At 50.9% G+C, this 140,096-nt stretch overlaps 4 protein-coding genes and 1 pseudogene across 6 annotated transcripts; 4 read left to right on the top strand and 1 right to left on the bottom strand.

Moving 5' to 3' along the window:
• The first annotated feature begins 11,307 nt into the window (after nt 1-11,307).
• Nucleotides 11,308-12,066, top strand: LOC118532476 (arginine-hydroxylase NDUFAF5, mitochondrial pseudogene; annotated as a pseudogene).
• Nucleotides 12,067-39,785: 27,719 nt separating this feature from the next.
• On the bottom strand, nt 39,786-43,641 carry KRT18 (keratin 18). Its single transcript, XM_036090126.2, has 7 exons — nt 43,144-43,641; nt 42,304-42,386; nt 41,821-41,977; nt 41,111-41,275; nt 40,879-41,004; nt 40,337-40,560; nt 39,786-39,965 (listed from the first exon to the last, which is right to left on the bottom strand). The coding sequence occupies exons 1-7, from the start codon at nt 43,558-43,560 to the stop codon at nt 39,845-39,847; spliced, it is 1,293 nt and encodes a 430-aa protein (XP_035946019.1). The 5' UTR covers nt 43,561-43,641; the 3' UTR covers nt 39,786-39,844.
• Nucleotides 43,642-74,406: 30,765 nt separating this feature from the next.
• On the top strand, nt 74,407-82,232 carry KRT8 (keratin 8). Its single transcript, XM_036090906.2, has 9 exons — nt 74,407-74,814; nt 77,679-77,887; nt 78,694-78,754; nt 79,218-79,313; nt 79,904-80,068; nt 80,401-80,526; nt 81,087-81,307; nt 81,446-81,504; nt 81,806-82,232. Exons 1-9 carry the CDS (start codon nt 74,473-74,475, stop codon nt 81,994-81,996), a joined length of 1,470 nt encoding a protein of 489 aa, XP_035946799.1. The 5' UTR covers nt 74,407-74,472; the 3' UTR covers nt 81,997-82,232.
• A 28,006-nt stretch (nt 82,233-110,238) lies between these two features.
• Nucleotides 110,239-119,907, top strand: KRT78 (keratin 78). 3 transcript variants are annotated; one of them, XM_036090809.2, is made up of 9 exons: nt 110,239-112,671; nt 113,088-113,302; nt 114,288-114,348; nt 114,820-114,915; nt 115,789-115,953; nt 116,308-116,433; nt 118,881-119,101; nt 119,339-119,373; nt 119,455-119,907. In XM_036090809.2, exons 1-9 carry the CDS (start codon nt 112,297-112,299, stop codon nt 119,706-119,708), a joined length of 1,548 nt encoding a protein of 515 aa, XP_035946702.1. In that variant the 5' UTR covers nt 110,239-112,296; the 3' UTR covers nt 119,709-119,907. The 3 variants fall into 3 exon arrangements, with proteins under 3 accessions (XP_035946702.1, XP_077932126.1, XP_077932125.1); XM_078076000.1 differs by having other exon boundaries at nt 116,314-116,433; nt 119,339-119,907; XM_078075999.1 differs by having other exon boundaries at nt 119,339-119,907.
• Nucleotides 119,908-125,188: 5,281 nt separating this feature from the next.
• Nucleotides 125,189-138,089, top strand: KRT79 (keratin 79). The gene is made up of 9 exons (XM_036090530.2): nt 125,189-125,769; nt 128,244-128,464; nt 129,725-129,785; nt 129,909-130,004; nt 135,041-135,205; nt 135,413-135,538; nt 136,198-136,418; nt 137,086-137,120; nt 137,397-138,089. Exons 1-9 carry the CDS (start codon nt 125,287-125,289, stop codon nt 137,600-137,602), a joined length of 1,614 nt encoding a protein of 537 aa, XP_035946423.2. The 5' UTR covers nt 125,189-125,286; the 3' UTR covers nt 137,603-138,089.
• The last annotated feature ends 2,007 nt before the right edge of the window (nt 138,090-140,096 follow it).

The following is a 140,096-nucleotide window of genomic DNA, read 5'->3' as shown; positions in this document are numbered from 1 at the left end:
TTTTTATTGTAGGTCTGTGGATAAATGAGAAAGGAATCGTGAAGTACTCTCTAATAGACAAATCAAAGGTAATGGTAAGGGGCAACTGGGTGCTCAGTCGGTTAAGCATCTGACTCTTGATTTCTACTCAGGTCATGATGTCAGGCTGGTGAGATTGAGCCCCACATCAGGGGCTTTGCTCTGGGTGTGGAGCCTCCTTAAGATTCTCTCTCTCCCTCTCCCTCTCCCTCTGCCCCTCCTCCCCTCTTAAAAAAAAAAAAAAAGGTAAAGATAAATGCAATAGGGGAAGGACCTGGGGATGAACTCATCAAGAGCCTGGTCAAGTTATACTCTTCCCACCTTGACCTTGCCTTGCCTGGTTTGGTCTCCTCCCCCTTCTCTTTCCTTCTGCAAATCCTGCCCATCCTTCGAGGACCAGCTAAGAAACCACTCCTCCTCTGGGAAGCCTTTCTGGATTACTCCAGACTCCAATAACCTGTTTTAAATACCAGAATTAATAACCTGTAATGTACAGTGTAGAGCTTAATGATGTATTGGAACTCTTTGCTTCTGTGTTGTGTGATTTCCCAACTAAAGTCTAAGTCTTGTAGGGGTGCCTGGGTGGCTCAGTTGGTTAAACGTCTGCCTTTGGCTCAGGTCATGATCCCAGGGTCCTGGGATCGAGCCCTGCATTGAGCCCCATCGGGTTCCCTGCTCAGAGGGGAGTCTGCTTCTCCCTCTCCCTCTGCCTCTTCCCGTACCCCCCTTGCTCGTGTTCTCGCTCTCAAATAAATAAATTAAAAAAAATCTTTAAACTCTAAGTCCTTTGAATAATAAAAAAAATAACAACAATAAAGCAGCTGATATTTATTAAGCATTTATTATGAGGTTTGTACTGTGATAATAATACATCTATATATTTTCATCTAATTTCATGCCCTCAACAATCTAATTTCATGCCCTCAACAATCCTATGGGGAGGTATGGTTATTATTGCCATTTTATAGATGAGGAAATTGTTGTAGGATAATTTTCTTTTTCTTTTTCTTTTTTTTAAAGACTTTATTTATTTGACAGAGAGACACAGAGAGAGAGAGGGAACATAAGCCGGGGGAGTGGGAGAGGGAGAAGCAGGCTTCCCGCTGAGCAGGGAGCCCAATGTGGGTCTTGATCCCAGGACTCTCGATCATGACCCGAGCCAAAGGCAGACGCTTAACGACTGAGCCACCCAGGCGCCCCGTGGGATAATTTTCAAAAAGGTAAAACAATGATTTTCACACGAACATAAAGTGAGCACCCATTGAAGATTTTATTTAACTCATGAATTAAAGGGGAAACGTGCAATTTGTTAAAACCGATTGCAAGGAGGATCTAAAGAGCAAACATTTATAGACAGTCAGGAATGCCAAAATAATTTTGCTAATAGGTACAAAACTGGTTAATATCCTATAGGTATTAAAATGTCATATTTGGAATCATCTTCTCTACTGGACAGAATCCATTTTTATCTCATTAGACAAAGTTAATTTGCATTTCTATGGACAAAAATAATTTGCATTACTATCGGTTTTTCCAGTTTGCAGAGCTATAAATTAGTCTAGTCAGAAATGATCAAAGGTTATACTGAACACACAGTTTATCTTCTTGGTATATCTGAAAATAAGATGTTGAAGGTCTATGAAAAATCTTGAAAATAAACTATTTCTTAAAAAAATTTAAAATATTTTGATTTATTTATTTGAGAGAGAGAGAGAGTGAGCAGGGTGGGGGTAGGAGCAGAAAGAGAGGGACAAGCAGACTGTACGCTGAGCATGGAGATTGACAGGGGGCTTGATCCCACAACCCTGAGATCATGACCTGAGCCGAAATCAAGAGTCCCACACTTAACCAACTGAGCCACCCAGGTGCCTCTAAAATAAACTATTTTTATAAACTTAAAATTAAAGGCCCAGAATCAAACAACGCTGAAGGGTTTCTCGACAAAGCCCAACATTCCACTGAAAGGTACTCTGTAAACTTTTGCTCATTTCAAAGTCTTTCAGGGCTTTTCCTGCATAGCCTAGGTCTGAGAGTTCTTTTATACTTCAGCATCTAGTGCATATCAGGTGTTCAGTAAGTGCAGACTGGTAACTGATGAGGATTATTGAATGATGGAGTATAAAGCTTGTGATTGGAAAGCATGACCAAAACATTAGCTCCTTTATCAAGAGGTAGAGTCTAGGGGCACCTGGGTGGCTCAGTAGGTTGAGCATCTGCCTTTGGCTCATGTCATGATCCCACGGTCCTGGGATTGAGTCCCGAGTCAAGCTCCCTGCTCAGCGGGGAGTCTGCTTCTCCCTCTCCCTCTGTTCCCCCCAACTCATGCTCTTTCTCACTCTCAAATAAATAAATAAAATCTTAAAAAAAAAAAGAGGTAGAGTCTACTTTCCTACTCCTTGAATCTGGAATTGCCTTGTGACTTGCTTTGGCCAACAAGTATGTCAGAAATGACAGTGTATGCGGGCACTTGGCTGGTGCAGTCGGTTAAGCATCAAGCTCTTGGTTTTGGCTCAGTCATGACCTCAGGGTCATGAGGTTGAGCCCTGTATCTGGCTCCATGCTCAGCAGGGAGTTTGCTTGAGACTCTCTCTCTCTCTCCCTCTTCCTCTGCCCCTCCCCCCTGCTTGTTCTTTTTATTTTTATCTCTCTCTCTCCCTCAAATAAAATCTTTTTTTTTTTTTTTTAAAGATTTTATTTATTTATTTGAGAGAGAGAATGAGAGATAGCACGAGAGGGAAGAGGGTCAGAGGGAAGAGGGTCAGAGGGAGAAGCAGACCCCCCGCTGAGCAGGGAGCCCGATGCGGGACTCGATCCCGGGACTCCAGGATCATGACCTGAGCCGAAGGCAGTTGCTTAACCAACTGAGCCACCCAGGCGCCCTCCCTCAAATAAAATCTTAAAAAAAAAAAAAGAAAAAGAAATGACAATGTATGACTTCTGGAGTCCAGACTTCCAGAGACCTCACAGCTGCCACTTTCACTCTCTTGGGACTTGCTGTTATTATGTAAGGAACCCAGGGTATTCCAGCTGGAGAGCCGTATGGAGAACCAAGGCACCTGGCTGACAGCCCCAGCTAACCACCTCTGATGTGCGTGAGGCCATCTTGGACCATCCTAGCCCAGATGACTGCAGACACAATGAGCATCTCCAGGTGAGACCAGCAGAACTGTGCAGCTGAGCCCAGTTAAATGGCAAAGTTGTGAGCTAATAAATGGGTATGGTTTCAAGCCTCATAAGTCTTGGGGTGTTTTGTTATGCAGCAACGGCTAAACTGGCGCAGGGCTGTCTGTGTAGTCATAGAATGTCAGCCAGGGGCAGGGGACAAAGGTTTCTTCTTTGGGGATATGGGTTGCTCACCATGGTTGAATTTCATGGCTCAGCTGTCCAGTCCCCCAGCTGGTTGGGACCCTGGTGCTGCTCCCGGAAGGAAGTGTCACTATCTGGGTATATGGTTTGGCTCCAAACCTTCTAGGTGCCCATGCAGCCCCTTTGACAGGCTCATTCTCTGCACTGGGCTCAGGCTCGAAGAGTCAACCCTCTGCAAAATAAGAGAGGCAGCAAACAAGCAGCCCTCTTCTAGGAACTTAACATCTGAACAAGGACAGGTATGTCCAAATTAAAGTACGAAGTTACCCCATCATCAACATCCGCCCCTCCTTTCCTTGAATCTGTATGCCATTTTAACTTCCCAAACCTCTTTCTACTTAGCTTGTTTCAGTCCCAACATAGCCCAGTGAATAAGAGGGACAGGTGAGGAAATCAAGAGACTTGCCCAGCACTACGAAGCAGCTTAATTGTGGGATGAATCCAGGCCTCCTGCTGGAGTGCCCAGTGGCCCAGTGCTGGGGACTTCCCTGAGCGGCTTCCATGGGCAGCCCTCTCTCTTTGGGGGTCTTCAATCCAGGATGCACCCTCAGGACATAGAGAAGAACACAGGATGATACCCGGGTAGCAGTGTGGTGTCAGGGAAAAGCTCTAGCAATCAGTTCTCTTAGCTCCGTCAGCTGTGGGATCTCAGGCAGTCACACAACCTCTCTGAGTCTCAGTTTCCTGATTTGTAACATGGGGTTAAAATTATATCTACTATACATAAAAAACTATAAGTCACCTTTGCATCTGGGGTGAGGTATGGGGTAGGGCATCTGAGATAGGAGGAAGACTTAATTTTTCATTGCCTATCTTTTGTACTCTTCAACCTTGTAATTGTGATGATTAATTTTAGGTGAACTTGACTGGGCTAAGAGATGCCCAGATCCATGGTGAAACATTATTTCTGGGTGTGTTGGCGAGGGTGTTTTTGGAAGAGATTAGCATTTGATTCAGTGTACGGAATAAAGAAGATCCCCCTCACCGGGACAGGTGGGTTTCATCCAATCTCTTGAGGGCCTGAGTGGAACAAAAAGGTGGAGGAAGGGTAAATTTGCTCTGTTTGAACTGAGGCATCCATCTTATCCTGCCCTTGGACACTGGGGCACCTGATTCTTGGGATTTCAGTTTCGGACGAGGACTTCCACAGCTGGGCACCATTTCCCAGTTTTTTGGACTTGGACTGAATCATACCTCCGGCTTTCCTGCTTCTCCAGCTTGCAGACAGCAGACTGTGGGACTTCTTGTCCTCTACAACTGTGGGAGCCAATTCCTATTATAAATCTCCTCTTTTTTTTTTTTTTTTAAGATTTTATATATTTATTTGACACAGAGAGGGACAGCGAGAGCAGGAACACAAGCAGGGGGAGTGGGAGAGGGAGAAGCAGGCTCCCCGCCAAGCAGGGAGCCCAATGCTGGGCTTGATCCCAGGACTCTGGGATCATGACCTGAGCCGAAGGCAGACGCTGAAAGACTGAGCCACCCAGGCGCCCCTATAAATCTCTTATGTATATCTCTATATATCCTATTGAATCTGTTTCTCTGGAGAACTCTGACTGATAAGGTAATTGTAGAACAAATATTATCAATTCAATAACAATATGAATTAACCAGGGAATAAATCATTAGTTCATAATAATTCTAATTAACCAATGAATAAATATCATATCTAAAAAAATTCGGTCTCTTCCGTGGCATACCTAGAGTATTTGACAGTCTAAAGGACAAAATTACAAAGAATCATTATTTTCTTGATTCACTTTTCAGTTTTAGAACAATTAACAATTTAAACATATTATTAAAAAATTCTCAACTGTTACAAACTTCTCTCAGAATGCACGGGTATAGTGGAAAATGCTGGCTGTTCACCTAATTAACTTCCATATAGAATACTGTTTGCTAAAAAACAATGGAAGTGTGTTAATTTGAAGCTTACACATTTATTATCAAAACTCAACAGTAATCGTAACAATTTGTTTAGAACCTTTAGAACTTAGACCAACAAAAGATTTTCCCACGAGTATTTTGTCATGGACCTTGTTTAGAATTACCCACATATGAAGATAATAAAAAGTTAGATTTTCAGCCCGTTATACTGTTGTTTTTAAATTCCCTACAGACAATGTACCCCCTTGTTGCCTAACTCAGGGTGGACGGGTCCCATAGCTCTGCCTCCTTACATGGTCCTTGTTAGGGCACCTGGGTGGCTCAGTCGGTTAAATGTCTGCCTTCGGTTCAGGTCATGATCCCAGGTCCTGGGATCGAGTCCCAGGTCAAGCTCCCTGCTCAGCGGGGAGCCTGCTTCTCCCTCTGCCTGCCATTCCCCCTGCTTGTGCTCATGCTCTCTCTCTCTCTGACAAATAAATAAATAAAATCTTTAAAAAAAAAAGTCGTTGTTAGAGATCACATGGGATGGTATTTTCCGGGGTCTCAAGTTCAAAAGCCGTCAGGGTTCAGAGAGGAGCTATGTGAAGCGATGTAAGTCACGGAGCACATGTCCTGCCCGGAGGCGTTCACAGGCAATTTTCCTGACAGCCTGTGACACCCACAACTAATAAACAATCCAAACTTAGGTCAGGGCTGACTTCAAAGCTCTTTCCACTATGCCATTTGGCCTCGCCCTAAGCCCCTAAGCCCATTTCCTCTCCTGCAACAAAGGGCCACTATTACTCACCTATCTTGGGAAGCCTGGGGAAAATTTATTTCAAATTCGAAGCCTAGGACCTGGCATACAGTGAGCACTCAGAGTGGTAGCTCTGTATAAAATAGCTGATAAGCTGCAAAGCATTACACAAATAGTAGGTATTATTCTGAGGGACATAAACAGCAGGGTGAAAACAGCCAGCCAAGATCAAGTTTACCGATCAATGAGAACGGCAGAACTCCAGCATTAGGGGAATACAGCACATAGAATTCATGGCTTTTTCCCCCATGATTCTTTAGTCTTTCGAAGTTAATTTTTTAAATTTTCTTTTTTTTAAATTTTATTTTGTTGTGTTATGTTAATCACCACACATTGCATCATTGGTTTTTGATGTGGTGTTCCGTGAGTCACTGTTTGTGTGTGGCACTCAGTGCTCCATTTGGTACGTGCCCTCTTTAATACCCATCACCAGGCTAACCCAGCCCCCATTTTTCTTCTTCCCTTTTTCACCAACATCTTATCAATCCCTTTTTTAAAAATCTTTTTTATTTTTCATTTTTAGAGTCATATTCTATCCCTTGTAGTTAACCTTATTTTTGGTATATATATAAGTTGTTCTCTCTTTAAAATTTTGTGATACAGTTTCTTCTAACAGTCCAAAATATACCCTAAAGCTCTAGTATATGGCTTTGTTCTAGTCTCCTGCCTGATCACATTCTCTCTCTCTCTCTCTCTTTTTTTAACTTCTCTTCTTTCTTTTTCAACCAACTTCTTATCTTATCAATTCCTTTTGTAAAATCTTTTATAATTTTCATTTTCACAGTCATATTCCATCCCTTCATTGTACTTACCCTTATTTTTGTACATATGTAAGTTTTTCTTTCTTTAAAATTTTGGGAGGCAGTTTCTTCTAACAGGCCAAAATATGCCCAAAATCTAGTGTGTGGCACTGATCTATTCACCAGTCTGATCATATTTGATCATATTCTTTTTTTTTTCTTTTTCTTTTTTCTTTGTTTCCCTTTCTTTTCCCCCGGTTTCAGATCTCTTCTGATTTGTTTAGTGTATATTTTTCTGGGGCTGTTGTTACCCTGTTAGCATTTTGTTCTCTCATTCATCTGTTCTCCTCTGGACAAAATGACAAGATGGAAAAACTCACCTCAAAAAAAAAGAACAAGAGGCAGTACCAACTGCCAGGGACCAATCAATATGGACATTAGTAAGATGTCAGAACTAAAGTTCAAAATGATGATTATAAAGATACTAGCTGGGCTTGAAAAAAGCATGGAAGATATTAGAGAAACCTTTTCTGGAGAAATAAAAGAACTAAAATCTAACCAAGTCGAGATCAAAAAGGCTATTAATGAGGTGCAATAAAAAATGGAGGCTCTAACTGCTAACATAAATGAGGCAGAAGAGACAATCAGTGATACAGAAGACCAAATGATGGAGAATTAAGAAGCTGAGAAAAAGAGAGATAAACAACTACTGGATCACGAGGGCAGAATTCGAGAGCTAAGTGATACCATAAGATGAAACAATATTAGAATAATTGGGATCCCAGAAGAAGAAGAAAGAGAGAGAGGGGCAGAAGGTATATTGGAGCAAATTATAGCAGAGAACTTCCCTAATTTGGGGAAGGAAACAGGCATCAAAATCCAGGAGGCACAGAGAACCCCCCTCAAAATCAATAAAAATAGGTCAACACCCCGACATCTAATAGTAAAACTTACAAGTCTCAGAGACAAAGAGAAAATCCTGAAAGCAGCTCGGGACAAGGGGTCTGTAACCTACAATGGTAGAAACATTAGATTGGCAACAGACCTATCCACAGAGACCTGGAAGGCCAGAAAGGACTGGCATGATATATTCAGATATAATTCTCATTTAGTATGAGAAAAATATGCAGCCAAGAATACTATATCCAGCTAGGCTGTCATTGAAAATAGAAGGAAAGATCAAAAGCTTCCAGGACAAACAAAAACTAAAAGAATTTGCAAACACAAAACCAGCCCTACAAGACATATTGAAAATGGTCCTCTAAGCAAAGAAAGAGCCTAAAAGTAACAGAGACCAGAAAGGAACAGAGACAATATACAGTAACAGTCACCTTATAGGCAATACAATGGCACTAAATTCATATCTTTCAATAGTTACCCTGAATGTAAATGGGCTAAATGCCCCAATCAAAAGACACAGGCTATCAGATTGGATAAAAAAACAAGACCCATCAATATGCTGTCTGCAAGAGACTCATTTTAGACGCAAAGACACCCCCAGATTGAAAGTGAGGGGGTGGAAAACCATTTACCATGCTAATGGACATCAAAAGAAAGCTGGGGTGGCAAACCTTATATCAGACAAATCAGATTTTAAACCAAAGACTACAATAAGAGATAAGGAAGGACACTATATCATACTTAAAGGGTCTACCCAACAAGAAGATCAAACAATTGTAAATATCTTTGCCCCTAACATGGGAGCAGCCAATTATATAAGGCATTTAATAACAAAATCAAAGAAACACATCGACAACAATACAATAATAGTAGGGGACTTTAACACCCCCCTCACTGAAATGGACAGATCATCTAAGCGAAAGATCAACAAAGAAATAAAGACTTTAAATGACACACTGGACCAAATGGGGACTTCACAGATATATTCAGAACATTCCATCCCAAAGCAACAGAATACACATTCTTCTCTAGTGCCCATGGAACATTCTCCAGAATAGATCACATCCTAGGTCACAAATCAGGTCTCAACTGGTACCAAAAGATTGGGATCATTCCCTGCATATTTTCAGACCACAATGCTTTGAAACTAGAACTCAATCACAAGAGGAAAGTCGAAAAGAACTCAAATACAGGGAGGTTAAAGAGCATCCTACTAAAGAATGAATGGGTCAACCAGGAAATTAAAGAAGAATTTAAAAAATCCATGGAGGGGCGCCTGGGTGGCTCAGTCGTTAGGCGTCTGCCTTCGGCTCAGGTCATGATCCCAGGGTCCTGGGATTGAGCCCCACATCGGGCTCCCTGCTCAGTGGGAAGCCTGCTTCTACCTCTCCCACTCCCCCTGCTTGTGTTCCCTCTCTCGCTTTGTCTCTCTCTGTCAAATAAATAAATAAAAATCTTTAAAAAAATTCATGGAGACAAATGAAAATGAAAACACAACTGATCAAAATCTTTGGGATGCAGCAAAGGCAGTTCTAAGAGGAAAGTATATAGCAATATAAGCCTTTCTCAAGAAACAAGAAAGGTCTCAAGTACACAACCTAACCCTACACCTAAAGGAGCTGGAGAAAGAACAGCAAATAAAGCCTAAACCCAGCAGAAGAAGAGAAATAATAAAGATCAGAGCAGAAATCAATGAAATAGAAACCAAAAGAACAGTAGAACAGATCAACAAAACTAGGAGCTGGTTCTTTGAAAGAATTAATAAGATTGATAAACCCCTGGCCAGACTTATCAAAAAGAAAGGAGAGGGCGCCTGGGTGGCTCAGTTGGTTAAGCGACTGCCTTCGGCTCAGGTCATGATCCTGGAGTCCTGGGATCGAGTCCCGCATCGGGCTCCCTGCTCAGCAGGGAGTCTGCTTCTCCCTCTGACCCTCCCCCCCTCATGTGCTCTCTCTCTCTCTTTCAAATAAATAAATAAAATCTTTAAAAAAAAAAAAAAAAAGAAAGGAGAAATGACCCAAATAAATAAAATCATGAATGAAGGAGGAGAGATCACAGCCAACCCTAAAGAAATACAAACAATTATAAGAACATATTATGAGCAAATATAAGCCAGCAAATTAGATAATCTGGAAGAAATGGATGCATTCCTAGAGATGTGTAAACTACCAAAACGGAACCAGGAAGAAATAGAAAACCTGAACAGATCCATAACCACTAAGGAAATTGAAGCAGTTATCAAAAATCTCCCAACAAACAAGAGCCCAGGGCCAGATGGCTTCCCAGGGGAATTCTACCAAACATTTAAGGAAGAATTAATACCTATTCTTCTGAAACTGTTCCAAAAGATAGAAATGGAAGGAAAACTTCCAAACTCATTTTATGAGGCCACCATTACCTTGACCCCAAAATCAGACAAAGACCCCATCAAAAAGGAGAATTACAGGGGCACTTGGGTGGCTCAGATGGTTAAGCGTCTGCCTTTGGCTCAGGGCATGATCCCAGGGTCCTGGGATTGAGCCTTGCATCGGGCTCCCTGCTTGGTGGGGAGTCTGCTTCTCCCTCTCCCTCTCCTGTTCCCCCTGCTTGTGCTCTCTTGCTCTCTCTGTCAAATAAATAAATAAATAAAATCTTAAAAAAAAAAAAGGAGAATTACAGACCAATATCCCTGATGAACATGGATGCAAAAATTCTCACCAAAATACTAGCCAATAGGATCCAACAGTACATTAAAAGGATTATTCACCACGACCAAGTGGGATTTATCCCTGGGCTGCAAGGTTGGTTTAACATCCGCAAATCAATCAGTGTGATACGATACATTAATAGAAGAAAGAACAAGAACCATATGATCCTCTCAATAGATGCAGAAAAAGCATTTGACAAAGTACAGCATCCTTTCTTGATTAAAACTCTTCAGAGTGTAGGGATAGAGGGTACATACCTCAATATCATAAAAGCCATCTATGAAAAACCCACAGCGAATGTCATTCTCAATGGGGAAAAACTGAGAGCTTTCCCCCTAAGGTCAGGAACACGGCAGGGATGTCCACTATCACCACTGCTATTCAACATAGTATTAGAAGTCCTAGCCACAGCAATCAGACAACAAAAAGAAATAAAAGGCATCCGAATCGGCAAAGAAGAAGTCAAACTCTCACTCTTTGCAGATGGTATGATACTTTATGTGGAAAACCCAAAAGACTCCACCCCAAAACTGCTAGAACTTATACAGGAATTCAGTAAAGTGGCAGGATATAAAATCAATGCACAGAAGTCAGTGGCATTCCTATACACCAACAACAAGACAGAAGAAAAAGAAATTAAGGAGTCAATCCCATTTACAACTGCACCCAAAACCATAAGATACCTAGGAATAAATCTAACCAAAGAGGCAAAGAATCTGTACTCAGAAAACTATAAAATACTCATGAAAGAAATTGAGGAAGACACAAAGAAATGGAAAAACGTTCCATGCTCATGGATTGGAAGAACAGATATTGTGAAGATATCAATGCTACCTAGAGCAATCTACACATTTAATGCAATTCCTATCAAAATACCATCCACTTGCACCTGCAAGTGGCATCACTGCTGGACATGCTGCTGTTGGGCGGTCTCTGGCTCTTGTGGCGATGGCCTCCTGCGGCGGGGGTCCCAGGAAAGAATCTCCACTTCAGGAAGGTCGCCTCTGGCGTCTCTCCCCTGGGCAGCACCTCGCCCAGAGCCCTAAATATCTTCCACCAGGATTTGAAGAGGAAACAGAAAAACTGCGTGGCCCGGCAGCCTGAGCCGATGAAGTTTGACTACCTGAAGGAGGAGGTTGAAAGTCGGATTGCAGACCGTGTGTATGACATAGCCAGAAATTTTTCCCTTGCTTTGGATATTGGTTGTGGAAGAGGTAACATAGCACAACATTTGAATAAGGAAACTGTTGGAAAGTTTTTCCAAGTAGACATTGCAGAAAATGCTTTGAAAAATATCTTAGAAATGGAAATTCCTACTGTCAGTGTTTTAGCTGATGAAGAGTTCCTTCCCTTCAGAGAAAATACATTTGACCTGGTGGTTAGCAGTTTAAGTTTACACTGGGTGAATGACCTTTCCAGAGTGCTTGAACAGATTCATTACATTTTAAAACCAGTTGGAGTAATTATCAGCGCAATGTTTGGAGGTGACACACTCTGTGAACTTCGGTGTTCGTTACAGTTAGCAGAAACAAAAAGGGAAGGGGGATTTTCTCCACACATTTCTCCTTTCACTGCTGTCAATGACTTAGGACATCTGCTTGGGAGAGCTGGCTTTAATACACTGACTGGGGTAACTATCAAGAGAGTTGATTAATTCTCATTAACCCATTGATCACACAGTTCAGAAACAACTTCTCATTAAAATAGAGATCTGTAGGTATCAATGGTATTATGAAAAAAAAAATACCACCCACTTTTTTCAAAGAAATGGAACAAATAATCCTAAAATTTGTATGGAACCAGAAAAGACCCCAAATAGCCAGAGGAATGTTGAAAAAGAAAAGCAAAGCTGGTGGCATCACAATTCCAGACTTCAAGCTCTATTACAAAGCTGTAATCATCAAGACAGTATGGTACTGGCACAAAAACAGACACGTAGATCAATGGAACAGAATAGAGAGCCCAGAAATGGACCCTCAACTCTATGGTCAACTAATCTTCCACAAAAGCAGGAAAGAATGTCTAATGGAAAAAAGACAGTCTTTTCAACAAATGGTGTTGGGAAAATTGGACAGCCACATGCAGAAGAACGAAACTGGACCATTTCTTTACACCACACAAAAATAGACTCAAAATGGATGAAAGACCTAAATGTGAGACAGAAGTCCATCAAAATCCTAGAGGAGAACACAGGCAGCAACCTCTTTGACCTCAGCCTCAGCAACTTCTTCCTAGAAACATCGCCAAAGGCAAGGGAAGCAAGGGCAAAAATGAACTACTGGGACTTCATCAAGAGAAAAAAGCTTTTTTTTTTTTTTTTTTTTTAAAGATTTTATTTATTTGAGAGAGAGAGAGAGAGTGAGAGAGAGCATGAGAACAGGGTGAGGGGCAGAGGGAGAAGCAGACTCCCTGCTGAGCAGGGACCCCGATGTGGGACTCGATTCCAGGGCCCTGGGATCATGACCTGAGCCGAAGGCAGTTGCTTAACCGACTGAGCCCACAGGCGCCCAAGATAAAAAGCTTTTGCACAACAAAGGAAACAGTCAACAAAACCAAAAGACAACGGACAGAATGGGAGAAGATATTTGCAAATGACATATCAGATAAAGGGCTAGTCTCCAAAATCTATAAAGAACTTACCAAACTCAACACCCAAAGAACAAATAATCCAATCAAGAAATGGGCAGAAGACATGAACAGACATTTTTCCAAAGAAGACATCCAAATGGCCAACAGACACATGAAAAAGTGCCCAACATCGCTCGGCATCAATGAGATACCACCTCACACCAGTCAGAATGGCTAAAATTAACAAGTCAGGAAACGACATATGTTGGCGGGGATGCGGAGAAAGGGGAACCCTCCTACACTGTTGGTGGGAATGCAAGCTGGTGCAGCCACTCTGGAAAACAGTATGGAGGTTCCTTAAAAAGTTAAAAAATAGAGCTACCGTACAACCCAGCAATTGCTCTACTGGGTATTTACCCCAAAGATACAAATGTAGTGATCTGAAGGGGTACATGCACCCCGATGTTTATAGCAGCAATGTCCACAATAGCCAAACTGTGGAAAGAGCCAAGATGTCCATCGACAGATGAATGGATAAAGAAGATGTGGTATATATATACAATGGAATATTATGCAGCCATCAAAAGGAATGAGATCTTGCCATTTGCAATGACGTGGATGGAACTAGTGGGTATTATGCTAAGCGAAATAAGTCAATCAGAGAAAGACATGTATCATATGACCTCACTGATATGAGGAATTCTTAATCTCAGGAAACAAACTGAGGGTTGCTAGAGTGGTGGGGGGTGGGAGGGATGGGACGGCTGGGTGATAGACATTGGGGAGGGTATGTGCTATGGTGAGTGCTGTGAATTGTGTAAGACTGTTGAATCACAGACCTGTACCTCTGAAACAAATAATACGTTATATGTTAAAAAAAAAAAAAGATAGTAGGAAGGGAAAAATGAAGGGGGGGAAATCGGAGGGGGACGAACCATGAGAGACTATGGACTCTGAGAAACAAACTGAGGGTTCTAGAGGGGAGGGGGTTGGGAGGATGGGTTAGCCTGGGGATGGGTATTGGGGGGGATGCGTATTGAATGGAGCACTGGGTGTTGCGCTTGGGCAATGAATCATGGAACACTGTATCAGGGACTGATGATGTGATGTATGGTGATTGACATAACATAGTAAAGTAAAATTAAAAAACAAACAAACAACCCCCCCCCCAAAAAAACCAGCAGGGTGAAAATACCACCTTACTTCTAGGTGAAGTCATACATGGATACTGATTTTTGTCCTAGGTGAGAAGAGAATAAGGAACATGGGAGCCCTGGAGGAGGTGAGAGCTCAGGTGGCTGGGTTCAGATGAGAAATGAGTCTGGTGGCCCCTGGGCTTGCGGGAGGAGAGAAGGGGACAGACTGTAGTGACAGCAATGTGGCTCTGCTTGAGGGAAAGAGGTGTGGTCCAGCTCCATCTCTGGGGTCCTCATGGTTTAACAGGGTAAGTATGCCACCGAGGAAACACTTACAATGAATTATTACCTTTAAAATAGCCAGAGGGGAGGGCGGCCTGGGTGGCTCAGTCAGTTAAGCCTCTGACTTCGGCTCAGGTCATAATCTCAGGGTCCTGGGATCGAGTCCCGCATATGGTTCCTGCTCAGCGGGGAGTCTGCTTCTCCCTCTCCCTTTGCCCCTCCCCCCGCTCTTCCTCTCTCTCTCTCTCTCAAATAAATAAATAAAATCTTAAAAAAAAATAGCCAGAGAGATGTTTGCTGCAGTTCAGTTTATGGTAGCAGACAACTAAAAGCAATGTAAATATCTAAAGCTAGAGGGGGCTTGGTTAAATAAATCATCCTATATCGATCCCCTGAGAGAATACTATTCAATCCTCAAAACTAATATTGTTAGAATCTATGTAGATGAGTATTAATTGATAAGGACAGAAATGCCCTTTATATATGTTGTGTGTAAAGAGGAAATAAAACAGCAGGTACAATGCAATCTCACTTTTGTGAAATGAAAGCAAGTGCCTGTTAAAAGATCCTGAAGGATGCACATCAAGGTATTAACAGTGGTTATCTCTAGGTGGTATTTGGGGGGTTTTAAAGTTTTCTTATTTCTGCTCATCTGTGTTTTCTGATTTTCCACAGTGAATATGTTCTGCTTTTGTAATGAGGAAAAACGACATTTATTTTTAAAGTGTGGTGACAGTTAGATGGACAGAGATCAAAGACTGTGTTAATAGGGAGGAAAAAAAGACTGTGTTAATAGGACTCAGCTAATCTGGAAAAGCATCCGTTGGGAGGCCCCAGACTCTCCATGCCAGGAAAAGGAGGGTGAGAGGGGTTTTGGGGGAAGGGCAGGTGGGGGCAGGGCAGGAAACCGGGGATGGCTCAGGCACAGGGAGATGGCAGAGGTGGGGGCCTCATGCCTGATATTCATCTTGTTGGCTCCTTGACTGATGGACCATGGTCATTTGCCACTCTACCCACACGTCCAGATGGCCCTCCAGAATAAACCGCAAGCACGGATGAAGCTCTGGATGGGACTTTGTCCTTTGATGTTGCTTGCGGGCACTCCAAAAGGCCATGCTATGAAATTGGTGAATGCAGGTGGAGAAGCCGATTATTAGCAGTTTTGGCCAAATGGTGGTGCTACAAGACAGAAGATCAGAGCACAGCCTAGCAGTCCCGGGTTAGGCTAGAATAGTCAGCTGCGACTGGAAGGCCACCAGGGGGCAGAGGAAGGTTAAGAGGCAGCTTCCGCAGGGTCATCTTAAGTCACCTAGTCACCGGTCTACAATGCCCTCCGCTGCCATTCAATAAAATGGATCATTATGATAATGAAGTGCCAGGAACGAAACAGAATAACTCAAACAGGTGTGGATCTTGGAACTAAACGCTCCAAGGGACAGCTCAAGGCACCTCTCCAAGCTCCTCTGTCAGCCCTCCCCTGCTCCCACAGGACACCCCCTTGCTCTGAGCCTCACCTACCCACCATGCTTTTTCCTTCCCTCCCTGTGTCATCCCTTCCTTCCCCATATGCACTGAGCACTTTCTGGATACCAGAGCATTGAGCCAGATCTTGGGCAGGTAAGGGAAAGATTCCTGAGGATTAGGTGGGAAGGAGCTAGATGAGGGGCAATGTATGTGCATGGAGTGGATATGTCAAGTGTGATTGGCAGAGAGGACCACGCTCCCAGGTCCTTGGGCTGGAGAAATGGGGCTGGTTGGAAGAACCAAGTAAAGCCCTAGTGTGGCTGAAGGCTGGTCAACAAGGGGGAGACTGGCAAAGATGCGACTGGAGAGAGGCGGGGGACTGACTGTGTAGTTTGGACATTGCGAGACCACTGGAGGATTCTAAGCAGGCGAGGGACATGATGAGATTGATTTTCTTTTTTTTAAAGATTTTATTTATTTATTTGACAGAGAGAGAGATAGCGAGAGCAGGAACACAAGCAGGGGGAGAGGGAGAGGGAGAAGCAGGCTTCCTGCTGAGCAGGGAGCCCAGTGTGGGACTCGATCCCAGGACCCTGGGATCATGACCTGAGCCGAAGGCAGACGCTTAATGACTGAGCCACCCAGGAACCTGATGAGATTGATTTTTAAAGAAGACCTCACAGGATGGTGTGGGAGAAAGTCTCATGTGGCCAAGAGAAGACCTTCTAACAGGGAGGTGCTAACAGGACAGAGGAATGATGACTGCAGCCTGTGCATGGTGTGTAGATGGGGAGAAGGGGAGAAGTTCTATATTTTGGGAGTAGACTTAATAATTTATTAGATGCAGGAGGGGTGGGGTAAGAGAGAACAAGTGGTCAAATATGATTCCCTGGTTTCTGGCATGAACAAGCAGATGGATGGTGTGTCATTTACTAAGATGAGCAGTAATTAAGGAGTTGGTGGGGGGCTAAGAGCACTCATTTCAGTTTTCCGTTTTGAATGGGTTAAATCTGAGATGCCGAAGAGACATCCAAAACAAGCATTAGGTAGAAAGTTCCACAGACTGTTTAGGCCCTCAGAAGAAAGATCGGGACTGGACATCTAAAATTTGGAAGCCTTTGCTATTTAGAAGGTGCTATGGAAGCCATGGCAGTGGATGAGATTACTCAAGGGAATAGTACATAGCAGCAGGAGGAGAGGGTCTGGGACCTGGCCCTGAGGAACGCCCTGGCCCAGGGAGCCCGCAGCGGGACTTGATCCCAGGACCCTGGGATTATAACCTGAGCCGAAGACAGATGCTTCACTGACTGAGCCACCCAGGCGCCTCAGGGGGTCTGTTTGAAGGTGGGCAACACTAGAACATGTTGGAATGCTAATGGGAAGGATCTAGCAGAGTGAGAGAGAAAGCTGATGCAGCAGAGAAAAGTCAGTTGAGGTGTGCGGGAGGGGATGGGGTCCAGACTTCTGCTCCTGCTTTTCCCTCTGCCTACAATTGGTACCTGCCCTGGCTTATCACAAGCTCACCTCGTATAATCCTCCAGAACCAGCTTGGATGTCACTGCTTCTGGGATCTTTCTCTAGTCCTACCAGACAACTTTGTCTCCCTGCCAGGCACGGCATGTTTTATGGCTGGGTGATAGCTTCTATCATCTATTATTGAGGACACGGATTCCCACAGAAGTGTCTGTCGGCCAGCACTGTGTCTGGCACGTAGATAGCAGGTCCTCAGACGTGATTCTGAACGGACAGTTGAATGGATGAATGCGTGCAGTGTCAGCACCCCGGACATCCTGGTGGCGAGGGCGCTGGGGGTGATGGCAGGACAACTGAGAGAACTGGCTATTTCAGCCGCTAGTTCTGATTTTTTTTCCCTTGCAGGACTGGAGTCCTGACAGTTCCCAGACTCTCTGCATTATCACCCAAGGAATCCAGCTTCTAGGATCAGCCCAGTGTAGAAGAAGAAACAAATGGAGACAGAGTCCTGCTCCCATCAGTCCATCCACACAGCAAGCCGGGAGGTCAGAGGTGAGGGGAGCGGTGGGATGGGGGTGGGGGGCAGGGGAGGCACCTGAATTCCTCTCTCCCAGTACACAGGGATCCTCAGGTATTTTTTAATTAAGCTGAGGAGAAGCAACAGGGACCCTCTGGAATGTAAACACGAGATAAGACCAGGCTCCTCTCCTCTCCAGGAAGCTTCCATTTTCTTTCTTCTAGGATGAATACCACATTCTTTCCCAGGAGCTAGTTTTGCTCCCCCACCCCCCTAGTTACTGCAGGTCATCCTCTGCGGGGTGGGGGGAAGGAGTCTGCCTCCCAAGTTCTTTCCACACCCCCTACCCCAGCCTTTGTCTCCCTATTTGGGTCTTTTTGTATCCCTGGTGGCTGCGTAGTCTCAGGCAGGGCCTGTGCTTCTGGACCTGGAGGGGGACCTCCGATTTTAATCAATATATGTATCTCTCTCGGGTTTGTGCTGTGGCTTCTTGACCCCTGCTATGGGCCTCTCTTCCCTGTCTCTTCCGGGACGGTAGAACCGGCGCCATCACTGGGCCAATCCGACATCCATTCGATAATTAATTAATACCAGCCAGCACATGGCACTGGGCAGCCAAAGTACTGGAAGAACAGCCTGGGCGGGCGGTGCTAATAAGAGGTGCCCAGAGGAGGAGAGAGAGTGCCCACAGCCACAGTTCCAAGGAAGGCTTCAGGGAGGAGGTGTGGTTGGCCTGGTTGAGGGAAGCGTGGCGTGCAGGAGAGAGAGGCCGGCGCAGGAGGCAGCATCGGAAGCATGGCTTCGGATCAGCTCAGCTGGAGCAGAGGGTTTAGAGAAGGGGGAGACTGGAGAGTTAAAGATCGGGACAACTATGGGGGTGGTGGGAGAGATGGAATGCAGGGATAAGGAGGCTGGGTTTTATACTGGAAACAATGGGAAGCCATTAAAGGTGTTTACCATTGGGGGAGGGATTGGTGATGAGGGGGCAGACATAGATTTAAAGATAATTCTGGAAGCAACGTGGGGACTGTTGTTCAGGGCAGAGAGGCAAGGGTCCCATTCTCTCTTATCTCCCCCAGAGATCCCCCCTCAGCTGGTGCTGTTGGCTCGGCCATCCCAGGAGTCCCTGGAGCGAAGATCTGGAATCTGTGGGACTGAGGGAACCTCAGTGTGGGGACTCGCAGACATTGGGTCCACACTTGGCCAGGGGTTCTGTCCACAATAAAGCTTGGACCTCAAAGCCTTTCCTGCCTTTCGGGTAGCACAGGACAGGATGAACTGTTCTGGGCCAGAGTGTCTGGCATCGCCCAGGGAAGGGTTCGGGTAACTGTATGCACCTGACTCTCACCTCAGCCTCAAGAGCAAAGGGGATGGTTTGGAACCAGCTCACTGGGTCCCTGGGGACACTGCAGAGGCTCAGTCCATCTACAGAGGTGCCCCAGAGTATCCCCTCCCTCTCCTTGTGATCCCCAAACCCAGGCTTCACTGATCCCCACTTTTCCTACCCTCTCCTCCTCCCTCAGGGGTCAGGTCTTGGGAAGAGTCCACTGGAATGCCGAGCCACACTGAGTCCTGGGGTCTCGGAGAATGTCTCAGAGACAGGGGGATGGAGGCAGTGACGTCTCCAGGATTTTTCCTGTAGGGGCATTGGCTGGACTCTTCGGCTTCTGTCTCTGGGAATCGGGGACTGTGCAATTTAGAGCTGCTCTCACAGGAAGGGATTCATCCTTCTCTTTGTCCCAAGGCAGGCCGCTTGCCTTTCTTCATCTCCTGGTTCCCCTCCCCCCACCCCTACCTATCCATTTCTCCTTCAGGACAGGGCTGGAAAGGTGGGGGATGCCAGACTCAGCTCTGTCCTTCGTGCAGGGGTGCTGTCCGCAGACACTTCTGTGACCCACAGACACCTCAGGGGTGCTGTCCCCTACACTTCGTGCAGGGGTGTAATTTGGCCCCTCTCTGGCTCTGGAACCAGAGATGCCTCCATATCTCTCTATCTGTCTATCTCTATCTCTATCCCTATAACTAGCATGCTTCCAAATGTCAAGGAACAGGAGGTATTTTCATATTATTAAATCGATGTCCCCACCTCCATGATCCCTAGGTCCTCTCCAAAAATGGCCCCTGCTTTACTTCTGGAAGGGGATTTCTCTGTGGATCCAGGCAAGTGACTCTCCAAGCCCTGACCTATGGTGCTCCCATCACCACTCCCTGCCCCCATCCTCTGACCACCTACATTCCACTCATCCTTAGCTATCAGCAAGATGCCCACCACCTCCAGGAAGCCCCCCACCCCTTCCCCTGCATGCCCTCCTTCTCTGTATTTCTTGGTGCAGCTCTCCTTTCTGGTGACAAAACAGGGCAGACTCTGCTGGACCTTGGTCCCCTGTGGCTTCCTGTGGATGGGTTAGTCCGGTTTGCCTGGGCACACTTTACACTCCTCAAGGGCAGCAGCTGCATCTCCTCCTGGGTGGGGTGGGGATGGTGGGGAGAGAGGCTGGTATGATGGGTCAGAGGGAGGAGAGAGGTATGTGTGTTGTGTGTGTGTGTGTGAGAAAGAGACAGAGACAGAGATACAGAGACAGAGAGAACAGGGGCAGAAATGCCCAACTGGAGAGGTGGTGAGGACACGGACTGTCCCCTAAACCCCTGCCAGCCCTTGTCACAACTAAGCCCCCACTGATTATATTCTGTTCTTTGGTGTATAATTTGCATTTTGTGTATTATGTGCATAGATGACTATAAGTTCCCTTCCCTTAATGGGCAATGTGCATCACATCCAGGTGCCCCAGAGGATGTTTCTTCTCTATATCCAGGGTCCGGGGTCCCCATGCCTCCTTGAGGACTGGGACTTGAGTTCCTGCCCCACTGTCTTCAGACCTGCCGCAAGCATGGAATTAGATGGCCCCATCTGGTAAGCTGGCAAGGGCTCTGCAAACACGGGGCCTCTCTTGAGGTTCAGTTTACAGAATCCCAGTAGCTGATACCCACCGAGTTCCTTCAGTGAGCTGCATGCCTTTCCTCCCCGCCCAGGGCTCTGAGGTGCGTTCATTTCAATGAAGACGAAACCCAGGTGACCTGTGTCTCAAGCTTTGGCTCCCAGGCCACAGGTATGCCTATGACCTGCTGTGTCCTTACAGCCTTGTGTCCTTACTGCACTGGTGTCCCTGTTGGTAAATTGTCACTGCCTGAGCTGTTGAAATCCCCCCCCCCCCACCTTGTCTTCCTAGGACTCCTCCCCGCCATCAGCCCTAAGGAGCAGGCATGCAGGCTCAAAATCGTTTCCCTACCAGCTCCAAAGCCTGGACTTCTGCTGCTCGTGCCCAATCCCTGAACCGAAAACCCTTGCGTCCAGATGACTCTCTTTTCCTTTTCTAGAAAAGAAATGTAGTGCAGGTAAAGTATAAGGAAAACCACAGTGGGGTATGAGGTGGCCCCTGGAATTATGGACTCAGACACATGAACATTTATTTCTACAGCAAAACTTAGGAATAGTCACACTGAATTGGAGATGTAAAAACTATAAATAGCCCATGTCATGTTTTGCATGCAAGTGAGTTACAAAGAACTTTTGGTCTCCAGAGCTTCTGGAATTTGCAATTGTTGGGGTAGGAGTTGAACAATAAGATACTGCCTTTGAAGGGTGATTGTGTGACTTGGTGGGAGTGTGAGTAAGTTGGAGGACTTGCTGAGAAGGGCTGGATGGGATGACAGAAGCCTGGAAGTGGGGGCACATGACAGAGCTCCAGGGGACCCCAGGAAGGCTTTGATTAGACCAGGGTTGTGACCATCCAGATACCCTTTGCCCTGCCAACAGAAGGATTTGATAGGTCTGAGGAGCAGAGTGTGGCTGGGCCCGGTGCCAGATAGGGCTCAAGGCAGCACCAAGGTGGGCAGCAGGCCTTTGAGACCTGGGCTGGGCAGAGCCATGTTCTGCAGGTAAGATGTGACTTCCTTATTTAGGCCTGGGGCCTTGGGCAGCCCTGGGAGTGTTGCAATCCTGGAGAGTAGCTGCAGGGACAAGACCCTTTTGTCCTGAACTTTTGGCTCAGCTCAGTTCCCTGTGTGCCTATGTTACTCCTGCCAGCTCAAGGTTATCTCCCTGGTGATGTACTGCGTGAGGCTTGGCATTCGCCCACACATGCTCACTCGCTACTGCTACAGCCAAGAGCAGACTCAGATTTTCTGGGACCCTAGGAACATGTGTTTATTGAGTGCCTTCTATGTGCTAGGCGAGCAGTTGAGCCTCCGGGGCTACATTCTCCTTATTCTCTCTCTCATCTGGAATGCACGCCTCTCCCACGGCACAAATCCTAGCATCCCTGAGTTCTACTTCTGCCATGAGTCATGATCACCATCCTTTCTTAGAATGCCTAGCATTTACTGCCCTGCCATTCCTTGGCTCTGAATTCACCTCCTGAGCTTTCTCGTATCCTTGTCTTCCGTTTTGTTACTTGAATTTTTATTTGAATGCTTGGTGTTCTGAATCATTTAGGGCTTAAGACCAAGGGTCTGCACCTAGGTCCAAGCTATCCCCAAAGTAGGCACCTGCCCCTCCTTCCCTGAACACGTGTGGAATGCAGGAGTGACCCCAGGGGAGGACTATAAAAGCCCTTCAAAGAAGAGGGGGAAAATGGTGCCATGGGCCCATAAACATTTGCACTAAGCATTCCTAAATGACAGCAAGATTTACAGTTTTAGCACTTTCCCATTACAGAGGCCATTTCAGTGACTGAAGGGGACTGTAATTTCTGTATCAGGGAGAACTGGAAGCAGCCACCTCGCAATAGCCATTGCACTGGGTTCATTCCACGTGCTTGTATATTCATTCAATAGCTTTTGTAGCCGATAAGATTTTCCTCTGGCTAGAATGATTTAGGCCTGCTGGAAAGCCTTCCAGGCATCTCTGGTTCCAGAGCCATAGAGGGGCCAAATTACACCCCTGCCCAAGGACAGAAGGGTCTGCGGACAGCACCCCTGCACGAAGCTCAGAGCTGAGTCTGGCATCCCCCACCTTTCCAGCCCTGTCCTGAAGGAGAAATGGATAGGTAGGGGTGGGGGGTTTCTTAAAGTTGGGGTGGGTTGGTGGAGGGGGGCCACAGAAACGAGGAAGTTCAGCCATCCTCCCATTGTGTTCTGTTTCTTGGTACAAAGAAGAGCTACAGAGGGAGAAGGATGGCCGATGACAGCTTCAAATGTCCCTCGACTCACCTGTTTCCTCCTTCCCTTGGGTGTTCTGCCTGCGGAGTTCCATCCTGGTAGCTTATTTGTTCCTTTAGTTGTTCATTCAAAAGCTAATGAGAGGGGCGCTTGGGTGTCGGCTGCCTTCGCTCGGGTCGTGATCCCAGGGTCCTGGATTCGAGCCCCGCATCGGGCTCCCTGCTCAGCGGGGAGCCTGCTTCTCCCTCTCCCTCTGCCTGCCTCTCTGTGTACTTGTTCTCTCTCTCTATCTCTCTATCAAATAAATAAATAAAATCTTTAAAAAAAAAAGCTAATGAGAGCTGATCGCTAACTTCAGAAATTTTGCTTGCCAGAATTAAACCCCTAATAGCTTGAAATTGACCACCGTGGGAGTATTTACACTATGGGAATGGGAAAATGCTATAGGTTGGGGCTACTTTTTTTTTTTTTTTGCCTCCCCCTGTCACCCCCTCCCCCCCATTTATTGGTGACTTAACCTATGTTAGAGCTGTGCTAAGTCCCAGGAGTACAAAGGTGAACAAAGCAGCCTAGTCTTTGCCCACAGGGAGCTTACAGTCAGAATGGCACCGTGCAATATGGTAATCTGTAGCCCTTAGCCACTAGTCTCTACTGTGGCTATTTACATTAATTGAAATTAAATATAATAAAAAATAATTTCCTCAGTCACACTAACCATATTTCAAGTGCTCAATAGCCCCATGTAGTTAGTAGCTACCGTATTAGACAACACAGATATTTTCATTACTGCAGAAAGTTCCATCATTGGATGGTGCCTAGAGACAGGAGAAGGAGAAGAGGAATGGGTAGGGCTGATGGATCATATATACCCAGACCCAGACTGGACCTTCAAGATGATAGAACCAAGTGCTCTGGTGTGGGGGTGGGGCGTGTCCCACAAGTTTCAGGAAATAGTATAGCAGTATTCTCCCTTACCTTACCATGTGGTATGCATGTTGATCTAGTTTATTCTACCCTATCCTATTCATTTTATTACAAATATGCTGGTTAATCAACTCTCCGTGTTCATACCCTGCAATTTGAAAAACACTGCTTTGACGTCAGTGGGGGTGGGGCAGGGTGATGGGGGCAGAGCAGAATGATGCAGGTGGGGAGGGTGTCCTGGAAGAGACCGCGGGGGTGGTGGGGAGAAGAAGGAAAGGGAGAGTGTAAGTCTGGCAAAGGGAACTAACTTGGGGTGGGAGCCAGGGGCCACGAAGAGCTGGAATTCACTCCTCAAACATGGGTTACTTTAAAGCTTCTGCCCTCCTGCCCTCTTTTGGCCTCCGCTGCCAGCCTTTTCATCTGGCCTTGAGTGTAAATCATTAGCTCTAGCAGTGGACACAAAGCGGGACTCAAACACAGGCATGTGTGGGAAGGGCCTGGGGGCAGCTCCACGGTGTAAATGAATGGCTTCAGATCTCTCAAGGGGGTGAGTGATGGAGAAAGGTCAGCCAATTTGGCAGGTCAACCCTGCTGCCTGGGGTGGGAGGGGGTGGAGAACTCTGTGGGTTTTGAGCCCACGGCACTGCAATGCCTTCAAATCCCCAGTTTACTATAAATTACGCTGGCTGTAGCACGAGCCACTTCACCATGTTCTGATCAGGGCCTTCGGTAGAGACACCCTCCCAAGACCCGAGGATCACTGAAATTCTAAGTCCTTTAGATGTTCCTAACTAGAGGACTGCTTCCCCAGCTCATCCCTGGGCAGGTGGGGTCGAGGCCAGCAGTGGAGCTCATGCTTACACAGTGCTCGGGACTCCCTCTGCCCAGGTTAGGAGAAGAGTACTCACTCACACATGAAATCTTACGAAAGAGGGAGTTCTGTGTATCTCTAGTGGGCAGAGTTGGTCTAGAAGGTTAGGAGGCAGATTTCAGCCCAGTAGAAGGAGTGATAATGTTCTAATAATTAACATGCCCAAGGGGGCTGTTTTAAAATCTTCACACAGAAGAAGTTGGGAAGGCCAGAAAGAGGATTTCTACTTTGAGAGGCCAAATTTGAACCGTTTATTCATTCATTCAACACCTATTTATTGACCACCTATTATATGCACTGTGCTAGGTGCTGGGGTTACAACTGAAGATGAAGCAGACAGAAATCCATAACATCCTGGAGCTGACACGGGTGGGTAGGTGGGGGGAGTGGGAAGAAAAGCACAAGGTGATTTGGAAGGCCTCCTATAATGTGAAGATTGTAGAATGTATGGAACTGGATGGAATTCCATGACTCAGCTCCACCCGCATTATTCTGGGTGATCTTCACAACCACCCTTCAAACAGTCAGAGCAGGCCAGGCCAGTGTCTCTCATCTAGTAAATGTGGGCTCAAGAAAGGAATGTCTTGGGGCACCTGGCGGGCTCAGTTGGTAGAGCATACAACTCTGGATCTCGGGGTAGTGAGTTCAAGTCCCACATTGGGTGTAGAGCTCACATTAAAAAAGAAGAAGAAGAAGAAGAAGAAGAAGAAGAAAGAAAGGAATGTCTTTTTTTTTTTTTTAAGATTTTATTTATTTGGGGCGCCTGGGTGGCTCAGTCATTAAGCGTCTGCCTTCGGCTCAGGTCATGATCCCGGGTCCTGGGATCGAGCCCCGCATCGGGGTCCCTGCTCCGCGGGAAGCCTGCTTCTCCCTCTCCCACTCCCCCTGCTTGTGTTCCCTCGCTCGCTGTCTCTCTCTGTCAAATAAATAAATAAAATCTTTAAAAAAAAAAAAAGATTTTATTTATTTATTTGAGAGAGAGCACATGAGGGGGGAGGGTCAGAGGGAGAAGCAGACTCCCTGCTCAACAGGGAGCCCGATGTGGGACTTGATCCTGGAACTCCAGGATCATGACCTGAGCCAAAGGCAGTTGCTTAAGCAACTGAGCCACCCAGGTGCCCAAGATATGTCTTTATGTCACTGATGAAAAACTGAGGCCCAGAGAGTGGCTGACCTGAGGTCACAGAGGTAGTGACAGGGGACTGGATTCAGATTTTAGAACTTGCCAGCTTTTCCCACTCTGATGGGCCATCCAGACCAGTGGAGGCCAGAGCATCTCTCTCCTTAGCTCCCTTCATCAAGGAGAACTGAGGCTTTCCCCAGGGTTGGGAGAGGGAAAAGGCACCTGGGCCAGGATGAGGGTACTGGCTTGGGACGGGGGAGGGGGGGGGCCTGCAAAGCGCCCTTCTCATTCCTGGTGACCAATGGGCATCACCTTCCAGAGGTTATATGGCAGGCCTTCCTGAGAGGGAAGGGACAGGGGCAGTTACGCAACCTGGGAAGAGAACACCTGAATTCTGGTGGGTGCTCAACTACTTATGATAACATCAAGCCCCGCGAAGCACTTATTGTGGGCTAGACAGAACCCTAAAACTTTGCATATGTTAATTCATTTAATCCTCTCAACAACCCCAAGAAGCAGGCACTATTTTAGCCCTATTTTAGGACAAGGGAAACTAAGCCTGGACAGGTAATGAACCCGGCCACAGTCACCCAGCTAGTGAGTGGCTCACCAGGGATTTGAGCCCTGGTAGTCTAGCCCAACGTCTGTCTCTCAGGGGCTCTGGCCTCGGCCACTCCCAGGTCCGGAGCCCATCTTCCTCCCTATTCCCTCAGCGGGCTTCTGGCCATCCCGCTGCCCTAGGCACCTGCCTCGCCCTCGCCATTGAAACTGACCATATCCGTGGCCTCCTCCAAGGCCGCATTCCTCGGTGGGTGGGCGGGGGCCGAGGGGCGGAAAGGAACTGGAAGAACCTGAAAAAGCTTTGTGTTGGGGTAGGATTCCCCTTAAAGCCACAGCCAAGGTGGGAGCGGATAGGGTGTGGGGAGGAACCCAGGGAAGGCGCCAAGGCCCGGCGAGGCTGGCCCAGCTAGAGCCGGGTTGAGCGCGAAGCAGAACCCTAGATCTCAAAAATTCTCCTTTAGAACCGGCCGTGGAGCTGGGCCTGTCGTTCTGGCTCTGCGCTGCTCGCCGCCTTGGCTCATTTCCGAGCAAGCCGCGTGGGGAAGCCGCATTCCTGCCCGCGCCCTTTCTCTCGCGCTGCGTCCTCACACCTTTGGGAAGCAGCCCACGGTGGACCCAGGAGGGCGCGGCCGCCCCCTACCCGTCCCCCCACCTCCACGCGACCCCAGGGTGCTGGCGGGGGGCGCCTGGGTGTCCCCAGCCGCGAGGGTTCAGCGCCGGCCCCCCTTCGCGTGGCTGGGGTCTGGCCCCCAGGGCAGGGCTGCCAACCTCCCGCCGCCGCTTCCCCAGCACCCTGGCCTCTAGCTGAGGGGTCTCCTGGTTTCCAGTGTGTCCTGAGACTCCTGGGAAAACCCAGGGTAAATCCTGGGGCACCTGCAACCTCCCTCCAGTCTCTTAAGATAAGGGGGAGCTCTTCCCCCCCTTTTTAAAGATTTTTATTCATTTAAGAGAGAGCATGAACAGAGGGGAGAGGCAGGCAGAGGGAGAGGGAGAAGCGGACTCCCCACTGAGCAGGGGGCCCAATTCCAGGACCTGGAGATCATGACCTGAGCCGGAAGGCAGCCGCTTAACCATCTGAGCCACCCAGGCGCCCCAGGGGGGAGCTCTTTCCTATCATAACACTCAAGGGAAAAATCTTGGGTGTGGGTGTGTGTGCGCGTGTGCACATGTTTAGGGTAAGACTTGCGTATTAAAAATGTTTTGTTTTGTTTTTTTAGAAAATAAATGCAAAACATTTTATGTACCCATTTTTTTAAAATTAAGCTTTTTATTTTGAGATAATTGTAGACTCATGCTTACATGAGTCTACATGTACTATTTACAACTTAAGCAGTTGTAAGAAATAATAGAGAGATCCCACGTACATTTTACCCAGTTTTCCCCATTTGTAGCAACTTGCAAAACTATAGTATTATATGACAGACAAGATAAAGACATTGATAAGAGTAAAGATACAAAACATTTCCATCACCACAGGATCCCTGGTGTTGTCCTTGTATGGCCACACTCACTTCCCTATGGCCGCATCTCCTCCTTAACCCCCACCCCCCATCACTAAGTTCTCCATTTCTAGAATTTTGTCATTTCAAGAATGTTATGTAAATGGAATCACACAGTATGTAGTCTTTTGGGATTGGCTTTTCTCAGTTAGCCTAATTCCCCGGAGATTCATCTAGGCTGTTGCTTGTATCAATAGTTCATTACTTTTTATTGTTGGGTAGTATTCTATTACACTGATGTGTCCCAGTTGAAACATTCATTCTCTTGTTGAAGGACATCTGGATTGTTTCTAGTTTTTAGCTATTAAGAATAAAGTTGCAGGGCTCCTGGGTGGCCCAGTCGGTTCAGCGTGAGACTCTTGGTTTCGGCTCAGGTCATGATCTCAGTGTCCTGGGATGGAGCCAGGTGGGCTCTGTGCTCAGCGCAGAGTGTGCTTGAGACTTTCTCTTCCTCTACGCCACAGTTCTCTCTCTCCAAAATAAATTAAAAACAAAAAACAATAGAGTTGCTTTTCCTACACAGGTTGTGGTGTGAGCATAAGTTTTTATTTCCCTAGGATAAATGCCCAGGAGTGCAATTGCTGGGTTATATGTTTAGATTTTTAAGGAACAGCCAAACTGTTTTCAGAGTGGCTGTACCATTTTGCGTTCCCATCAGCAATGTAGGAGTGATCCGGTTTCTCCATATCCTCTCCAGCATTTGGTTTTGTCTATTGTTAGTTTTAGTCATTTTAATAGGTGTGTAGTGATATCTCACTGTGATTTTAATTTGCATTTCCCTCCGGCAGGTGATGTTGAACATCTTTGCAGGAGTTTATTTGCAGCTTGTGTACCTTCTTCGAGAAAATGTCTTTTCGTATCTTTTGCCCATTTTCTAACTGGCTTGTTTGTTTTTTGTCACTGAGTTTGAGAATTCTTTGTATATATTTGGGAGAAAGAGAGAGAGAAAGAGTGCGGGGGGGGGGGGGCGAGGGGCAGAGGGAGAGAGAATCCCAAGCGGACTCCGTGCTGAGTGTGGAGCTTGACTCAGGGCTGATCCCACGACCCAGAGATCATGACCCCAGCCAAAATCAAGAGTCAGAGGCTCAACCAACTGAGCCACCCAGGCACCCCTGAGAATTCTTTACATATTCTAGATACTAATTGTTGTAAGATGTGTGGTATTCAAATATTTCCTCCTAGTCTGTTGCTTGTCTTCATCCTCTGAACAGTTTCTTTCACAGAACAAACATTTTTAATCTTGAAGAATTCCAGCTTATCAGTTTTTATGGATCTGCTGTTGATGTCAAGTCTAAGAGATCTGCCTAGCTCTAGATCTCAGATTTCTCTGTTTTTTTAAAAAATGTTTTTTTCTTATAGTTTTTTAATTGTATGTTTTACACTTAAGTTTGTGATCAATATTGAGTTAATTTTTATGTAAGGTGTGAGACTTAGGTCAAGATTTTTTTTTTTTTTGGTCTATGGATGTCCAGTTGCTTTGATACCACTTGTTGAAAAGGCTCTTTTCTCCCTTGAATTGTTTTTATGCCTTTGTCAAAAATCAATTTGGCATATTTGTATGGATCTCTTTCTGGGTTCTCCATGGTGTTTCATTGATCTATGTGTCTATCCCTCTGTCAATACCATACAGTCTTGGTTGCTATAGGTGTATATTAAGTCTTCAAATCATGTAGACTGATTTTTCCAACTTTATCGTAATTGTTTTAGCTATTCTAGTTTTTTTGTCTTTCCATATAGATTTTAGGATAATTTTGTTTATATCTATAAAAAAATCCCGTTTCATTGCCGATTGGTAATTTTTGTCTTCTCTCTTTTTAAATTTGTCAGTTGTGCTAGAGTTTTGTCAATTTCATCTTTTCAAAGAAATAGTTCTTTGTTTCATTGATTTTTCTCTATTGTTTTTCTGTTTTCAATTTCATTGATTTCATTTTTATTATTTCTTCCTTCTGCTTGCTTAGGGCTTATTTTACTATTCTTTTCTAGGTTCTTGAGGTGGGAGCTGAGTTATTAATTTGTTGACTTTACTTCTTTTCTTTTTTAGATTTTATTTGTTTATTTGTTTTAGACAGAGAGGGGGCATGGGGGTAGGATGGGGAGGAGCAGAGGGAGAGGGAGAGAATCTCAAGTAGACTCTGTGCTGAGTGCAGACTCTGATGCAGGACTCAATCCCACAACCCAGAGATCATGACCTGAGCTGAAACCAGGAGTCCAATGCTCAACCAACTGAGCCACCCAGGCACCCCTACCTCTTTTCTAACATAAGCTTAGATTGCCCTCTCAACACTGCTTTACCTGTATCTCACAACTTTTGATATGTTGTATTCCAATTTTCATTCAGTTTAATATATTTTTAAATTTCCTTTGCAATTTCTTCTTTGATCCATGGATTAGTTAGAAGTGTACTGTTTAGTTTCCAAGTGTTTGGAGATTTTCCTGTTCTCTCTGTTGTTGATTTCTAGTTTGGGTCCATTGTGGTCAGAGAACACATTCTGTATGATTTAAATTCTTTTCAGTTTTTTGAGGTTTGTTTTATGGCTCAGGATATGGTCTGTCTTGGTGTAAGTTCAGTGGGCATTTGAAAAACATGTGTATTCTGCTGTTGGTGGTAGACTGTTTTATAAATGTCAATAGATCCTGTTGGTTAATGATGTTTTTGACTTCCTTTATATCTTTGCTGATTTTCTGTGTAGTTGTTTTATCAATTGTTAAGAGAGACATGTTGAAGTCTCCAACTATAACTGTGGGTGTGTCTATGTCTCCTTTCACTTCAGTTTTTTTTTTTTTTACTTTACGTATTTCACAGGCTCTGTTATTTGGTGCATACACATTAGGATTGCTATGTTTTCTTGGTGGATTAGCTTTTTATCATTATATAATGTCTCTTTCTACCTCTGGCAATTTTCTTTGCTCTGAAGTTATCTGATATTAATATGCCACTTCTGCTGTCTCTTGATTGATGTTTTCATATTATATGAAACTTTTTTAAACTAATATTTTATTTATTTATTTGACAGAGAGATAGAGAGAGAGAACAAGTAGGCAGAGAGGCAGGCAGAGGGAGAGGGAGAAGCAGGCTCCCTGCTGAGCAGGGAGCCCGATGCGGGGCTCGATCCCAGGACCCTGGGATCATGACCTGAGCTGAAGGCAGCCACTTAACCGACTTAGCCAGTCAGGTGCCCCTCATATTATATGAAACCTTCAACTTACTTATGTCATTGTATTTGAAATGAGTTCCTTATAGACAGCATATAGTTTTTTAATCCACTCTGCCAATATCTGTCTTTTAATTGGTATATTTATACCACTTAATGTGATTATTGATATATTAGGGCTGAAGTCTACCTTTTTATTTTATTTTTCTCTATTTGCTCTGTTTTTCATTTCTTTTTTCTGCCTTCTTTTGGATTGCTTAAACTTTTTTAGAACTACATTTTGATTAGTTGGTAGTGTTTTTTTTAATCTTTTTTTTAAAAGACTTTATTTATTTATCTGAGAGAGAGAGAGAGAGAGCGATTGATCACGAGTGGGGGAGAAGGGTAGAGGGAGAAATCATGAGCAGGGGAGAGGGGTAGAGGGAGAAACAGACTCCCTGATGAGTGGGGAGCCTGATGCGGGACTTGATCCCAGGACCCTGGGATCATGACCTGAGCCGAAGGCAGATGCTTAACTGACTGAACCACCCAGGCGCCCTGGTAGTGTTTTTTTTTTTTTTTTTTTTGCTTTAAGGTTTATTTATTTATTTGAGAGAGAGACATAGCATGAGCAGGGGGAGGGGCAGAGGGAGAAGGAGAAAGAATCTGAGGCAGACTCCGTGCTGAACATGGAGCCCAACGCAGGGCTCCATCTCATGACCTTGAGATCATGACCTGAGTCAAAATCAAGAGTCGGATGCTCAACTGATGGAGCCACCCAGGAGCCCCTAGTTGGTAGTGTTTTTGAGTGTAACTCTTTGTATAGATTTGTAAATGGTTAAAATGTTTTCTAGCAGTCACATTTATTTACTTAGTAAACTCTACTCCCAATGTGGGTCTTGAACTCATGACCCCAATATCAAGAGTTGCATGCTCTACCAACTAAGCCAGCCAGGCACCTCACTAGTAGTCATATTTACAGTAAAGCAATAAGAGCAGACTTTAATAGACTGCCCACTTAATTTAAAACTAGAACCCTATGATCAGGTAATTACTGCCAAAGATTCCTGTGGGTCAGACCATTCTGATTATTGCTCTGACCCTGTTGCCTTTTAAGGTAACCATACCCACTTTGCTTCTGGTGGTCCACTGTTGCCACCTGGCCTCTGCCATGCTGGGATCCCATCATTGCTACCAAAATCAGGAAGCCCATTTCCATAGCAGCCCTTCCATCTTCATCCCCCAGCATACAGAGAAAAATTAGCACAGTACTTTTTAAGAATGCTGTGCTTCTCTTAACGGTATATTTCCCAATGCCTCAGTGAAGGGAATATTCGCTAGGCCCTCTTGGGGGAATTATTCAGGGGTGAGTGAGTAGATTGTATGCGATAAAATCCGTTCCAACATTCCTTTCTTGCTAAATCTTTAGATTCCTTCCTCTGAATTATGCAATAGGACTTCTCGTATCTCAGCTTCATTTATTGTATGCTACTTCTGAGACCAGGTTTTATTTTTTATTTATTTTTTAAAGATTTTATTTACTTATTTGACAGAGAGAGAGAGAGCACAAGCAGGGGGAGTGGCAGGCAGAGGGAGAGGGAGAAGTCGGCTTCCCACTGAGCAGGGAGCCCAATGTGGGGCTTGATCCCAGGACCCTGAGATCATGACCTGAGCCAAAGGCAGACACTTAACTGACTGAACCACCAAGGCACCCCTGAGATCAGGTTTTAGCTAATCAACTAAAGAAAGAGATAAAATCATTCCCGGCTGCTGGAGCCAGCACACTGAGTTTGGATTCTCCAAATCCATATAAATAAACCCATATAAATAAATTCAGCCCAGTCTAAAACTGTGTCTCCCTTTCTGGTTCAGCACCCTTAGAATCCACCTCCATACAAATTCCCCAAGTTTGTGTCTATATAAACTGACAAAATCTTTACAATTGTTTTTGGCTTGTGAGTCTTCTCTAGGGTCAGATTTTGTACTGAGTCATTTATTACATGTTAACTATCTCAGGTGAAGCCCTTACAGAGTCTCCAAGGAAGACAGAACCAGTCTCATTAGACAAAGAAGGCAAAGAAGGAGGGGCTGCCTCTGCCAGTCAGTGAGGTTTAGCATGGTCTGGGCATTCAGCATCCTCAAGTATATCCCAAACTTCCTTTTCCCATTCTTAGGATTCCTCCTCAATGCCTTGGCTTTCATATAAGACCTGGTTGTGATTCCAACTTATGCTGCAGTGTCAGGCTTCGGCTCCATCAGCTCTGGGGCTACAGGAGTTGAGAGATTCATTTAGGAAGTCTTAGAAGCAGCCTGGTCCTCTTGAGCCAAGAATTTTTTTTTATTATTACCATATGATGTATTATTTGTTTCAGGGGTACAGGTCTGTGATTCATCAGTCTTACACAATACACAGTGCTCACCACATCACATACCCTCCTCAATGTCCATCACCCAGCCACCCCATCCCCCCACCTCCCTCCACTCTAGCAACCCTCAGTTTGTTTCCTGAGATTAAAAGTCTCTTACGGTTTGTCTCCCTCTCTGGTTTCATCTTGTTTCATTTTTTCCTCTCTTCCCCTATGATCCTCTGCCTTGTTTCTCAAATTCCAAATATCAGTGAGATCATATGATAATTGTCTTTCTCTGATTGACTTATTTAGCTCAGCATAATACCCTCTAGTTCCATCCACGTCATTGCAAATGGCACGATTTCATTTTTTGATGGCTGCATAATATTCCATTGTATATATATACCACATCTTCTTTATCCATTCATCTGTCAATGGACATCTGAGCTCTTTCTATAGTTTGGCTATTGTGGACATTGGACATTGCTACTATAAACGTTGGGGTGCATGTGCCCCTTCGGATCACTACCTTTGTATCTTTGGGGTAAATACCCAGTAGTGCAATTGCAGGGTCGTATGGTAGCTCTATTTCCAACTTTTTGAGGAACCTCCATACTGTTTTCCAGAGTTGAGCCAAGAATTTAAAACTTGGAGCTTTCCTTTCCCTTCTCTAAGCTCACCAGTGTAGCCAAAGCGGCCAGACCACCCCAGAGAACCCTTGATTTCCTTTTTCCCACTGTAATGGTCTATCTTAACAGGTGTGTAGTCTGCCCAAGATTTACCTTCAAGAGGCCAGTCCTTCCAGGTAGCCCCAAGTGGTAAAATAAGTTACGGTTTTGCCATTACATGAAGTTACTGAGACCTCACTGCCTTCAGACCCAGCCAAGTACAGCCATGATGGAAAATAGTATGGAGGATCCTCAAAAAATTAAAAACAAAACTACCATAGAATCCAGCAATTCTGCTTTTGGGAATATAGCCAAAGGAAATGAAAACACTAACTCGAAAGTCTATCTGCACCCCCATGTTCATAGCAGCATTCTTTACAATGGCCAAGACATAGAAATAACCTGGGTCCATCGTGGATAAATGGTTAAAGAAGTTGTGGCATGCGTATGCAATGGAATATAATTCAGCCATAAAATTGAGGAAATCGTACCATTTGTGACAATGTGGATGGAGCTTAAAAGCGTTATGCTAATTGAAATAAATCAGAGAGAGAAAGACAAATACTGTATGATCTCGTTTATAAACCAAAACCCAAAGCCAAACTCATGGAAAAAGAGATCAGACTTGTGGTTGAAGTCAGAGAAAGAAAGAGAGTTGAAGATGCACAGCTGGCTTTGCAGATAGCAGATAGGGCCACAAGCCAGAGGATGCAGGTGGTCTCTAGAAGCTGGAAAAGGCAAGGAAATCAGCTCCCTGTAGAGCTTCCGGAAGGCATGCAGTCCTGCTGACACCTTGATTTTAGGACTTCTGACCTCCCAAACTGTAAGATAATAAGTGTGTATTGTTTTAAGCCACTAAATTTATAATTATTTGTTACAGCAATAATAAGAAACTGATAACACCTTCTAACTCCTTTTGTTTGTTTGTTCGTTTATTTATTTTTAAAATAAGCTGAGAGCATTTCTTTTTAAAAAATATTTTATTTAGGGGCGCCTGGGTGGCTCAGTCGTTAAGCGTCTGCCTTCGGCTCAGGTCGTGATCCCGGGGTCCTGGGATCGAGCCCCGCATCGGGCTCCCTGCTCCGCGGGAAGCCTGCTTCTCCCTCTCTCACTTCCCCTGCTTGTGTTCCCTCTCTCACTGTGTCTCTCTCTGTCAAATAAATAAATAAAATCTTTAAAAAAAATATTTTATTTATTTGACAGAGAGAGAGAGCACAAGCAGGGGGAGCGGCAGGCAGAGGGAGAGGGAGAAGCAGACTCCCCGCGGAGCAGGAAGCCTGATGAGGGGACTTGATCCCAGGACCCTGGGATCATGACCTGAGCCAAAGGCAGATGCTCAACCGACTGAGCCACCCAGGCGCCCCACCTTCTAACTCCTGATTCCACATATTTTGCTCTATTTTTTCCCATAATACTTACCTAATATACAATATAATTTACTTACTACATTTATCATTTGTTGTCTGTGTCCATCTGCTAGAATATAAGCTCCGCAAGACCAAGGATTATTTGTCTGTTTTGTTCACCACTGTATCCTTAGCTCCTAGAACAGTTTTGGCATATACTAGGGACTCAGTAAATATTTATTGAACGACTGATTGAATGAATGGGGTGAGTCAGAAACAAAGATGGGTGCAAAATTTCCTTCTGTGGAAAGCTGTACGTTCCTCTACCATTATAAAAGTTAACAAAGAAAATTTTTTGGTATTTGTATTAGTAATATATGATTCAAAAGGTACAAAGGATACACAATGGAAAGTTAATCTCCCTCCCACCTTTGCTTCTCCTTACACTAATTTCTCTCAAAGTCAATCATTAATTTAAATGTCTTGTGTATTCTTCCAGAGAGCTTTGCATATACAAGGATATATACATATGAATATATATATTTTATCTATCTATCTATCTATCTATCAATCATCTATCATCTATCATCTGTCGTTTTTGTCTTTAAAAAAACCCCAAATGTCAGTATATGATACATGTAGTTCTGCACCTTCCAGTAGCATTTATTAATTTAGTATCTGGGCTGGATTGCACCTAGACAGGGAATGGATGAGATGAAACAGATGACTCTATATTATCACCTTGGAATTGCTAATTTTCCCCTTTGGCACTCAGGGGACAAAATGGGCTGCCCCTCCTGAGGTCATCTTTCCAAGTGGGAGATGAGGAGTTTTGCCCAAGAGGCCTTGAGCTTTTCCAGGAGTGTGCAATTTAACATAGACACATGCCTGCCTTGTATCAGGAGGGAAAGCCAAGGTGCTGACTCTGGCTACAGCCGGGATCTGAGTCTCCCCTTTGCCTGCCTATTGGAATCACCAAAATCAAATGTTAACACTTGCCGGGGGGCCTGGGTCCTCACCCCAGAACAACTGAATCAGAATCTTTGCAGATGGAACCTGGGCCTTGGTATTGTTGGTAAAATACCGCTGGTGATTGGAATCACAGCCAGGGCTGAGAACCCCTGGGTTAAGTTCTAATACACGGAAGAAAGAGCTTGGGACTGGGAATTGGGAGATGTGGTTTTGTGCTTTAAGATCTAGCTCTGTGGTCTTAGACAAGTCACATGATCTCTGGGAACCTCAGCGCCTTCTTTTCTGAGCTAGAGCCAGTAATACCCTCTGCCCTGCATAGCTCACAGGATTGTAATGGGGATCAAATGCATTAGCGCCCTGGGAACTGTGAGACATTTTCTGATGGGAAGGATAGTCATATCAGGTGCATGGTCTTGGGTTACTCTGGTCGGCTTGACTCAGCCACAAGCGCTGCTTCGGTTCTGCCAGGGGCTTTCTGTTTCACCCTCAGGCAGGTCCGCATCCCATAACGGTCGCTTGCAGTCCCACATCGGGCTGTCTGGCCACCAGTCTCTCTGTTTTAGGGGCCCTAGGAAGGCTGGATTCCTCCTGACTAAATTACAGTGAGGGCCAGCCAGGGCCGTGCAGGTCTTTGCGGAGGTGGGGGTGGGGCCCTCATCGGCTCTGGGGCTTCTGTGTGGTCTGAGAGAGCACATTCAGTATTACACTTACACATTTGGAAAATAGTGGGGTGCACGGGCAAGAATACCACTCTGATCGCTTTCCTAAAACAGATCTCAGGGAGCGCCTGGGTGGCTCAGTCGGTTAAGCGTCTGCCTTTGGTTCTGGTCATGGTCTCAGGGTCCTGGAATGGAGCCCTGCATCGGGCTCCCTGCTTCTCCCTCTCCCCTGCCCCTGCTCATGCTCTCTTGCTATCTCTCTCTCTCAAATAAATAAAGAAAATCTTAAAAAAAAAAGTTAAAACAAAACAAAACAAAACAGATCTCAGGAAGTAAAACTCAACCACTTGGTCCCAAAGCTTTGTCTCCTATAGACTCCTACCTACATAGACAGGGGAGGAGGGTGTGGAAAAAGTAGAGACAATGGGAACGAGAGGTGGGACAGGTGACTGTTGCAGTTATTCAGGGAAGGTAGGCTTCAGAAGGGTGAGAAGCCCCTCACCGGGGTGTCTTGCTTTCAGCTAGGAAGTTTTCCTCTGCGTAATAGCACCCAGGAGCCCAGAGACAGCCAGGGTCCCTGCTCACAGAAGCTCCAGGTCACTTCTTGTGTAACTTGCTCGGGAAGCCGCCCTGGCTCTGTTTCCTTCGCAGCCTGCAGGGCCCTGCGGTGCTGAAGACTTCCGGCCTGTCCTTCCAGGGGGCTCCCCACCAGCTTCAAGGGCTGCCTGTCCCGGCACTGTCCTCGGGGCCTCCCACAAAGTGCCTCAAGTAGTGCTGTCTTTAGCTCTTCTCCACCAAGGACCCCATCGTTTTAGAGATTGCAGAGTAAACACGCTGTATTTTAGGTAAAAACTGTTTTTCATTTTAGTATATGTGCTGCCGAAGCGAGCGCAAAACTGTTTTTCATTTTGATCGAAGATTCACTATCCTGGGATCTTCATGCATCACCTTTTCACTTTCCTGACTTCTCCCCGCTATGACCTTCCTTGCAGGCTCTACCCAGGCCCAGGACACTTGTCACCTGCTAGCACGCTATGTTATGTTCATTTATCTGTCTCCTGTCACCAGAATATAAGCTCTGTGAGGATAGCGATTTTGTCTTTTTTGTTCATTGGTGTATCTCTCTTGCCTGGAAGAGTGGCTGGTACATAGTAGGTATTCAGTAAGTATTTTTTTTTTGAAGAAATGGGTAAAAATACACACTTCTTTTCCCCTTAGATTTTACTTTTTTAGGTAATCTCTACACCTGATGTGGGGCTCGAACTCATGGCCCTGAGATCAAGAATCGCATGCTCCATGGACTAAGCCAGTCAGGTGCCCCCAAAATGCACATACTTTTGACCATTAGGCTGTGAGCTCGATGAGGTAGGGGCAATACCCACTTTGTCTACCACATAGATATTCAGCGCCCTAGCATAGGGCCTGGCATAAAGTAAGTACTTCTTGAATATTTGTTAATATGGTTGCCCGGCACACCATTTCTAGGAATTTGTTCTATAGATCTGCTCACGTATTAGTGCATATTAGTTACAGATATTAATAGCATATGAGTTAACATTAATCACAATCTTTTTTTGCAAAAACCAAACTACTGGAAACCAAGATGTTCATCATAAAAAGATCTGGGTTAGGTAAATTTGTACTCTACACACCGCAGTATCGGCAGCTGTTAATAAGAATGTACGATGTATAGATTAAATATAATAGCCCTTCACTACCAAACAGAAGTCTTTTGTTGCTGAGACCTGAGAGAAAACCATTCTGGGGATCGTTCTGAAAATGATCCCAACGGCATTCCTATAGAGATGCAATAAGTTTTAGGTAAAATGATGTCATATTTTGTATGATGTCACTCAAACTAGATGGAGAACTAATTACTAAGGCAAGGGTCAAGAAAGACCTCGTTTCTCAAATTGGTTTGGTGACCATGACTGGACATGACACAGATCAAGCTTCTGATTCTTGGAAGCATTTGGAGTGTGGTAATTATTCTTTGTTACAGATTAAGAGAAAATGTATGTGATCTGGACATTCGGCTGGTCAATGGGTAGGAAAAAAATCATTGAAATTGTTAGCAAAACAGGAGAGGTGACAGAGTGCATAATCATTGCAATTCTATGCTTTTCCCCTCACTAGTGGACTAACAGTTTCCTTCTGGAAAATGGAATACGCATATAGATTCCAAATGGAGGTAGAAGAGATTCCACATTCGTTCAACTGGGTGAAAAAAGCGAGGTAGGTGTATGCATAGTGATTGAGAAAGGTGTCCAGGGCATGCTGGGAGATAAAGAAAGAAGGGTTTGAGAACTTGAGCTGCAGAATAGTGTGTTCCTACAGATACAAAGTAAAATGAAATGTGTTCGTGTATGTCCAGTTTAAGAAATTATTTTACAAAGGTTACCTCTGGAGTGGGTGGGAAATATTTAATTTTATTTTCTTCTTTCCTTTTGGAATTTGTGCATGTTACTCTTATCCCTTTTTTAATTCGAAAAGACAAATTCTCATCAACCGTTCCCTCCTCTTTCTGAGAAGGTGAGTTCTCAGAAGAGAACGCAGACCTTCCCTCTGGCCAACCTCCCCTCCCCCTATAGGAAACCCCTGGGGTCAGCGCTGATTTCTACCTGATCAGAGGGAGGACTCCTGGGTCAGAGCATCTATACACAGTATGGAAACAGCCAAGGAAGACACGAAGTGACCTCTGAACTTTTTATTGGCCTCGTGCCCCCCAAAGGGTACCCTGCTTCTGCTGCTTCAACGCCTCAGAACTTTGGTGTCGTTGGTCTCAGATACCACCTTGCCGTCCACAATCCTGCGGGTGGTGGTCTTCTGGATGCTCTGCATGGAGCTGCTGCTGTCCAGGGCTTCACTGAGACTGTTAACAGAAGACCAAGCCCCAGTTATAAACAGCTGTGCAGAGTAGCAGGGAGTCAAGGAAAGGGAAGAAAAAAAACCCCTCTTGATCCCTGTCTTTATCTCCACATTCTTGTGACCACTTCCTCCATAAAAGGGAAACCCAGAGCCAAACTCCATGTGTGCTCTAAGTATGGCTGGGGCAAGATTTAGTCTCTTCTCTTCTCTTCTCTAGATGGGGAGCCTCTGCCACTCTTACTCCCTTGGGAGACGCCGGAACCCGCACAGAGCACCACCCCGATGAACGGCACATGGTGGGGCTTACCAAAGAGGCTTTGGGGAGAAGTGTATCTCTACCCCAGCTTGTGAGGGTGGAAGGAGGGCCCCACTTACCTGAAGTCCTCCCCGTCTTCCAGCAGGCGACGGTAGGTGGCGATCTCAGCTTCCAGCTTGACCTTGACATTGAGCAGGGCCTCGTACTCCTGGGCCTGGCGCTGCCCCTCGGCCCGGGTCTGGGACAGCTCTGACTCCAGGTGCAGCAGGACCCCATTGAGCTGCTCCATCTGCATAGCGTAGCGGGTCTCGACCTCCCTCAGGCTGTTCTCCAAGCTGGCCTTCTGTGGGGGGTGGGGGGCGGGGAGGATCGGGTGAGCCTCGAGATGGAGTGGAGGGAGAGCCTCTGCAAGTTTCAGCAGAGCAGTCCAAATCCCATGATGGCTCATCCCTTCACTCTTGGAAACTTCTTGGAGAACTTAGGGTGTGCCAGGTACTAAGGTTTTGGGTAGGAGCACTGGGTAATGCAAAGAGAAACCACTCTTTCTGAGCACATGACTTAGGATGGAAGGGGTAGGATCTGGGCTGAGACAGGATTGGGTCTGAGGCTGACAGAGTTCAGGGCCAAGAGTAGTTGGAGCAGGTGAAGTGAGGGCTCTTACCAGGTTTCTCATCGAGTCCAGGTTGATCTCTAAGGACTGGGCCGTACGTCTCAGCTCCGTGAGGGTCATCTCAGCCTCTCCTATCTCCGCGGTCTGTGTGGTGACCACTGAGGTGCTCTCCTCAATCTGCAGGGCGGGTATAGTCCTCGGGTCCCTCCTTCTCTGTCGGCCTCCCTCCCACCCCCTCAGGCCTCTGTGCCTAGCCTGGCCCCCATCCCTTCCCCTCATGCACCTGCTGGGACCAGTACTTGTCCAGCTCCTCTCGGTTCTTCTGAGCCAGCTCGTCATACTGGGCCCGGATGTCTGTCATGATCTTGCTGAGGTCCTGAGATTTGGGGGCATCCAACTCCACGGTCAACCCAGAGTTGGCAATTTGGTTTTGTAGACCCTTTACTTCCTAAGGGAGAGAGGATCAGAGTGAGGGGAGACTTGGGCTCAGAGCTCCGACAAAGCTCCTCCTCTGCACCTGGCTCTCGCAGGAGGCCTGGGGATCAGCTGGAGAAAGCCACGGAGAAGACTCTAGGTTTTATACTCTGGGCAATGCCAGTTCTGGGTTTTCTACTCCCAATGAATAAAACGTCACCCACTCCCTGCCCAAACCTATCACCCACAGGTGGTTTCTCTTTCCTCACTTCGCTCTGTCCCTCCGTCTCTCCGCCCTCCAGCTCCACCTGCTCTCACTCCTCCATCAGCCCTCACACGTGGTGCTAGCTGCTTTTCTCTTTTGTCCTCTCCTCACTTTCTCACCCATGTCCTCTTGACCCCATCACGCTGTAATTCAGGTGACCCACTGAGTGTGGCAGCAGTCTGGTTAAGAAGAGCCCAGGCTGGTAGTTCTAAATGTCCCTGCAAGCTACTTCCAGGTGGCCTATCCCGTCTATTCCCCCCACCCAGACTTGTTTGGCCTCCTTGTTCCTGGCCTGGCCAGTGGCCCCTGCTTGCCTCCTCATGGTTCTTCTTCATGAAGGCCAGCTCCTCCTTGAGAGCCTCAATCTCTGTCTCCAGCTGCAGCCGAGTGACATTGGTGTCGTCAATGACCTTGCGGAGCCCATGGATGTCACTCTCCACAGACTGGCGCATGGCCAGCTCCGTTTCATACCTGTGGGAGTGGAGGCGATCAGAGGGACCTCATCTCTGACCTGGAACCTTCTCAGCCCATGCCACCTAAGAGCGCCCCCACGGCCACAGCAAACCAGCACCCAGAGTCAGGATCAGGTGGTAATCCTCTGAGCACCATTCTCAGTACTTGGGGGACAATATTCTTAAACTGGGTTATATCAGTTTATAAGTTGAGGGAGCCTAACTCTTATCCACCCAGCTCTGACCAGAGCTGAAGATCCCACTGTGAGGCCCCACCTGACCGACCCAGCCAGGAACAGATGGTGCTTGGCTCCACCCTCAGCTCCCTAGCACCCCCAGGCTTACTTGACTCTGAAGTCGTCAGCAGCAAGACGGGCATTGTCAATCTGCAGGACGATGCGGGCATTGTCCACAGAACTTGCAAAGATCTGGGGGATTGTAGACAGGTGGCTCCATGAACGGGAAATCAGTGATGGAGTGTGGTGAGTGTGGGAAGGTGTTGTGTGTATGAGTGAAGCCTTTCTGGTCCCAAAGAGGTTCTCCTTGCACGCCTACCCCCTTCCACCTGTGTCCCCTCACACTGTTCCCTCCTTTCCTGGAGTCCCAAATTCCAGAGTTCCCACCGCCCCTTCTTTGGGACCTCTGCTGGCCCGCCAGCCCTGAAGTGAGTCAGTCCTCTCCCTGGCCCTCTCCTGACATTTTTTTTTTTTCCTCCTGCACCTGCTCACCTCCCCTTTGTGCCCCCCATTGGCCCCTCCCACAGGTAGGCCTCCTGTTTACTCTTAGATGACTCAGCCTTAGCCACATCCGCTTAACCCTCCAATTGTCCTGATTTGGCCAGAAGCCAGAGTGTCCAGGTCCTCTTTATGGGGTCTTGTCACACCTTCCATGCTGTCTACTTCCTCTGCAAACCCCCCCCCCCCCACTTCCCGCCATTTCCTGGGAAAGGGCCCTCCCATGCCCGGTCACCGCCCTTGGGGCCCCTGTGGCCAGGGTTATGCATGAAAATCCAGGCCGTGGCAACCCCCTCCCTGTGGAATAGGGGGCGGGGTGGAGATAGAAAGCGGGAAGGAGCCAAGGCACCCCACCCTATTAAAATTCCTGTCCTTGCGGAGGGGGAGGAGGAAGCGGGGAGTGGGTAACAGGAAGGTCAAACACGGCTGGGGATCAGGGTGGCCCCCTTACCTGAGCCCTCAGCTCCTCGATGGTCTTGAAGTAATGCCCCCAGTCTCTGACCTGGGGTCCCTTCTTCTCCACGTGTTCCCGGATTCTCATCTCCAGTTTCTGATTATCAGCCTCCAGACTCCTCACCCTCTCCAGGTAGGAGGCCAGGCGGTCGTTCAGGTCTTGCATGGTCTCCTTCTCGCCCTGGATGCCCCCTATGCCGGCCAGACCCCCGGCCATCCCCGCGGCCAGGCCCCCGGATCCCCAGCCGCCCCGGAAGCTGGTGGAGCGGGATACGGAGATCCGGGAGCCTGAGCCCCCGGCGCCTGCATAGACGCTGGCCGCGCTGCTGACCGGCCGGACCCGGTGGCTGGACGACTGCACGGGACCCAGGGACCGATAGTTGGAAGAGAAGGTGGAGTGGGTGGTGAAGCTCATGCTGTTCGGAGAGTAAGACGAGAGGCCAGGACTCAGGCTCGGGCCAGGAAGGGTGCCAGGTCCGCGACTGAAGTTATATCGCGCCGAGGGAGGGGGTGGGGACCGGCCCAGGGAGGCCCCGCCCCCTCCACCAAGTCCCCGCGCTCAAGGTTGGGGCACAGGTGGACCGAGGCGGGAATCCGCATCTCGTTCCCGGGCCTCCCCAGCCTCCTTTCCCCCAGCACCCCCAGCAGCTTCCTGCCAAGGCCACCCTCGACCCCCCAGAAAGGGGGTGAGTAACCTGGATGGACCAAGGCAGCAGGTGGAGTCGGCCCTTGAAGTGTAGTTTCAGGGCAGGAAATGACGTTGTTATGCCCCCCTCCCCTCAGGTAGAGGAGGTCCTGGCAGGTTGGAATTTGGGGGTTTTGGGAGATGAGTGAGTGAAGTCGGGTGTGAATCTCTGTAATTATCCTCAACCTACAGCCCAAGTTTCCACCTACGGAGAGGATCTTGGGGCGGGAGGGTGGGGGGGTGGGGTGGATCCTGGAGTCCTAGGAGGTCCCAGGAGTCCTGGGGAAGAAAAGTTTGGGGTTGGAGAAGAAGAGTAGCTCAACCCTGAGCCTCAAATCTGCTGGTTTACACACCCGACCTCCCCCCCACCACACACACTTGGTTCCAAACGTACCCACGTGCACATGTTCACTAGCACACACTCACGCCCACCTCATATAGATGTGTATTGTCAAATACCCACAAACACATTCACTCACCAAGTAGGTTCAGACTCCTGAAAACAAACTGATTCTCTGAACCCCCTCCCTCTTGCTCTTCTCCCCTCCACTCACTCCCATGGAAGCCTGCCCTCAGTGGGACACTTTGTGATTTCAACAGGGGACACTCTTCACTTCTAAACACCCGTGTGTCAGCCTTACCTACACCCTTGGGTAAACAGATACTTCCTGAGCACTTCACAGTTCAACAGATATTTGCTGGGCACCGACTGCGTGTCAGATCCCGCTTGAGTTGCTGCTGGGAGAACAGTGGTGACTAGCAAGAGACTGAAATCCCTCATGCAGATGCGATGTGTCCCACACGGTGCAGGGTCTGAGGCGACAGCCATGTACGCCTAGAAATGTTCCAGCTGAGACTCAGCCCTTCTGGCCAGCCCCATCGCCATCCTTCCTAGGATTTTTCTGCAGGTCCCCGCCTTCCCCTGCCTCTCCTCCAAAAGCTCTCTGGATCTCAAGCTGGTCCCCAGGGAGCTGCCTCCTCCAGGAAGCTCACATCAGGACGTCGGTAAGAAGGATGGAAGTAAAAAAGTTCCCACTGCTCCCTGCACCTCTGAGGCTGATGGCCACCCCCTGCTGAATGAACTGGGGAATCCTGAGGTACAGGGCCTTCCAGTCTGTCACCATGAGCAGCTTGTTCGGCAGGGCCTGGCCTTATACACTTGTTGGTGCTCTTTGCTCGGGAGTGGACCTATTGATTCTTATCGAGCTGCCAGCTGAACCGAAGAGATGGGGGCAGACATGAGAGCCGGCCTGGGAAAGGAGGGGGTAGAGCTGGGCCAGTGGACCCGCCGGAAGGAGGCACAGCTCAGACGCGGGGCTTGGCCCTGGAGTCTCCCAGGCCCCCCACCTTCTGCTGGGGAAAGCCTCACAGTGCTCAGTGGGGGCTGGCCAGAGGCAAATCAGGGCCTGCTGAAGGCCAAAAGGCAAATGGCTGCAAAATAGCAGGCAAATAAGTGCCGCTTCATTTGCATGGCAGGAGAGGTGCCCGCCCGTCAAAGGGGTTTCTCCCGCTTTCACCTTCACGTTCCCCTGCGGGGTTCCAGAGTTGTCATGTTGGGCAGAATTGCACAGTAAGATATGTAGATTGTATTGCCTTTGCTGTTTTTGCTAAGCCTCAAGTCAGCCAATTTGGGTTCTTGGCTAGCTGTGTGACCTTGGGGAAGTCACTTCACTCTGAACTTCAGTTTCTTCACTTATAAAGGGAGAATAATAAAGCCTATCCAGTCTATTTCCTTGGGTGACGGTGGATGTGAGTGTTATCACTCTTTCATAAAACAAATACTAGTTACTTACTGCAGAGTAGGGCTTAAACACATCCAGGAGGGTAGAGGAGGGGGGATCAATTTAATTGTAAAGATGGTTCAATGATAAGAGGTCTAAGTCAATTAAGACCCCTGGGGGACTTGAAATTCCATCAGGGATCAGGCCCAGATCCCAGGATTCTTAACCAAACCCCTTCCCAGATGTTCTCTGATCCCTACCCCATTCCAACTGCTCAGGACCTTTCGGGGCCTGTGGAGGCTCAGTCTAGGGCCGGAGGGGGAGAGCTGCCAGCTGGCTCTTATCTCCCGTAGCTGATGTCAGTGGCCACATTCCTGACCTCTTGCAGCATTGGGCAAATACCAACCTTAGGCTTCTAGCACCGGCCTGTCCTTTTCTACCATGTCCAGACTGCTCTGTGATTCAGAGCCTTTGCACTCTGTCGGAGAGCCTGGGGAGAGCTGGTGGGGACTGGGGGAGGAGTTTTGAGCCACAGATCCCTGGCACTGGGACACTGGGGCTCTGGATTTGGGTGGGTGGCCAGGGGGAAGGAGGAATAAGTGTCTAAGAGGCGGGTCCTGGGAGATGTGGAGCAGGAGATGGCCTGGTGAGAGGCTCCCAGAACAAAGACAGAAAGCTTATAGAGTACAGGGGGGTTCCTGAGGGAGGGGAAATGTTCCCTGCCCCCACTCGGGGCCCCACATTCTGGTGTCTTGCTGAAGGGGAGTGGGGAACATGAGAGGCAAGTTTAACTCCTGAGTCAACTCAGAGATGACCCTGATAACGGGGTCAGCCCTTTCCTCCTCCTTCCCACATTCTCTATCTGAGGGTTGGAGCTGACAGCCCAGGGGAAACTAGATGGTGGGGGTTAGGGATCAGGGAGGGTCATGGGGGCCTGCAATCCTTCAGGTTTTGCTTCATCATTTAGGCTGGAAATTTCCTGCTGGGTCCTGAGGAGGGAGGTGTTTAGAATAGCAACTGAGGTGTGAGGGTGGGGGTCTATAGCCCAAACAGGGAGGGGACGATGTCAATCATCTTCTGCAGGGATTGAGGGGGACTTCAGAAAGGACTTCCCACAGGTGTGAGTGTGTGTTGGAGGAAGGGAGAGGCCCCTGTGGTGGGGAGGGTGGAAGCAGTAAGGTGGGTGAGAGTGAGCGAGTCCTGGGAGGCTCCCCTCAACTCCCTTCACTGCCTGGAGGGCCCAGAGCTGCTGAGTTAGGGAGTGAGGGGCAGAGCTGCAGAGGACCCAAGAGAAAGGAGTGTGGGGCAGAGTGGGACTCCCTCACGCCCAGCCCTGCTTCTGGCATGTAGGGGGAACTCTAAAAGATTTTGATTTAAACAATTAATGAAAAGGGGGAGCCAGGAGAGGCTGGGGTACTGACAAGCGTGGCTGGGTTGGCTGTGGAGGCAGGTGGGATGGTGGGGGCTGCAGCTGGGATGGGTACAGGACTGAATCTCGAACTCCCTGGGCCCTCCTGCAGCCTTTTCTGGCAAAGTCAGCTCTCATCCACCAGGGATGCCCTCTCCTACTCTTATGACCTCTTCCCCTTTTGACCCCGGTGCTCCTGGTCTCTCCTCAGGTACAACCCCGATACCTCGATGCCATCCCCAGCCTATTACCTCTTTCCAATCTACTGAGAAGTGGGTGGGCCAAGGGGATGAGCATGGCCCTTGGTGTCAAAAGACCTGGGTTGAAGGTCCCACTGCTGGCTGGGTGATCTTGGGCAAATGTACTTGTCTTGGTGTCCTCGGTAATAAAAATAATGGTTATATCTACTCTAAGAGTTTTCATGAGGATCGAATGAGACAATGTGCCTGATCAAGCTTTGACAACTGAGAAGCCGGTGGATTTCCTCTCTTGTCTGGTTTGCCCCATCTACTCCTTTTCCTCCCAGCCCCCGTACTTTGACCTCACTGCCTTCTAGTCTTCTGTTTCCTCCTCATCACTCTTTCCTTTCAATCTGGGCACAGGGCAGGGGCAGCTACAACTGAGTCGAGGAAAGAGGAGATAAAATGGAAAAGCTGAGTGGCTGAGAACGCATCTCAAAATCATCCTGTCAGTGGCCATGTCTCTATCAGTCTCTCTCCCTTTGGCTTTGGACTTGGCAGATCTACGAGCAGCGTCTGGGGGAACTATCCTGTGAGCAGCTAGAAAAGCAAGGCTATAGCTTGGGAGAGGCAGGGGTAGGGGATGCAACTCACAGGGCTAAAGCTAGCCCTTAGGGACTTTGCACAAACTGGAAAAAGTCAGCCTCATCCTTGTCTCCTTGGCCAGTGCACCAACCGACCTGCATAGCCAGATGTGGTGGCCCTGTCTGGAGCACCCACCTAGAGGATTTGGGGAAAACCCTCAACCAGTGGATGAGATGGTCTACGGAAAAGGATCAGAGCAAAGAAGTGGGCAGAGAGCTAAGGCAAGAAGAGGAGGAAGAGACAGAGGGAAAAGAGAGGAGAAAGGGGAGGAGGCCCAGACTCTTGCCAGTTCCTAGGAAGAGACCACGAGAGAGAGGTCATGAGAGCCAAGGAGAAGGACTTTCAAGGAAGAGCTGTCCACGGGGCAGATACACAGAGCGATCAAGGAGGCTGAGGACAAGAAGAGCACATCCAGAAAGTGATGGAGACTGAGGGCAGGTGGTGAAGGGCTGAGAAGTGAGTGGTTAGTGATGAAGTGGAGGCAGAGTGTAGACTTTTGGGGAAGGAAAGGAGAAAAGGGGATGATCTGCTGTTGCAGGTAGCAAGGTTGCCGGAAGGCTTGCTTGGGCTGGCACAGTTTAGCAAGGCTGGTCACTGATTAAAGAAGCAGTAATAATAAAGTGGCTGGTGCGATGCTAGGCCAAGTCCGGGGAAAAATGCAAGCACATAGCAGCTGCTGCAAGGAGATCAGCCGCAGCACTAACCTAGCCTGAGATCCTGCGGGAAGTGGCATTTAAGCTGAAAGCTGAGAGGTAATATAGGACGAATAGGGGGCAGAGCTGGGACTTGACGTATGTTGCCCCTACATACTCTTGCCTCTCGACCAGCGGGAAGAGGGGACAGAGGCAGAGGAGACTGTGACACGTGCGGTGGGATACGAAGCCTACCGACGAGGCGGGAAAGGACGCACGAAGAGTTTGAGGTCCTGGTGGAGGTTACAATGAGATGAGACCAAGTACACAAGAAGCAATCTCTGCCCTGGGGGATCTCTCACTGAGAGATGAAAGGGAAGGGGCAGTGGAAACTCAGGGGCAAAGGAGTCTAGGCTTAAAACATCGCCAGAATGGCAGACCACTGGGTGGGGCTGAGTGGGGAAGCAGGGGCATCCAGGAGAGCTCTGTGGAGGAGGAGGAACCCAGGGACTGGGAGCTGGCAAGATGGATGGCAGCAGCTGTCTAGAAAACAAGGGAGTGTGAGATGTGGCTTGTGAGAGAGAGGATATCGGATTTTGGGTCAGAGCAGATGGTGGCGCTGAGGGTGGTTGAAGGTGCTGAAAATCAAGGAGTTAAGGATCTCAAGCAAAAGAGAGGATGGGAAGAGAGCATAGATTTTGGAATCGGACAGACCTGGGTTTGTATCCTGTCTTTGCTGTTTGTCTCCGAGTGATCGCGATCACGTGTGGCGCCCAAGTTAGTGAGCCTAGCAGGTGCTTTTCGTGGGTGCTCCCCTGCCTCCTTCTCCTTGGTTCTCCATCAGCAGGGAGCGTCAAGCCTTTAGTTTGGTTCAGTTCCACAGAGAGCTGGGAATACAAAGATGAACATAAATAAATAATAACAATCAAGGAGATCATTATTAGAGGGGACAGATAACTGAAGAAACAAAATACAGCGTGAGAGGTGCTATGAAAAGTTCTAAAGTACTGTTGGGAGGAGAGATTGCTTCATCCATTCACCAACTATGTGTAAGGCACCTGCCTGATACCAGACATGTTCCAGTCTCTGGGGGCAGAGTGCAGAAAAGCCAGAGAAGCTTGCTGCTCTCATGCTGTTGAAGGATTGGGGTCGTGGAGGAGGGAATGCTCGGGCAGGGCTCCAGAAAATGAATAAGAACTTGCTAGGGAGACGAGGGGGTCGAGGAGAAGGCTTTCCAGGCAGTGTGACCTGTTAGCGTCTAACACAGTCCCCTCCTCTGAGTTTCAGGTCTGTGTCTCCTGCTGGTCACAGGATAGTATCCCCTCTTGGAGCTTTCAAAGTCATCTTAAACTTATTGGATCTGGGGCCCCTGGCTGGCTCAGTCGGTTCAGCATGCGACACTTGATCTCAGGGTTGTGAGTTCGAGCCCCACGTTGGGCATAGAGATTGCCTAAAAATAAATCCAAACCGAAAACACCACAAACTTATAGGATCTCAGGCTGAACCTATGAACTTACTGCATCTGTTTTTTTTTTCTTCCTGCTTTTTAACAATTCAGATTTTTTTGAGGTATAATTTGCATATGGTAACATTCACTTTTTTTAGGGATGGAATTCCTTGAGTTTTGACAAAGGAATACAGTTGTAAAACTGCCACCATAAAAAAAGGTATAAAACATTTTAATCATCTCAAAATGTCCCAGTGTGTTCATTTCTAGTTTATCTCCCTCACCCACCCCCAGCTCTGGCAACAATTGATCTAATCTCTGTCCTTATCAGACATGCCCTATAAATTATATCATACAGCATGTAGCCTTTTATCTCTGCTCATGGGTATTTCATCTTTGATGAAGTATCTATTCAAATCTTTCACCATTTAAAATATTACCCATTTAAAATACTGTTTTTTTAAAATTATTAAAATTTGAGAGCTTTCTATAGATTTGGATTTACATTCTTCATCATATATGTGATTTACAACTATTTTTCTCTCGGTCTATGGTTGCCTTTCCATTCTCTTGACCTTGCCTTTTGAAGAGAAGTTATTAATTTTGAAGAAGTCCAGTTTATCAAGTTTTTGTTTTATGAATCACAGTTTGGTGCTGTATTTGAGAAGTCTTTTCCTATGTTAAAGTCACAAAGATCTTTCCTGTTTTTTTTTTTTTCCCCAGAAGTTTTATGGTTTTAGGTTTTATATTTTGGCCTATGGTTCATTTGAGTTAATGTGTTTGGCAAATATTTTCTCGCATTCTGTGGCCTGTCTTTGTATTTTCTTAACAATGTTATTAGAACAATTGAAGTTTTAATTTTGATAAAATTCCATTATCAAGTTTTTCTTGTAAGGTGTGTATTTTTTGTGTTCAAGGAAATCTTTCCCTAACCCAAGATCACTAAGATTTTTTCTTATATTTTCTTCTAGAAGTTGTATAGTTTTAGATTTTATGTTTTGAGTTGATTCTTGCCTATGATGTGAAGTATGGGTTGAAGTTCATTTTTTTTTTCCACAAGGATGTCCAATTGTTCTAGCACTATTTGTTGAAAAGATTGTCCTTTCTCCAGTGATTTACCTTGGCACCACTGTGTGAGTCTCTTTCTGGACTCTTATGTTCTATTGATGTATATATCTGTCGTTCGGCTGAGACCTCACTGTCTTGATTACTGTAACTTTATGGCAAGTCTTGAGACTAGATAGTATGAGTACAAATTTTCTTCTTTTTTTTTTTTTTAAAGATTTTATTTATTTATTTGACAGAGAGAGACACAGCGAGAGAGGGAAAACAAGCAGGGGGAGTGGGAGAGGGAGAAGTAGGCTTCCCATGGAGCAGGGAGCCTGATGCGGGGCTTGATCCCAGGACCCTGGGATCATGACCTGAGCCAAAGGCAGACGCTTAACCGACTGAGCCACCCAGGTGCCCCACAAATTTCTTCTTCTTTTTCAAAATTGTTTTAGCTATTTTAGGCCCTTTGTCTTTTTGTATAAATTTTTAGAATAATTTTGTCAATTTATTTATTTATTTATTTATTTTAAAAGATTTTTATTTATTTATTTGAGAGAGAGAGAATGAAGAGAAAGAGAGCATGAGATGGGGGAGGGTGAGAGGGAGAAGCAGACTCCTCACCAAGCAGGGAGCCCGATGCGGGACTCGATTCTGGGATTCCAGGATCATGACCTCAGCCAAATGCAGTCTCTTAACCAACTGAGCCACCCAGGCGCCCGTCAATTTTTATTTAAAAGTTTACTGAGATTTTGATTGGGACTGCATTAAACTTATAGATCAATTCAGAGACAGAATTAGCATTTTAACAATATTGAATCTTCCAATCTATGAACTTGGTATATCTCTCCATTCATATAGATCTCCTTCAATTTCTCTTGCTAATGTTTTATGGTTTTCAGCACAAAAATCTTGCATATATTTTGTTTGATTGGAAGGTATTTTATGTTTAAATCTGATTATAAATGTATTGTGCTTTCTTTTTTTTTTTTTTAAGATTTTATTTATTTATTTGACAGAGAGAGACAGCGAGAGAGGGAATACAAGCAGGGGGAGTGGGAGAGGGAGAAGCAGGCTTCCCCCCGAAGCAGGGAGCCCGATGTGGGGCTTGATCCCAGGACCCTGGGATCATGACCTGAGCCAAAGGCAGACACTTAACGACTGAGCCACCCAGGTGCCCGATACTGTGCTTTCAATTTCAATTTCCGACTGCTCATTGCTAGTATATAGAAATATGACTGATTTTTAAATGTTGATCATTTATCCTGCAAACTTGCTAAATTCTTTTATTAGTTCTAGTGATCTTTTGTGTATTCTTTAGGATTTTCTCCATAGACTATCATTTCATTTGTAGATAAAGACAGCTTTATTTCTTCTTTTCTGATCTCTATGACTTTTATTTATTTTTCTTGACTTATTGCCTTTACTAACACCTCCAGTACAATGCTGAATAGAAGTGGTGAGAGATAGTATCTGGAACATGTGGTACTCTTGCTTGCCCAGGGCCTTTGCACGTGAAATGCCCTATATCTAAATCATTCTCTTTCCTTACTGCAGCCTTTTCTATTAACTTATCCTTCATATTTCAGTTCAAGTATTGCTTCTTCAGGGAAGTTTCTTTAATTTCTTCAAATTTAGGCCATGTTCTTTTGTAATATACTCTTATAGGATCATGTTTCTTTTATTAAAATAATTTATAACAATTTATATTTATATTTTTTCATTAGTGTGATTATTAGGTTGCTATCTTTCTAACTAGATTGTAAGCTCCAGGGGCCATATCTATTTTGCTCATCATTGGGTTTTTAGTGCCTGCACTTATTAGGTGATCAATAGATATTTGTTAAATACATGGGGAGCCAATAGGTAGCAGAAAAATGTAAGAGGCAGAAGATAAAGTGGGAAAGGTCGGTAAGGGCCAGGTCAAGGAAGGCCTTGTAGGCCATGAAGAGTTTGCACTTCCCTGGTTCTCAACTTTGCACCAGGTACACTGGGGAACATGTTATGAATGCAGGTGCCCAAGTGGCACCCCCACTTGCAGAATAATACTCTTTGGTATTGGCGTCTGGGCCTCCATTTATTTTGATTTTGTTTTTTTTAAAGATTTATTTATTTGTTTTAGAGAGAGAGAGGGCATGAGCGGGAGGGGCAGAGGGAGAGGGAGAGAGAGAATCTCAAGCAGACTCCCCGCTGAGCATGGACCCCAATGCGGAGCTCCATCTCATGACCCTGAGATCACAACCTGAGCCAGAACCAAGAGTCGGACGTTTAACGGACTGTGCCACCCAGGCGCCCCTGGGCCTCCATTTATAACAAGTTCCCCAGGGATGCACCAAAGGCATCTGGGTACTGTTTCAGGATCTAGAGAGACATTGAATCTTGAAGTAGGAAAGTGTCATAATCATTTTACTTTTTGGCAAGACTACTCTAGCTGGATATCTTGGAAAGGTATGAAGGCAGAAGATTGGAGATTACTGCAATCATCTAGGTAAGTGATAATGAATGCCTCAATTAAGGGAGGAGAATCAGTGGAAATACAGGGAAGAACATGGATTCAAGGGAAATTTAGAAGTTAGATTTGGCAGGTCTTGGTGTCTATTTGGATATATGGGGAATGAAGAAGTAAGAATACTAACAATAATAACCAACAATTATTGAGCACTTATGATGTGCCAGGCACAATTCTACATGCTTTATATATATCATGATTTAGCTTCCTAACAACCATATGAGGCAGATTATAGTACCATCCCCAGGCCTTCAGGTGACTCCTAGCTTTCTCACTTTGGAAGGGGTGATGCTGTCCATCAGATGGGAATTATGAAAGGAAGACAGGCCAAGAGAGTGGTGTGGTGAGACCCAAGGTGGTGATTGGAAACACAGTTCTGCAGCTCTCCTGAGCGTCTGGGAGCCATCATCCTGGAAGTGGATGGGATTGACCAGAAGAAAAGAGGTTGAGGCCGAGGCTCCTGGTCTGGCCTCTGTGGATGGATTTCCTGACTGCATGAGCCTCTTGAGTTATATGGGAGATGCTGACAATCTGTGATTGTGCCAAAGGAGTGTGCATGGCCCACCAAGAAGATAAAGGACTACAGATCCAGGTGGTGGGCAGGTAGAAAGGATTCAAGGATGAATATTGGAGGGGCGCCTGGGTGGCTCAGTCGTTAAACGTCTGCCTTCGGCTCAGGTCATGATCCCAGGGTCCTGGGATCGAGCCCCGCATCGGGCTCCCTGCTCAGCGGGAAGCCTGCTTCTCCCTCTCCCTCCCCCCACTCATGCTCTCTCTTTCTCTCTTGCTCAGTCTCTCTCTCTCAAATAAATAAATAAAATCTTAAAAAAAAAAAGAATGAAAATTGTAAAGGAATGGCCTGAGGGATAGTAAGAAATTTAGAAGGAGATGTCAGGAGGCCAAGGAAATAGTCTTTCAAGAAAGATGGAGTGGTCAGTGGTGTCCAGTCCAATATCATAGGTAGGTCAGGTAAGAGAAAATTTGAAAAGAGTCCACCAAATTCAGCTATTAGTTGATTGTTAGTGGTTTTTTTTTTTTTTTAAGATTTTATTTATTTATTTATTTGGGAGAGAGAGAGAGAGCACGCAAGTGTGGGGAGCAGGTTGGGGGGAAGATGCAGAGGGAGAGGGAGAGAGAATCTCAAGCAGACTCCCCCGGAGCACAGAGCACGACTTGAGGCTCCATCTCACGACCCTGAGATCACCATTGAAGCCAAAAGCGAGTCAGAAGCTCAACTGACTGAGCCACCCAGGCTCCCCGATCATTAGTGTTTTTTTTTAAATATTTTATTTGTTTATTTGACAGAGAGAGACAAGAGAAAGAGGGAATACAAGCAGGAGGAGTGGGAGAGGGAGAAGCAGACTTCCTGTGGAGCAGGGAGCCTGATGCGGGGCTCGATCTCAGGACCCTGGGATCGTGACCTGAGCCGAAGGCAGACGCTTAACAACCGAGTCACCCAGGCGCCCCTGACTGTTAGTGGTTTTAATGATTTCTGTGGCTGGTGGCTGGGGTGGGGTAGGTAGTGTGAGGTGAGAATTGACAATGAATATGACCTCTTCTTTTGAGGAGCTTGGCTGTGGAGAGAGAGGTGTCAAAGGTGGAGGATGATTCCCCTCCCCTCTCCCCTTCCCTCTCTTCTTCCTCCCTTCCTTTTTTTAAGGAGGAGAGACTTGCACATGAATACAGGAAGAGGGGAGAAATCCGTGGCAGTGGGCACAGCAGGACGGGGGGAGGAGACGCTTGATGGAGCAAGCTTCCCAGGGGGTAGAGTTGAGAGTGTGGGTGGAAGGTCTGGCCCTGAGCACAGGGAGGGCCACCTCCAGGAAGGAGTTAAGGGTGGGGATGAATACAGATAACAGGCGAGGGGGGCATTAAGGAGGTGGTGCCAGCCATGGAAAACCCTTCAGGCACCAGGAGTTTATGCGTCTGGTGCCTGGCAGAGGGCAGGTGTGATGATGTGTCTTTGCAGCTGAGGAGACACCCTCTTCTGCTCTGAATACTCCACTGCCTTTTCCTTAGCCTGGGACACCCTACTTCTGTTCTGCCTTGTCCTCCTCCAGGAAGCCTTCCCGGATTGACACCCCCACTCTGCCCCTCCCAGCAGCTGGCTCAGCTCCCCATTCCTTCCTTGCCCCAGCACAGAGGCCAAGAGCTCCCCCCTGGTTCAGTATCTGTCTGTCTGTGCCTGGCCTCTGGAGAGAAAGCACCCAGAAGGGGGAGGGGAGTGGACTAGAACGCGTGTGATTCTGTAAAATGGGTGGCTTCTCTCTCAAGCCTGCCCCTCCCCAGCTCTCAGGATGAGCTCTGGCTGGCCACAAGGGGGTGCTTGGCCAGAGAAGGTCTGGCTGCCATGGTCTGGGCATCCGGCCCAGTTGGCTGGCTGGCAGCTGGGGCCCCACTCTGGCTGGGACCTTTGCCCCCTACACCGATGGCCCCGGCCTCCGTTGCCATGGCTGCCCTTTAGTTTGGGGTAAACAGGGCTCTTCCTCCTCCTCCTGTCCAGCTTATTGACACTGTCCAGCTTACTGACACGCAACTCTCCAGGGTTGGGCTGGAATTCCAAGTGTGCAGGTACCCCCCGCCCCCATCTTGGGAAGGCACAAGGTGGTGAGTCACCGAATTTACGTTTCTTTCCACACCCTCACTGTTATCTGGCTGCCCCCGCTGCTCCCCCCCCTGCCCAGCCTAGGTCCAGCTAGAACTGGGGAGGGATGAAGATAAGGGCTGGGCTCATTTGGTCTATCAAACAGGGTGGTGGGGTGTAGGGAGGAGCATTCCCCTCCTGGATTACCTCCTTGGGGCTGTTTCTGGGCTGTGGAGGACTTCCCAAGGCCTATCCATCCCTGGTATCAATGAGAATAATCGCAGCCTCTTTTCTCCCTTATCTTCAGGATCCTGGGGGCCCAGGGTGAAGGAGAGGAGACGATAGGAAAAAAGGAATGTGGGGGAGAGGAAATAGGGATCAGAGGGAAGACGAGGACTCGTCGGGATAGAATAGAATCAGAGAACCATTCATTCCTTCCTTCTGTGAATCGAACGAATTTCTGTGCTGGTTATTGAGCAAGACAGAAACGTGTAAGACAGGAGCCTGCTTTTGAGCCTGCACTTGGTGCTGGTGTGAGGCCCTGGACTTGGAATTTGGGGACCCCATTTGGAGCCCCAATTACTAGTTGCTGGGCAAGTTACTGTAATGATACTAAACCCTCAAGGTCATTGTGAGGACCGAATGAGACAAATATCGGAGACTGCCTCATTAGCCAATGTTCAAGCCACGTTAGATGCCTGTGGATCAGGTTTATAATTAGGGAGGTGCTCAGGCAAGGGTGACCCAGCCCAGGGGCATAACAAAGGCTCGTTTTGGGGGTCTCTGTGGGAGTGGTGACTTCCAGCAGTGGTGACCCGGGCAGGCTGTGTGGGCAGGTGCCTGGTACTGATTTTTATTCAGTAAATGTTTGCAGAATGAATGGGGTGTGCTGGAGCCAGGGCCGGCACGAGGGCTAAGATTTCAGCAGGTGCAGTGACAGGGAGGTGCTGTGGGAGGAAGGCACGGCCTTGGGGCTGGGGCAGGGAGGCAGCTAACTGCCAGCCAGGCAAGGCTCAGCTCAGCCAGAGGAGGAGTTTGACCTTTATTCTGAAGGCAAAGGGAGGCTCTGAGCTGGGGAGTGACAGGATCAAAGCGGTGTTTATGGAAGATCAGTCTGGCTGGGCCTGGCCAGAGGACATCTTGGAGCAAAGTGACTGGGGGAGATGGAAGGGGGCAGGGCCAGAGGGCCAGAGGGAAGATGTGTACGTGTCTAGGAGCTGCAGAGCGGGTGATGATGTCTGCTTCCCTCCACTCTGCAGACCCGCACGTCTCCAGGGCCCCTCTCACCTGCCTGCAAGAAGGAGGAGGGAACATCTCAGGGAGAAAGAGAATTTCTCAGGGACACAGAGAGCAAGGCAACATTGCCTCCTGCCTCCTCCTTCCTCCAAGGGACTGGGAGCCCAGCTCAGGGTATAGGGGTGGAGGGGAAGACCAGGACTGGAGCTAGGACCTGGGTCCTTTACTTTTCTGGGTCCTGCTCCTGTCCTCTAAGAGGAAGTGTGAGTTGATGTGGTTTTTAAAGCTAAGGAGGGGTGCCTGGGTGGCTCATTCGGTTAAGCGTCTGACTTGATTTCGGCTCAGGTCATGATCTCAGGGTCCTGGGATTGAGCCCCGCATTAGGCTCTGGGCTAAGTATGGAGTCTGCTTGTCCCTCTCTCTCTGCTCCTCCCCCCAATCACTGGCTCTGTCTCTAAAATAAATAAATAAAATCTTACAAAAAAATAGATCTAGAGAAATAATTAATGGTGGCAGAGAGAGAGAGAGGACCCATTACGCTCCAGGAACAGCTGTGCATGAACCCCAGAGCTCAGTAGCAGGAGGCTGAGATGACAGTGCTGTCCAGTTCTGGGCCTGGACTTCCCTGGGGGGCGGGGAGATTTCTGGCCTGGGGCTGCTAGTAGGAGTTTGAGACCTTAGCCTTTGCTGGGACCAGTCATCCTGATCCATGTCTTCTCCCCCTTTGCTCCCAACCTCCTTTGGTCCCATTTTCTGATGGACCCCATACCCTGGAAGCATGCTGCCCAGGCCCACTATCCCTGCAGCCCCCCAGCTCTGACTCAGTCTGAGCTCCTGGGAACTCAGAGGTAGCTAGTTTTGCTCTCTGGAGGTGGGGACATAAGGTTTATGACCCTGCATGGGCCCATTCTCTGTGAGGCAGTCTGTTGTATAGACATACACCTCCAACTGCATTCCTCCGGGGGGCCTGACCTTGCCCTGCCTGACTCATTCTGTGTTAGGAATTGCAGACCATCGGAGAGCACCACTTTCAGAACCTGCCAGACCTCCTTCCCTGAGGTCATTTCCCCATTGTCCCGGCCTTGCTGTGCTTTTGCCTCCTTGAGGCCTGCCGCCCCTGCTCTCCTCCATTCCTCGGCTTCTGGGCAGGCCTGACCCCATCTAAGTCTGAGTGGGGAGTCCCAGCACAGAGGCTCCTTCGAAGGAGCACCCCCTTCCCTGGTCACTCATTGCTACTCTTATTATTCCTTAGATGAGCCAGTCCTTTGTCCAGTCTATCCTTTCGCCCCTCTCAATGCTCAGTGAAGGAGACGATGCTCTCTTGTCCACTGGCTAGTACTGCGGTAGGAGGGAACTATGGGTGACTCCAGAGTGTAGTCGAGAGTGTGCTTCATCACAGGGGCCCTTTCACTGAGGGACGGAGATGAAGGACAGGAGGAAGGGTGAGATCTTGGAGAAGAGTCTGTGGTTTTCTCTCATCGCAGCAGGGATCCTAAACAGGGCCTTTACAGGGCAAAGAAAAGCTCTGACAACTACTGTCATCACCTAATTTATTTGACATACGAGAGGAAAAAAGCTGAGAGCCCAAACCAAGTATGATTTCAAGTTTAGTGCTGTCCCCGCTGTGCTGCAATAACTTTGGGAAATTCAAAGTTCTAAAAACCAAACTGATTGATTGATTGGTTGGGTGGGGAGGGGTAGAAAGAGAGGGAGAAGCAGGCTCCATGCTCAGCACGGGGCTCGATCTCACGACCCTGAGATCATGACCTGATCTGAAATCAAGAGTCAGACACTTAACCAACTGAGCCATCCAGGCACCCCAAACCAAATTAATTTAAATGAAATTAAAGGAATTCCAGAAATAAATGGTCCTGCTCCTCATTATAGAGACACCACTGTAGCTCAGAGAGGGGAAGTGACTTGTCCAGTGTCACACAGCAATTTAGAGACAGTTGAGATTAGAACACATGTGATTTGATTTCCAAATTTATGTTTTTCGGCTACTCTACGTTGTTCTAGGGATTGTTTAAAAACAATTCTCAGTTCCATTTCATTTCATTTAATCACAAATCCAAGAGCACTGAGTGGTGGTAGGAAGTGCAGAAGTGAAAGGATTTGAGGGTGTGTCAGCTCACAGGGTGAGGAGGAAGGGTGGAGAGCTGGGAGGTCGATTATGCCAGTCAGCTGCTCAGCTGTTCTGGAATTCCTGGGTCTTCCCAGATCAGCAGGGCCACTTCGGCAGGCCTTCCCTTCTGGAAGGCATCTTCCTTTATCAGAGGGGCTGGCTGATTGGAGTCAAAACTTTCCTCCTGGCCTGGAGAATCTACATGGCTATCTCCTGCCTCTCTCTGGCCTGGCTCTGGCTAGACCCAGGGGCCTGGGAAACCTCACTTTGGGTTTCAGAGCTAGAAGGTTGGGTTGAATTCTGATCCTGATGCTCAAGTGCTTTGTGACCTTAGGAAATATTTTGACAATTTCTGAGCTTCCCTATCCTACGGTGTAAAATGAGGCTGTTTGTACTTTCCCTGTAGGCTTAAGCGTGAAGATTGAATGGGGTTATAAAAAGTCTATGGTGTGGGGAGTGCCTGGCATCTGGTACGATCTTGGAGGGGGAGGGAAGCAGGGAGGAGAGACATGGCTTGGGAGGCAGACAGGGCCCAGTTCGGCCTCTCCCAGCTGCTACTGCACAGCACAAGCTTTTCTTAATTTCCAGGCTGTTTCCTCAGCTCTAAAATAGAGATAATGCTTATTTCACAGTTTCTGTAAGGATTAAAAGTGGTCATTACCGTCTTAGGGGAACTGCTAGGCCACTGGGGGATGCCTGAACTCACGCCCCAGTCTGGCAGACCAGGTCAAAGCTGAGGGTATCTAATCACAGTCCAGGCTTGGAGGGTTGGGAGAAAAGCCTGGGAGGTCTGGGAGGGCTTCCTGAAGGAGGTGCTTGGGGTGGAGTCACGCTGGAGGGACAGTGAGAGAGAGAGAGAGAGAGAAGGAGAGTCCCTGGTCTGGTGACCTGCTCAGGGAGAGAGAGAGTTTGCTTCGGAGCCGACTGCCACGTGGAACAGGGTCCGGCCGTGGGTGGGAAGGGGCGCCTGGGGGTGGAGGGTCAACGTGGCTGGATGTGGGAGCCATGGAAACCAAGGACCCATGGATCTAGGAGGAGGCCTGGGGAGCTTGACTTCTGCAGCTGGACACTTCTGAGTCAGAAGCACAAATCTGGGAGGGAAATGGCCCTCTCCTTGGGTAGGACTTTCTCTCCTCTGCCTCCTATCCGCTGGAGGCTGCTTCTGCTGCCCAGGCTTCTCTTAGTTTCCTGAGATGAATCACCAGGGAAACCTGAGGAGTCAAGGAAGGAGATGGGGCAACTCCTGGCCTTGGGGAATAGATGGCCTTAGCCTGGAATTCTATTGGGAGGGCAGAAACACACACAGAATTGCGTTGCCATGGGAGCTTGCCTAACACTTCCCTGAGGCTAACCCTGCCCAGCCCCAGACTGCCCCACGCCCCCCCTTCAGAGCCCATTCCTACCTTCCAGGTCAGCAGACTTGCCCAAAGACCTATGAATGAGTCAATGTATCCTGCTTTGGGGTTACCTCAGGCCTTAGACACCAGGGAATCTGGGAGGTAGGTTGGTTACCGAGCGGTAGGTAACAGGGCTTTCCTGGACCCGAGCTGCTCATTTGTGAATTCATTCATCATATGTTTGGTGGAGTGCTTGCTAGGCATTTTCTAATGCTGTAAATCTGGCCGTCAACAAGACGACGTCAAGGTCCCTGCCTTCATGGGAGAGGTGCCCTAAGTCTATCAGAATCCCTACAGTAAGAGGGGTGATTTAGATGTTTGACAAATACCAATCGAATGAATGCAATATATATTTTTCAAATGGCTAACTAAAAGAAGAAAAATGGCTTTGGACCATTACTTCTGGGTTATCCACATGACCGCTTCCCTCGATGGAGCGCTGGAAAGAGCTTGCTCAGGCTGTGGACTGACTCCAGACTCAAGGTCAAGTCTTGAAGAACTTTCAGGTTCCTCGTCTGTAAAAAAAGGCTTAATGGTACCCTCCTCATGGGTTATTTTAGGATGGCAAATAATATAGGCGAGAGATCTGACACTTTGACATAAGCGGGAACCCCATAAATGAGAGCTGCCCCCATGAGCCCCACCGTTCCCACCACCACCACCACCACCACCATCGCTGGCAGGGAACGGAGCCCTGGGTTGAGAGCTGACGAAGGCAAGCTGTGTCCCCAGGACAGGGCTCGGTTTGCATGGCTGGCTCCTTCGGAATTGGATTTGCAAGCTTCTGTTTTGCATGGTGGCAGATTTTTGCATTGTCCCCTTTATTACTCTCTTCTAGAGTCCTCCTTACGGCCCCAGCTGCCACTTCCTCTAGTGGCCCTCGGCCCTTCTGAGCCAGCCGGCGCTCTCTCTCCCCTGGGCACCTACTACCGTGGGTTGGGCAGGCATGTTGGAGGACACGAAGACTCGAGAGACGCTGTTCCATCCTGCAAGGGGGAGACCAGGACTTAAATTCTTACAAGGCCACTGTGTCAAAGTGGGTGTCAGCACAAATTCCAGGGGGGGTGCTGACTAGGACGGGGGTGGGGGAAGCTGCTGGAGGGAGGCTTTAGGAAAGGCAGGGGGACAAGCACGGAGCGGTGGCCAGGGTCCAGATAACACTGACTGACCCACCGCTGCCAGGCCCCAGTCCCCTATCTCGTGTTCACCTCAGCCCTCTTGGGGGGCTGCCGTTATCTGCATTTTCAGGTGAGGAAAAGGAACATTCGGAGAGACTTAAGTCACTTGTCCAACTTCACACACTTAGGAAGTGGCTCCCCAATTCTTATTGCATTCACTCTCCTGTGGCTTGCCATCACCTCTGGCTGTGGGGCGGGGGCACATGCGTGGGGACGGTCCCAGCAGTGAGGAATCCGTGGGGTTCAGATTCCAGTTCTTTTCCTCACAGCTGTGTGGACTTGGGCCCCTTTCCTTCCTTGCCTGACAGGGAGGGTTTTTATGAGTTTAAAGGAGGTGAAGTGCGCGGTGCACACAGTAGGCCCTCAGGACACACCCCTCTGATGCTCGAGCCCCCTTGGCCTTCTGCTTGAACCCATCCTCACACAGAGCAAGCCACAACTTCCCAGATGACGATGCAGAGTCCACTGCACAAGGCTCAACTTTTGGAAAGTCTTAGCTCGCAGTGAGAAGTCTCTCCCTGGGGCTCCTTCCTGCTGATTCTAGCCATCTCCCCTGGGCTGTGCAGATGAATGTCCCCCCTTTCTCCTGGCAGTCCAGCCTCTTCTCCAGGACTCACCCTCCTCGGTCCTGTGGTTGTGTGTCTGCCTCGCGGGGTTCCCATTCTCCCCCCTGTCCCAGGCATCTCCTTGCATTGGCTTCCATGTGTCCAGGGCCCCCTCAGAGTCAGACAAGAGTGAGGCCCTGTTCTCCAGGCACGTCACGATCAGCGGGGAGAAAATGGGCTCTCCCAAGCTTGCGTCTGCTGCTGAGGACCGTGGAAGGTTTCGTGGCAGCCTCATCATGCCGTGGCCTCAGGGAAGGTGTGTGCTTGTGTGCCCGTGGGATGAACAGAGGTTGCTCCGGGGAGGGTCTGCACATTCACTCTGCGACACCCACTCTGGGCTGGTGCCCGCCAGGCAGAGGCTGGCACGGAGGTAAGAACCAGACACAGACGCTAGAGGACCCCGCCCTGTCCGCCAGGAGCTGTGGTCTGATGCTGGTGGGCTGAACGAGATGGCGGGGGGGGGGGGAGGTCCAGCGGCTGTGGCAAATGGATGCACCCATCTGGCTGGAGCAGAAAGGGCTGGGGGGAAGCAGGGAGCTGTCAGAAGTGCATCTGAGTCACCTCCTTGCTTCCCTTCACCTTGAACTCAGCCCTGCAATCAACTGCGACATCCCGTTGGTTCTTCCTTCTTACTGTAGCTTGATTCCATGCCTGCCTTCCCACCCCACTGCTCCTACCACACCACACGCCTCCTCATGAGCGTTCTGCAAGAGCCGCTTCTCTCCTCTCCCGCCTCCAGTCTCGCCTCTACCATCTAACCTACGCAGCTCACTTCCTCTTCCTCAAGCTTTCACCTCTTGCTTTCACCATGTCACCCTCCTGCCACACACCTTCGTGGGACTCTGCAACCTACAGGATAAACTGTCTTGCCTTTGAAACCCTCAGTCCCACCTGCCTCCTCACCCCCTAGTCTTTCTGCTCGTTCCATAGGATTCCTCTTCCGGTCCAGTGACTCCTCACATTTCCAGATCTTTTCATCCATATTCTTTTGTGAAGACTCAGTCGAGCCCAAACCTATTTTATTATTTTTCTTTTTTTTTTTTAAGATTTTATTTATTTATTTGACACAGAGAGAGAGAAAGACAGAGCACAAGCGGGGGGGAGGGGTAGAGGGAGAGGCAAAAGCAGACTCCCCGCTGATCAGGGAGCCCGATGGGGGACAGGACACTGGGATCATGACCTAAGCAAAAGACAGACGCTTAACCGACTGAGCCACCCAGGCGCCCCTAGCCCAAACCTATTTTATTTTATTTTATTTATTTATTTATTAACATATAATGTATTATTTGTTTCAGGGGTACAGGTCTGTGATTCATCAGTCTTACACAATACACAGTGCTCACCACAACACAAACCCTCCCCAGTGTCCATCACCCAGCCACCCCACCTCCCTCCCCTCCAGCAACCCTCAGTTTGTTTCCTGAGATTAAGAGTCTCATGGTTTGTCTCCCTCTCTGGTTTCATCTTGAGCCCAAACCTATTTTGTTTAAAACCAGCTCTTCCCTTCCTCTGAAGTCCTAGTAGCATATGTCTGGATCACTTATTTTTCTTACATCAATATTTCATTGATAAGGTACAGAATTTATATTTATCCAAGGGCTCAGTGTGCACACCCATATCTTTATACCCCTGTGGCCCTCTAGATTTCCACGCCTGCCTCTGTGTACATTCGGGTTAGTGTAGGCAGTGAACATCTGTTTTTTATCTGTCCAACAACTCGTCCACCTTCTTTGGCGAATCACCTGTTTCTGCCCCCCGTCCCCCCCCCCCCCCCACTATATAGGTTGGGTGGGGCTGACCGCCCTTCTCCATGGGCTGGACACGAGCGAGATCCGGTCTAGCCCAGATTTACAGTCTTCTAGTCCTCTGGCCACAGCGACTGGCGCCGGGATGAGCACATGACCTAAGCCAGCCCAGTGAGAGTCAGCCTTGCAACTTCCGCTGGAAGGATTGGCCAGAGGCCCCCCTTTGGTGGCCATCGTCGCTGCAGCGTGAGCGGGTCTGCCCCAGGAGGAAGCTAACACAGAGGAAAACTAGAGAAATAGAGGAAGACAGTCCTGATGCCGTCACTGAGCCCCTCGTCACTGAACCCCTCATTTTGGCTTATGCCAAAAGTCACATGCACCCCTGATCCTCCCAGGTGTGTGAGCAAATAAATGATCTCTTACACTGAGGCCCGTGTGAGTTGGATCTCAGTCGCTTGCAATCAGGAGTTGTGAGCAATAATGCGTATCTGTGTGTTGGGGTGTGGATGATACGGCTGCTTGTGCATGGGGGTGTGTGTGGTGTGCATTTAAGAGTGGTATGTATGTGGCGGTGATGGGTGGGCAAGGTGAGGGGGGCACACACACTCATGTGAGGGTGACTGTGTGTGTGTGTGTGTGTGTGTGTGTGTCTGCAGGGCAAGTATGACTGACCAGCTGCACAAGCATGCGTGTGCATGGGTCGGGGGATGGGTGGTATAGGTTGAGGTTGTGTGTGCACAGCCGGGGGTGGGCATGTGAGGGGTGGTTCCTAATGGCAGAGCACCTGCGTTCTCTGTGTCCTGAGGGCAGGAGTCCAGCTGTGTGTGTCTACGTACCCCGGGAGAATCGCTGTTGCTCAAAAAAACCCTGTTTATCGTCATTAGCCTCTCCCTTTCAGAGAAAAATCCTCATTATTTTAGGCCTGAAGCCAAATTCCTTAGAATCTTTGAGCGATATATAGAATCATAAAACTTGTTGATGTTCTTGGGAAAGTCAGAAATATCAAAGGCTGTTGGGACCAACCCCTAATAATCAGAGGAGGAAATTGAGACTCAGACAGTGACTCCTTGTTTTCACTTCCTCCTACCCCAGCAGGTAGGGTGGGGGCAGGCAAGGCTGGCTTTGGGGCAGCTCGCTTTTGAGGAGGTCCCTCCTTGGTCCTGCCTCCCCATGGGCTGTGGTTGCTTTTATGGTGGGTGGTTAACCTCAGCTGTGCCTAGATCCCTACGTATTTATGGCTTCCCTTGATGGATGCCCTTGATCCCTGAGCCTTCCCCTTAAGGAGGGCTGTGCTCTAGCTGTGCTCTAGCTCACCCCTTTCCTTCCTGTTCCTCCTGCAGCTCCTCACCTCCCCAAAACAGACTGGTGTTCCCAAGCTAGAGTGTCCCAGCCACCGTACCAGGAGTGGCTGTAACTGCGTGATGTCCTGGGGCCATCAGCCCTCTGAATGTCTGAGTGGAGGTCTCAGGCAGCCATAGCCTCTGGCCTGACCGCGTCTGGTCTCAAGAGGACCCTTCCATTGACCCCAGCCTGCCGTACACAAATGATCATTTCTTGTTCACCGTGATCCATGATTGTGGAGAAGGTTGGGAATGGCCTAAGCAGTGGCCGTATCCCTGGGTGAGGTGGGAACCGGGAGAGCACCTCTCAGAGGACTATGCTTCGCGCGTGACTTTTCACGACCCCCCCCCCCCCCAATGTTGTGCCGCTTGCTTTTCTGTACCAGGCATGGAAGGCCCACGCTCCTGTGTATCAAGAGAGCAGGAGAGGAGCCCTTCTCTTCTCCCAGGGGCGGGACGGGAGCCCGGGCTAGCCTGTTAGTGTGTGTCTAACCTGGGAATCTCCGGCAATACGGGGTATCAGGGATTCAAAGTTCTTGTCCAGCTCCGTGTGGTATGGATTATCTCCTTTATAAGCAGAGCCCTAGATTTTTCTGAGCAACTGGGGCCAGGGGGACGGGGCTGAAAAATGGAGACTCAGAAGTTTTCATCCCAGACAAGAGTGACTTCAGGCAATGTGGAGGTAAGGAAGCTCATCTCAGCATCCTTCACCATGCTCCTGCTTCCTTAGGGGTCGCTTGGACCCAGTGCTGACACTCGGCTCCTCTGGTCCTCAGCCCCTTCTCTCAGGCCCTGCCCAGCTAGTGCTGGTTTGCTGACCTGAAGACAGTCTCTTAGCTGTTAATCCAATGTACCACTTTCCTTGCTCCTCATTACAACAGTGGAAATATGATGACATAGCCGTGAGGAGGTGGAGAAAGAGTTTCCAGCAGTGTGACCTTGGGCATGTTTCTTAACCTCATCTGGTAAATATGGTGATTATGACATCTACTTTTCTTATGAAGATTAAATGAATTAATGCTTGTAAGGTCTTTTTAAAAAATTATTTTAAAGATTTTTATTTATTTATTTGAGAGAGAGTAAGAGCAAGAGAGATCACAGAGGGAGAGGGAGAAGTAGACGCACCGCTGAGCAGGGAGCCCGATGTGGGGCTCAATCCCAGGACCCTGAGATCATGACCTGAGCCCAGATCAAGAGTTGGACACTTAATGGACTGAGCCACCCAGGCGCCCCTATAAGGCCTTTTTTGTACCATATAAGTATTATTATTAAAGTATTAGAGTAAATGGCATTATGCGTCTGTCTCTCCCAACTTACAGTGAAGGCCATTAGGCACCCAGCTCTCTCAGAGCCTTCCCGTCACGTGCCCAGTATATAGTCAGCCACCAATATACTGAATTAGTGACTAAGGACTCTTAATGGTCACTTTTCAACAGAGACCTTCAGGATACCTTGCCTTGGCCAAAGGAGGCTCCCACTTGTACCTAACTGGTGTGAAAGGAACCAAAAAGCTATCTCCCAAGACTTTTCAGGCTGGTGCCTGATAAGCAAATGAATAGGTGAATGAATGAATGGGTGAATAAAAGCAGGAGGAAATAAAGACCTTGGTCCTCAGGTTGCCCGGCAGGAAACTGAGAACAACAGACCTCTGGACAATAGCTCCATTGCCCAGCAGCCCAGGCCTGGATAATTCTCAGGGCTGGAGGGTGGGGGTGAGCGTGGGGGCTGTCGCTGAGCCTCAGGTCCTGCTTTCTCTTTCCTCCCTCTTGCACTCCCGTCTGGTTACCTGAACCCACTCTTTGGGGAAACTTTTTTTTCTGCGGTGGAGCTGTGGGAGGCCTGTGTGACTCCTTCTTTAGGGTTCCTCCAGAGACTCATCTCCTCTGAGAAGCATTCTCCCGTGACTCCCTGCCTTCCACTTCCCATGACTCAGGTCCCCCACACTGCTGTCCTCACGGCCATGAGTGGGCCCCTGTCGGGTCTTCTCTTACTTTCTGTCTGTTTCCTTGGCCAGCACCGTGGAATGTCAAGCTCTGGGGACTGGCCACTCTGTTTTCCTTCTTGAGGAGCAGGCATGTTATCCACTGAAGACAGGGATGTTATCCATTGGAGGGATCCTGCAGTGATCTGAGTTTGGGCTTTGAGCTATTTTCTCTGCAGAGAGAAGAGTGTGTTCCTGGAGGTCTTGGTGGTGGGACTGGAGCGAAAGTCTTGTGTTCAGTCTTGGCTCAGTGGAGGAAGTTTTCAAAAAATCCAGATGGATTGCAGCCTGGACAGTTTTGGTATGCATGCTCTGGACAGAACTTGGATTAAGGGGAAGGAGTCCAGCTGGATCCCTCCCACCTCATCTTGATGGTCTCTTCCAGTTTGATATATGTGGAGATGAGGGTGTGAGGATGTGAAGGTAAGTGGGAGACATCATCATCTCCAGGCTGTTGGGTGTGGGAGTACAGAATGAATGGCCCCAAGATGTGCCACTTTGGCACGTGGATGATTTTGAGCTGAAAACAATCAAGGCCCAAAAGACTCGGAAAGAAACTTTGACGGTCCCCCTAACTGCCTAAAGAATTTAGATAGAGGACCTGCTCCAGGAAGGGAGCTACCGCCAAAGATTACGGTATAATATGAACTAGGGGTGGTAGACAGGGAGGAGTTTAGCAAAGTCTGTTAAAATTTCTCTCTCTGTCCCTTTGTTTCCTTATGGCCCAGTGAACATTTGTTTACCAAATATTTACTCTTTTTCACCTTCTTGTGAATTGCTTTCCTTCCCTTAGAAGTCCCAGACTCCTATAGCCTCCTCCTTAATTCAGGATGACATATATACCTCATTTTGCTCAACTGTCTTTGGAATCTCTCATGTTTGTGAGGATTCCCCATACATAATTAAATTTGATTTCTCCTGTTAATGTGTCTCATGTCACTTTAATTCTTAGACCAGTCAGAAGAATCTCGAAGTATAAAGGGAAATTTTTCTTCTCTGACATGTATTTGTGTCTCTTCGCCTCTGCAGTGAGGCTTACCTCACTGTCCTTTTCCCCATACTTGTTCTAATAACATCCTTATTTTATTTTATTTTTTTAAAGTAGTCTCCACACCCAGCACAGAACCCGATGTGGGGCTCAAACTCACAACCCTGAGATCAAGACCTGAGCTGAGATCAAGAGTCTGACGCTCAACCCACTGAGCCACCCAGGCGCCCCATCGTTCTAATAACTTCTAATCACACGTCCTATTAAAATCAAAGTTTCAATTCAGAGAATATTCGTGGACATCTAATCTATGGGGAAAGCTCTATGGTGGTGGGACATGGATCAAAGGCTCACAGAGTGGGGAGGATTTGGAAGTTCTAGTCCAACGCTTATCTGACCTAGGAACCCTCCCACGGTGAGGCCATGGTGAGCCTGGTGGACAGCCGGTAAGCAAGCCTTTGTCTCAATACTTCTCAGGACAGGGGCTTGCCGCCCCTCTAGGCAGTCCATTCCCATCCTGGCAGGCTTTAATCATCAGAGCCACCACTTACCATGAAGAAAAAGAGGTACCATTTATTGAACATTGACCGGGAACAGTTTTGGCCTTGAGGTACACAGCACAAAAACCAACAATCAAATCACCTTTATTATTCATGATACGGCTTACTGATGGGTGTTCCCACCATCTGTGCCTTCTTGCTTAAACGAATTGTTCTTGCTGCCTAGGTGCTAAACTCAGCTATTCTATATCAACAATAAGATTTTTAAATTGCCCATCTTTTAAAATGACTTCAGTGCTTTGAGAACACTGCCTTGGGTACTGATGTAGAGGCAGGGAACATCTTTACCTTTGGCATCTAAACAAAATCTTCCCCCCTGCCCCCTGATCTCTGTGCTGGCCTACAGTCTCTGCCGTATATATGTGGCTCATTTATGGTTTTGTGGCTTTCCTGGGTAACAGTTTTATTGACCTATAACTCACACACCATACAGTTCAACCATTTAAAGTATACAATTCAATGGCTTTTAGCTTTTTCACGAGCTTGTGCAACCATTACCCTAATCCCATTTAGAATATTTTCATCTCCCCCCAAAGAATACCTGTGTTCTTTTTTTTTTAAAAAGATTTATTTATTTATTTGAGAAAGAGAGAGAGAGAGAGGGAGAGAGCGCATGAGTGGGGGGAGGGGCAGAGGGAGAGGGAGAGAATCTCAAGCAGGCTCCATGCTGAGCACCAAGCCCCACTGCAGGGCTTGATCTCACGACCCATGAGATCATGACGTGAGCTGAAATCAAGAGTCAGCTTAACCGACTGAGCCACCCAGGCGCCCCAAGAATACCTGTATTCTTTAGCAATCCCCTTCATTCTCCCCAGCCTGGAGCTGGTCAGGCAACCATGAATCTATTTTCTGTCTCTATGGATTTGCCTATTCTGGACATTTCATCTAAATAGAATCATGCAGTATGTGGCCTTCTGTGACTGGCTTCCCTGGCTTAGCACTCATCCTCATTGTAGCCCATGTCACTACTTCATTCCTTTTTTTTTTTTTTTTAAAGATTTTATTTATTTATTTATTTGAGAGAGAGAGAATGAGAAAGAGAGCACATGAGAGGGGAGAGGGTCAGAGGGAGAAGCAGACTCCCTGCCGAGCAGGGAGCCCGATGCGGGACTCGATCCAGGGACTCCAGGATCATGACCTGAGCCGAAGGCAGTCGCTTAACCAACTGAACCACCCAGGCGCCCACTACTTCATTCCTTTTTACTGTGAATGATATTCACATTTTCCTTCTCCATTCCTTTGTCAGGTGGTGGGCATTTGGGTTGTTTCTCTTTTGGCTCTTACGGATAGTTCTGCTGTGAATGTGGTGTCCTGTGTCATCTGTCCTGATCACCAAGAGGAGCTCTGTTCAGACCCTCTTTCCTTTCTTTTATTTTTTAATTTTTATTGTTATGTTAATCACCATACATTACATCATTAATTTTTGATGTAGTGTTCCATGATTCATTGTTTGTGCATAACACCCAGTGCTCCATGCAGAACGTGCCCTCTTTAATACCCATCACCAGGCTAACCCATCCTCCCACCCCCCTCCCCTCTAGAACCCTCAGTTTGTTTTTCAGAGTCCATCGTCTCTCATGGTTCGTCTCCCCCTCCGATTTCCCCCCCTTCATTCTTCCCCTCCTGCTATCTTCTTCTTTTTTTTTTTTTCTTAACATATATTGATTGCATTATTTGTTTCAGAGGTACAGATCTGTGATTCCACAGTCTTGCACAATTCACAGCGCTCACCATAGCACATACCCTCCCCAGTGTCTATCACCCAGCCACCCCATCCCTCCCACCCCACCCCCACTCCAGCAACCCTCAGTTTGTTTCCTGAGATTAAGAATTCCTCATATCAGTGAGGTCATATGATACATGTCTTTCTCTGATTGACTTATTTCGCTTAGCATAATACCCTCTAGTTCCATCCATGTCGTTGCAAATGGCAAGATCTCATTCCTTTTGATGGCTGCATAATATTCCATTGTATATATATGCCACATCTTCTTTATCCATTCATCTGTTGATGGATATCTTGGCCCTTTCCACAGTTTGGCTATTGTGGACATTGCTGCTATAAACATTGGGGTGCACGTACCCCTTCGGATCCCTACATTTGTATCTTTGGGGTAAATACCCAGTAGTGCAATTGCTGGATCGTATGGTAGCTCTATTTTCAACTTTTTGAGGAACCTCCATACTGTTTTCCAGAGTGGCTGCACCAGCTTGCATTCCCACCAACAGTGTAGGAGGGTTCCCCTTTCTCCGCATCCCCACCAACATCTGTCGTTTCCTGACTTGTTAATTTTAGCCATTCTGACTGGTGTGAGGTGCAGACCCTCTTTCCTGATGGTTGCAAGCCCCGTGATGGTAGCCACTGCCCTGCCCACCCACCTCTGCCCCCAGCCGGGATCAGGGCCTCCTGGGGTCATCTTCGAGATGCCATCCCACTCCTCTTTCCTCCTTCCGTTCTCTGGAAAAGGCAGTTTGGGGCAGAGTCAGCTGGCTCTCCCGGCCACGCAGTCACTGCAAACGCTTTCCGTTCCGCGGCGCAGACCGCAGCGGCCAGAGTCAGCCTTACAAGGAGTTGTGCCTGTGGCTGCCCCAGGCTGGTTTTCTCTTCCCTCACCACTTGGCCCTAGTCCCGGGGCCTTTCCCTTCTGCCTCCACCCCGGAATCCCGGGCAGGAGCGTTGGAGAGGGCAGCTCTGAGGCTGGCTTGTGCCATCACGGGAGGTGTTGGCTGGGGTCTCGGGCATCAGGGAGCTGACAACTGAGGTGCACGTACTTCTAGCCCCAGATAGTTCTGGGCCGCCCCAGCAACTCCCCCCTCCCCCGCCTCCATTGAGGTCTGGGCCAGCTCTACAGCCTGAAAACCACAGGGGTCCTTGTAGCCTCCTTTGTCCTCACTTTAACAAAAGACACTCTTTTTTCTTCTTCTTTTTTTTTTTTTTTTTAAGATTTTATTTGTTTGACAAAGAGAGGCACAGCGAGAGAGGGAACACAAGCAGGGGGAGTGGGAGAGGGAGAAGCAGGCTTCCCGCGGAGCAGGGAGCCCGATGTGGGGCTCGATCCCAGGATCCTGGGATCACGCCCTGAGCCACCCAGGTGTCCCAACAAAAGACACTCTTGGAACCAGGGAACCAGGCAGGTGGGGGCGGAGGGGCTGAGACTTTAGGACTGGCTCTGGGTTGTTATTTTGTGCTCAGGACTTCTGGTACCATCTGTCCCTGCCCCCACTGTCCCCTCTCTTTCCCCTCTGATCTGCCTGGGTCCACCGGACTACAGTATGGGGGAGGGGAAGAAGTGGGGGAGCTGGTGTCCTCCCTCCCCAGGGCTGCCATACCTGTCTGACCAGTCCCTCCCTTTCTCTTTCCTGCTCTCTGTCCCAGGTTTGGCATTGGGCCCACATGCCCTCCCTTTGGTCTCTGGAAGAAGTCTCTCCACCTTGCTAGTGTGGGTGTTTGTTGGGGAGGGGGTGGCATGCACTCAATTCAGTCTTTGGAAATTAAGTATTGTTTGAAGGGGCTGGAAGAGGGCCTGGTGCAAACAGGTACAAACTGGATTTTCCCCTGCTGGTTCAGCAAGTCAGAGGAGGCCAGAAGTCTGGGGAAGAGTGGGGAGGAGGAAAGAGGGGAGGGGAGAAAGGAATGTGGACCCTGCGTCCCCTCTGGAGCCTCTGATTTGTCTTTGTGGAAAGGACAAGTGTGTCCTTGTGTGTGTATATGTGTGTTCGGTCTGAGTGGAACTCTTCTGTGGGTCTGTCTTTTCGGATTTATGTCTGTCCCCAAAGAGGGGGCTTCTGGGTCTTTCTGTCCCTCTGAGTAGGGGTCTATGTGTCTGTCCTTCTGGAAGCCTGAGCGTGTCTCCTGAAGGCTGGGGAGGAACCTGTGTATCTGCCCTCCTGGCCGGTGGGCAGTCATGGTCACCCCCTGCCCTAGGGCGGGGGCTGTGGGCTGTGTGTCCCTCTCCTCCAGGGGACTCTAGCTGGGTGTCATCCAATCCCCACTTCATGCCCTGCAGGATCTTTCTGAGACTCTAGCCCCAGTCATCAGGTAATTGCTGCTGGAATCTCTGCCTCGGGGGGCCCAACTCCTGCCTTACACCCACAGCCTGCCACACTGGGCCCGCCCAGGCCTGGGGCTCCCTGCAGAGCTCCCTATTCTTCAGACTTCTACGGTGTGTGCTCTTTTCCAACCTGCTGTCTGACTCATTCTGATAATGGGCTCAGGGAGACAGGTGCAGGGACTCTTCTTCTGTCTCGTCTGGCCTGGGAAGAGAAAGAGGGTCCAGGTGGCTCCAGCTTGACTCACCATCAGCGCCCCACCCACTCCACGCCACCCCACGGTCCTGTCTCCCTTCCCGTGATTCACCCACCGGGTGCTATGGGACCGACTCTTGCAAGTGCAGCTTCCCTCTCTCCTGAGCGCCCCCCCCTTTCTCTCTTTAGCCCCTTGTTCTTCATTCTCTGTGCCCCAGAGTAAGGCCTACAGGGTCCAGCCTGGCCCCAGGGAATCCTGGGATCTTGGGAGGAGAGGAAGGCATTAGGTTGTGTCCAGGAAACGTGCTCTGTTGGATCTCACTTTCTTGCACCCACAGACCCAGAGGGAAGACAGCCAGTGTGTGTGTGTGTGTGTGTGTGTGTGTGTGTGTGTGTGTTCATTCATTCCACAACTATTCACCCAGTGCCTCCTGGCACTGCACCGGATGCTGAGGTTAATAGCAGTAACTGAGGAGAGACTAGGCAGATGGCTGGCCTCAGGTTCAAGGATCTGGAACCTAGATGCCCTGTCCTCCAGCCTGGGCAGAATTTCATCATCACTCAAAGTGGAGAGAAGAACATGAGGTGGTGACTTTGGGGAGTCAGCTACTCTGGGATCCCTTTCCTGCTATGCTTCCCAGTCCTTGCATTTATTTCCCCAAGGGGGGAAGGAGACCAGACGGAGGAGGAGGGCTGCAGTGTCTGGGAGACCCCAACCAAGTCTCTTTGTTACAAGAGGCTCCCGCCAGGCTGGACGGTCTCTCCAGTGTTACACTTCCGGAATCCCTCTTTTCTTGAGCTGGGGCAGCGCTAGCTAGAGTGGGCTCCTGGGTGGGAGCAGCTCTCTGCTGCCCCCACCTGAGTCCGGCCTGTAGGTGGCAGGTGTCGGGTTAGGCCCAGCCCCCTCAGGGCCTAGCCACTCAGGTACCCGTTGGATCCTCCCCTTGGGCTGGGCTCTCTTTTATAAAGGGCCAACCGTGGGGGGGCTGTTCCCACCTAGAAGCAGCTTCTCGGCTCCTTCTGGAACCTCTGTCAGGTTCAGCCTACTCGCCTCCACTCCAGCCTCCACCATGTCCATCAGGGTGACCCAGAAGTCCTACAAGATGTCCACCTCCGGCCCCCGGGCCTTCAGCAGCCGCTCCTACACGAGTGGGCCTGGCTCCCGCATCAGCTCGTCTGCCTTCTCCCGGGTGGGCAGCAGCAGCAGCAGCTTCCGGGGTGTCCCGAGCAGCAGCATGAGTGTGGTCGGGGGCTACGGCGGCGGCGTGGGGGGCATCACGGCTGTCTCAGTGAACCAGAGCCTGCTGAGCCCCCTTAAGCTGGAGGTGGACCCCAACATCCAAGCTGTGCGCACCCAAGAGAAGGAGCAGATCAAGACCCTCAACAACAAATTTGCCTCCTTCATCGACAAGGTGAGGCCACCCCGCCCTCATGGCGGGCAGTGCCTGGGGCTGGGGGTCCCGACCTGTGTCTTGGTCGCCCTGTCTGGGGGCACATCTCCAGCTCCCCACCGGCGACCTGCTGGCGCCTCCCACCCTGGCAGCACTCTCCCTTCCAACTATGACTCAGTCCTCCCATGCACTTTGGTTTGGGCCGGCGCAGCCAGGGGGAGAGGGTCCGGGCGGCTTCTCACTCTAAACCTTGAGGCTTCCTCCCTCACGCATCACACCCCTACCCGAGTTCTGACGGCTCTGTGAAGCTTTCAGCCTGGAAGAGTCCTAGCTGTTCAGCTGTGGGGTGGGACGGGGAGGCCCCTTTAACCAGGTTAACCCTTCTCCCTGGCCCTGCCCCAAGGGCTCCCCAAAGGTGCCCCTCCGCTTTTTTTTTTTTTTTAAATTTAAATAGGGTTTGATAGGATTGTGGAATAAGGAAGCGGGTGATTTGACTCAGAGGGCAAATATTGATTGAGGCCTTCGGCATTCCAGGCCCTGAGTGTGGGGGCACCGAGATGAGTCATCACCTGGCCCCTGCCCTGGGAACCCGGCGTGGGCGGGGCCGGGCGGGGCCGACACTCGCCCCCCATCTTGGGGTGAGGGGCTGAGGCCCTCGGTCTTGGGGGAGGCGCTCCCCTACCTGGGCAGCTCTTAGCTTCTGGGGGGTGGGGTCGGGGTGAGGGGGGCGCCAGGGGCTGGCTTCAGGAAAGCCCATCCAGGATTCAAAGTCTGCGGGCGTTGGACACCCCGCCCAGGTTTCTTGTCCTGTTCAATCCCAGAGTTTATGGCCTCAAATAAGGCGTCTGTCCGCCAAAGCCCCTCTCCCCCCTCGGCCTTTGTCCCCTTTCGCTCTTCCCGACCCCGGCTCCGCCCCAGCCTGGTTCCACTTTTCCGAGGGCAGGCACCGAGCCGGGTTTTGCAGCCTCGGTGGTTGCTGCCTCCGGGGTGGGGGTTGGGGGCAGCGCTCCAGAAGATTGGGCCCCTCCCTGCTGACTGGCTCCTGGAGGCATTGTGGGAAGGGAAGGAGGCAAATCCTGGGGCAGAGTAGCGCCCTTAGGAATTGGAGTCCCCCCAGGGAATTGCCCGGCCCCCCCCCCCCCCCCCCAAGGAGGGCTTGCTGGCTCCTGGGCAAAAGGCACCCTTGACTTTACTCCTTGATAGCGTTTTGTTAGCCCTGGGGTCCTCACAGTGAGTGGTTACGCACAGGTTCTGAGTCGGAATTTCTGCTTCACTGTGCCCTGCCCTTTCCTTTGATGGGGCTACCTTGCCAAATCTGATTTCATCTATAAAATGGGCATGATAATCCCTAAATCAAAGAGGTTTTACCTATTCAAGCATATAATGTATGTACAGAGCTTAGCAGTGCTTGGCCCATATTAAGCAGTCCATTAAGGCTAAATGTTAAAATCATTTACTTTTTATAATTTGCGGGCAGAATGACCTGGGGAAGAAAAGGATTTATAGAGAAGAATTTGTTGGATCAAGACTGCACCCTTCAGACCGCCTTCTCTTTTAAGTCCCCTCAATTTAAAAAAAGTGACGACTTTGGTTTGATTAAAGACAATGCATTCCTGCTCTTGGAACCCGTCTATTATTCTTTCTTTTAAAAATTTCCTTTCTGGGGCACCTGGCTGGCTCAGTTGGTGGAGCATGCAACTCTTGATCTCAGAGTTGTGAGTTCAAGCCCCATGTTGGCTGTAGAGATTACTTAAAAAATACAATCAATCAATCAATCAATCAATCATTTCTTTTTTTTTTTTTTTAAAGATTTTATTTATTTGACAGAGAGAGAGATAGTGAGAGAGGGAACACAAGCAGGGGGAGTGGGAAAGGGAGAAGCAGGCCTCCCGCGGAGCAGGGAGCCCGATGCGGGGCTCAATCCCAGGACCCTGGGATCATGACCTGAGCCGAAGGCAGACGCTTAACGACTGAGCCACCCAGGCGCCCCTCAATCAATCATTTCTAACATGCCTTAGTTTCATCCTAAAATCTGGATTCCTTGAGCCCAAGGAACCCCGGGACCTTTGTGTTTGGGGCGGAGAGAGACGACTATGACTCAAGGGTGGGGTGGGGGTCGGGGAGCCCTGTACCTGCTGGAGAATCTCAGAGGGAGTGCAATGGGGAGGGGGGTGTGCAGTTTGCACCCAGATCTGCCTAGTCTTTTGCCTCTTCTCTGGCTGAAAGGGACATCTGCACAGAGATAAGCTCCTGAAAGGGCCTGCCTGGGCTCCTCCAGGCCACCGCAGGGTTGAGGAGACCCAGGCTCAGAGCGGGGAAGCAACTCAGTGTCGTGGGGCAAAGGATCTGTAGCAGCCTTTGGCTAAAACCTAGGTCTTCTGGCGAGTGCTCTTCGGGCCAAAGGGCTGAAGTTTCTCTGTAATCTGTAGGAGTGCCTCGAAGCCACTCCATATAATAATGATGATGACGATAATATTTGATATGAGCAATTACATTTCTTTTTCAATCTTCTATAAAGTGTTAATGGAAACTTGGCTATTCTTACTGATGTGTAATATACAGTTTAAGTAAATAAGACCTATTTGTTCTGCAAATACCATTTCAACATAACTCTCTTAGCCCTTCCCTTCCACCCATGCGCTTGCTTGTTGTCCCCCTTCCCCCCTACCCCCAGCACTTGGGGGACATGGCTCCCTACTCCACTCACCATGCTGTCTCTTTCAGGCCACTGGGGAGCCTCCCAGAGCAGCTAAACAGCTCTCTGGGTTCTGGAGACACCACTGGAAGTGGCTTAGGGGAGAAGACAGTGCTTGCTTACCCCCTAGACTCCTCCCCTGCCCCGTGGGCCCGATGTGGACCTTTTTGCTCCCTCTTCCCTCATGCAGGTGAGGCACCTGGAGCAGCAGAACAAAATTCTGGAGACCAAATGGAGCCTCCTACAGCAGCAGAAAACCGCTCGGAGCAACATAGACAACATGTTCGAGAGCTACATCAGCAACCTCCGGCGGCAGCTGGACACCCTGGGCCAGGAGAAGCTGAAGCTGGAAGTGGAGCTTGGCAACATGCAGGGGCTGGTGGAGGACTTCAAGAATAAGTGAGCTGCCCTCCTTCCCGCTGCCCCCTACCTGACTGAAGTCCTCCAGTCCTGCCTAAGACCACGTGGCCCCCTGCCTGTCGGGCAGTGCAGTCCTGTATAATTAGGGTGACCAGAGGACCAGGTTTTCCAGGACAGTCCAGCTTTATGCCCGTTGTCCATGATTGTTAATAGCACCCACCCCCTTTCAATCTCAGAACTGTCTGGATTTGGACAACAAAATTTTTTTTTTTTTTTAAAGATTTTATTTATTTATTTGAGAGAGAGAGAATGAGAGACAGAGAGCATGAGAGGGAGGAGGGTCAGAGCCCGATGTGGGACTCGATCCTGGGACTCCAGGATCATGACCTGAGCCGAAGGCAGTCGCTTAACCGACTGAGCCACCCAGGCGCCCTGGACAACAAATTTTATGTTAATATGTACATAGTAAACCTAAGGTGGGAAAGGCCTCTGTTGTATACTTACAGCCCTGGCCCTATTTATTCCTTACCCTTGATCTCCAGTACACCCCAGAAAGTTCTGTCTGAGGTCTCATGTCAGTCCCTGCTGCTAACCCTCTTCACGTGCCTGATCCAATGTGTATTCATGGATTGCGAGAGGGATTTCCTACTCTTGGCTTCCCCACTGGCTGATGATAACCTGGGGTAAGGGTGGGGAGAGAATGGCTGGTTGAGGCAGAAGGACCAGACCTGTCCTCATATCCTGCATCTTCATGAACTGAATTTCCTAGATATTCTTCCCTCCCCAAATACTCAGGACAACCTCACCTTTGCCTTCATCCTCTGATTCTAAGTCTTCCTCACCAGATATGAGGAGGAGATCAAAGAGCGTGCAGACATGGAGAATGAATTTGTCCTCATCAAGAAGGTGAGGGACGACCCCTCCTCGACCAGATAACAGGAGGCGGGGCTTAGAGACTTGGAATAAGGCTTTCTGGGTTCTGTCCCTAAATGTGTCCAAGTAATGGGATATTTGGCTACCTCCCAGGTATACAGCATAGAAAGACAGACAAGGACAGAGGGGTAGTTCGGTGCGTTTGGACAGAACTTTGCACATTGATATTGGGATATGGTTAAGAAAATGGAGCAGAATTGGAGGTGTGGCCATGGAAGGCTTCTTGGAGGGGGAGGAGGGGGAGGGCTGCGGGAAACGGAGGTAAAGGTGTTTGGGCTGGGGATACAGGTGTGGTGGGGCAGAGGCTGGAGGATCAGGCCAGAGAATCAGGGAAAGTCATTTGGTTAGAAGGTTCTATGTCTGGGCCATTGGGTGCCCCGGTTGCGGTCATGTGTGGGCACTCAGCTCAGACTCACTCCCCTTCCCTACCACCCAGGATGTGGACGAAGCTTACATGAACAAGGTAGAGCTGGAGTCCCGCCTGGAAGGGCTGACCGACGAGATCAGCTTCTTAAGGCAGCTGTATGAAGAGGTATGTTCTTGGGGGCTGAAGACTGAGGGGCCCCCGCCCCATCAGAGGCTCCTCCCAGCCCCCAGCACGTCAGCAGACAGGGTCTCACCACTGAATAATTACAATTATCCATATAACCCAACATGGCTATTCTATATGTTTTGTCCCCCTGCGTGAGGGTGAGGGAGGGTTTATTACCCCATTTCACAGAGAAGAAAACAGGCTTGGGAATGAAATAGCTTGTCCAAGGTTGTCATACACAGAGGGGCTGCCCAGCTGCAACTTGAACCTGCTTTGTCCCCAGAGCCTTTGTTTCTTGTAGCAAGCTCTTAGGGGCTCACTGTTGGCAGCTGAGTGGGGAAGGGCTCTGCCCCTCGGGTCACTCACCTGGAGCCAGGTGGCCTTTTGTCCTTGCCTCCTTTCATCCATACATCCCTCCAGGTTTCAAGCCTTTGACCCATCTTCCCAGCCGTAGCTCCCACCTGCTTCTCTCCTCGGTTGCTGGCCTCCCTGTCCTGTCCCTAAGGAAGTCCGTTCTGCCAAAGGGGGGTCCTTGTGTGCAAGGACAGGGACTCACCGCCCACCCCCCCCGGGCCGTCCCCCCTCCCCAGGAGATCCGTGAGCTGCAGTCCCAGATCTCGGACACGTCCGTGGTGCTGTCCATGGACAACAGCCGCTCCCTGGACCTGGACAGCATCATCACTGAGGTCAAGGCCCAGTACGAGGACATCGCCAACCGTAGCCGGGCTGAGGCCGAGACCATGTACCAGATCAAGGTAGGGCAGGAAGCTCTCAAGTTCTGGCCCTGCTGTAGAGTCTCAGGGCTCCTGTCGCCAGATCCTTGGCTTCCCAAGAGGAGCAGGGTCACTAGGCTGGCCCTCCCCTCTGGCCGGTTCTGTGCCCTCATACTTGAGGAGGGACCAGGATTTCAAACTAGCCTGCCTGCTGTGAGCTGGGCCTGCTGAGTGGGTGCTGGGGAGACAGGGATGTCCATGTGCCTGGAGGTCTGGAAGAAGGCTGGCCGTGGTGTGTGTGTGTATATGTGTGTGGGGAAGGGGTGAGGTGAGACGAGCTGGGCACTCGCCTTGCTCTTGCCTCACACCCACAGTACGAGGAGCTGCAGACACTGGCTGGGAAGCACGGGGATGACCTCCGTCGCACGAAGACGGAGATTTCTGAGATGAACCGGAGCATCAGCCGACTCCAGGCTGAGATTGAGGGCCTCAAAAACCAGGTATGAGCTGGGCTGGGGGTGGAGAGGATCCTTGGACATGTCAAGGTGAGAGCAGACAAGGCAGCAAGGAGTGAGGGAGCTGGGGGTCAGGAAAGGAATTCTAGACCAGACTTTGAGCTTCTCAGACTGCTCTGGGGGGTCTGAAGGGTGCTGAGGAGGTCCCTGGGGCCATGATGAGGGGCCAGAGGGGGGTTAGGCTCCAGGATGGGTTCCCTCAAGCCTGCTTTATTTTATCTGCCTTATATATCAGGGTAAGGTCAGGTTCTACCGCTTTAAGGCAGTCTGGAAAGCGGAGATGTGGTCCAGTTAGTTAGGCTGGGATGATGCCTCGTGGTGTCCCAGGTGAGAAGTTTATGCAAGGAGGTGCCTGGGAGCTGCTTAGATTTCCCTATTCTGCTTCCTGAAGCCCATTGGTAGCATTTTCTTGGAGCTAGGTGGAGTTGGTTAGTCTAGGTCAGGGAGAGGCTCTGGTCCCCAGTAGAGGGGAAAGGGAAGGTGGGTGCAGGGGGAGGAAGCAACCAGACTGCTCTACCTGCTGACCTGTCCCCCTGCCCCCACAGAGGGCTGCCCTGGAGGCGGCTATTGCTGATGCTGAGCAGCGCGGGGAGCTGGCCATTAAGGACGCCAATGCCAAGGTGGCTGAGCTGGAGGCCGCCCTGCAGCGAGCCAAGCAGGACATGGCCCGGCAGCTGCGCGAGTACCAGGAGCTCATGAACGTCAAGCTGGCCCTGGACATCGAGATCGCCACCTACCGCAAGCTGCTGGAGGGCGAGGAGAGCCGGTGGGTGTTGGGGTCTCTGACTGGCCCCGGTGCCCCGGCCCGGGGACTTGGGGTGGGCAGGGGTGGGAATTGAGTCCTGTTGTCCTGGGACAAGGGCCCAGAGTTGGTTCTGATGTCCCATGTATCCTCTGGGTACAGGCTGGAGTCTGGGATGCAGAACATGAGTATCCATACCAAGACCACGAGTGGCTACTCAGGTGAGTGTCCCAGCCTTGGGGTGTAGGGCAGGAGGGCGGGGCCTTTTTATACAGCTCCTATAAATTTCCCTCTTGTACAGGTGAGGAAGCTGGGGCCCAGTTAGAGGTCTTGTCCAAGGTCACATAACTAATTCAAAGCTCTGTCCTGCCCTGCTCCTGGTTTTCCCCAGCCATCCTAAAATAATGAGCCAGGGCGTTTGCCCAGCCCCGGGGACCATGTAGGGGGTGGCAGGGAACAGGGGACGTAGAGCCTGATGTGGGTCTGGCCTGCGCTTATATGGCTGCTTTTGTCTCTGACCAGGTGGCCTGAGCTCGCCCTATGGAGGCCTCACAAGCCCCGGCCTCAACTATGGCCTGAGCTCCTTCCAGTCCAGCTTTGGCCCTGCTGGTTCCTTCAACCGCAGCAGCTCTTCCAAGGCTGTGGTCGTGAAGAAGATCGAGACCCGTGACGGGAAGCTGGTGTCCGAGTCGTCTGATGTCCTATCCAAGTGAACAACCATGGTGGTCCTTCCCAGCCTCCCTACTCTTGTGGCTGCCATAGAGCCTTTGGGGGGAAAGGAGCTGTGCCGGGCAGCGTCGGGAACGGGAGAGCCACCTAAGACTCAGCCCCAGTCCTCAGCCTACCCTTGGGGGGAGTCTTCTGCCCCGGGTACCCCCTCTTGTCCATGCCGCCAACTAAAAGCCGATTCAAGTGTCTTTTCCCAAATAAAGCCTCAGCCGACTGCCAATCCCACTGGCTTTGTGTAGCCTTTGTCCGTGGGGTGGGGGAGAGGGGGTCAGGAGGCCTCTCCTGGGACTCAGAAGCTGGTGGGGGGGGCCCTAGGAAGTGGGGAGGCACTGGGGATGAAAGTCTGGCCTTCTCCAGGCTGTTCCCACAGAGACTTCTTTGCTGAAATCGTTAATGTCCTCTTCAGTACCCCATTTCATTTTATCTGTGCGACAAACCCTTTGAGGCAGGCAAGCGGGTTTCAGATGCTATTATCAGGAGAGAGTGCAGTTTCCTCTCCGTAGACCTCGCAGGACTGCTTGCCCGGAGGGCCAAGTAATTGGCCCAGCAGGAAAGAGGAAGCTCGGGCATCTATACTCTGCAGTTCCCAAGCCTCTCCTCCTCCTTGGCCAGGCACGTGGCAGTTCCTTGGTGGCCACAGATGTCTTTTTACCGTCTTCATTCCTTTGCAGCTGGGGACCAAGGAGTCCCGGGTTTCCTCTCCCTTCAGAAGCCCAGAGTGCATTTGTAGCAATTGGACATGTCACACCCACAGTTTCTAGAAGCCAACATAGTATAGGACTCGGCATCGGTAAGGGGGCTCCTCCTGGCTCCACTGACGGTTGCTCCCATCCGACACTGGTCCTTGCCATTCCTTTTTCACCCTTTTCCACGCAGTGTTTATATATATTTTAAAGACTTATTTATTTATTAGAGAGAGAGTGAGCTCGAGTGGGAGGGGCAGAGGGAGAGGGAGAAAGAATTTCCAGCAGACTCCACGCTGAGTGTGGAGCCCCACGCAGGGCTTGATCTCACGACCCTGAGATCATGACCTGAGCTGAAACCAAGAGTCGGACGCTTAGCCGACTGCGCCAACCAGGAGCCCCTACACGCAGGGTTTATATTATATATGCAGCCGGGTGTGTGAAGGGTGTGTGCATTCTGTGTTTGCATGTGGGGGGTGTGCTGTGTCGATATGGGTGTGTTTATGTTCTGTTAAGTGTGTAAAGGGGTTTGCCCATCTTTGCTGGAACTGCAGCCTCTGGGGTCTAGGGCAGGGCCAGAGGTTTAGGACACGCCCGGGTGGGGCGGGGCATCCCTGGCCTGCGGCTTCACCACTACCACCACCTGGGGTTCCAGGCAGACATGCGGACCTCTTAGCACTGGACTAAGTGTGGACAAGCCCTTACTTAGTTCTGACTTTCCAAAGCACCAAGGGAGAATAAAAACCATGCAGAGTACAGTTGTGGGGACAGGGTAGGGCAGGAAGCTCTCAAGTTCTGGTCCTGCTGTAGGGTCTCAGGGCTCCTGTCCCCAGATCCTTGGCTTCCCAGCCTCGGGATTCTCTGGTTATCTCCCTGGCTACCTACCTCGATGGAGCTGCTTCTGGACTGATCCCAGGCCTTCTACTTTCCCAGCCCCTCCCAGGGCTAGGCCCAGAGTTCTGGACTCTGTCCCTATAAAGGAGTAAGTACCATTATTTAGAACACCGTTATCTTTCATTAACTGGCAACAGCTTGAAGTAAGAAATTCATTTTTATCACAACTTACAGCCTAACCAGCCTTTGGCTCATGCGTGGCTGACTCTCACCGGGGTCCCGGGAGGCGGCAGGGTGGTGTTAGAGCCCGGAGCAGGCATGCCACCCAGTGAGAGGGACCTCTTGCCCCGTGAGGCCCCAAGTCAATATTTTAAATTGTGCCCCACCCAATCCTTCTTGAAGCCAGCCACCTGTCTTATCAGGCCCTGCCCCACGAATGCTGGGGGCAGCCAAGGGCCCCACCAATAGGCTCCTGGTGTTTCCACACCCCAGGTGTTTGCTCAGGGAAAGGCAGGAAAAGTCTGGGGAGAATTCGCTCCCTCCCCCTCCTTCCTTTCCACGTTGCTGTGTTCCTGCTATGTGATCAATGACACTCAGCATTCAGGGGACACCAAATACAAGAGCTGGCCATCCAATTCTCATTTAGACGACACTGAGGAAGGATGGAAGCTGACCCTTCTCAAATACCTACTTAATGGCAGATCTGTGCTGCATCACCTTCCAACCCTCCAGTGATCCTGTGGGGCGGGTAATAAAGTCCCCATTTTACGCATGTAGACTTTGCACAAGGTTACCCTGTAAGTGATGGAAGTGGCGTCCACTGCTTGGGCCAGGGCTTTTGGACAATACTAGATTTTTATCATCTGTACAGCATACACGGCTGAACAATTTTAAGCTTGTTGAAGCTTCGCCTATCCTGGTGGGTGTTAGCAGCTCTGTGTATCCAGCATCCTTCCCCCTTCTGGTGACAGGACTCTCCCCAAACCTGGCCGCTCCCACGGCCTCCCCCTTCTTTTCAGGGACTGTCCTTCCCAGCTGCAGCCTGTGGTTCTGGTGGGCCTGCCAGTCACACTACCTCTTCTCAGGGCCCACAGGAGTGGTGGAGCCAGCCTGGCCAATCAAAGAACAAAGCCTTTGTTCCTTTCTTGCTGGGGTATAACATGAGTGCAGTAAAAGGCAGAAAGTGCTTCACAGATTTCTGCTTCCCTTCCCACCTACGATGTAGAACATTTCCTGCCTCACAGAAGATTCCGGCGTGCCCCTGGCTAGAGTGCACCTTTAAAAGTACAAATCAGGTTTGGTTACTCTCCTGCTTAGCAGCCCCTCATGTCGACACGGAGGAGAAGGCCCCACAGTTGGGGCCTGCTCGGCCTCTTCCTGCTCCTCAGGCCTCCTGGCCACCCTCTCCCTTGTGTTCTCTTTGATTCGGGGGTGCAGGCTTTTCAGGGCTTGGTTTTCATCACATTGTCTTCTGCTCGGGCCTTCTGCACAGGCCGTTCTGTCTTCTTGGAACACGGTGCTTTTCTATGCACACTGAGGAGTTTCCTATTGTTCTTCACAGTGCCCGCAATGCGGCTTCCGCAGGAAAGCCTCCTAGACACTGCAGGCCAGGTGGGCCCTTTCTTTCTTCCTTTCTTTCTTTCTTTCTTCCTTCCTTCCTTCCTTCCTTCCTTTCTTTCTTTCTTTCTTTCTTTCTTTCTTTCTTTCTTTCTTTCTTTCTTTCTTTCTTTCTTTCTTTCTTCCTTTCTTTCTTCCTTCCTTCCTTCCTTCCTTCCTTCCTCCCTCCCTCCCTCCCTCCCTCTTTTTCTCTTTCTTTCTTTCTTTCTCTTTCTTTCTTCCTTCCTTCCTTCCTCTTTCTTTCTTTTCTCTTTTTCTTTTCTTTCTTTCATTCTTTCTTTCTTTCTTTCTTTCTTTCTTCTTTTCTTTCTCTCTCTCTCTTTCTCTTGATGTATTGGTCTTTTATTTATTATTTTATTTTATTTAAAAAAATATTTATTTGAGAGAGAGAGAGAGACTATGAGTGGGAGGGGCAGAGGGAAAGGGAGAGAGAGAAGCAGACTCTCCGCTGAGCGCAGAGCCCGATGCAGGGCTCGATCTCAGACCCTGAGATCATGAGCTGAGCCAAAACCAAGAGTCAGATGCTTAACCAACTGAGCCACCCAGGCACTCCTGTATTGGTCTTTTAAAGCATCTCCCTGCAAAGTGGCCTTGGCCTCACAGCAGCAATCAGGCCATCTATAAGTGCCTGGGAAAGCGGGGGGAAGGCAGACTCGGGGCCAAGCTTGGCATAAATGTGCCTAGCAGTGTGTGGCTGGTGCCCAGAGGATGGGGACGAGGATGGCAGGAGTGAATCCACAGACACCTAAGCCAGGGTCCTGGGCCTCAAACTACTTTCAGCTTGCCTGGGAAAACCATGCATGACCCAGAAAAGTCAACTTCACTTGCTCAGTCATTCAGCAGGCATTCACTGGTCACCTGGGATGAGGCAGACACGGTCAGGCACAGGGTGAAAGAGGACTGGATGTTTGGCATCTGGCAAGGTGAGGAGTCGCTGGGCATGATGGACTCAGTGATGACTTAGGACAGCATTGACTGTTGGTGGTCCCCCAAATCTTATTCTCCTCCACTTTCCCCAGTAATTAGAACTCCACTTTTAGTTGGGCACATGGCTACTTGGAATAAAGACTGCATACTTCTGCTGTCCTTGCAGTTAACTGTGGCCATGTGACAAAGGGCTAGAAGAGGAAGTGGAGGGTGAGACTTCTGGGAAGTATCCTAAAATGGAGAGAGTGTGAGCGCTTCTTCCACCCCTCCTTTCTGCTGGTGTGAATGCATACGGAATGGTTGTAGTTCAGCCACTATCTTGGACCATTAGGAGACCTGGGGAATGAAAGCCATCCTTGGCAGAGCAAAGTGGAGATGAGACCTGGTCTGTGCACCATGGGATGCCATACTAGCCTTGGCCAGATTATTTCCATGTCTGGAAATTGGGAGAGAAATAAAATTCCATCTGCACTGAGCCACTGTTATTCTGGGTTTTGCTATTACTCTTAGCTGAAGCCAATCTTCATATAGTCTCAGGCGCATAGCTTCCAGATGAGCCCAGAAGATGAGCAGAGAGAGTCCCGGCTGGCGTAAGCAAAGTGGCTTCCAGCCCCGTCTTGCCCTTGACTTGCTCTGGGATGTTTGGAAAATCTCTCCCTTCTTGGGCCTCAGTCCCCTCTTCTTGAACCAAGGTGTCGGACTTTGTGGGCACCAAGATATCTTCTCGCCCTGCCATTTTATCTTCTGGATATTTTGATGAGTCCTGGAAGCCCGGCATGCTGAGCCAAGAACATTGTACTTGATCTCGGAAGCAGTGGTGTCCTTGGAGAATTTTCCTGGTGGGGAGTAGGGATGGGAAGTGGCGGAGGTGATGCTTTAAGAGGAACCTGGAGTCTCTCGACAGGGACGTGTGGCTAAGCTGGGGTGCGTGCTGGGTGAACATCGGAAGACCAGCTCTGCCATGCACAGGGTCTGGGACTGTGGGCATGCTGCCGCCCCTCGCTGAACTTTAGTGTGCTGCCAGGGACGTGGGGACGATCCACCCTGTCCCAGGGCAGTTGAGGCTGGGACACAGTAATGTATATGAAGGAGTTCTGTGAACCCTAGATGGTGAGGATTGCCCTTTCCCTCAGGAGCCCTTTCAGGATGAATTCTCTGTCCGTCTTCCCTTCTGTGTCTGTGGCTCACCCCAGTGCATGCATTCCCCATCAGACTGGGGGGCCTCGGGAAGCAGCATGGCCCTGATGTTAAGGCAGAGGGGTCCTCAGGCACCTGCCCGCTCTAGCCATGCCACCCCCCTCCACCCCCCCGCGGCATTTTCTTCCTCTCCTGCAGGTGTCAAAGTGCTTACCCCACCTCGCCTGCTTCTCACATGTTCTCTCTGAAGAAGGTTCTCTTCTCATTCTCCCCTCGTGAGGGACAAGGTCTGAGGCCCCGGGAGGGGAAGTCATTTCCTCAGGGTTGCCTGGCTTTTGGTGGCAGTGTGGACTGGAAAAAGAGACCGTAAGCCTGAAGCTGTTCCCAGATTATTTGACCTGCCCAGACCGTTTGAAGCTAGGGGAAACTTGTGGGATCAGAGGAGAGAACTGAGGAGTGGGCCAGGCTGGGAGGCACGCCACTGGGTGGGGGAGAGGGGGGGGCAGCATAGCTTCAGACTCCTTGGGCCCATGGGTCACTTCACCCGGGCTTTGGGTGCCCCCTCCTGGGCATTGTGGGGAGTGCCCAGCCGATCACCTTCCCCACCGTAGCCGGCTTCTGGATGGTTCCCCGGACACTCTCTCTCCTTCAGGGTACCAGTCTACCTGTGGGGCTTATTGGAATGGTGAGAATGTGAGCAACCTGGAGGTTTTTTTTTGGTTTAGGAGCTTAAAATTCAAATGCCCACAGGGGCCAGGCAGCTAAGGTAAAACAGAGAAGTTGGTGTGGGGTGAGAAATTGTGGATAGTCACCCGCCGTTGGCACATAAAACATGCTGGAATATTCTTGGCCTTCACAAAGAATTACGCTTTCCCGCTGTCTTTTTGAAACATGCTGGCCTTCCATCCTCCCACTGCAGACTGAAAGATATGCATGGGGAAGGTTTACTTTCCTTTTCTCTGTCTCATCTGTTCGCATTTTCTCTCTTTCATCTTTATTAGAAGATGGCGCACGTATAGATATGGCATCTGACACTCAGCCTCATTGTAGGGACGGTAAAAGGGCGTGGTGAGCACAACAGCAAACTAGAACCACTTAGAACACCTGGGCCGGAGGCACCCCTGCTCTGTTACCCTCTTGCCGTGCCCCTGCACCTCTGCTGAGGAGCAGGTCCACCCACAGAGCCTGTGTCTCCCCATCCTGTCCAGTAGGCCCTAAGCTCACTTCTGGGAACTGCTGGGGCTTCTTCCCTGGGTCCTGCCTCCTTTGTACCTCATCCTGGCTGAGGGATGGCTGATTTGGAGGTGGGGAGCCTCTAGAGCTGCCCTGTCCAATTGGGCAGCCGCTAGCCACGTGTGGTTGAGAACTCTGAATGTGGCTAGTCTGAATTGAGATGTGCTGTGACTATAAAACCCACATCAAATCTTCAAGACAGTAGGAGAAAGATGAATATAAAATACGAATAGTCTTAAATACTGATTACATGTCGAAATAATATTTTGCATATATTGCGTTAAATAAATTTACTATTCAAATTAATTCTATTTCTTTTTACTTTATGAATGTGGATACCAGAAAACTAAAAACTATATATGTGGCTTGCATTTGTAGTGCACCCTATATTCCTGTTGGGTTGGTACAGACGGCCCTTGGAAGAGTTGTCCTGGTATTCATGGTGGCCCGTCCAAATGTGGGATGAAGTAGGGGATGGAGCTGGGTCAGAAGGGGAGGGGAGCTGTGGGCCTCCTTTTGCATCCTCTGTGCCTGTCACATGTTGGGGCCCAGCCCAGGGCAGCCTCTTTACTCAGCCCCCGCCTGCTGTAGACAAGCAAGTTCTCGAACTTTCATCCAGAGTTTCCAGAACTTTCAACTTTGCAACAGAAATTGGAAATCTGAATTTTTACATGAAATCTAATTTTTAAGTGTTGACAGCTAATTCAAATGTTTAGAAAAAACACTCTCCTGGCTAAGACCACACAAGGCAGGGAAAACATATCTTTGGGCTCTGGTTCAAAGTAGGGAGACTGAGGTCAGGGAGACAAAGTTTGAATTGGTTCCCACAGCAAAGGGGACTGAGGGAAGATGATAAAAGGGGACCTAAAACCTCCAACACCAGCATCTGTCCCCCTTTGCCAGACTTCGAGAGTCCAGTATTGGTGTCAGGGGCCAGTGCAGTGGTGGGGACCCAAGGGACACAGAAAGCCTTAGATTTTCATCTTTCCCTGAAGCCTGCGGCTCAGCCTGCGTGGACGCTGCAGGATTGGGCGCTAGGACCGGGCCATAGCCTGAGGGAAGGTTGGATTTGAGCGACTAGGAGTACTTCAGATGTCCACTGGGGGGCAGCAGAGGAGCAGGGAAGAAGCAGCTCCACGTGCTCTTTGAGCAGAGCGGGCAGGACTGCTGCACCCTCCCCGTTCCGGGAGCCAGACCTGGGAGGCCCCTGGGTTGCAGGCCACCACACGCCCACAGGCTGCTTTCCTGCAAATCAGAGGGCGCTCCCATCCTCCTGGGGGATACAGCCGTGGGTATGGCTTGGTGAGTGGAGCTTGGGGTGGATTTTAGTCCCCATCCACCTGTGCCTTACACACCCGACGACCCAGGGGCCAATGCTGTGGTGGTGGGGAGCTGGGGGCTGCGGGCACCCGGGAGGGGCAGCCCTATTCCTGCAGGGGTGTGTCGCCTGCTACAGTGCGCTGGAAGTGTGAGTTCCTGGGGAGAGATGGCAGGGGCTCCCCTAGAGGGCGCCACACTGCCAGGTGCCGGCCTACTGGCTCCCATCTTTCCAGCAGGTGGCAGGCTCCCGGCTCCACCAGCAAGGCAGAGGGAGGTGAGGGTGGGAGGACTATGCAGAGGAAGGGCTGGCTGGGGAAGCTCCAACAGGACCTGGGAGATTGTGCACAGCGGGTGTCAGATGGGGGTTCTTGGCTCTGGAAGAAGGGACACCTGCCTCATGAGAACATAGCTGGCCCGGTACCCTGTTGTTTTGGAGGCTCTAGAGGGAAGTCACTGAGTGTCTCGGCAGCGCCAGGGCGAGAACTTGGGTGTCCATGTTCCCCATCAATGCTCCTCTTTCCACAGCACTCCGGGTTGATTCTGATCATGTCACACCCTGGCTAAACCCCTTCCCTGGGGAAAACCAAGCCCCTGAGCTTGGCACTCAAGGTCCTGCTGGACCTGGCTGAAGACCACCTCTACAGCCACCGCCCGCCCATTCCCCCTGCATCCCCCTCGCTCCACCGCTGAGCTCCTTGCAGGTTCCCGGAGGAAGCCCCCTGGCACCTCCCGGTCTTAGTGTATGCTCTCCCCCTGCCCGCAGTGTGTGTCTCCTATCTGGCCCACCGGTCAGTCGTCCCCGGCCCCTCCGAAGCTGGGCTCCCCCACTGCCCTGTACTCTACTGCAGGGCCCTTTCCCCTGGGTCACAGCTTCCCCAACAGACGGTGACATTGGTGAGGGCCGGGTCTGCCTGGAATGCATCGTGTATCCCCGGGCCTGGCACAGAGCAAGTGGTGGGAAGTATCTGTTCTTTAGGTGGAAGGGAGGCCTGCCCACATCCCTCGCCCTGCAGGGTGCAGCCTCGCCGGCACAGAGGAAAACGGGGAGGGGGGGCAGGGGTGTGTGTGTGTGTGCATGCGTGCGTGTGCGCGTGTGAGCCCGCACGTCTGTGGTGCGCACTCGTACAGAGGACCCCAGGCAGCCGCGATAAGGACTGAGTCATGGGGGCAGTTGTATGGGCACAGGAGGCGACGGGCATGACAGACCGGGTCAACCCGGAAAGACAGCGCTCTGTACACAGCGGGGGATTTATTTTCAAACAGTATTTTCATTGAAGTGTACCATATGTGCAGAGGTACTCAAGTCCTAAGTCTACAGCTTGATGAGCTTCCACAAACTGAACACGGCAAGGTACCAGCGCCCTGATCAAGAAGGAGCAGGGTCAGCCCCGGAAGCTCCCAGTGGGAGCTTTTTAAGTGCCCGTTGCTGGACTCTCAAGTCCAGAGAGGGAGGAGGAGAGGGGCAGGAGAGGAGCGAGTCTGGGGCCTTCAGACCTCCGCCTATCGCCCCTGCAGGGTCTGGGCCTCCCCAGTGTGGCCCGAGGAGCTTTACTGCTTTTTGGACCCCGGCCCTCTCCCTGGTGCCTCTGCCACCATTTTGTCGTTGTCGCTCCTCCTCTAGCACCCCACCTGCCAGGCCCGCGCAGGGCCCCCTCCTTGGGCAGCAGGCCCACGGCCTACTCTTCCCTGTCCACCTCAGCTGCCAGAAGCTGCCTATGGTCCTGTGTGCAAATCAGCCACTGGCCAATTTTGCTTTTCTTCCTCATGTCTGGGGGGGGGGGGGTGCTGTGCGAGGGCGTGGCTTCTGGGGGGACATCTCCCAGCCCCCTGGCCGGGCTGATCATAGCTGCAGAATAGGAACAGAGCAGGGAGAAAATGAAGCCCACCCTGATGTCTTGGAATTGGGGACACCAGGGCTGTGTGTGTGTGTGCAGAGACCTGCACCCCGAGAACCAGCACTCTCAGGGCACCCCTGGCATGGCTGAGTGGGACAATTACCAGCCCCCAGGGAGGCTGGGCAAGTCTGAGTGACCGGCCACGTGCGGGGCACGGTTTCCTTCGGCTGTGTAGATGTCATGAAGGCCGCATGACACCGTGCGTCTGTCATGGGGCTCCGTGTGACTGGCAGTGCGGGGGCACGGGGTGTGACGTGCTGGGGGGGTAGATGACCGAGTGGTCGTGCGTGCAAGGCTGCGTGCGTGGGGCCGTGAGAAAGAGTGCTGGTTGTGTGTGTGCTGGACAGACGTCCGTGGGTTAGGGGACAGTGTGACAGACTTGTAGCTCTGGGGGTGTTTGCTCACTGCAATCAGGAGGTTACCGGTTACTGGGGGGATCCAGGATTGGTGAGGAGGGGTCAGTCTGAAGAAGGAGAAAGGACCAGGCGGCTGTGCCTTCCCCCTAGGATCTTGTCCCTCCTCTTCGCCCCCAGCTCGGGGCATCAGGCGCCCCGCCTACTGCCTGCAGAAATGGGCGAGGTGGCAGGCCCAGCAGGAGCGGCCGCCGGGAGCGCAGGGACCCTGCCCTGTGCTGAGCTGGCAGCGGGCGGGGCCCCACCCGAGCAGGCCGGGGCAGGCCGGGCAGGGTCTGTCTCGGGCCAGGGAGAGCATAGGGCTAATGGGGCAAGCCGGGCCTTGTTTTGCCAAGACAGAAGGTGGGGGGGGGCAGTGGTCTCTTCTGGGGGATTCCTTCCGTGATGGGGGTGGTGTGTGTGACCGGCCCCCGGGCATGTTTGTGTGAGGGTCTCGCTTGGGCGTGTGTGGGCCCTTGCGGCCAAGGCCTACGTAGCTTGTGTGTGTGTCATGTTTGTGGAAGACATCTGTGTGGGTCGGTGCGAGCTTTCTCCGAGGCCTGTGTGTGTGCGCCCGTGTGTCTGTGTGTGTATGTGATTCGTTCCGGTTCTAGGCGCCGAGGGCAGAGGGGGCCGAGGTTGGCAGTGGCCTGTCCGGGGGTGGGAGGGGGTGTGGGGAGTGGAGGGCTCAGGGCTTCCTGGGTTGGGGTTTGGCCAGGCCCTGGAACCAATTTGTTTCCACACCAGATCCACATGCCCTTCACGCTCCCCCATCGCCCCCTTGGTGAGGGTTTGGAACAATGTGTGTGCGCGATGACCTGCAAACTATTCACCAGTGTGTGTAACCACGCCGCTGATTCTTTATATACTTGTTTGTAGCAATTCCCCTGAATAGCATGTGTGCGGCATGTGAAATATGCAGGTATGCCGTGATGCATACACCTGTGGGTCTAGGTGCCACGATCCCCGCGAAGCATGACGTATGTGCATGAGTGTGCGTGGGGTTCTGCTGGCCCTGTGCATGCGTGTGGGTCCCATGAAGTATGTGGATCCAGCTGACGGTCTTCCTCTTCAGCCGTCTCCCTGCTGGGGACCTGGCACATACATTCTGTTACCTCCTCCAAAGCCCACATGTCCTGACACTCAGCTTCTTTCTGTTCCCCTCCCTGGTCCCCACCCCACTCCTTCCCACAGCCATCGAGGATCCTCCCCTGGGACAGGAAATCCTGGGTGAAGTTGAGAACTGGGCCTTTCTGTGGGGTCAGTGGTTTTCCCCAAGTTTGCTCTGGTACCAACGGGCCAAGGGGAGGCTGCCACCAGCTAGGCGGTTGGGGGAGCAGCCCTGGCCAGGGGCAAGAGCATATGTTTTGAAGCCAGACAGACCTGGGGTCAAATTCAGAGTCTGACAAACTATACATGTGTGACCCTCTATGCCTCCGTTTCTCCTCTGCTGATTTTTGGAGTTGCTAGGAGAAGCAATGGAGGAGGTGAACATAAAGCTCCTAGCGTAGGGCTTGGCACCCAGTGGTCTTTGGACATGGGTCCTTTTCTGTTTAAGGGATGGCTTTAAAATCATTGTGAGATCTTGCATGTAGGGCCCAGGGGCTGGAGCGGTGCCTTGAGTCTGATGTGCAGGGCAGCAGCTGGTCTCTGACCTTCAGGGGCCCTGCGGTGTGGAGATGGGCAGAGCCTGAGCCTGAGAACTCTCCAAATGTAACCCCTGACGCAGTGGTCTGGGCCTCTGACCCAGAGGTGTGGAGGTGGCGTCCAGGATGTGTTTGGAGGGCATGGCAGGGGCAGTGCAGAAATGATCTTGAAATGGTGGTCACGGAATGACACCCCAAATGGACCAACATACAGACTCCAAAAGATGACCAGAGTGCATCAGCTGGACCCGCAAAGATCCAGGAGAGGGAGACACAGAGACACTTCCAGAAGGATAGGCACAGCTTCCCATTTCAGAGGTGTCCCCACCACCCCAAGGACAGACACTTGGATCCCCCAGAAAAACGGACACCAGACCGTGCCCCCTAGAGAGCCCCCTGCCACCCGCCCGCGCCCCTCCTACTCCCTCCCCATCCCCCCCCCCAGCCCGCCCAACTCTCCCTGCTGAGTCAGGCTGTTCCAGCTTAGCGGGCGGGTCTTGGCTGTAAGCGACTGGGCATTCATCCAGCTCCAGGGGTGGTGGTAGGGGGAGGGTGAGTCACCGAGAGGGGCCCAGCCGGAGCCGCCCTGGGCCCGCGGGCCACCGTGGGAGCGCTGGGGCCCATCCAATCGGCGGCTGCCACCGGGCCTGTCGCTCTGGTCCCGCCCCCGCCGCGGGTCGCCGGCTTCCCAGTTCCCAGGGCCCTTTGCAGCTGAACGGACCCCTGACCGGGCACCCAGCCAGATCCCGCGGTCAGTGCTTCCGGACAGAGGCTGTTGGAGAGGAAGCACCGGGCTCTCAGGGGAGAGAGCTCCCAGCCAGAGTCAGCTCCTCTGCCAGGGGTCCCCTTGCTGTCCCATTGGCTGGTTAGGGGCAGGGGTGGCCCCGCAGGTGACAGTGGGCACTGCCCCCTTCTTGCTGTCTTCTGAGTCCTTCCCAGGTTGTCTGTGCAGGGCACTCAGCCTCTCTGGGAAGGGGGCAGACTGCCCTCATTTCCCAGGCTAAGGGCCTGTGCTGCTGCGCACCGAATGCCCTGTGACAGTCTCTATGGCCAAGTTCCTGGTCCTCGGTCAGGCACACCTCCGTATTCAGAAACCACAGGCACTGTTCTCGGGAGGCTCATTGTTCCTAAGGCTCTGGTGGCCCCAGCTACTGAGCCTGGCCTGGCCGGGGCCTGGGTCTTGACACTGACACCCATGCAGACGGGCGGACTCACCTGAACAGGGAGGTACGAGACCGTGCAGACTCAGGGACACACACAGACAGGCATGCAGATGTTATACCCAGATTTTCACATATATATGAGAACACACACACACACACACACACATTTTCAGTGTGAGAGGCAAGCATCCCAGCTCCATCCCTTACTAGTTATCTGATTCTGGGCTGGTTATCGTATCTCTCTGTTTCCCTATCTGTAAAATAGAGATAGCTAGAATAACTTCCTTAAGGGTTGTTGGGAGAATTAAAGGCGATAACAGCTGGAAAGTGCCTGGCACGTTGTAATAATTCCATCGATGGCAGCTGTGATGATCACCCAGACCCACGTGGATATATCCACACAAACACACTCGGGGACACACCAAGGCACACAGACACACCAAACCTCAGACAGCCGTACACATACGAGGACCAGGTGTGTTTGCACATAGATACACAGACACAAACAGCACCCCCAAGGAAAACAGCAACCCCCACAACAACCATAAAAGCAAGTTTTACTGCTCTGGGTGTGATGGGAACAGCCGGCCCAGCTGGGTGGGGGGCGGAGGCCTCCGCGTCGGGCGGTGCCCGCTCTGCTCCAGCTCCCACTCAGCCCCAGGGATGGGACGCTTTCAGTCTTCCAACACGCCCCTCTCTGTCCCCCTAGAGCAGACACCCCATCCTTTCTCCACTGTCCTCTGAAATCAAAACCCCACTTTTCCGAACAGCCAGAGTCCCAGGGTGGGGCCCCCAAGGATTTGGGCTCTGTGTGGTTGGTGGTCGGGCACAATGGCCTGGCTTCCTGGGGAGGGCTTGGGGGTCCCCAGGGCTGGCACTGTCCCCGCCACTTCTCTGGCCTGGTGGATTCTGGAAGGTAGTAGTTGTGTGGATTTGGTTGCTGGGCCCTGGAAGCAGCCAGTGGGGGACCACCTGCAGCTGGGGATGCCCCTCTGGGCTCAGATCCCCCTGGGCTCTGGACAGGATTCAGATAGCTTCTCTCTACTTTTTATTTTATTTTTCTGGTGGTAAGCACTCTTACCACGAGATCTACCTTCTTCAACTGTACACGTCCCGTGTAGTGTTGCCAACTATAGGCCGAGGGGTGTGCAGCAGCTTTCTAGAACTTACTCACGGGCACAACTGAGCCATCCTCTACTTTGCCTTGTGCTCCCCATCCCCAGCTCTTGCCTGACCCTAAACCCTCCCCAGGGACGGGGACATTGGAAAGATAGGTCTTTAGTCTCAGGAAAAGCTAGAAGGAATTCCTGCCCCCAGCTTGGGAGTGCGAGTCCTTTTCTGTGGAGCCATGGTCACACCAGCCTGGTTTTCCACTTAGTGCTTTGCCATTGCCCTCTGTCCTCATTCACACATTGGGGTACTGGATAATTCCAGTACCATAGGCTGTCGGAGCTGGAAGGAACCCCCAAAGTTACATAAAGTCAGAACCAGAGATGGAGGGTCCCATGTCTGAGTTGGCACAGTGATTCTGTAAGAAGCAGCAGTGGGATCGGACTCTGGGCTCTTTCCTCCTCGTCCGGAAGAGAGTCACATTTCTCAGTGCTCCCATCTCCCCTGCCCCTCGTGTCCATTTTCACAGGGAGCAGGTCTGACACCCTCCCATGGCCCCCCGGTCCTAGGAGCTGGGGCTGGAGACTAGAGCAACAAGGGGACTCAGGCCCTGTGCTCTGGAGCTCCAGGCTGCTGGCGGAGGAGGGCGTCCGATCCAGGGAGCAGAGGCAGGCCGCAGACCGGGCTTGAGCACGCACACCAGACTAGAGGGCTCTCACAGCCTCTGGGAGGTTTATCAAGCAGTTACCCGGAGGAGGGTTTTGAGGGAGAGGAGGGACATGGACACGTCCAGGGCAGTGGTCTCCAGACCATGGGGCTGGGGGAGGGAAGATGGATGAGGCTTGTTTTATCCACTTCAAGGAGTAAACGTGCTGGATTTGGGGGGTCGGCTATGAGCGACCAGGTAACCCTTTGCTTCAAATGTTTGGCATGACTAAAATGGCCAAAGAAAGGCCTGAATGTCTTGCCCAGGCCTGGACCTGGGTGTAATTCCCTACAGTGTAACCTTCAGGGCGGGGACACTGGCCATTTTCAGGGTTTGGTCTCCCTGGGGGAGCTGGGGGCAAAGAGATGACAGCTCCACGAACATCTTGCCAACCTCCACTCTCCTGCTCCAGGAAAGGCCAAGCCAAGGTTCTCAGAGGCCAGCTGGCCCTTGAGGGTGGCCCTGCTCTGCCAATGGGTCCTCAGAGGACTGAGAAAGCCTCTCAAACACCCAGGTGTTCAACAGACCCCTTCCTTTCCTGCGCTCAGATTTCCTGCCTTCTGCCCCCAGGGCCTGGATGAACCAGAAGGGTGGGGCTCTCAGTTGGCAAGACCCTGTTTTGCTGGCTGGGAGTTTTTCAGGGTGCTAATTAAAAGGAGCCACCCAGAGAGAATGACTTCACTTGTTCACACACACACCCTTCTGCCCTGCCCTCTCTTCTGCCCCCATTCACACGCCCAGCCAAGGCAGGGGTGGTGGGCAGAGGGAGCCCAGCGGCGAAAGCCTGGGTTGTGAGTAGATGTAGATGTCAACAAGCAAACTGAGGCTCAGAGCATTTTTGACATTTTTTTTTGAGAGTCAAATGTTGCAGTCACTGCATTTCTCCGAGGTTCCACTCCCAGCTGAACTGAACCGGCAGAACTGACCTGGGCGGGAAGGGATCTCCCAGAGGCCCCGAAACACCCCCACTGCGGGGGAGGGAGGGGGGGAGTCGACCTCAGTCCACCCAGCTGTGGCCCCTCCCCGGTGACTTCATCCCCCGTGGGCTGAGACCTCTGCCGGAGAGACCTTGGCGGGTCTGCCTTTCCTGCAGGCTGTGTGAGGTTCTCCCCACTTCTTCACAAGTCTCTATGTTCCCTAAATTCTTCCAACAGTAAAACCACGATCCCTTTCGTGGCCAGGCTGCGGGATGGGGGTGTGGTGCCGAGTTGGGCACCGGTGCAAATCCAGTGGTATCTGGAGGGGACCGGTGTTGCCGACAGCGGCCACAACTCCCAGATCCTTCTGCCTTGGTGCTTGCTACAACCCCCGTGGAGCCCTTGGTCTTGGCTAATTGGGGGCTGGATGTGAGTTTCCAGATTCTATGAGGGTCTGGTAGGGGGACGACCCTCAGACTCCACGGGGCCGCGGAGCAGTAGGGCGCGGGGGAGGCAGAGAGGCTGGGCGGCTGCGCCCGGCGTGGAGCCGGGAGGGGAGGAGCGGACACTCGCTGTCTTCCTCCCCCTCTATTCTGGGAACGCCCTGCAGGGGGCGCCCTAAGCCAGGCTTCCTGTCGGAGGTCAGCGAACGGGCCCTCTGGAGAAGCGGGGTCCTATCTCAGCCCCCTGCCACCGACAGGGCTCTCTTGTCCCTCTAGGGTCCTCCAGGCCTCAGGAGTCTAGAAGGGGCCAGAGGAAGGACCAGAGCAATATGGGGCCCAGAGGCTCTGAAGCTACTGGAGTGACAAGTGTCGATGGCTAGACAAAATACATGCAAATGAAATGCAAATGAGCCTGGCTAGCACGGCCCGGCCTGAACCAGAGGGTGTTTGGGCCCAGGCCCCTCTTTTGTATCTCAGGGGTGTGGAGAGAAGTTGCTGGCTTGCTTTCGACCCATCTGTGGGTGTTAGGATCCCATCTTTGCTGTTTGCACCTCCAAGAACTCCCTGTGCCAGGCACGCAGGTGCTAAGTGCTTCAGATACTGCACTTAATTGTCACATTACCCACTGGCAGGGACCATCATCCTCATTTACACATGGTCCCTGTGGGGTTGGAATATTGTTTCCTAGTCTCTCCCTTTTTCCTCACAAATCACCAGCTACCAGACCGGCTTGAAAAGAATGTGACGGGACCCCACCCCCACCCTCTGGAGAGCTGGGTCCTCCTGGGAGGTCCCTGAGAAGGGGGGCTCTGGCCTGCAGTTTGCTGCGCAAAGACTCCTGGGAGTCAAGCCTGGGAGAGGACTCTGAAGAAGTCATCTGAGCATTCCCCTGCCTCTGTGCGGCGGCCCCTCCCTGCCCGATCCAGGTAGCCCAGACCCTGTCCCTCTGCTCCTTGACCCTGACCTTTCCCCATCATCGGTGGTCTGACTTCAGGCACCCTTGTGGCAGCACTAGCCCCTTACCCTGGTGGGGCCAGGCTTTCTAAGGAACTGTCAAAGGGGATTTTGATACAGTTTCTCTACTTCCCTCTTGCAAAAGGGCTTCATGAGGCCTGGGGAGCTTGAGGTGGCACAGGTCGCTTTCCTGGAGTAGAGTCCCAGAGAGAGGGCCGAGGGGACCTGATGCTCTGCCTCCCTGGGTTTCCCACACGCTTTCTCCCTGGGGAAGCTGGGAGGCGGCTGGGGTGAGGCCAGGTGAGGTGTGCCCGACCTCCCTCCCCGCACACCTCACCCCGCCTCAGCGAGGAACCTGTGCCAGGCTCCTTTGGCACCCCTAATCCCCATTCCTCCCCCCACGCTCTCCCCTATTCACCCTGCCTTGCTGTCCCTCCTCCTCCCACTTCCTCTTTGGCCCCTGTGGATCTCCTCTCTCCCGAATCTTTGCCAGGCAACCCCTCCACCCGGCCTGCCCCTCTGGAGCCCCACTGAGTTTCTCTTCCCCACAAGTCCAGGGGTTCAGGGGCTCCTCCCTGTTGCTGGGAATGAGGTAGCTAGAGGAAGGAAGCCCTGGCACATTCCAGAGTTTGAAGGTGCTCAGTGGCTCAGCGCCCGGGCTCCTTGGGGTCTGAGACCCCTGGCCCAGCAGAGGTCAAGAAGCAGATGGCCCAGGCCTCCTTGGGGGTAGTGACGATGGTGCAGGGAGACAGGTACTTTGGGGGCTCGGTACCAGGCCCCAATTTTTACCATCTCTGTTCCCACTCTGTGCCACCCTGCATGCAGCCATGCACCCGCCCTCCCCAGCTAGGTGTCACAGAGGCCAGAGTCCCCCTTTCCATCCCTTCTTTCCTCCACTCGACAATCTCTCCCCCTGGCTTCTTGAGTTTCCTCCATGCTCCCATCCTCTGGAAGTCTTTGCCAACAGCCCAGCCCACCATTCCCCCTAGTTGTTCCGTCCAGTCTGAGCGTGTTTCTGTCTTTCTTTGGAAGAGGAAGAACAGAGGTGCCCATTCTGGCTGAGAACAGACAGGAAGATGCAGGCATAGACCTAAGAAAGGGTCCAGACTTTACAGACAGACCTGGGTTCAAATCCTGACTCTGTCACCACTGGTTGTGTGATCTAGGACAAGTTAACCTGACCGAACCTCAGTTTTCCCATCTATAAAATGGGGTTAATTAGACGTGCCATATGTAAAGCACCTGGCATGTAGTGCTTGTGCATTGAGTGATGATTATTGTTAATACATATAATGCTATTAACAACTGAGACAACTTCCTGGAAGAGTGGTCTTCTCTGGAACCCCTAAATGAAAGGAAGGACCCCTCTTGACATCCAGCCTCTGCATCCAAGTGGCCCTTTTTTCTGAGATATCCTCCCCACCCAGTCCTCTATCGTGGTTTTGCCTTCTTAGGAGACACAGGGTGGGGTGCGGTGCCTGCCTCCTGGGAGGGGGTTGGCCCCCCCACTCCAGCCCCCAGTTCCCTTCTGGCAGGGAGTCGCTGGCTGCCCCTGGGTAAGGCCTGCCGGGGCGGGGAAGCAAAGTGCTCTCACAGCACGGAGAGGGGCTTAAGCTTTCTGTTACTGGCTGGCAGCTGCCCCAGGCACCCTCAGAGGGGCCAGGGAGAGCAGGGAGAGCAGGGAGAGGGTACGGGCGGAGCAGAGGGAGGTGGGGGCAAGGTGTGGGTCCTGCACCACCAAGAGCATCCCCCCCGCCAGGAGCATTCCCGGGCAGGGGTGGGGGTGCCGGGTGGGGATAGCTGACGCTGGTTTCCTTCCAGAGTTTCGATCAGTGGGGCGGGTTTAAGGCTGGGCTCTGCTGAGCCAGCAGCTTTTCTCTAGGAAACTCAAAAGCTTTGAAGAGAGAAAAACATCCGGACTGTTCTCCCATCAGGTCAGGGGCACTGTCACCTCAGCCTGGGGAATTTTTGTCTCTGGTAGCCCCCTCCCAGAGAGACGTGTGCTGGGGTTGGGCTGGGGAGCATGGACATCCACACACAACCTTCTTGCACACACATATCCTTACACATTCACAACATACAACCCGGTACACACTCACACCTTGTCCCCCCACCCCCCCGGCCCCTTACACACTGATGTGCACGCGTGTCTTCTACGATCCACGCTCACAGAGCTCCGCATCGGCACGCCCACCCTTATACGTGCGTAACTAGCTTACACATGCATATATGAACTGCGCTTCCACGGCCCCTACACTTGACTTTGCACACACATCTACACTCCTACGTGGTCATCTGACCTCTGCACATTCCCCCTCATGCCCCTACATTCAGTTAGAAGCTCCCCACAATACACTCCCCACATGTACCCACACACATGGCCCTACTCTCTCTGTCTCTTGCCCCACTCACTCAGATGACAGTGAGGGCAGGAGTAGTCCCAGGAAAGTCAACCTTTAGTAGGCCAGGCCTGGCCGGCAAGTGGGGACCGAGAAGATAGTAATAATAAGAGCTAATAGTAGGTACACACTCCCCTGTGCTAAGTGCTGTTCTGGGCTCTACGTGTATATCTTGTTGGACATACACAACGACCCTATGAAATAGGAATTATTATTCCCTTATTATAGTCGTGAACGTGGAGGCACAGAGAGGTTAGGTCCCTTCCCTGAGGCCACAGAGCTAGTCAGTAGTGGAGACACAATCTGAACCCGGGCAGTCTGACTCACGCTCTTAACCACCACCTGTAGGTCCTCTCTCCCAGATCCTCAGCCTCTCTCTTCTGCTCTACCCAGGGCACCCCTAGGACCCCAAGAGCTAGCTTTCAGAGAGTCCATGTACATGGATTTTCCCAGCTTGGCCCAGGGCCAACGGGGACTTCACAACATCCAGAAAAAATGCCCAGGAATCACTGGTGGCTTATGTTCCCATCTGGGGGCCTGTTTGGGGGCTCTCGCCTTATAACCCCATCAGGCAGCAGGGAAGTGGTGCTAGGGAAGGTACTTCGGGGAGGTCCTGATCACCCCCCACTCCTGTTTCAGGAATTCCCGTGGGGCTGGCTCCCGCCTGGCTCCCACGCCCTGTTCCGGTCGCGAGAACCCTGGCTGCCTGTAGGGGGGGTCAAGAGCACGAGAAGCCAGACTCGTGCTCCTGCTTGGAAGGGACTGCCAGGAATGGGTCTGTGCCCTGGAAAATCCTGGAAAGATGTCTGGGACCAGGACTGGATTAGACTGCCCCGTCCACAGTGTGTGCATGCATGTTTGTGTACGTGTGTGTGTGTGTTCAGACATGTCCTCTGGGAGAGAAATCAGACAGTGGGCTTGGTGAAAAGCCCTGAGAAGCCATGCAAGGGAATACGCTGAACCGTTTACAATAATCCGATCTACACTTATGGATACTGACAGGGTGAAACTGGCTATAAATCCATATGTATAATCTGATCCCACTTCTGGGAAATACAGATTTATACGCATAAGTGGTGCTCACGCTAGAATAGTATATAGCACTATACTAGAAACATGAATATACACGTATGCATATATATATAATTATAAAATGCAAACTCCATAAGGGCATGGATTTTTATCTATTTCACGGCTACTTTATACCTAGTGCTAGAACAACACCTGATCAAAAGAAAAAAAAAAAAAGAACAACACCTGGTCCAATAAATACGGGTTGAATGGATAATGAAAGATATTTACATGTGGAAAAGTCTGGAAAGTTTTGCACCAACCTGTTGATAGTGACTGCTTCTAGGTTGTAGTTTTTGGAAGAGTTTTATTGTTCCTAATTTTATTTTACTATCTGTTGTTTTAAAATTTTCAGCAATGAATTTGTATTATTTGTATAAAGAAAAGGAAGTGCCACAAGCCTTAGAATCTTCTTCCTCTGCATCTTTAAATCGTCAGCCTAGACTTTAAGAAGCCAGGCAGTGGGATCTGCATTTTCTTGCCCCTCTACTTCCCCACCCAACATCTTCCTGCTGGTCTTCTGCTCTCCCTGCCCCCTCCCTGCCCACAAGCTTCTGCTGACACAGCTCCTGGGGGCTTTTATGCCACTTTTGAAATAATGGAAGGGCTACCTCGGGAGCCAGGAGAGGCCCGGGGTAACACAGGCACCCTCCCCACCTGCCAGGCCAGGTGAGCAAGCAGGTGCCTCGGAGGCCAAGAGACACTGGGCTGATGTTGCAGCAGGAAGGAGTGAGGTGAGACCCAAGAACTTCGGAGAGTAGTAAGTGTTTGGGCAGGTCAGGGAGGTCACAGAGCCCGTCTCTTTTCCTGGAGGGCAGCAGGAACTCTCCATTCTTAGCTGGAGGGGATTGTTCGTTGGATCTGAAGCACCTAGCACAGTGCTTGGTGCTGAGAAGTGCCCAGTACATGTTATGGACGCATGATAGCCTTCAGGAGCTTGCTGGGATGGTGGGAGCGGGCGGGTGGGTGGGTTTTTGGGGTCCTCTTCCATGGGTCTCTATCCAAGTCTCATGGCTCTCTATAATGCAGGATGAAATGAGTCCTGGCTTAGTGGGTTCTAGTCCTATCCTTGTTATGTTGCCCTGGATAGGTTGCATTCCCTCCCTGGGCCTATCTCTTGTGCTGTTAAACAAGGGTGTTGAACAAGATGACCTCTTAGGTCTCTCTGCTCTGACATTCTGCACCAACTGGCAGGTGTCGTGTAGGGTCTTTTTGCTGTTGGGTCACTCTCCAGTTGTGCATTATTGTGGTCTTGATAGAGTCTACAGTCCCCAAGGGCAGGCACACAGTCTGAGCCGCTCTGTGTAGCTCACGGCAGGCCGGCCATCAGGCCCTCCAGCCCCGTCTGCACTCAGCATGCTGCTGTCTGCTCTCCCCAGCTCCGCCAACCTTATCCCTCCTGGATCCAACCAGGGGTTCCTGTCCTCGTCACTGTCATGACTCAGTGGTTCCATGGAGGAGGGGGCCATGGTTCTTTCCTTTCGGGAGCTACAGGGCAGAGCATGCATCTGTGGGTTTAGGGATTAGATTAGGTATTAGGAGAATTTCCTAACCCTTAGGATAGATTGGGAGAGCTCCCTACCCTCTGCTTTCCCCCTTCTCAAACCTGCTTTCATTCTCTCTCTCTTCTGGAAGAGCTTCCCAGAGGAAAGCTCTATTTTCCCATCCCCCAGTCCTGACAGCTAACGCTGCTCCTGGTTCTGGTCTTATTTCTTGGGTTTGTGTGTGTTTGGGGGTGGGACCACTTCTTCTATCAGAGGGTTTCTTAAACTTTTTTGGACAATGATCCCTAGGAAGAAATTCATTTTTTTTTAAAGATTTGATTTTTAAGTAATCTCTGCACCCAGTGTGGGGCTCGAACTTACAACCCCAAGATCAAGAATCGCATGTTCCATCAACCGAGCCATCTGGGTGCCCCAGAAATTCATTTTCTATCATACATGCACACACATATGGAACAGAATTTCGTGGTGCAGTGGGAGGTAGCTTTACTCCCTGTGAGGAGCTGATAACGCTAGTTGAAACCCATTCAGCCAGGGCACCTGGGTGGCTCAGTTGGGTAAACGGCTGCCTTCGGCTCAGGTTATGATCCGGGAGTCTGGGGTTCGAGCCCCGCGTGTGGCTCCCTGCTCAGGGGGGAGTCTGCTTCTCCCTCTCCCTCTGCCCCTTCTCCAGCTTGTGCTCTTTCTCTCTCGCTCACTCACTCACTCTGTCTCTCAAATAAATAAATAAATAAATAAAATATTAAAAAAAAAAAAAGAAACCCATTCAGTTGATTTCACAACTTGCTGCTGGTTGTAACAGAATAGACTGAAGTTCCTTGGGGATGGGGGCAGAAGAGTCAACCCCCACTCCCAGACCCCAGGCCCCGGGCACAGCTCTTCAGATGGCCCAAGGAGGGATGCTGGTGAGGGGGGATGAGGGTCAGGGAGCTCATCCAGGTGACCCCCCTACCCCACCTCCCAGTCCAGGAGCTCCTGTGGGGCCTTACTTACTTTCCCAGCATTGTAGGAATCCTGGGAACTTTCCCCTAGAAATTGCCCCATGGACCTTTCGCCCTCTGGGGTGTTGGGAGGCTGTCCTTAGCAACTCATCTCACAAATATTTGCCACGTCAGGAGCAGTTGCTATAACAACAGGGCACCCAACTGGCTGAACCTGATTGGGTCAGAGTGGCCGGCCGTGCTGCGGGCTGGGCCCTGGCTGAGCAAGTCTGGACTCTCAGCTCGGGGTTTCTGGTCTGAACACTTCCCTCTTCCCTCAGCCCAGCCCCACTTCCCTCTCCCAGGCACCACTGGTTTGCTCCCAGATATGTGTTCTTGGCTGCCACATGGGAGGGTCTCCTTCCACGGAAAGGCCTCCACCTGCTCCCCCCGCCCCCCAGCTGGTGGTGGCGTGCTGGCACCAGCCTGTGCAGACTCCGGGGGGCGCGCGGTGTCTGCCTCCCCAGCTCCGCAGTCCCTGGCAGCGCCCTGGCAGCTTGAGATCAGCTGGGGTGGGGGTATTTACACCCCAGAAAGTGGCCAACGCTACGAAGCGGAGCTGTGTTCTCGCAACCCGCAGCGAGCCCGTTGTTCCGCGGCAGGGCACGGCTGCCCGGCCCGAGCCCAGTGAGTCCCCTCCAGGCTTCTGGTTCTCTGCTGAGTGAGGAAACACGCACCATTCGTACTGCACCGAGGAGTCTCAGGGGATGCCGCGGCGCTCCCGGGCAGACCCCGGTTCTCAGCCTCACTCGGCCTCATCTCTTGGGCACTTGCTTCTGTTTCTGTGCCTGTAGCATGAGCGACAATGATACCCACATCTCAGATTGCGACGAGAGGATGAAGGATCCGCAAAGGCCGGGCACGGGCACAGTGATGGCAACCAGGGGGTCCTCAGTAGATGTTTTAAAAGTGCTTCGTAAAACACGATCACTGTTTTTCACGTAAAAGGGTTATTATCCCGAAGTTAGAGTTTGGCATTGTCCTATATAGCCTCTCTCAACCCGGACCTTGGAGACACACATTTAAATTCGGAACTCCCGGGCAAAGCTTTGCAAATCCCTGCTCTCCAAGGCCTCTGTGTTGGGATTGCGCTCCCTGTGGGTTTTGGGGGCTCATTACCTGGACTTGGAGGCGTTGTGGAGGCAGCAGCTCGGCCCACCCCTTTCTTGAGGCAGTAAGCCCGTTCTCCCCATTCTCTGGCTGGGTGCCACCTTCCTCCATTGCCGGTGCAGGAGGAGGACAGGGGCTACCTGTCGCAGCCCAGCGGGCAGGAGGGTGCCCGGGCAGAGAACACTGGAGTGCGCTCTGCTTGGCCTGGGGCAGCATGGGGGGCTGCCTCTTTCATCTCCTCCCTCTTCTTTCCTGCCCCACAGGCCAAGAGAGACGTAGTTACAGAAATTGGCCACATTGGAAGGGTGCTGCTCCCTCCTTGCCCTCACTGGCTTTGGGCAGGAAGCAGCGTCAGGTTGACCCGTGTTTCTGAGAGGGTGCTGTGTAAGCCAGGGACGAACGTTTGACATTTTAACAGCCATGTTTTATTTGAATATGAATTAGAAAAATTAGAATTAGCACACCAAAGCCATGGTTTCAAGGACATTACTGCTTAGGGGCAGGATAAAAAAAAAGTAAATTGATTTATAGAAAACTATTAATGGGGCCCCTGGGTAGCTCAGTTGGTTAAGCGTCTGACTCTTGATTTCAGCTGGGTCATGACCTCAGGATCATGAGATCCAGCCCCATGTTGGGCTCTGTGCTCAGCGCCATCCCCTCCCTTGCTCTCTCTCAAGTAAATAAATAAATCTTTAAAAAAATAAAGAAAACTATTAAGCACGTAATGACATCCGTGGGACAACGATATGCCACACAATGGTGAGGATTGAATGGGCGAATGACTGATGTTCGGGATGCTCTGGGTTAGAATTTGGCATGTATTTCTTAGCTGTGAAGGCCTAACTGAGGGAACGTTCTATGACTCGAGCAGGGAAAGTCATGGGCTGTCTGTGGTGGGGGTGGGGAGGCTGGTTGAAGACAGGTGAGGGACACTTTTGTGTCCGGTTCCCCTCAAACAACAGACAGTAACTAAGCCCTTCAATGCCCCGTGAAAACTAGGAAAACAGAACAAGTGTGGGCCGCATAGCCTCACCCTGACCCCATGAGATGATTTTCCTTCTTCCTGAGCGTGCCAAGAATAAGAACACCTGCTGCTGCTTCTAGAAGATCCCCAGGCCCCCACGGTACCGTGTACGTGGCACCTTCAACACTTTTATTGCACTTACTGGTTTTTACATAGGTTTCCCGCTAGATTGCAAGTTCCACTAGGGCAGGAACTTCTTCTTCTTCTTCTTTTTTTTAAAGATTTTATTTATTTATTTGACAGAGAGAGACAGCAGGAGAGGGAACACAAGCAGGGGGAGTGGGAGAGGGAGAAGCAGGCTTCCCGCGGAGCAGGGAGCCCGATGCGGGGCTCGATCCCAGGACCCTGGGATCATGACCTGGGCCGAAGGCAGACGCTTAACGACTGAGCCACCCAGGCGCCCCAGGGACTTCTATTATCCTTTGTTTATTATGGGCTGGCATGGTGTCTAGCACCTGATAGTGCTTCATTAATATTGATAATGGATGCAGTTTGAGGAATGAATTTCACTTTTGGATCTGCTATGTGACCTTGGGCAAGTTGTTCTACTTCTCTGGGCTGTAGGTGGTTAAGGTGTCCTTCAATACTGATATTCCCAGGTCTCTGAGAGGAGCACAATGTGGTGATGGAAGGGCAGGGACTCCAGCGCTCAATGACCTGTGTTCGAGTTCCGACTCTGCAACATACCAGCCGCGTGGCCTGGAGCAAATTCTTTGTTCTCTCGGCACCTCGGTTCCCCTTTCTGTAAGATAGTGATATTAATAGTACCCATTTCACAGAGTTGTTAGGATTAAATGCTTAATATATGTAAAATTCTTAGAATGGGGCTTGGCATGCAGGCCCCGTTGATTGCTTTATTGTTGGGTAAAATAATTCACTGGCAATATTATCTTGGTAGTTTTGTAGGTCAGACAGAGTCTATCTGGGATTCAATGAGACATTTGATACATTTTCTGATGTTCTTGCAGAACGATGGGAACATGGGGTCAGGGTACAATGGATGCAGGAGACGGGAGATAGAGGCTTCCAGTTACGGAATGAATGAGTCCCAGGAATGAAAGGCACAGCATAGGGAATACGGTCAATGGTATGGTCATAGTGTTGCATGGGGACAGATGGCAGCTACACTTGTGGGGAGCACAGCACAATGTAAAGACTTGTCCAATCACTATGCGTACACCTGAAACTAATGTAACATTGTGTGTCAGTTCTATTTCAATGAAAAGAGTTGGATGCTGAATTTAAAAAAAATGGGGTCTGGATAAAAGTACAACTGGGTAGATTTCCAAAGAGCTGAGCATAGGCACCATAGGACCTAGGCTGGGAAGATGTAAATCTGCAGAGGGAGGGTTTCCAGGGACGGGCCACAGGAGTCTGTCCTGGCTTTCCTCCAAGACCACGGCACTGGGTCAAATTTCCTCCAAAAGAGGAATCCCCGGCTATTACACCAACACCCAAACTTGCGACCCGGGCAGTCCCTCTCAGGCCACACCCCATTCTGTATTCATATGTGTATCCTCCCTGGGACTCTATATTCCTTCGAGTGGGGATGGGGCCTTATCCATCTTGTATGTCCTGTATCATTTAGCTCAGTGCTCAGCCCACAGTAGGAGTTCAGTACATACACACACACACACACACACACACACACACACACACACACATGTCCATGTTTCTCAAATGTATGCATGCTCCCCACCTCGAGTGGGTGGATGGCGATTTACTAATGCTTCAGAGAATAGAATTTGGAGTCACAGGGACCCCCAGAGGTGGAAAGATGGAAGGAAACCAATGAGATGAAACTGGATGGGGATTCATTCATTCAAAAGATACTTCTTGCCAACCTCCTGTCTGCCAGGCACTGACCTAAGTGCAGAGGATATACAAGAGAGCAAAGGGACCGAATGTCTGCCCTCATGGGGCTCACATTCTCCTGCAGGGAGACTGACGAGCAAAATGAGTAGGTGAAGGACGAGCTTGTTAGACAGAGGCTGGTGAAAGAAGGAAAGCAGAGAAAGAGACAAGAAGTGTCGGGAGGGATGGCCCCAGGGTTGCAATTTTGGGTTAAGGTGGCTTTTAGCCCCGTGGGTAGCTGGGGAGGAGCATTCCTGGAAGAGGGAAGAGCAAGCGCAAAGGCTCTGAGGTGGGAGTGTTCCTGGCACGTTCGAGAATAAATTAGGGGATAAGCTAGGTTAGGCCTCTACGTTTCTCTCCTTGTTGTAATAGCAATGAAATATTGTCCAATGACCTGTTCCGTGTCTCTTTCTCCATAAGACTCTGAGCGCTCTTGGTGCAAGGGCTGGGCTTTGCCCTTTGCTAAATTCTTAACTCTCAGTGCAGGCCCCAGCACACGGGGTGCTCGATCACATTTTGTTGAAAAAATAACGAATAAATGTGAGTAAATGGCATTTGGGTCAAAAAATAGGCTGTGCAGACAGGATAGGCTTGAGCGAAAGAGGCTGGGGACTGATAGCTGTGACTTAGGGTGAGGCAGGGAGGGAAGGGGTGAGGCAGGGAGGGAAGGGGCCGCAGGGGAGCTACGAGAAGCCGTGCCAGCCTGGCGCTTTCCCGAAGGTGGGCCCAGGTGGCCAGGGGCTGCCGAGCATGACATATGGCTGAGGATGGTTAACCTGGAGCAGGGGAGACTGAGGACAGCCGTAACCCATCAGAGCCTTCACCCTGCTGGGTTTAATGTGACGTCGTGATTTGAGCCACCGGGGCCCTTCGGCCCCTGCACGAATTGAGATCCCTTTGTGCACCTCTGTGCACAGGGACAAGTCAGTCCACCAGTGGGGGCCTAGCATTCAAATCCCCAAACTGTTTCAGCATTCTCTTGGTCACCACATGATTATTTATTTATTTATGATTCATTTATTTATTTATTTAAAAGGCCACAGAATCATCACATTTATTTATAATGTCACAGAATCATTTTATGTATGTATGTATGTATGTATATAAGTAAGCTCTCCACCCAGCACAGGGCTCAAACTCACGACCCCGAGATCAAGAGTCGCCCGCTCTGCTGACCGAGCCAGCCAGGTGCCCCTGACTTATTTATTTTTAAATAGAAAGAAACATGTTACAGCAGCATTTGAGAACCTGGTGGTTTAAGAAGTTCCCTGGGTGTGACTGTCGTGGATAAGAATTCATTTCTGAAAACAAATACCTGTTGATGCCTGGTGCACGTCAGACCCTGAGCCGGATAGAGTGGTGGACGAGTTATAACCAAAGGTTTAGTGGGCGGCTCCGTGGGGCGTGGTCTGAGCTGGGTGGTGGTCCTGGCTGCAGCCTAATCAGCTGTGTGGGTGGCCTTGAGCAAGTCACTCGGATCACAGTCTTAGAGGTCATCTGGTGCAATCTCTTAGGTTACCCAAGGGTGCACAGTCTCCGCACCCCGCCCTACCCCCATGGGGCTCAGAGGCCTTAAGTGTAAAACGGGGGCATTGGACAGATGACCTTGTAGCAACACTACAAATATGAGGAAGTTGCAGGGAGGTGGATTTGGTGCCATCCCACTTGTGATTTCTGTCCTCCACCCTTAATACTGGGTGGGGGGGGGAGGAGTAGTAGAGTCCAGTCCACAGAGATGTTTCTCAAACACATGCATGGGGCCTTGGAAGAAAGGTACCTGGCCTTCCTTGCTGCTGCAAAGTGGTCCCCAGGGGTAGGGTTTGGAGGTGGGTCCTCAGTGGGATCCAACCCATTTCCCAGATTTTCTTTCTAGACACTGGGGCTGCTCCACGATGCTTCTCCCTCCTCGGTGCACTCGGATTTCCTATTTGGATCTTTTGTCTCTTCTTCCTCCCCTGGCCCCTCAGTCCCTTGATCTCTTTTGTTCTCCCCACGGAAGGCCCAACCTCTTCTTCCCCGTGGGTCCATCTGTCGTTCAGCTTCATTCAGGGTTGTGCCAGCTGGGGGCTAGAAGAAGGAAGAAAAGGCTTCAATCCTCCGCAGGGAGGGGAGACTTGCTCGCTGTTGTCTGGCCTGGGGGTGCATTGCTAGGACCAGCTTCCTCATAGCGTGTCTCTTGAGTGTTCATTACGCTGAGTCCCTGTTTGTTCTTGCTTTGAGTTGCATTATCAAAGGCCCAGTCTCCTAGTTTTAGGGGCCACCAGGTTCTAAGAACAGGCTGGGAGGCAGGGAGAAATAACCCTCCCACCTTGTAAGAAGGAATTTTAGAAATTTCTAAAAATCAGAGCCGCCCCACCCTGCTTACCAGCAGTGGAGGGGTTTCAGTGGTGCTGGCTGAATGCCTCCTCCGAAGGGGCCTGTACTGGGTGGGGGGCTCACGGAATACCAGAGGGAGAGGCAGAGTCTATCCTGGGGGGAGCCCCGAAGTTCCTGTGTCTGCTCCCAGCACCCCAAGGGAGTATTTTTCTAACTACATATTTTACTTCAGAGCCTAGGTGCCGCTGATCTGTAACCTCACACAGGCCGTGCATGACCCGAGCGGATGCGCCTGGCACTGCGAGTCCGGGGCAGGAGCAGGGGCGTAGGCTGGGCTCGGAAATGCGCCACTTGCCCAGATCCGGGATGGAGATGGCTGGTTTGAGTGGGGTGGCGCCTTGTGGATGATTGCTGGGTTGAGCAAGAGAAGGGACTCGGACACCCTGTTTTTCTGTTTCATTTCCAAATCCCGGAGTGTCTTTTAGCCTACGATGACAATAACACCTTTATTAACCTCGTAGCTTCTCCTAGTGCTGCCAAGTGCCTTCCTTCTCCAATTACTGTAGATAGATTCTCCCTTGAGAAGCTTCACACTTCTCTGTCCAGCATGGCCAGGGCACTCAGATGCTCCACGGAACCCCCTCTCTTCTTCCCCATCCCCCCATCTCCTTCTCTGGGAAGCCCTCCTTGAATGACTCTCAGTGACGGCTCAGGGCCATCGCTCCCCACCTCCAGCACTGGAGTCCAGGTCTCTGGCTGCTTCCTTGTCTTCGGGACGTGCCCAGCTCTCCTGCTGGCCTGGGAGCTCCGAGGGCAGGGTCTGGGCCTCCTCTCCCTTGGGCTCCACACGTGTTGGGCCCCTATCCTCCAGGCGTGTCAGAATAGATCAGCTAGAGCCAGTGACAGACACAGTCAGGCCCAGAGCATCTTGCTCCCCGAGGCCCAGCCCAGGCATGGGAGGGGATAAAAGTCTCGTGCTGGGGCCTCAGGGCAGGAACTCACACACCTCGATTATCCTCTGTCTGCAGCCGTGTGACCTTCCGTCTCTACCATGTCTCCCTCGTCATGCCAGGCCCGGAGGGGCTTCAGTGCTCACTCAGCCTGTTCTGCTCACCTGGGGGGCCGCGGCGGCGGCAGCAGGGGCAGCTTCAGCAGCAGGAGCTTTAGTTCCTTCGAGGGCTGCAGAGGAGCCTCTCGTGGGAGGGCTTGGGGATCAGGGGGAAGACCATGGGTGCAGTTTGGGGAGGGCCGTGGTGGGCCCGGGCTTTCCCTGTGCCCTCTGGGGGGCATCCGGGAAGTGACCATCAACAATAGTCTGCTGACCCCACTGAAGATTGAGATCGACCCCCAGTTCCAGGCGGTGAGGACTCAGGAGACCCGAGAGATCAGAACCCTCAACAACCAGTTTGCTTCCTTCATTGACAAGGTGAGGGTCCACTTGGCTAAGCCCCTCTCTCGGCCTCCCTCGGAGGAACTGTTCTCCATGGATTTGGGAATGGGGAAGTCTGCTCTGCTACCACTTTTCTCATCACTTCTGCAGCAAAGAAGTCCTTCCTGTGGTCTAACTGCAGGCTCTCTGATTATGCTGAGGCCCCGCTGTTCTATGGTTGGGGCTCAGGAACGGAGAACAGCTGTTCAGCAGTAGACCCTCCCCTGTTAGCCATCCCCATTATTTTGACGTGCTCAGAGTCTCCTGGGGGGGCCCGAGGCTGCCCCTGCCCAGGCTGGATTGGGAGGTAGGGGAAAGGTGGGTTGACTGGAGGGCCCCTGAGGCTTTCCTCGCCAGAGCCTGTGGCCAGGGAGCCCCACGGGAGCCTCAGGGAGCCTCTGCTTGGGCGGCAGGTACGCTTCCTGGAACAGCAGAACAAGGTCCTGGAGACGAAGTGGGAGCTGCTGCAGCAGCAGGGGGTGAGTGACAGCCCCCCGGACCTGGAGTCTTTCTTTGAGGGCTACCTGGCCCAGCTCAGGTGGCAACTGGAGCAGCTCCAGAGCGAACGAAGGGCTGTGGATGCCGAGCTGAAGTTCTGCCAGGACCAGGAGGAGGAGTATAAGGCCAAGTAGGCAAACCCTAGTGCCCCATGGGCCCCGGGTGGGGTCTGGGAGGGTTTGGATCGGGGCTGGCAGTTGGAGGGCCTCCCACGTGCTGAGCTCCCAGAGACATAGGACTGGCCTCCCCTCTTCATCCCATTCCCTCTGATTCTCAGAGTGCCCCACCTGTGGCAGGTAAGGAGGCCCCACAGTCCCTGATGCCCAGGTCTGGAGAGCCTCGGTTCCAACAGACCCAGCTCTGAGGGCCATGTTTCGGGTCAGGGCTGGGAGGGGCTTCTTTAAACAATGCCTCAGCAGGTTTTTCCTCGATAAATTCCTGTTGAGCAGGCTGTGGGCTGAAGTGACTCAGATGTTCTCTGGTCCCTGTGGTGGAAGGGAATCCATTTAGTGGGACCATCCCCAGGCGTGTGGCATGATTCACAGCTGGGCTGTGTTTCTGGGTTCCCCACCTAGGTCACCTGGTGGCGTGGAGAGAGCTGTGGACTAACAGGAGGCTTGGGTTTGGTGACTGCGAGCCAGGGGAAGCAGTGTGGCCTTTTACCTTTGCCAGCCTCAGCGGCATGGGAGGTGGAGTGGGTCCTGGAAAGAGCCCAGGAGACCTGGTTTTAGATCTGCTTGGGCCACCTAATTATCGATGACTTGGGCAAGCCATGTACTCTCTCTGACAAAAGCCAAAACGCCTGCTTCACCGATTCTGAGCAGCGATTGTGAGCAGCGAGTGAGAAAAGGTGTTGGAATGTGCCTTATAGACGTGAAGGAAAGTGGCCTCATGTGGTTAAGTGGACGTGAGCTGAAGGAGTGGAGATGGACGTAGCCAGGATATGACAATGACTTCCTGATGGGAAAGGCCGAGGAGTGGGCTGGTTATGTGTCCTGCTTGGGAGCGTCTAATGGCGGCCAGGGGGGCCTTTTCAGGGAGGTCATGCTCGGAGGAGGGGCATGGGCTCTGATCTCACCACCTCAGGCAGCGTCCTTCTGTACTTATTTTGACAGGTATGAGGAGGAGGCCCACAAGCATGCCACGGCTGAGAATGACTTTGTGGTCCTAAAAAAGGTGAGGGTGGGGGTCAGCTGCTTCACTGGGATCCTGAGCATCCACCATGCACAAAGCCCAGTTCTGGGCTGGGATGGTGGGAGGTGGGAGACCCTAATGCAGCACATGATACCACACCGCCTGCAGGGGGCCCCCAGGGAAATGGGACTCCTATGTAGACACAGTGACCCCAGAACAAGATCTGACAGAAGGACCACATGATGAGCTCTGGGTGTCACTGTGGGAGAGGGTGGGGAGGGAGTGGAAGATGCAGAACTGGTTGAGAGTAATCAGGGAAGGCTTCCTGAAGGTGGTGTGTGCCAGTGTCAGGCAAAAGGGAGAGCAGAGCAAGGGGGGCTGGAGGAGGAAGGAATGGGTCTCTGGGGATAGCCATGGGTGAGTTATTGAGTAGTGTGTGAGCAGAACTCCTGAGCCAGAGTGGGACCTGCAAACAGAAGTGGGAGTACATGGTTTCTGTCTTCCTGCCCCCAGGATGTGGATGGGGTTTTCCTGAGCAAGATGGAGCTGGAAGGCAAGCTGGAGTCTCTGCGAGAGTACATCTGCTTCTTGAGGCAACTCTATGAAGAAGTGAGGATCTGCCAAGTGCAGGGCGGTCTGCTGAGGGCCGGCGGGAGTGAGGGGAGGGGACAGGGCAAGCAGGCTCCCTGGCTACAGTGGGAGTGGCCAGGAGGCGACGCCTGGTTAGGGTGACTTAGATCCAGTCTTTCAGTCATTTGACAAGCAAACATCGAGAATGTACCGTGTGGATTGGTGGGTACTGGAGATACACTAGGGAATAACCAGACAAAAATCACGACGCTTGCTTTCTGTTGGGAAACAGACAGTAAACAATAGATCTAGTAAAGAAGTAAATTGTATAATATGTTAGAAGGTGACCAATGCTATGGCAAACAGGAAAAATGCTATGGCAAACAGGGAGAGGGGGCTTAGGAATGTGGGTGGGAGGTAGGGCAGGTGGTAATTTCAAATAGGGTGGTCAGAGTGGCCTTATTTAGAAGATAAAGTTTGAGCAAAAATTGGAAGGAGGTGAGGAAGTTACCCAAGCAGGTGGGACCAGAGCTTCCAGGCAGAGGGAAGGGCCCCCAGTGGCGTGCTGGTATCTTTATGGAAGTAAGGAGGCCATGGGGGTCAGAGCAGGAGAAGGAGAGCAAGGGGGTGTGATAAGCAGTCAGAGGAGTGATGGGAACCAGGTGATTTCGAGCTTGCAGGACATTTACCTTTCATGTCCATGCTGCAAGGGGCATTAGACACCACCTCCTACAACCCTCATTTTCAGATGAGGAGACAGCAGGGAGCAGGGCATGCCCAACCACCCGGCGGAATGAGGGCTGCCCCCTGATGGAGTTCACGGGCAGGAAGTCAGGCATCCTGCCCCCCTGCCTGGGGCTCCAGGGGGAAAGGGAGGGGGGCAGGTAGACACTGAGTCAGTCTTCCCTGCAGGAGCTGGGCCAACTCCAGACCCAGGCCAGTGACACGTCCGTGGTGCTGTCCATGGACAACAACCGAGGCTTGGACTTCAGCGACATCATCGCGGAGGTCCGCGCCCGGTACGAGGAGATCTCCCAGAGCAGCAAAGCAGAGGCGGAGATGCTGTACCAGACCAAGGTCCCGGAGCTGGGGGGCAGCACTGGGCGGGAAAAGGCTGGGTCTCCCTGCCCACACCCCACAGGGGTTGTCCAACTCGGTCCCCTTGGGGCAGTTCTGATAACCTCCCCGGAGCTCCAGGGCTGGGTGGCATGGCCACTTCCCCTCTCCAGGAAGGGGGCAGTGCAGGGAAACCGTGGGAGACCAGTCTGGACTGTTGCAAGCTCATCCTGCCGTGTCCTGGCTTCAGCGTTTAACTCGCATTCCAAGTGAGGACATGAGGAGGCACAGAACTGGGGACATGGTGTTTCTCATGGTCTTGAGGTCGGAGGTGAGGGTCCTCTTAACCAATGGTGTCACCTCCGTCCCCCTCAGTACCAGGAGCTTCAGGCGTCTGCCCGGCTTCATGGAGACAGCATGAAGGAAACCAAAGTCCAGATCTCTCAGCTGCAGCAGGCGAGTCAGAGGCTGCAGAGTCAGATCGAGAACCTCAAGAAGCAGGTAAGGCTCCCAGAGCTCCCTAGGTCCTCCTTTGTACTACCTTTGTGCCAGGGTCATTGCTGGCTTTGTGTGCAGGTTTGATAACTAGCTGGAGCTTTGGATACTTTGTGTGGAGAGAACCTCAAGCCCCATTTTGGAGGAATTTGGCCTCCCTCCTATGACTTCAAGCCTGTGTGTGTTCTGTGCTGAACAACTCCAGGGGGCGCTGCTCACCTGCCTTCCATGGCCAAGCGTACATCTTGTTTTTGGCTCCTTGGGGAGAGGGTCGATCCATCTTTCTTGTCTTATATTCTTATCTTTCCTTACTCTTACTCCTCAAGCCCAGCAGAGACTCTAGGGCCAGGTGCTGACTTTCTGAGTCCCGTGTTAGGGAGGGTGAGAGCCAGGTGAGATGGAGGGGGAGTGAACCTTCCTTAGGCAGGTCTTTGTGCAGGTTGGAGGTGATGCTGTTGGGGCCTGGCATGGGAGGGAGTGGGGAGAGGAGGAGGGAGAGGATGGTAAGGGCAGGGGGGTGGTTCCTTGCTGGTCCTGGAGCCCTCACTTCTACATGTGAAGGACTGCAGACTCTTCAGCTTTCAAGTCTCTTTGCATTCACTTTCCCCAAACCCAAAGAATCGGTCTTGGGATCGGCAGAGGGTTGAGAGCTGAGACTAGAGTCTCAGGCGGTTTCCTCAAGCATTTCAGCTTGACCCCCAGGGCGCTCCTGTGGCCCGCCCTCTCCCAAGCCAGGGCCCTCCTGGGAAAGCCCTCGGAGCTCCATTCCGAAGCCGGGACTCAGTCTCCACCCATCCCTGCCTGCTGTCCTTTGGAATGTGATGTGGGACCGAGATGAAGGTGACCAGGTCTTATTATCCAACGTGCTGCCACAGTGTTTTTGCCCATAAATTTGAATTCCTTGCTTTGGAATTCCCTGGGGTGGTGGTTAAAATGCAGATTCCTGGGCCTCTGTCAGACTCAGGCAATCAGCCTCTCAGGGTGGAGCCCAGAAGCCTACTTTCTGAGCTCTGTTCAGCCAGGCAATTGTGAGCGTGCAGTCTCAGCCCAGCGGCCAGCACTTAGGAGGGCTACCACGTCCCCAGAGCTGGGAGCCACAGCTCTGGCTCACGTGCTTTTCCTGCGAGAATCCCTCTTGGGAACACAGCCCCCCGCTTACTCCTCCTTTTCCTGCACAAACATGATGGACCGGATTCCCCTGTGCCAGGTCCCGGCAGAGCCCCGTGGGCTGGAAGCAGGGGACCAGCTAGCAGCTAGCTGTCCTGGGTTAGGGACCCAGCTCTCCCCTCACTGCCTTTCTGAATCTCATTTTCTTCATTTGTAGACTGGAGATGATGTTGTCCATCCACAGGGTGCTTGTGTATAGAACAGAATAGAATAATGAGGCTAGAATGGGGGTAGAATAATGAGAGCCCTTAGGGAATGCCTTTCCTGATCCTGCGGGTCAGTCAGCTGGATGGCCAATTAGATGGGGATGTTGCTCTCCTTCTGGGAGTTTTCTGTCTGATCAGAGAGATAAGTACAGAGAGTGTATTTCTCAAACCAAAAATTGGGGCCTGTGGTTTGATATACTTTTTTTTTTTTTTAAAGATTTTATTTATTTATTTGACAAAGAGAGACACAGTGAGAGAGGGAACACAAGCAGGGGGAGTGGGAGAGGGAGAAGCAGGCTTCCCGCGGAGCCAGGAGCCGACGTGGGGCTCGATCCCAGGACCCCGGGATCACGACCTGAGCTGAAGGCAGACGCTTAACTACTGAGCCACCCAGGCGCCCCTGATATACTTTAATAAGAGGACAAAGTATTGGAAGAGGTGCTAAGGGATGAGTTTCCTGTGGCTGCTGTAACAAAGTACCACAAACTTGGAACTTGAAACACCAGCCCATGTGTTCTCTCGGTTCTGGAGGCTGGAAGTATGGAATAGGGGGTTGGCAGGTGCGCTCCCTCAGAATCCTTCCTTGCCTTTCCCTAGCTTCTGGTGGCCCTGAAAATCCTTGGCATTCCTTGTCTTATGGCTGTATCACTCCATCCGTGCTTCCATTGTCACGTGGCATCATCCTTGTGTATCTGTTGCTGTGTTCCGTCATCTTTTTCTAGGGACACCACTCATGGGATTTAAGGCTCATTCTATATACAGTATGATATCATCTTGAGATCCTTAACGAATGACATCTGCAAAGACCCTATTTCCAAATAAGATCACAGTCTGAAGTTCTAGGTGGACATGATGTTTTTGGGGACACTAGTCAACCCACTCCGGGAGTTAAGGAAGCAGAAGAGGAGATGCTTTCCCTTAGAATGAGAGGAACGGGGTGGGAGGGGGATGGCCATGGATAATTTTGAGCTCCTAAGATTGTGGTCTACCCTGGGCTTTAAGCTCTAGCCATTGTAGGTTCCTTGGGAGGCTGTGCTGGACTTGCAGCCACTTTCTTCCTCATTTCTACACCCTTTCCAGAATGCCAGCCTGCAGACCACCATCACTGATGCTGAGCAGCGTGGGGAGCTGGCCCTCAAGGATGCTCGGGCCAAACTGGATGAGCTGGAGGCCGCCCTGAGAGCGGCCAAGCAGGACCTGGCCCGGATGCTGCGCGAGTACCAGGAGCTGATGAGCACGAAGCTGGCCCTGGACGTGGAGATCGCCACCTACCGCAGGCTGCTGGAGGTTGAGGAGAGCAGGTGGGGACCTGGGAACATGGGAGAGGTGGGAGAGGAGGATGGACCACCACCGAGGTGCTCTCCTTGCTGAGGGGGATTCTGAGACTTCCTAGCACTCTGAGCCACGGAGGGCAACCCATCCTACTGGGAGGGATTTAAAATCGGGACTGTGGATTTGATCTGCTCAGAGGCTAAAATACCCGGGGATGCATTCTTTGCAGCCTTTCTGAGCATTTCCTCTTCTCCTTTCTCTGCCAGGATGTCTGGGGGGTGCACCAGCCAGGTCATTATCTGTAAGTATCAGGGGGCTGGGGGAGAGCGGTCCCTGTGGGGAGCCGAGGACTCTGCAGGGACCCTGCTACATTTCTTGGCAGCCGTGGGTGGAGGCAGCACCGTTGTGTCTGGAGGAGTTAGCGGTGGCCTGGGGAGCACTTGTGGACTCGGAGGCGGGAAAGGCAGCTTTGGGTCCAGCTGCTCCAGCGTCGTGACCGGAGGCTCCAACGTCATCCTGGGCTCTGGGCAGGGCACTGTTTTGGGCTCCTGCTCTGTGTCCGGCTCCGGCTCTGGCTGCCACACCATCCTCAAAAAGACGGTGGAGTCAAGTCTGAAGACGTCCGTCACATACTGAGTGACCTGGCAGCCACTTGCTCCCCGTGCCTTCCCGAGCCCTCTCAGCCCTGCTCCCACCTCCACCACCCACCTCCCTGCATGGCCAGCTCCGTGTCCATTGCCCGCAGCCTGAGCCAGCCCACAGGCGACTCAGCAAAAGTCAATAAAAATCATGCCTGTCGCTGTTCTGAGTGTGTGCCCAGACTGGCCTTGCTCCGCAGACGGGTTTGTGTCTCATTTGCCTGCTGTCCGCCCCAGGCCCACCGTGCCCTGTCCTCCAGCCAACCAGCCTCATCCTCTCCTCTCTGCAGCCCTCAGGCGGAGCTGGGAAACCCCTGGTGGGCTTGGCCAGCCAAGTATTGTCCTTTGTGGGGAGGGGAGAGGCCTGAGGCCCACTCACCAGAGCCTGGGGGCTGGAACGAAGGGCCACCACCCTAGTCCTCCTCACCTGCCTCTGGACCTCCATCTCTCTAGCTCTCCTATGAAATGAAGCAGCACCCATTTCTCCCTGAGGGGGTCTCCCTTTCTCTCTCCCCTCTCCCACTCTTTCCCTCCCACAAATTTTATTGAGAGCAAACCATACTCGAGGCACTGTGCCAGGACTGGGCTACACTTGCAAGCAAGATCAACCCCATCCTGCCCTCCTAATGGACTCAGTGTCTCTCTTTTTAAAAAAGTAAGCTCTATGCCCAGTGTGGGGCTCAAACTCGTGACCCCGAGATCAAGAGTTGCATGCTCTATAGGCCGAGCCAGCCAGGCCCCTGGGTTCAGTGTCTCTTCCACCCCTTCAGTTTCTGGGTTCTCCAGCATAACCCCTCCCACCCATGAGAGCCAGATCTTCCTTCTGGAGCCTGTGGTTACCAGGCTCAGAGGCCAGTTTCCTGTGGCTAATTCAGACAGCCTGTGTTGGGATATGGGGGTTTCTGGGAGGGGGGGCTTGTTTGTGTCCTATCCCTTCTTCCAGTGCTCTCCCACTGATGCCCTGGCTCCAGCTCCATCCAGGGTAGCAAGCTGGGTCTTGTCATGTCAGCCCCACCACCTCTCTGAGCTTTAACCTGGCCCCTCTCCAGGGGTGCTCCCAGCAGGTTAATAATTCAGCACTGATGCTAAGCAATAGCTTTAAATGCAGGTTCCAAGGGTATTTAGAGGGGAGGCTGAAGGGCAGAGACGAAGGTTCCCTGTGGCACTGTGCAGCTTCTCTGCCACTCCTTCCAGCAATTCAGCTCTGCCCCAGTCTTGCATCTCACCCAGCAAAACAGAAGTGGTGCTACTGCCCAGCCCACTCTTCCCAGAAGGCAAATTCATGGAATATCTATTACTGTTTGGGAATATCCAATGGACATCTCACCCCTCAACCCAATCAGCTCATCAGGGGGCTCCTTCCAGCCCTCTGCTCTGCTCCCTGGGATGTCCTCCCCACCCTCCATCTCCACTGATGTTTCAGTATCTCTTCTAGCTTGTTCCCTGGTAAAATAACTGTACTCCAGACCGAAGACAGCCCCTCATTCCTGCTCCTTGTTCTTCTCACGTGTGCACCAGATTTTTCTCCTCCTGGAAACCTTCCCTAATTCTCCAAGTCTGAATGTGCTGGACCCTTTCTGTCCCTGGCACAGCCTGGCTACACCTGTTGCTGTCCTTGGCTTTGTCCCTCTCTGGTTCTGGTCTGGGATCCAGCTTTCCTATTAGCCTGGGACCAATGGGCAGTTTCTTCTCCTGCACCCAGGATGGGGATCAGCTGCTCAGCTTGTGCAGGGGGGCTCTGATGAGCACTTGGGACTGGAACTCTGCCCATCCCCTTACCTCTTGACTCTCACCCCATCACTGGGCCTGTCTGACCATGAGGCTGGAAACTTCTCCTTCCCTCTTCTGCAGGAAGTTCTGCAGGAAGCCAGGAACGTGGGCATCGGGGCCAGTTGCTAGGTGGGTGAGGAGGGCCACTTTTTCCTCCCCGCCCCCCACCCCCTAGCAGCCCATCAGCTCCTGCACTGCTCCTCCTGTCTTCCCCCTCCCATGTGGCTCAACCCCAAACTCCATGGTCTAGGCCACAGGAGGTCATGCCATTCACCCCCAGCTTTAAGGGGAGGTCAGCCTTTTTCTCAGACCCAAGGATCTCTCCATCAAAAGTATCGGAGAAGGAGGCTTTTCGGCCTTCTGTAAGGGAGACATGAGCTGGGGAGCACATGGCCCAGGAACCAGGATTCCTGGGCTTGCATCCCAGCTCTGCCACTTACTAATGGTGTGACTTTGACCAAGCTATGTAACCTCCCTAGTTTCCTCATCTGTGAGGAGAGATTAATAATAATGCTGATCTCACAGGGCTGTGTGGGGGTGGTGCCATTCAGGATCCCAGCAGGAGACAAAATTCACCCGAGAAAGTTCAGTTAAATGGACTTCAATGCCAGAAGCACCTAAGGGAAGGCAGAAAGGATGGAGGGGCCAGAGGCCAGCGGAGCTGGAGGGGCCAACCTCTGGTTTGTCCAGGGCTAAGCGGTTTTCCAGGACGTGGCCCTCTCAGTGGAAACAGGGAGAACCAGGATGAGGAGGTCGCCTGTGTAGAGCTGAAAGACAAGAGGAAAAAGTGAGTGACAGATGGAAGAATCTGTAACCATGGAGGACAGCAGGGAGGAAGCTGGGCAGAAATACCTGCCTTCCCTTCCACCCTCTCACATCTCCTGCCTGTGCCCCCCAGCCTTGGCCGACCCGTGAAGCCAGAGAGCAAGGGAGCAGCCTACAGGGGTCTAGGAGGAGGGTGACTGATCTGGGGTGGGAAGGAGGCGGTGGAGTCCACCCAGCGTGGACATGAGATGCACTATTGCACTGAAAGTGTCTGCCGCATAGTAAGTGCTGAGTAAATGTTGACTGTAATAATCATCACGATTAGGTGAGGAAGTCCTACCCCTGTGGGAGGGCTCCCAAGGGCAGCGACTATCGTCTTCACCCCGTATCTTTGCTATGGCTCCGTACCCAGCCTGGCCTGGGTTGGGTGCTGTTGGGTGCTCCTCAGACACCATCTGTCCGCCCCCACCCAAGCCATCTTGCCTTGTCCCTCCTGCAGCAGCCTGCCATCCCCTCGGCTCTTGTGTCCTGCTGCAGAGGGGGATGCCAGGCAGGTGAAAGTCTCCAGACACAGAAGTCCTTGGATGGAGACTCAGCGGAGGGGAGGAAACTTCATCCAAAACCACAGAAAGAAGGTCTGAACTTGGGTGTTCTGCCTGAAAGCAGAGAGTCAGGGCCTAAGGAGGCAGGGTGGCTCCCCCAGTCTGTCTGGGCTGGGACCCCGGAGCCCCTGCCTGGCTGGGAGGGAGCCTGTCTCCAAGCAGTAACTCGGGCAGAGTGAACCTGGCAACCTGTGTGGCTGTCTGTCACCAGCCCACAAAGCCCAGGAGAGAGAGCCCGGTCAACACGTGTGGCTGTCATTCCTGGGGAAGGGTGGAGTGTGTGTAGTCGACTCTACTCCCACCTCCCCGGCCGCCCTGACTCAGAGGGCTGACATCACTCCCTTCCCCAGAAGTCCCACTCACGACTGTCTCCCCTTCCCACGCACCTGCGGGAAGCGATAAGGGAGGCTGAGAAAGTGAGCACAGCCTCAGGGACAGGAGACAAGGGTCAGTGGGAAGTGACGGCTCAGTCCTGGCTCAGTCCTAGGATCACAGGCCAATGCTTTTGGATAGGGCTTCCCCTTTCAAAAAGGCAGAGGCGAAGGAGGCCCAGGGGGGTTGAGAGCAGCCCAAGGACACACAGCTCAGTGGGGATTCACTTCCTGGTCTGGCTTGCCCAAATGCCTTGTATCCTAGCTCCCAGCAGAAAGGAAGATCCCTTTCTGTGAGTGCCCCTCACCCCATCCCTCGTGGGCATTAGGTTCGACATCCGTAGCAACTGGGAGCCCCTTACAGCCTTTCGTAGTGGCCCCGGGAAAGAGTCCCACAGCCTCCTCTGGGTCTGGAGTGGGTTTGCTCTCCGCCTGCCTTCCTCCGGCTGTGGGAATGGGCCGCTGTCCTCTCCTTCGGGATCCTGCAGCGACAAGTGGCCAGAGTCCCAACTCCGCTGTGGAAGGAGTGTGGCAAGGGGCTGTTGCGGCTCCTTCCCTCGGGCGAGTCTCTTGCCTCTCTGGGCCCATTTTCCAGTTTTCCAGCTGAAAGCTCAAGTGGGCGAGGAGGGCCAATCTCCAAAGTCACCTCGGCAACACTCCCTCAGTCCTAACATTTCACTAACATCTGACATCTCCAAGTCTTCCTTTGGGGCTGTGCTTGGTCCCAGGAGCCTGAGGTGGGTGGGTGGGGGCACAGAGGGGACTGTGTGAAGTGATCAAGGAGCCCCTGGCCTTTCTGAATCAAGCATCAGGCTCCTTGGGGGCTGGGAAGATGGGAATGTTGGGGTGCTCCCTGGGGTTCTTGGGGCCTTTGCTGAACACAGTCTTCTTAGACCTGTACTTATGTCTTTTTTTTTTTTTTTAAAGATTTTTTATTTATTTATTTGACAGAGAGAGACAGCGAGAACAGGAACACAAGCAGGGGGAGTGGGAGGGGGAGAAGCAGGCTTCCCGCGGAGCAGGGAGCCCGACGTGGGGCTCGATCCCAGGACCCTGGGATCATGACCTGAGCCGAAGGCAGACGCTTAACGACTGAGCCACCCAGGCGCCCCTAGACCTGTACTTATGTCTAATCAGAATGGGATGTGTCCTCCACCCACCTGCAGCCCCCTCCAAAGTGGCTGGGCCCTTCTGGGGATGCTCTGCTGCGGGACAGAGGGCTGGGGGGAGGGCTCTCAGGTGATAGTCAAAGCGCTCTGTTTCTCTTCAGTCCCCAGCCAAGTGTGCTTTGCGCCATGCATCTCCCTGACCTCGGCGCAATGCCTGAGGAGCCCAGGCCTTTCCACCTTCTCCTCAAGTGCCCCGGCCCCACGGTTGGGCTGAGAACCTCTTTCTGTCCTTGTACCCACTTGGCTTGGCACGGGGTCTCCGCCCAGCAGACAATCTGCCAGCGGATGACAGAACAGACTGCCCCTGCCCCCACCCCCACCCTGTCACCTGTGGCCCCCACCCTGGACCTGCCAGGAGGCGATGAGGCTGTGGGCTGGGAAGGTGGGACTGGAGCAGGCCTGGGCACCCTCTCCACAGCCCGTTGCCCAACCTCCCTTTCCTTGCCACCTGTACAGCCCTGGGCCCTGGGGCCTTGGCTTGCGACAGGGGCCTGGGCCAGATCCCACAGAACAGAGCCCCATTGACGGTGGCCATCAGGGCTGGGTGGGAGAGCAAGCCAGCCCCTGGGTGGTGGGGGCGGCCGTGGGAGCCTGTATCATCCCGTTCCAAGTCAGAAGAGCCCCAGGGGGGAGAAGGTGGCATCCTGCCCCACACAGTCTCGGCTCAGCCCCAGCTCGGGAGCACAGGTGATAACTGGGAGCAGCCCCTCCCTCCGGCTGGGGGAGAGGGGACTCCCCTGGCCCACGGGGCCCCTCCCTCTCTTCCTGGGGCAATGGGGCAGGAGTGTCTGTGAAGCCCAGGAGCCAGCCCAACTGGGAAAAGATAAAAAGCCCATCGGTGGCACAGCAGCTTACCGCGTTCGCTCTCTGCTCTCCCAGCCTGCACTCCGGCCCCTCTGATGGCCATGAGGTCCTCTGTGGCTCGGCAGACATACTCCACCAAAGGGGGCTTTAGCTCCAACTCCGCAAGTGGAGGAGGTGGCTCCCGGACCCGCACCAGCTTCAGCTCAGTGACGGAGTCCCGGAGAGGTAGCAGTGGTGGGGGGCCGCGCTGTGGCCCCAGCAAGGGTGGCTTTGGCAGCCGAAGCCTCTATAACTTGGGGGGCAGCAAGAGCATCTCAGTCAGTGTGGCTGGAGGGTCATCCTCAGGGCGGGCCCTGGGAGGCTTCGGCTTCGGCAGTGGGGCCTATGTGGGCTTGGGGGCCGGCCGGCAGGCATTCGGGCCAGCCTGCCCCCCTGGAGGCATCCAGGAGGTCACTGTCAACCAGAGCCTGCTGACCCCTCTCAACGTGGAGATCGACCCCGAGATCCAGAGGGTGCGCACCCAGGAGCACGAGCAGATCAAGACCCTCAACAACAAGTTCGCTTCCTTCATCGACAAGGTGAGCCGGGGTGGAAGGAGGCAGGGAGGGGCCCTTGGAGTAGAAGCAGGGCCGCTAAGAGAGGGGGTGCTGGGCAGAGGCTGCACACTGTTGTGGGGGAGGTTGATGGGATGACTTTGGAGCTCTCTGGCCTGGCGACAGTCTTCTGGGTCTTACTGTCCTTGCTCAGGTGAACTTGATTCTACTCACGAGGCCTGTTGCCGAGCCCGGCTTGACTGTGTTGTGCCTCTCCTACGGTCGTCATTAACACGATCACACAGCGGCCTGTCGCATGATTAGGGAGTAGACTGTCCTCACGGCTCCCCTTAACAGGGTGGTCCTTAGTGCCTCTGGTCATTTCACAGCTGGGGAAACCGGCTCAAATGTCCAACAAGTTACCCAAGGAGCCCGATCTCTTCCCTGTTCTCTCAGTGTTGGAAAAGGCCTAAGGACAAAGATGTGATCAGGACACGATTGAGGGGGTTGTCCTAGGAGAAGTTACCATTTTGCTTCTCCTATTCCTCCTTGCTGTTCTGGTCAATAGGCTCAGTTTGGGGTGGACAGTGAAGAGGGTGGTCGCCAGGGCACCATGACCTGGGGGTATAGTTTGATCTGTCCCAGATCGGGAGCATCCTGACTCCTTCCCTGGCCTCCAGACTCACTGGGTGGCTCTTGTACTTGCTCTCTGGCATTTCCGGGTCTGCTTTGCTGCATTGTCTACCTCTACCCCAAGTCCCCAGGCAAGGGGACCATGATGGGGAAAATCCTGGTGGATAACTGTTATCTTAGTTCAGTGACCTGGGGGTTCCCAAAGAACATTCATGTCCTCTTTCTCATGTGAAGCCCACAGTGTCCCATTGTGGGACACCCATAGTGATATTGTGTCCATTTTGAAGAAGAGAAAACAGGACTAGAGAGGGCAAGGGATTTGCCCAGGATCATACAGGCACTTGGAGGCAGAGGCAGGCCTGGAACTCAGGTTCATGGGCCCTATGGTCCTTGGCATTGAGAGGTCTCGTCTACGTTTGTGGCAGAAGCACCTGCTTCATGGTACCCAGGCCATGTGACTTTGGGCCTGGGGTGCTGTGGAGGTGGGACCTGGAGAAACCGGATGGCAGGTGAAGCAAGCTGTTCCGCCCACCTCCTCACCTTACCCCCTAGTGACTTTTGGTCCTCCTGTGGGACTGTCCCAGAGGTTAAACAAGCAAAAACCTCTCTCAGGCTCTCAGCATCATGTTCTAGGAGCTGGGGGTCTGTGAGGTTGACCCTGTCCAGTGTCTCTGGCTGGGCAGAGAACCCCCTAGGGGGCCTGTGAAGCCCATGCCATGAGCCCTCTTTTAAGTCTTTAGAGATAGGGCTGGGCATCTATATTTAAAATTAAAAAAAGGTCAAATTTATAGAAAAGTTGCCAGAACAGTACAGTATATTCCCATATATTTTTTCACCCAGATTCTCCAAATTTTAAAATTTAATTTAATTTAGTTTAATTTAATTTTAATTCCAATGTAGTTAATATATAGTGTTATATTAGTTTCACGTGTATGTCATAGTGATTCAACACTTCCATACATCACCTGGTGCTCATCACAAGTGCACTCCTTCATCCCCATCGCCTATTTCCCCCATCCCCCCACCCACTCCTTCGGGTAACCAGCAGTGTGTTCTCTAGAGTTCAGAGTCTGTTTCTTGGTTTGTCTCTTTCTCTCTCTCTTTTTCTTTGCGTGTTGTTTTGTTTCTTAAATTCCATATATGAGTGAAATCTTATGGTATTTGTCTTTCTCTGACTGACTTAATTCGCTTTAGATTCACCAATTTTTACATTTTGTCACATTTGCTTTCTCTTTCCCCACATGTGTGCGTACACATGTATGTATGTACATATTTGTGTATATACATACATACACATACACCTATATATGCATCTGCTTTTTTTTTTTTTTTAAAGATTTTATTTATTTGACAGAGAGAGATACAGCGAGAGAGGGAACACAAGCAGGGGGAGTGGGAGAGGGAGAAGCAGGCCTCCCGCGGAGCAGGGAGCCCGATGTGGGGCTCGATCCTAGGACCTTGGGATCATGACCTGAGCTGAAGGCAGATGCTTAACAACTGAGCCACCCAGGCGCCCCTGCATCTGCATTTTTAACAGTTGATTTTGGTGCAGAATTAGGGTTCAGGAACACTGATCTAGTCTGGTTTACCCAGGACAAGTGGGAAAGGGAGACCCAGAGGTAAGTGACTTGACTGTCATCAACTAGTAAATGACTGAGTTGGGGCATTTGCAATTTATTAACTCTTTAGAGTCTTTGTCATTGGATTGGACAGTCTTTTCCAGCAAGACTATTCCCTTAGGAACCCCTCCCCTCAGCAATGCATGGGCTGTGCACTGGCCCTGTGAGGTCCTGGTTGGGGACAGGTGGTGACGATGGGCCCAGTCCTGGGTCCCTCCTGGAGCCAGGGGATGGCACCAGCCCACCACCCTTCTTGCTCTGGCTCAGGTGCGTTTCCTGGAGCAGCAGAATAAGGTGCTGGAGACCAAGTGGGCCCTGCTGCAGGAGCAGGGCCAGAACTCGGGTGTCACCAGGAACAACCCGGAGCCCCTCTTTGAGAACTACTTGGGCAACCTGCGGAGGCAGCTGGACAACCTCCAGAGCGATCAGGGGAGGCTGGACTCAGAGCTGAGGAATGTGCAGGATGTCCTTGAGGACTTCAAGAGCAAGTGAGGAGGACTGGACGGCTGGGCCCATGTGGGGGTGGGAGGGGATGGCGTGGGCAATCTCCCCAGAGAGGGTCACCCCATTCCCAGGCGCCTGGGTCCAACCTGGGGGAGTGCACAGACAAAGCAGCTTCCCTTGGGTGTCCAGGCCCTGGGCCCATTGTGTCCTGGAGAATTGTCCCACTTATTTGTGTATTATTCATAATTTAAAAAACTCTAAGGTAGGGAGAATATGTAAGGAACCTCTATGTTCTTATTACTCAGGTTTAATTATTAACTCATAGGCAGTCTTGTTTCATCTATACACCCACTTGATTTTTCTCCTCCCTTATTGTCTTGAAGCAAATCCCAGCCATCGTGTGATTTCATTCACAGATATTTACTGGCTATATTCATATGGCTCATCAGTATAGCTTGACTTAATCAAGCATAAACATAATGCCATAACCACATCTCAGGTTTTTAAAATAGTAATTCCTCAATATCATCGACTATCCATTCTTTTTGAATTTTTGACTGTCCCATAAATGTCATAAGTTTTAAAAATAGTTTGTTTGAATCAAGATCCAGATAAAGGGCAGATATTATGATGAGTTGATATGTATATCTATAATTTTAGGGTGTAATCTTTCATAACTTTCCCAATAACTTGATACTGGTGATTTCTAACCCTTAAAATTTCAGCAAAAGCAGGGCGCCTGGGTGGCTCAGTTGGTTAAGCGACTGCCTTCGGCTCAGGTCATGATCCTGGAGTCCCGGGATCGAGTCCCGCATCGGGCTCCCTGCTCAGCAGGGAGTCTGCTTCTCCCTCTGACCTTCCCCCCTCTCATGCTCTCTCTCTATCTCATTCTCTCTCTCAAATAAATAAATAAAATCTTTAAAAAAAAAAATCTCAGCAAAAGCAGTTGGAGAGAAGTGAGCTGTTTTAAATGACCTCCTGCCTGTTGAAAGTGAACGCAAAACTAAACCGCAGTTGACACATCGCTGCCTGTTCCTAAAAAGCCTCCTGTGGGCTCTGATCCAAAGAGCTGGCTTGATTGCCATATTATTGCACAAAATCTGGGCCTGTTCCCTCAGAGTGGGTGGGCAGGAATATTTAACGACTGTACCCCAAATTTCTTCACTGGTCGGCTGCATTACAGAACTGCTTCTCAAAGGTGTTCTTAGATAATGTGGGACCCAAGGGGGCTTAAAGCCAAGTGGGTTAAATGTCTTAAAAGGCAGAAGTAGGCTGAGCCTGGCCTGAGTCTTCCTATGTAACAGGTACGAGGATGAAATCAACAAGCGCACTGCAGCGGAGAACGAGTTTGTGCTGCTCAAGAAGGTGAACAGGTGGCAGGGAGTGGGGGAGGTGGTTCTTGGGCTTGCCAAGGTGCTGGGCTGACTCAGAGGGAGGTGAGAGCCCTGGGGGCTGAGGCATCTGCCCTGCCGTCTCTCTTGCCCCCAGGATGTGGATGCTGCATACATGAGCCGAATGGATCTGCATGGCAAGGTCGGCACCTTGACTGAGGAGCTTGACTTCCTGAATCATCTCTATGAATTGGTGAGATGGCCAGTAGACAGGGACAATTACGTTTATGTATAGCACTGGGGATTCCCCCTGGAGGTCTGATCTGAATTCACCAGTGCAATTTAACTGGAAGAAGATAGAACTTGGACCTTTCATTAACACGAGCTTCCATGTATTCAGTGCTAAGGATGAGCCCAGACACCGGGCCAAGTTTTACATAATCCTCTCAACAAAGCCACAGTAGAGGTACAACTATTGTTTCCATTGTATAGTAGGGGACACGGAGGCTCAGGGTAGCTTGCCCATGGTCACATAGCTAGTTAGAGGCAGTGCCGGAATTAAAACCTGGTTCTTGGACTTCAGAGTCTGACTCGCGCTCCTCTGTTAGACTGTTTCCCTTCTAGACCAGTTTGTAACGGATCAAGGGCTGGAGGAGCAGAGAGGGGCAGAGAAGGGCCTGAGAGTCCAGGTTGGCGCAGGAGTTGAGGTGTGGGTAGTGGGTAGATTGCAGGATCCAGGAGGGGTCCCAGGAAACCAGGAGGTTTTGAAGACCAGGGCGAGAGGGCTGAAGTTAACCTGAGTTGATCTTAGCATCCAGGACCTAGACCCAGACTTGGTAGGCGCTTTGTGGCCCACCGTCCCTCCATGCTGGAGCCCTTTCTCTAACATCGCTGATAGGAGTCATGTAGCCTCGGCTTGAATCCTCCTGGTGGTAGGAAGCTCACTATTTTTTAGGGCAGGCATTTTCATTGTTGACCAAATTAGAAAGCTGATTTTAATCTTCTTCCCATGACTTCTGCTCTTGATTGGCCCTGATTCTGCCCTCCAGGCAACAAACCCAGTTGTCTTCTGTGTGGCATATTGTCTTTCACAGGGCAACACTTTAGAGGTCAGGATGCTTCAGGGACTGACATCTGTGGCATATGAGGAAGCTGAGGAAACAGCGTTCTTAGTCCAGACTTTGGAAAAGAGTGGGATAGGGAGGGAGCTTACAGACTTGCATTCGTGCACCTAATGTTGCGGTAGTTTATGTGTCATCTTTAGAAGCCATTTCACAATATTTGCTCTTTAAAAAACCCCCGGACTTTTCCACATGAATGCTTTCAAGTGAGGCGTGTATCCATTTGCTTCCAACTTCCAAGATTTGGGCAGTTGAAGTTTTGAAACCAAATGCAAGAGTTAATGAGTCCCATTTTCCCTGTGACATGTGATTATGGTTTCATCCCATCGTCTAGGTAACTGTGGGCACTTTGAAACTTGATTTCCCCTATCCATATGTTGGAGATACCCAACTGGGTAATTGGATGTATTCATGATACCCCAGCTTGGGGTTCTCTGTAGACCTGGTAAACTTTCAGTTCAATGTGAATGTTCATTTCAGTGTACGTGACCAGTGAGCACATTAAAGCCAACAGGGCCAAGAACCGAGTCCTAGTGCAAGAACTAGGTCTTCAGTGGTGCCTTTCTCCCAGGCTGACCTCACTCCACTAATCACTAATTTGTGGTTCAAGTGCCTCAGCTACTTTAAAATCTAGTTGACCATATCATCATCTGGCCCACATCTTTCTGTCTTGTGTTCAAGAATGCTGTGGAAGTCTTGGTCAAGCAATGTCTGTGATGGTCCTTTAGCATTTTAGTAATACAACCACAGGAGAAAATGAAATCTATTTGGCTTGGCCTTTCCTTAGGGAAGTCTTGCTGGTTCTATGCCTCTTACATTTTGTGATTCTAGAAGTTCATAGGAGGTTGACGTCAGGTTTAAGCTGAAGAAGTCTAAGTATCATCCCCTTGAAAATGAGGACATTTGCTGCATCGGGGGTTCTGGAATCTTTCCTAATCTCCATATTTCTTACGGATCTCTGGGAGTATTCATCCCCTTGGCAATCCCATGGCCTCCTAGGATATGCTCCTTTGGCCTGGACCCTTGAGAGTCCCCAACAAGGCCAAGGCCTGTCATACTTTCTGTGGCTGTCTTGGCTTTCTAATTCTTCTCCAGCATCCTGCCCTTTCTAGTTTGATGATTGTTCTCTTTGATGGGAAACAGGTAAATGACATAGCCATTAAATTGTTGGGTTTTGGGGGGTATTTTTCGGGTTAGTCCAATGCTGCCTCTCTGTTCTTCTCACCTAGAGCTTCCCTACAGCCCTTGTCAGCTGGCCTCAGCATTTCCCCTGGCTCATCCTTGGCTGTGTTTTTCTCCTTCTAACATCTCTACCTGCCCTGTCAGAATGGAGCTTGTTGGGGAATGTTCTGTGCCATCACGCTGATTTCTTAGGTGCCTCCCAACTTTCTTCTTTATTGGGACCACTGATGGTGGTTTGCTGCTTGGGGATTCCTCCTTCTCTTCTCTTAGGTTCTTTTCTCTTTGGGGCCAGGTCAACAGTGCCCGCCCCCTTTTCTCTAAATGGGTAGGAATTGGCTTTCCTGCTGTCTAAAGCACATGCCTGGCATGCCCAGTGTTCTTTCCTTTGCTGTTCCTTATCATTTAATACCACATATTACTGAGTAGTTTCCACATGGCTCTGGCTTTGGGGGCCCTACAGTCTCAGCACATGGTGTTGAGGCCGTGTTGGGACAGGGACAAGGTGCCTGGTGCACGCTGTGCCTGACCCTTCCTTATAGTGCTGGGGGAGCTTCAGAGGAGATGGGATTTGAATTTTTGAAGGAAGGGCAGGAATTCTAAAGGAGGAGAAAGAAGGGCCTGCCAGCCAGGGCCCAGCCTGCACAGTGACATGGACGCAGCATAGAGCACATGTGTCTGGGGAACAGTGGGTGGGCAGGGTAGGGCAGAGAGGGTCTGGGAGAATCAGGTGAGGATTGGGTGGGCAGGGAAGGTGGGCTAGGGGCCAGGCCAGGGTTCCTCCCTGTCAGAGTTCCTCATTGCCTACCTGTGCCTCTTTGGGGCTGAGAATGAAGGCCAGAGCAGCTGTTCCTTGCTGCCTCCTGCACAAATCAGCACTCCCTAGTTGATTTCAGGCTCTGGTTTTGGTCAAGCTAGATCTCAGGGAAATCCGGAGGGCCACCCACCAAGCCCTGGCATGTCTTACACGGCAGAAAAGCAACCTCGTGCCCTCCCTCTGGCCCGGATGATCCCTGTGGGACTCAGCCCCTGCTCCGGTGTCAACACTTTGGCCTCTCTGGCTCATTTCCTTCTTGCCCAGAGGCCCTCCACCTGCTCTTCCTCTCACGGTCCCTGGTGTCTGAGGAGACACATACCTTTAATCTACAGAACTCTTCCTTCTCCACTTGTATCAGCTCTGTTTCTTTGGAAAGCCTAACCCTTTTATCCTCTTATTCTATCACTCTAGGTGGTATCTGGTAGATCTTCTTGTCTTAAAAATTCCAATTTGATTTTCCTCGGGACCAAGCTCTGTCACGGGACTGCCGAGGGACCCTGAGCTGGGGAGGGTGAGGGGGTGATGCTGCAAGATGACACTGGCAGAGTGGTCACTGCTGTGGCAAAATGACGTGATCTGTAGCAAATAAGCCTCATGGACGTCTTGACTGACCTTCAGAGAGGTGTGGGCACATAATGCATTTTATTTAGCACCCACCATGGGCCACAAATGGATCTGAATCCTTACATCCACCGCACGAGGAAGGTATTATCACGGGCAGTTTATAAAAGAGGGGGCGGAGGCATCATGAGGCTTCATGACCACCCCGGTCACACAGCTAATGAATGGCAGGCTGGGGACATGAACTTTGCTTTGCCTGTCTCCAGAGCTCATGTCTTTTCACTAAACCGCAAACATTTCAGTGATTGGTGTTCACCCCTTCCTCTTCACCCATCCCACCTTTCAAAAGACAGCGTAACTTAGTAATCTAAATCTATGTCGGTATGGACGGCAGTTCTGGCTTTGGCAGATTTCTTTCTCGATTTCTGCCTATCTCTCTTTTAGTCTGTGTCACCTCAGGTTCTGGTGTCAGACAACCTAGGATTGAGACTGGGCTCCCTGCTTATCAGTTTGTGATTTGGGGCAGGTTACTCTTTGTGCTATTGGAAAAGGGCCTGTAATGAGTTGGTGCCTGTCAAGTGCTTAACACAGCACCTGCCCACAGGAAATTCTCAGTCAGTGAGAGCAGCTGTTATATTCCAGCTCTATCTGTTATAATCCCACTGGCTGCAGGAAAGCTGGAGACAAGACCAGAGCACACAAGGTGTTGACTTTGAGGGGGAAGATTCTCTCCCCTTTGGGAGCCACTGAGGAGCACTGAGGGGATGAGGGATTTGATTGGAGCTGGAGTCTGGGCAGTTTGTCGGCAGCCCAGGGCAGGAAGGACCATGGGTGCGACGAAGACAGAGCTCAGCTAGGAGACCATGCAGATGACCTAGTGATAGAGCTGAGCTCAAAGACAGAACACAGAAACTGAACTTGCTGTTCATGGCATCTTTAAATGCCTGTTTATATGTCAAATTCGATGGTCCTAAAAACCCAGGGAGGGTCCAAGAACATCACCATGGTCTTTAAATGTCAGTATAGTCTAGAGGAAACCACTTGGGATTTGTTGCTCAACTGATTGATTCCAGTCTGGGGCCCAGGACTGGACGGGATGACCTTGGATCTAGTGACATTGGATGTGTCACTTCTCTTTCCCAAGCCTCTTTCCTAACCAACCTGTGTCAGGGCCACTGTGAATGGTGGTGCAGGTTGTTAGCTGGCTGAGTGGAGAGTGGGGTTTGAATCAGGCCCATGCTCAGCTCCCCGGGTCCCACTGTCTGCCCCTGCTCGGAGGGGAGACTTTTCCCAAGTTGACAAAAGTGGCCTGGCCTGACTCCCAGGGTGTTCTGAGGATGAAAGGGACTGGCACTGGGTTTGGGTGCAGTACGTACACATTCTTTCCCCTTCTTTAATCTCTGGGAAACCTGTAAATCCACAAAAAGGAAAGATATTTATAAAAATGAGAGCCCCATTTCCCAGCTGGAGAGAATGAGGCCTTTCCTTCTAGGCTGCAGCCTGGGGCAGAGCACAGGCATCCTGATGCCACCTGGGGACCCCGTCCTTCATCCCTCGGGTGTCCTGGGAGCCTGGAGCAGGGACTCTGGTGGCAGCTATCTCTTTCTGCAGGAGCTGAGCCAAGTGCAGACCCACGTATCTGACACCAATGTGATCCTTTCTATGGACAACAACCGCAGACTTGACCTGGACAGCATCATTGCTGAGGTCAAGGCCCAGTATGAGCTGATCGCCCAGAGGAGCAGGGCTGAGGCTGAGGCTTGGTACCAGACCAAGGTGAGAAGAATGGCTGGTCAGGTGTGTGGGCTGGGGCAGACAGAACTTCCGCCATTGTGAGAGGCCTGGGGCCAGACGCACCCAGCCTACACGGGGTGGGGGTGGGGGTGGGGGTGTGGGGCTCTCGCTGTGAGGGTGGGCCTGGGGCCACTAGTTACCCAGGAGGGCTTGGAACTGACAGCTCACTGACACTTTTTTGGTCTCCAGTATGAAGAGCTGCAGGTGACAGCTGGGAAGCATGGGGACAACCTGCGGGACACTAAGAATGAGATTGCTGAGCTCACCCGCACTGTCCAGAGGCTGCAGGTTGAGGTGGATGCGGTTAAGAAGCAGGTGAGCCTTTGGTTGGGAGCCTGGGGATCAGGCCTGGGTTAGCAGAGGTGGTGACCTTTTCATTGTCACGCTGAGGGGTGAGAACTGCTCTTTTCCTGATGGATGGGACACACTCAAACGCTGGACCATTAAGAGCAACACACTCCTTTTACAGGATAAGAAACAGGCCCGGAGAAGGATAAGGACTTGTCCAAGGTCACATTGCATATTAGTGGTGGAGCAGGTGGGATGATCTCCTCCAAGGAGATTGAGCCTATCTCCAGGAGGTCGGAGCAGGAGGCTGACAGTTCAAGTGTCCAAGTCATAGGTGCTGATTCCCTCTAGGATATGGCTAAAAAGCTTGGGTTTTTCCCCAGATCAGAGTGAAGCATCTGGTTAATGGTGAGGTTATATTCTTTATTCTATCTCTTTGAAGTACTGGGCTGAGTTGCAGCAGGAGGGACTAAGACTAGACTTCAGTAAGGACTTTCCCAGTGGTGCTATATGACCCTGCTTGTGTAATAGTATCTCTTCTCTGAGATGAATATTTCTCCTTTCCTTCTTTCTCAGTTGGGGTTGAGGGGGGGATGGCTGGGGAATGGTGATGTCTGGTTTGAGGGCAGAGAGATGGATGTGATGACCCTGGAGGGTGTTCCCAACACCTCTCATCCCTTGGGCAGTGCCAGCAACTGCAGACGGCCATCGCAGAAGCGGAGCAGCATGGGGATATGGCACTGAAGGATGCTCAGAAGAAGCTTGGGGACCTGGACATGGCCCTGCACCAGGCCAAGGAGGACCTGGCTCGGCTGCTGCGCGACTACCAGGCTCTTATGAACGTGAAGCTGGCCCTGGATGTGGAGATCGCCACCTACCGCAAGCTGCTGGAGAGCGAGGAGAGCAGGTGAGGGCCCCCTCCTGCCCTGATTCAGAGGGCTTTCCAGCCCTGCCTGTGGGAGAGCCTGTGTCATCGTCGGCTCTGTGCTGGGGGTAGGGAAAGAAGGGAGGAACCAGGGAGCTGGGCTCCTAACTCATCACCCACGGGAGACTCCATTTGTGTTCACGGCCTCTGCTGCGCCTCTCCTCGGTTGGCATGACAATCAGTAATCCTTACGGTGGTCGGCAGCCCTGCAGAAGTGAGGCTTCTTCCAACACCTTTGAAGTTTTGAAAAAAAAAAAAAATTAATCATCTCTGTCCTTGGGAAGGCATGAGATGTAAAGAAAGTCACTTGAGCCAGAAACCAGGAAGCTTTGTTTTGGCATGAGCTTTGTTTGCTGTCCATGATGTGCATGCAGAGGGAAGGCAGGACAAGGACAGGGGAGGAGGGGGCCACTTGGCCTGCTGTGGCTCTGCTTTCTCTGTCACACCTGCTGGAAGGTCTGCGAGGCCCAGCACAGCCACGTGCACGTGTTTCTCACATCTTCTGGTCTTGTCTTGTGGGCCCTGGCTCGAGAATTGACCCACTGAGTTGATCCACTGTGAAGGCAGAGAGTGGGAGGCAGGAAGGAGGGGGAGGGTTTTCACTTGGGCTCCAGGGACCACTGACCCTTCTCCTGATCTGTTTCTTCAGGATGTCTGGAGAATGTCCCAGTGCAGTCAGCATTTGTGAGTATTTTGCTGCCATGCCCTGCCCCACGCCCAGCCCCGGTCCTCTGCTCCATCCACTCAATCTGTCCTTGGCCAGAAGCACATTGCCCTCCACCTGAGCCCCTGGAGACAAGTTCAGGGCTTCCCAAAGAATGAGCTTCCTGCCCCACCTTCTCCATCAGTTTCCTACGGCTCCACTGCCTGCTTGTGTTCCCGTCCCTCACTGGCTTCTGCAAGTCCCCCTCCCTCTTCCAGCATGGCTGCCCTGCCTCACCCAGACCCTTTGCCTTGCAGCGGTGACTGGCAACTCCACCACAGTGTGCGGAGGCGGTGCGGCTGGCTTCGGGGGTGGCATGTCCCTGGGCGGGGGAGGGGGTGCTGGCAAGGGCGGATTCGGCACCAGTGTGGGCTACGGCACCGTCAAGGGAGGGCCCGTCTCTGGGGGCACCTCCATCCTGAGGAAGACCACCACGGTCAAGACGTCAAGCCGGAGGTATTAGCTGCCCAGCAGTGCAAGCTGGGGCCCCTGCAGTTTCCTCTTTGCTCTACTCACCCCACTCTGCTGCCCTCCCCACCCACCTCCGTAGGAGCGGGAACAGCCCCAGGACCACAGGTCCGGTGTATTTGCATGCCAGACTCTTTGCCTGTGACCTGCATTTTGGGAAGGTTCAAATCTACCCACATTTTCTCCTTGCTTTTGCAATGTGATGGGAGGGGAAGTTAAGGCCATCACCTTGAGTGATGTATTTGAGTGATTTGGGGGTGACCTTTTGACCACTGAGAGGAGGTTGGATTTCTCTCAATTCCTCTATTCTTCTGCCTGCATTCAGGGAAGGCTGGGGGAGGAAGGAGGAAAGTTGGGAGTGGTCCCCGAAGGCCTTTCAACCTCCCCAGTCTCCACCAGACTCAACCCCTCTCTGAATCTATCCATGCCTGGCTCTCCTGTCTGTGCCTGTGATGTATCTCAATAAATGGCAACTGCTGCTAGCTGTCTGTGGCTCCAGTCTGTCCTGCCTGGGGGACTGAAATTGTCAACCACACGCTCACCATGCCCCATGCTACTCACCATGCTAGAAGCACACCAGCTGATACCATTACCACTGTAGGCCTTGGCTCTTACTCTCTCCTTTGTGGAGCTCACAGGAGAAGGCTTGAAGAAATATATAAGTTGTTCAAGGCAGGACCCGGCCACTGAGCAGATGCCTATTACCAGCCCATCCCCTGATGCCACTGAGTCCTCTGCTAACTCTGTGGGGCAGGCAGCATGATTGTTCAGTGGAGAGATCTTGGGCTTCAGAACTGGGCAGACTTGGGTTTAAATCCCAGATCTGCCAGTTACTGTGTGACCTTGGGCAAGTCATTTAAATTCTCTGAGCCCCACTTTCCTCCTTTGTAAAAGCAAGGTGTGATGAGAATATGTGTAAAGCCCCTGGCTAATGAAGGTCTTAATAGGACCAGTTCCTTTGCTTCCCCTCCCTCTGGCTCCTGGTTTCCCACCTAACTTATCACTGAGCAGTCCGATGGCTTCTCTCTCAGCCTTCATACCTGGTCATCAATAAGAATCCACATTTTCCTAACAATAGCAGAATACATATTTTTCTCAAGCACACATGGAACGTTTTCTAGGATAGATCATATGTCAGGCCACAAAACCAGTCTTAACAAATCCAGGAAGACTGAAATCATACCAAGTATCTTCTCTGGCCTTGATGGTATGAACCTAGAAGTCAATAATAGGAGGAAAGTGAGAAATTCGTGAACATGTGGAAATTAAACAGCATTTTCCTCAACAACCAATGGATCAAAAAAGAAATTAAAAGAGAAATAAGAAAGTATCTTGAGACAAACAGAAATGGAAAAATAACAAATTAAACCTTATGGGATGCCATACAAGCAGTTCTCAGAGGGAATTTTATAGCTATAAACACATACAGCAAGCAACCAGAAAGACCTCAAATAAACCACCTAACTTGACACTTCAAGGAACTAGAAGATGAACAACAAACTAAGCTCAAATTTAGCAGAAGGAAGGAAATGATAGATTAGAGCAGAAATAAATGAAATAAGGAATAGGAAAGATTAACCAAACTAAGAGTTGCTTTTTTGAAGAGATAAACAAAATAGACAAACCCTTAGCTAGACTCACCAAGGAAAAGAGGGAGAAGATCCAAATTAACAAAATTATAAATGAAAAAGGAGGTGCAATCACTGATAACATAGAAATGCAAAGGATCATAAAAGGCTCCTCTGAACATCTACATGACAACAATCTGGGCATCCTACAAGAAATGGCTACACTCCTAGAAACATACAACCTACTAAGACTGAATCAGAAAGAAATAGAAAATCTGAGTAGACCAATTACTTGTCAGGAGATTGAATAAGTCATCAAAAATTTCCTAACAAAGAGGGCGCCTGGGTGGCTCAGTTGGTTAAGCGACTGCCTTCGGCTCAGGTCATGATCCTGGAGTCCCTGGATCGAGTCCCGCATCGGGCTCCCTGCTCGGCAGGGAGTCTGCTTCTCCCTCTGACCCTCCCCCTCTCATGTGCTTGCTCTCTCTCATTCTCTCTCTCTCAAATAAATAAATAAAAAAAAATCTTTAAAAAAAAAAAAAAAATTTCCTAACAAAGAGAAGTCCAGGACCAGATGGCTTCACTGGTGGATTTCACTGAACATTTAAAGAAGGATGAATCCAATCCTTTTCAAACTCTTCTAAAAAATAGAAGAGAAGGGGTCACTCCCAAACTCATTTTACCAGGCCATCAATGAATATAGATGCAAAAATTCTCAAGAAAATACTAGCAACAACTTCCTGCTAGACACATCTCCAAAGAAAAGAGAAACAAAAGCAAAAATGAACTACTGGGACTTCATCGAGATAAAAAGCTTTTGCACAGCAAAGGAAACAGTCAACAAAACCAAAAGGCCAGCTACGGAATGGGATAAGAGATTTGCAAATGTCTTATCAGATAAAAGGCTAGTGTCTAAAATCT

This window comes from Halichoerus grypus, chromosome 6, assembly GCF_964656455.1.
Source record: "Halichoerus grypus chromosome 6, mHalGry1.hap1.1, whole genome shotgun sequence".
NCBI classification, from domain to species: Eukaryota; Metazoa; Chordata; class Mammalia; order Carnivora; family Phocidae; genus Halichoerus; species Halichoerus grypus.
Note: the sequence above shows the minus strand (reverse complement) of the source record. Positions and strands in the feature narration are given on the sequence as shown.

Coding starts and splice junctions, on each gene's coding strand:
- KRT18 (XM_036090126.2), bottom strand. CDS start 43,560: ATGAGCTTCACCACCCACTCCACCTTCTCTTCCAACTATCGGTCCCTG. Junction 42,387..43,143: donor TCGAGGAGCTGAGGGCTCAG/GTAAGGGGGCCA, acceptor ACAATCCCCCAG/ATCTTTGCAAGTTCTGTGGA. Junction 39,966..40,336: donor GAAGACGGGGAGGACTTCAG/GTAAGTGGGGCC, acceptor TTCTGTTAACAG/TCTCAGTGAAGCCCTGGACA.
- KRT8 (XM_036090906.2), top strand. CDS start 74,473: ATGTCCATCAGGGTGACCCAGAAGTCCTACAAGATGTCCACCTCCGGC. Junction 77,888..78,693: donor GTGGAGGACTTCAAGAATAA/GTGAGCTGCCCT, acceptor CTTCCTCACCAG/ATATGAGGAGGAGATCAAAG. Junction 80,527..81,086: donor TTGAGGGCCTCAAAAACCAG/GTATGAGCTGGG, acceptor CTGCCCCCACAG/AGGGCTGCCCTGGAGGCGGC.
- KRT78 (XM_078075999.1), top strand. CDS start 112,297: ATGTCTCCCTCGTCATGCCAGGCCCGGAGGGGCTTCAGTGCTCACTCA. Junction 112,672..113,087: donor TTGCTTCCTTCATTGACAAG/GTGAGGGTCCAC, acceptor CTTGGGCGGCAG/GTACGCTTCCTGGAACAGCA. Junction 119,102..119,338: donor CTGGAGGTTGAGGAGAGCAG/GTGGGGACCTGG, acceptor TTTCTCTGCCAG/GATGTCTGGGGGGTGCACCA.
- KRT79 (XM_036090530.2), top strand. CDS start 125,287: ATGGCCATGAGGTCCTCTGTGGCTCGGCAGACATACTCCACCAAAGGG. Junction 128,465..129,724: donor CTTGAGGACTTCAAGAGCAA/GTGAGGAGGACT, acceptor CCTATGTAACAG/GTACGAGGATGAAATCAACA. Junction 137,121..137,396: donor TCCCAGTGCAGTCAGCATTT/GTGAGTATTTTG, acceptor TTTGCCTTGCAG/CGGTGACTGGCAACTCCACC.